This window comes from Hemibagrus wyckioides, linkage group LG15, assembly GCF_019097595.1.
Source record: "Hemibagrus wyckioides isolate EC202008001 linkage group LG15, SWU_Hwy_1.0, whole genome shotgun sequence".
Classification (NCBI taxonomy): Eukaryota; Metazoa; Chordata; class Actinopteri; order Siluriformes; family Bagridae; genus Hemibagrus; species Hemibagrus wyckioides.
In genome coordinates this window covers 2474510-2589656 of record NC_080724.1, presented here as the reverse complement: position 1 = coordinate 2589656, position 115147 = coordinate 2474510, and the positions used below count along the sequence as shown (strand labels likewise).

The 115147-nt window shown below is 40.2% G+C and overlaps 6 protein-coding genes across 10 annotated transcripts in view; 3 read left to right on the top strand and 3 right to left on the bottom strand.

Moving 5' to 3' along the window:
• Positions 1–1479: 1479 nt before the first annotated feature.
• On the top strand, positions 1480–7467 carry ube2t (ubiquitin-conjugating enzyme E2T (putative)). Of its 2 annotated transcripts, none has more exons than XM_058410364.1 (7): positions 1480–1640; positions 1904–2029; positions 3575–3644; positions 3741–3846; positions 6408–6506; positions 6599–6682; positions 7201–7467. In XM_058410364.1, exons 2-7 carry the CDS (start codon positions 1921–1923, stop codon positions 7315–7317), a joined length of 585 nt encoding a protein of 194 aa, XP_058266347.1. In that variant the 5' UTR covers positions 1480–1640; positions 1904–1920; the 3' UTR covers positions 7318–7467. The 2 variants fall into 2 exon arrangements, with proteins under 2 accessions (XP_058266347.1, XP_058266348.1); XM_058410365.1 differs by having other exon boundaries at positions 1488–1640; positions 1897–2029.
• A 320-nt stretch (positions 7468–7787) lies between these two features.
• cdc42l2 (cell division cycle 42 like 2) lies at positions 7788–15573 on the bottom strand. Its single transcript, XM_058410366.1, has 6 exons — positions 15420–15573; positions 11502–11622; positions 11277–11349; positions 10418–10527; positions 10109–10306; positions 7788–8627 (listed from the first exon to the last, which is right to left on the bottom strand). The coding sequence occupies exons 2-6, from the start codon at positions 11604–11606 to the stop codon at positions 8538–8540; spliced, it is 576 nt and encodes a 191-aa protein (XP_058266349.1). The 5' UTR covers positions 11607–11622; positions 15420–15573; the 3' UTR covers positions 7788–8537.
• An 865-nt stretch (positions 15574–16438) lies between these two features.
• On the bottom strand, positions 16439–30299 carry LOC131365613 (uncharacterized). The gene is made up of 24 exons (XM_058409305.1): positions 30185–30299; positions 29464–29609; positions 28003–28189; positions 26450–27909; positions 25771–25960; positions 25542–25631; positions 25376–25452; positions 25224–25280; positions 24948–25094; positions 24750–24857; positions 24149–24290; positions 23738–24058; positions 23600–23644; positions 23436–23515; positions 23165–23277; positions 21762–21945; positions 20936–21020; positions 20036–20181; positions 19752–19842; positions 19259–19407; positions 18804–18889; positions 18021–18090; positions 17626–17747; positions 16439–16961 (listed from the first exon to the last, which is right to left on the bottom strand). Exons 1-24 carry the CDS (start codon positions 30297–30299, stop codon positions 16805–16807), a joined length of 4368 nt encoding a protein of 1455 aa, XP_058265288.1. The 3' UTR covers positions 16439–16804.
• Positions 30300–35056: 4757 nt separating this feature from the next.
• dnmt3bb.1 (DNA (cytosine-5-)-methyltransferase 3 beta, duplicate b.1) lies at positions 35057–81332 on the bottom strand. 3 transcript variants are annotated; one of them, XM_058409578.1, is made up of 22 exons: positions 81103–81332; positions 76807–76903; positions 63692–63842; positions 63359–63444; positions 62738–62884; positions 60351–60470; positions 59253–59411; positions 59025–59132; positions 57168–57309; positions 56193–56321; positions 55113–55157; positions 54920–54999; positions 54154–54266; positions 53767–53950; positions 53169–53253; positions 45182–45327; positions 44016–44106; positions 43035–43183; positions 41768–41853; positions 38596–38665; positions 38287–38405; positions 35057–36754 (listed from the first exon to the last, which is right to left on the bottom strand). In XM_058409578.1, the coding sequence occupies exons 2-22, from the start codon at positions 76864–76866 to the stop codon at positions 36613–36615; spliced, it is 2412 nt and encodes an 803-aa protein (XP_058265561.1). In that variant the 5' UTR covers positions 76867–76903; positions 81103–81332; the 3' UTR covers positions 35057–36612. The 3 variants fall into 3 exon arrangements, with proteins under 3 accessions (XP_058265561.1, XP_058265560.1, XP_058265562.1); XM_058409577.1 differs by having other exon boundaries at positions 56193–56345; positions 81103–81329; XM_058409579.1 differs by lacking the exons at positions 38287–38405; positions 38596–38665 and having other exon boundaries at positions 56193–56345; positions 81103–81331.
• A 518-nt stretch (positions 81333–81850) lies between these two features.
• commd7 (COMM domain containing 7) lies at positions 81851–91079 on the top strand. The gene is made up of 9 exons (XM_058409580.1): positions 81851–82015; positions 83588–83641; positions 83726–83828; positions 87933–87989; positions 88857–88894; positions 89140–89230; positions 89362–89411; positions 89969–90017; positions 90797–91079. Exons 1-9 carry the CDS (start codon positions 81932–81934, stop codon positions 90871–90873), a joined length of 603 nt encoding a protein of 200 aa, XP_058265563.1. The 5' UTR covers positions 81851–81931; the 3' UTR covers positions 90874–91079.
• Positions 91080–107892: 16813 nt separating this feature from the next.
• Positions 107893–115147, top strand: part of nol4lb (nucleolar protein 4-like b) — an 88685-nt gene continuing 81430 nt past the window's right edge. For both annotated transcript variants that reach the window (XM_058409947.1, XM_058409946.1), the window contains exon 1: positions 107893–109028. In XM_058409947.1, coding sequence (XP_058265930.1) covers positions 108699–109028 — 330 coding nt within the window. In that variant the 5' untranslated portion in view covers positions 107893–108698. The remainder of the gene's footprint in view (positions 109029–115147) is intronic.

Below are 115147 nucleotides of genomic sequence, written 5' to 3'. Positions count from 1 at the left end.
GAGGATGATTATTATTATGATAGCGAGGATGATTATTATTATGATGATGATTATTATGATGATGTCGATGAGGATTATTATTAGTATGACGATGATGATGACGATGAGGATTATTATTATGATGATTATTATGATGATGGCGAGGATGATTATTATTATGATGATTATTATTATGATGATGGCGAGAATGATGATGATTATTATTATGATGATGATTATTATTATTATGATGATGTCGATGAGGATTATTATTAGTATGACGATGATGATGACGATGAGGATTATTATGGTGATTATTATTATGATGATGGCGAGGATGATGTTGATTATTATTATGATGATAGCGAGGATGATGATGATTATGATGATGATTATTATTATCATGATGATGTCGATGAGGATTATTATTAGTATGACGATGATGATGATGACGATGAGGATTATTATGGTGATTATTATTATGATGATGGCGAGGATGATGATTATTATGATGATGATTATTATTATGATGATGATGGCGAGGATGATGATTATTATTATGATGATGATTATTATGATGATGATGGCGAGGATGATGATTATTATTATGATGATGATTATTATTATGATGATAATGATGATTATTATGATGGTGATGATGAGTATTATTATGATGATGATGATTATTATTATTATGATGGTGGTGATGATTATTATGATGGTGATGAGTATTATTATGATGATGATGATTATTATTATTATTATTATGATGGTGGTGATGATTATTATGATGATGATGAGTATTCTTATTAGTATGACGATGATGATGATGATGACAATGAGGATTATTATGGTGATGATGATTATTATGATGGTGATGATGAGTATTATTATGATGATGATGATTATTATTATTATTATTATGATGGTGGTGATGATTATTATGATGATGATGATGAGTATTCTTATTAGTATGACGATGATGATGATGATGACAATGAGGATTATTATGGTGATGATGATTATTATTATTATAACCAAGTGTTGAGGATGCAGAAGATAGGGAATACTGGAAAGAGATGATTCACTGTGGCGACCCATGAAGGGAAAAGCCAAAAGAAGAAGAAGAAGAAGATGATTATTATTATTATTGTTATTATTATTATTATTATTATTATTATTATTATTATTATTATTATTATTGTCCTCCACCTTAATGTTTCTTACTTGAATTTGATCTACATTTAACCTCTTCGTTATGTCATTCAGCATAAAATATCATAAAATATCTTGTTACCTCTTAAAAATCGTTATGAAAGGCACTGCTTTTTATCACTTCTGTAATTTCAGATGGTCGCCATTCTGCAGCGCCCTGCCCTGGGTTCGTACCGGAAACATTTTTTTGTACTGCGCATGCGCGAAACACATTATATTGTTCGTAGTATTATACCCGAAACTAGAGAAGTGGAGGCATTTCCGCACATGCGCAGTAAAAATCGTGTTTCTGGTACGGATCGAGTAGTGACAGGACTCGTCCCTTCGTGATAATGTACTACAATACCCATAAGGCCTTGCGCTGGACGCGGGAACGTGCTTGCTCGTGACGTATTAAATTTCAGCCGGGAGAATCAAAGTACAACAAAACAGCGTGCAGAATTGTGGTAGGTTATCGTGGGTTTATTTGTGTTTTTGTGCCGTAACCGATTAACACAGCGTTTAATTTGTTCTCTAAACAAATTAGATATTTAGAAGAAAGAAATTGAACTAATTTGAGCTAGTTATTGTCAAGAATCTTATTAGTTTGGGAAGTTTAGTGACGGTTCCATGTTCTTTCGTGAACTAGCTAACTGTCGTGGTAACTTCCTGTTGTTAGATTAGAATGTATTATTGTTTTATTCTGATGTCATGTCTGTTGAGATTATAGACGTGGACGAAGACAACATGCAGAGAAACAGCCGTCTGAAGCGCGAGCTGCACATGCTCAGTACCGAGCCTCCGCCTGGAGTGTCCTGCTGGCAGCTGGACGAGAGAGTGGAGGAGCTGCAAGCCCGTCAGTACACAGTAAAGCATTCACCTCAAGAGTCTGTAGTCCATCTGTTGCTATACAGCCTGTCTGTAGTCCATCTGTTGCTATACAGCCTGTCTGTAGTCCATCTGTTGCTATACAGCCTGTTTGTCTGTAGTCCATCTGTTGCTATACAGCCTGTTTGTCTGTAGTCCATCTGTTGCTATGCAGCCTGTTTGTCTGTAGTCCATCTGTTGCTATGCAGCCTGTTTGTCTGTAGTCCATCTGTTGCTATGCAGCCTGTCTGTCTGTAGTCCATCTGTTGCTATGCAGCCTGTCTGTCTGTAGTCCATCTGTTGCTATGCAGCCTGTCTGTCTGTAGTCCATCTGTTGCTATGCAGCCTGTCTGTCTGTAGTCCATCTGTTGCTATGCAGCCTGTCTGTCTGTAGTCCATCTGTTGCTATGCAGCCTGTCTGTCTGTAGTCCATCTGTTGCTATGCAGCCTGTTTGTCTGTGGTCCATCTGTTTCTATACAGCCTGTCTGTAATCTATCTGTTATGCAGCCTGTCTGTAGTCCATCTGTTTCTATACACCTTGTCTGTAGTCCAATTGTTGCTATACAGCCTGTCTGTAATCTATCTGTTATGTAGCCTGTCTGTAGTTGCTATGCTGTTTGTCTGTAGTCCATCTGTTTCTATACAGCCTGTCTGTAGTCCATCTCTTTCTAGCCAAAACAAGACCACTACTGATCAGATATTATTTGGCCAGTATAAGAGACTCAGTATAATGTGTTGCACTGAGAAGAGTGTATCAGTCAGGCATAGCAACAGTTGTGAGGGATTTATACAGCGTTTAAATTACTGAAAGATCATTTGAAATGCCAGACTTCGTATCGCACACACACAAACATCATGCCCAGGTTTTTCAGGTCACACTTTATAAATACTGGTCACTTCATCAGTAGATACAACACGTAGTGCAGATAGTTATAGACTACGCTATTACACATACTGAAAGTGATGACTAAGAGCGCTCTTACTTGTTCTATCTCTGAGCTCATGGGTCTACAGCCCCACCTTGCCCTAATAATAACCTGGGTCTGGTTCTAGCTGTAAAGGAAGAGACTATAGATTATCTTCTTTGGTTAATTGCTCTAAGACTCTCTTTCTCAGTCTTGCAGAGAAAATGAGGTGCGAGTTGTTTAAATCTGACTAAAAATATTTAGGTCACAGCAGGTTTCTAGGACCTTACGTTCTCACACGTTTGTCCTCACGTCATAAACGAAAAGTAATACCATCTAACAGGCATAGAATTTTTTTCCATAGGTTTGTGCAGGGTTAATGGGTGTTAGAGGATAGCACACTGCATCTTCGATTGCTTCAGTGGTTCCTAGACCGTATGTGTGTAACGCTGTGAATATATAAAATGACTCACAATTATTTTTAGATTAGGTGCAGATCAACACGCTTCGAGAGCAGACGAATAGCACAAGCAGGACAGACGAAACACTGCAGACACACGATAAATCCAAGAAACCTTAGCAAAAAGATTGGTAACAATTGGACTGAACATTGATTTCTGTCGTGCAGAAATTGTCGGAGGTGCCAACACTCCTTACGATGGTGGATTGTTTACACTGGAAATAAAGATCCCCGATAGGTGAGGCCTTTTAAATAGACGTGATGACTAGTTTGTGGTCATAAAATGAAAGTTGTATCTCGCTGTACTGAATGCTGTTCACCGTATTGTTTTTAGGTATCCGTTTGAACCTCCCAAAATGCGTTTCCTGACACCTGTCTACCACCCCAATATTGATAACGCAGGCCGGATTTGTCTTGATGTGCTGAAATTGCCACCCAAGGTAATAAAATGAGCTGAAAATCTGAAAATTTAATCAGTCATGCTTTCCAGACAAGCTACATTTGATAATGCACTTTTTAAAAATATTTTACTGAGTCGATTGAAAGTGGTGTTGTGAAGAAGCGTTTGTCAGTTATAGGTTATGCAGTTTACTATCAAATGCATATGCAAAATAGTATTAGAAATACACTATATCGCCAAAGGTTTTGGGACACCCCTCCAAATCATTGAATTTAGGTGTTGTTTTCAGGGGTTGGGCCCCTTAGTTCCAGTGAAAGGAACTCTTCAGCTTCATACCAAGACATTTTGGACAATTTCGTGCTTTGTGGGAACAGTTTGGGGATGACCCCTTCCTGTTCCAACATGTGCACAAAGCAAGGTCCATAAAGACATGGATGAGTGAGTTTGGTGTGGAGGAACTTGACTGGACTGCACAGAGTCCTGACCTCAACCCCATAGAACACCTTTGGGATGAATTAGAGCAGAGACTGTGAGCCAGGCCTTCTCGTCCAACATCAGTGCCTGACCTCACCATTCTAGAGGAATGGTCAAAAATTCCCATAAACACACTCCTTATCCTTGCGGAAAGCCTTCCCAGAAGAGTTGAAGCTGTTATAGCTGCAAAGGGCGGGACAACTCCATATTACATTCATGTGCATGGAAAGGCAGACGTCCCAAAACTTATGGCAATATAGTGTACTTCAAATACTGACCATACTGCTGTATTCCATGTATTTAAGTGCAGACAGGGTGAATGGCTCAATGCAAGGCCTGCTGAATTCTTCACAAGACAAATGCAGGAAAGGGAGAAATAGGGTGGAACTCCTGTATTCGAATTTAATTCGTCCTTAAGGCGAAATTTGTATTGCGAAACAGAAAGTGTTGCCACCATGCTTGGGCTAAAAATAGAACTGACCACCCACACCATCAATCTGTCAACACAAAAAAAAAACGCTTGAAAAATCACCTAGCTATTAAACGCATGCCGAAGGCAACATTGGTATCGTGGGTTGACTCTTTCCAAACAGTAAGCGAAATAACAAAATAAAATTTGTAAAATTCATAAGGGAGTGCATTCATACAGTGAGGAAAAAAATGATTTGATCCCCTGCTGATTTTGTACGTTTGCCCACTGACAAAGAAATGATCAGTCTGTAATTTTAATGGTAGGTTTATCTGAACAGTGAGAGACAGAATAAGAACAAAAAAAATCCAGAAAAACACATTTCAAAAAAGTTCTACATTGATTTCATTTTATTGAGTGAAATAAGTATTTGACCTCTTTGCAAAACATGACTTAGTACTTGGGGGCAAACCCTTGTTGGCAATCACAGACGTCAGACATTTCTTGTAGTTGGCCACCAGGTTTGCACACATCTCAAGGAATTTCCATCCACGACCCATTTTCAATGCCCTGGCTGAGGGAAGGAGGTTCTCACTCAAGATTTAACGGTGCATGGCCCCGTCCATCGTCCCTTTGATGCGGTGCAGTTGTCCTGTCACCTGGGGATGGTGTACTTGGGGTCATAGGCAGCATTCCTCCTCCTCCAAACATGGCGAGTTGAGTTGATGCCAAAGAGCTGGATTTTGGTCTCATTTGACCACAACACTTTCACCCAGTTCTCCTCTGAATCATTCAGATGTTCACTGGCAAACTTCAGATGGTCCTGTACATGTGCTTTCTTTAGCAGGGGGACACTGCGGGCGCTACTGGATTTCAGTCTTTCACGGCGTAGTGTGTTACCAATTGTTTTCTTGGTGACTGTGGTCCCAGCAGCCTTGAGATCATTGACAAAATCCTCCAGTGTAATTCTGGGCTGATTCCTCGCCGTTCTCATGATCATTGGGACTCCATGAGGTGAGATCTTGCATGGAGCCCCAGACCGAGGAAGATTGACAGTCCTTTTGTGTTTCTTCCATTTGGGAATAATCGCACCAACTGTTGTCACCTTCTCAAGCTGCTTGGCGATGGTTTTGTAGCTCATTCCAGCCTTGTGTAGGTCTACAATCTTGTCCCAGACATCCATGGACAGCTCTTTGGTCTTGTCCATGATGGAGAGTTTGGAATCTGATGGATTGCTTCCTTCTGTGGACAGGTGTCTTTCATACAGTTAACGAGCTGAGATTAAGAGCGCTCCCCGAGAGTGCTCCTACTGTAATCTCAGCTCCTTACCTGTATAAAAGACACCTGGGAGCCAGAAATCTTTCTGATTGATAGGGGATCAAATACTTATTTCACTCATTAAAATGCAAATCAATGTAGAACTTTTCTGAAATGTGTTTTTCTGGATTTTTTTTGTTGTTATTCTGTCTCTCACTGTTCAAATAAACCTACCGTTAAAATTACAGACTGATCATTTCTTTGTCAGTGGGCAAACGTAAAAAATCAGCAGGGGATCAAATCATTTTTTCCGTCACCGTATGCCGAGGTTCCACCGTAATAGCAGTATATTACTTCTGTGGTACAGGAACTTACACAGAATAGCAAAAAAAATAAATACTGTAAATATGCATACTGAATCTGTGACCTGCAGCACAATGTAAACATTGTACTTTTCACAGGGTGCATGGAGACCTTCACTGAACATCTCCACAGTGCTGAGCTCAATACAGCTTCTCATGGCAGAACCGAACCCAGATGACCCATTAATGGCAGATATTGTGAGTTTTTTTTTTTCCCCTGACTTTCTGCTTCTAACCCACTGACCCACTGTTTTTATGTTCCTTTTTTCAAATGCATGCCTGTCCTTCAGTCCTCAGAATTTAAATACAACAAAGTGGCTTATTTGGAGAAGGCCAAAAGATGGACGGCGAAATACGCAACACAGAAGAACAAGGTTAGCGTTTATTGTTTTTATTGTTCTACACTTTTAGGTTTATATTAGGAGATCAGGATGGGCAATGAAAAATAAGATTGCAAAACAGATACACAAAATGGACTCCCGCTCCTGCGATGACTTGCGTCTGTTTATATCCTTCATTTTTTAACACAGTTATGCTGGAGTGTTTCCCTTTCCTATAGAGATTCATTGATCCGAACTAAATTTGGTTCATTTTCCTCTGTTCCTTTTTCTACGTTCATGTTTAAGGAGCCAGTGAGAGAAGTAATGGACAGTGTATACTGACCTTAAAAGGAATGGACAAACGTAGGTCAAATCCACCCGTCAGACTGAAACTACAGATGTTGAGACGTTTCCTTTTTTTGTGGGGGGGCTTTTTAAGCGTACAGAGCAGAAATAGACCTTTATCCCTTTTAAAAGCCGTCATCGTTCGCCCCTTGAAGTCCGTCTAACTCTAGATGATCTTAATCTAGTCTACTAGTAGTGAATAATTTACTCTCCTGTATGGTTTATAGGGTCATGTGGAAGCTGACCAGAAGATCCTTGAAGACAAAAGCACTAAAACGGCACCGAAGAGAGAAGCACTTTCAGCGCAAGAGAACGTGGAACCCCACAAGAGAGTGTGCATGTAGATGTCTTAGGATTAGTATTTGTCCTTATTCATGTACTCTGTCTTATGTGTGTAATGTTTATTAAAATCATATTATTAAATAGTATTTATGGCATTAATAGAAATATTAACACTGAGAATAAACCTGGTTCAAAAGGCACATGGACATGCATCATAGAAACATTTGTGTTAAACATCGGTAAATGTTTATTTTGAGGTAATATTCACATGATAATCTTCTGTAACGAAACATTCAATATAAAAATATAAAAATAAAAAAAAAACCAAAAAAACCTAGAACGTATCTGAATGGCAACAGACCAAAACTTCACAACTTTTTCTGATGGAAGAACACATTTGGTTATTTGGGATAATCACAGGTGCTTGTTATATCAGAGTGAATTTAGGACTGATTGAAATAAATATACAAGGTGAAAAGTACGATCAATTCAGCAATGGATCCGAGTATCATCTGCCACTCACGTAAATGTGTTGTTTTTGTTTTTTTTTCTTGGAATGAAAAAATTTTGAGTCGCATGTCATACAAGACTGTCCGGTTATTTTTGAACAAATTTCGACGAGACTGAAGGAAAGCGAACAAAACCGTATCGGTGGCTCGATTCATTAATTGATATCGAAAGTGAGTGCATTTTTAGAAACAGAATGAGCTTTGGTTCTCCAAGTTGCTTGCATTCGTAACTTTTTAGGATCAGGCGGTCCGAGAGCCGACGCTCCGAGAGATCAGTTCTGCCTCTAAAGGTCATTCTAAACGATAACACTGTTCTGGTTTTTTCTGACGATCTAAGAAAGCCTAAATAACTTGTTGATTTGTACAAAATAACACCATTTCAACAGCTGATTTCATTCGATTGTGTGTTTTTTCTATTTCACTGATACTGAAACAGTCGTCACAATATTGAACACGAATAAATAACTGAATTTAAAATGTCTTCTTTAGCCTTAAGGTCTTGTCTTGTTACTCCTATCTGAGAAGAATAAGCTAATGAAATATAATACAAATTAAGATAACCTTTGTGACCTTACGCTTATTCTATTCATTTTGCTTAATTCTGATGGCATAATGATTCAAGGCAAAATAAGGAAAGAAAAAAAAAAGAAAAGAAAAAAAAGCATAACAGTTGCTATAGTTAGTCCTTTCCTGAACTGGAACCAGAACTGATTCAAGTGTAGATGGAGAAGTCAGATGGTTTCTGCCTGAAAGGACTTATGGCAAGGTTGAACTCATAAAAGAACACATTTAGGCTTCTTCTTGGGCTCTGGGGGCTCCAGTGCAGCGAGTATGGCCTCGTCGAACACATTCTTTAGTCCTTTCTACAATGGAAGAAGAGGAAATGACTTGTGTTAAGTTTATTGTCTAATCAAGGGCTGAGAAAGATCTGAATGAAACTTGCATAAGGGCTTACTGCCTGACTGACTGGAAGTAGGTGATGCAATGTTACACATTCATACTTAATCTAACTGTTAAACTTTACAGAGATTTTTATTTGTCTGCTTTTTACAGTAATGCAACTTTATAGCACAGCAGCAGCAACTACAGTCAGGGACACTGATCAAGCATAACAATATGACCACTGAGAGGTGCCGTGAATATGACTGCAAGTCAAACATTTTGTCCTCAAAGTTGATGTTAGAAGCAGGAAAAATGGACAAGTGTAAGGATTTGAGATTTGAGTTTGATGAAGGGCCAAATTGTGATGGCTAGACCACTGGATCAGAGCATCTCCAAAACTGCAGCTCTTGTGGGGTGTTCCCGGTCTGCAGGGGTCAGTATCTATCACAAGTGGTCCGAGGAAGGAACAGTGGTGAACCAGCGACAGGGTCATCGGCGGCCAAGGCTCATTGATGCACGTGGGGAACGAAGGCTGGACCGTGTGATCCGATCCGACAGATGAGCTACTGTTGCTCAAATTGCTGAAGAAGTTAATGCTGGTTCTGATAGAAAGTGTATCACAGTTTGTTGTGTATGGGGCCGCATAACCACAGACCAGTCAGGGTGCCTGTGCTGACCCCTGTGCAACACAGAAAGCACCAACAATAGGCACATGAGCAGCAGAACTGGACCATGGAGCAATGGAAGAAGGTGGCCTGGTCTGATGAACCATGTTTTCTTTTACATCACGTGGATGGCCGGGTGCGTGTGCATCTCTTACCTGGGGAACACATGGCACCAGGATGCACTATGGGAAGAAGGCGAGCCGGCGGAGGCAGTGTCATGCTTTGGGCAATGTTCTGCTGGGAAACCTTGGGTCCTGCCATCCATGTGGATGTTACTTTGACACGTACCACCTACCTAAGCATTGTTACAGACCATGTACACCCTTTCATGGAAACGGTATTCCCTGATGGCTGTGGCCTCTTTCAGCAGGATAATGCGCCGTGCCACAAAGCAGAAATGGTTCAGGAATGGTTTGATGACCACAACAACCAGTTAGAGGTGTTGACTCGGCCTCCAAATTCCCCAGATCTCAATCCAATCCAGTGTCTGTGGGATGTGCTGGACAAACAAGTCTGATCCATAGAGGCCCAACCTTGCAACTTACAGGACTTAAATATCTTGGTGCCAGATCCCACAGAACACCTTCATAGATCTAGTGGAGTCCATGCCTCGATGGGTCAGGGCTGCTCTGGCAGCAGAAGAGGGACCAACTCAATATTAGGCAGGTGGTCATAATGTTATGCCTGATTAGGATATATACACCGTTATATATACCGCTCGTGTCCACTTCCTACACTGCATGTTTTACACCTTTTTAAAAATCAAGCTTATTGTCTGTGTTTTCAAGCGCACTCACTTGTGTTAAAGCTGAACATTCCACGTATTTCACTGCTTTTAAATCCTTAGCGAGTTTCTCGGCTGTCTCTGGAGTAATAGGCTTCTGCTTGTTCTTGGCAAGCTTCTCGATGGTTGAGGGATCGTCTCGTAAGTCAATCTGAGTCCCGACCAACAGGAACGGGGTCTTTGGACAGTGATGGGTAATCTCAGGCACCCACTGTATGCGAGAGGAGGGAGAGAAAGACTTATTAAAAAATGCCTACTTTATTAAACCAGGGTAATAAATGTAAAATAGATGATGTTTTGTTTTTGCTGGAAGGAAACATACTTTTTCCTTGACATTTTCAAAGGATGATGGTGAAACTACAGAGAAACAAACTAAGAAGACATCAGTTTGGGGATAGCTCAGGGGTCTCAACCGATCATAATCTTCCTGACCTGGAAAGAGAACACACTTCACTTTAGGGCTGCAAACTTTTACACTCACCATCTTTTTTTGCTTTGATGGAGTAGAACATCTGATTTCCCCTTAGTTCCAGTGAAAGGAACTCTTAATGCTTCAGCTTCATACCAAGACATTTTGGACAATTTCATGCTCCCAACTTTGTGGGAACAACCCTCAACCCCATAGAACACCTTTGGGATGAATTAGAGCGGAGACTGTGAGCCAGACCAAAACTGGGACGTCTGCCTTTACATGCACATGAATGTAATATGGAGTTGTCCCGCCCTTTGCAGCTAGAACAGCTTCATCTCTTCTGGGAAGGCTTTCCACAAGGATTAGGAGTGTGTTTATGGGAATTTTTGACCATTCCTCTAGAAGAGCATTTGTGAGGTCAGGCACTGATGTTGGACGAGAAGGTCTGGCTCACAGTCTCTGCTCTAATTCATCCCAAAGGTGTTCTATGGGGTTGAGGTCAGGACTCTGTGCAGGCCAGTCAAGTTCCTTCAAACCAAACTCGCTCATCCATGTCTTTATGGACCTTGCTTTGTGCACTGGTGTGCAGTCATGTTGGAACAGGAAGGGGTCGTTCCCACAAAGTTGGGAGCATGAAATCCAAGATGTCTTGGTTATTATCTATTATGCTCTCCCATACTGTTCTGTGCATTTAAATTGTGTATGGCATTTCGTAAAAATTAATATCAAGCCTAGCAGCCTACTGGGATACACAAAGACAACACCATACCTGCAGTGTCAAATAGTCCAAGAGTGTAAGGTTCACCACCGATCATTACAGTTACAGCATAGTTATCGAACACCTGAAAATGAAAGCAAAGACATTACATAGCGAACAGCTGATTTCTTATTTAGTTTAATATTGGTATCTTATGATTATTTAGCACCAGCATGAGTGCTTACAATACGTGTAGTACTATTCAGAGAGGAGGAAGAAAAAGGCTGATACACTTACTGTGGGTACATACTCTGAAGGGAACTTGTTTGTGGTGTATGAAATCAAGAGGCAGGTTTTACCCACTGCACCATCACCAACAACTACGCATTTAATTGTCTGCATTGTTGCACTCAGCTATCTATAAAAAAAAAGAAAGTGGGGAAAAAAACAAATGTTTATTCAGTATTAGGCATGAATAACAAACTCATTTATAATCACAGGCTACTTCAAATTAAGAAACATCAACATGGCATCCCATCTTCCCGATGTGGTATACTGAGGAGACAGAAAATTGAGGCAAAATGGTGCAGCTTTAGGAGCAGTGGTGGTTCAAGTGGTTAAGGCTCTGGGTTGTTGATCAGGGTTCAAGCCCCAGCATTTCCAAGCTCCACTGTTGGGCCACCCTTAACCCTCCCTGCTCCAGGGGTGCTGTATCATATGTGCCCTGTGCTCTGACCCCAACTTCCTCAGCTGGGATATGCGAATAACTGACCGGGCACAACATTATGACCACCTGCCCTGACCCGTCCTGCACTGTGTATTCTGACACCTTTCTATCAGAACCAGCATTAACTTCTTCAGCAATTTGAGCAACAGTAGCTCGTCTGTTGGATCGGATCACACGGGCCAGCCTTCGCTCCACACGTGCATCAATGAGCCTTGACCGCCGATGACCCTGTCTCTGGTTCATCACTGTTCCTTCCTTGGACCACTTTTGATAGATACTGACCACTGCAGACCGGGAACACCCCACAAGAGCTGCAGTTTTGGAGATGCTCTGATCCAGTGGTCTAGCCATCACAGTTTGTCCCTTCATCAAACTCAAAGCTCAAATCCTTACACTTGTCCATTTTTCCTGCTTCTAACATCAACTTTGAGGACAAAATGTTCACTTGCTGCCTAATATATCCCACCCACTAACAGGTGCCATGATGAGGAGATCATCAGTCTTATTCATGGCACCTCTCAGTGCTTATAATGTTATGCCTGATCGGTGTATGTGTAGTGATGATAAAGGCAGCTTCTTCAGTTTCCACCCACATGCGTGGTCTGGAAATTGCAACAGTCTCTGACCACAAGACCATTCAGTGAACTGAAGGAAAAAGAGATTATTGCGGCCTTTTCACCCAGCATCGTCGCCTTGTGTATACTAAACACTGCATAGGGGACAACCCCTGTCATGTGAGGCAGTTAAATTACTCAAGTGTTGCACCCTGATCCTGTAGAATCAACCACTTTAGTCCAATGTATACAAACTGTGCAGAGGAATTCACTATCCCTGGGCTGACCATGACTTGTTACCATAGCAACAAAAGGATGCATCAATACCATTATTTTCAGTCTTGCTTTTGATACGCGTCAATGCCAAAACACCATCCATAAAGACACGGTTTAAAAGCCATAATGATGCAGTAAGATGCTGAAGTTCTTCCTCCTGATATTTTCACAGAGCACAGTCAGATCGTAAGTACGGTACGGGACAGATAACCGAAATAATAGAAACACCAGGTCTTTACCCTACTTGTTATGGGGACATTTGTAATTTGCTTGTTATTAAAGATAAAATCCTATTTACAAAAGGTTTTGTCAGATCCTTGTTTTACAGCTGATCTGTTTCAGGTCTGAGAGCCTCTGCCTAATGACCTAGACAGGATTGTTCGATTAAAATTAACCACCGTGGAGCAATACTAAGACAGATGTCCAGTGGGGAAAATTAACTAGCTGAACATGACTTCACTGAATGACTCTAAAGCTCTAAATCACCACATTTAAGCTAGTTATCCATGGTAGTTCATGTGTGTTAGTGTTGAACAAAGAGTTTTTCAGTCGATATGGTAGATCGTGTCATGTGGTGGAAAAAAAAACAAAAAAAACAACTGGTTCCTCTTTCATAACCTCTCTAACGCAAACCCCCCGCTTTCACACATTCACTTTGTAGACATTTTAACAGGAAGCGATTACGTTTGCACAAATCGGGTTTGCAAATCTGCAACAGGCTCTGAGAATGAGGCGTCCACAGAAAGATGCGGATCGTAAACGAACTATACCGTTTTTGCTTTGCTGCAATTTAATGCTTTAATATTTGCAACAGTGCATTTTATTTCTATAGCAGTTATAATGTCATTCCCTCAATTCTCTCTCGCTCTTTCTCCTCCTAAATAAATAAGTCATGTTAGTAAGAAATGTGACATCCTCAAGACTTTCCTGTGGCATAAAACCATCACAAAGCAGCTTCTTCTTGAAAATGTTAATTAAAGTCTCCTTACGGAAAGTTTCACAATATTCAAGACTAATAAGTATCTTGAATTTTAATCATTATTGATCTCTCGTCCAAGTTCAGGAAGCCCCGCCCCCAACAACTACAGTGAGCCTTAAACTGTTATAAAATGCTTAAAAAACACACACATACAAGCAGGCTCTTTACTTGGAGAGGAAAGAGAAAACTTTCACAATATCCTCAACAAATTTTAATCATTATTGTCCTTGAAGCCACGCCCTCAACAACTACAATGAACTGTAAGCTGTTATAAAATGCTTGCACACACACACACAAACACACACACACATAAGCATTCTGTCAGTTTTCCAACGGGCTTTTTGCAGCCACTAAGCACATTTTACTTACTTTTTGTGGAAAAAGAGAACTTTCACAACATTCTAAACACATTTTAATCATTTCTGTTCAGGAAGCCCCGCCCCCAACAACTACAATGAGCTGTAGACTGTTATAAAATGCTTACAAACACACACATACAAGCACTCTGGACCGGAAGTCGGCTTTTCGCAGCTTCTAAGCACATTTTCTCTTACTTGGAGAGGAAAACGAGAGATATTTCACAACATTCAGGACGATATTTTAATCATTTTTGTCCATGTTCATAAAGCCCCGCCCTCAACATGAACAGGACGCGCACCCAAGACACAAACACAAGTGTTCTGGACCGGAAGTCAGTTTTCATACCGGCTTTTCTCAGCCACTAAGGACACGTTTTTCTTAAACCCTTACGTTCTTAATCAGTTTCCACAAAATCTTGCAGGTTGTTTGTAAAAGTAAGGAACATAAAAAGGAACTATTTCACCGTCCATGCCTCCACAAGGCTACTCTCTGACTCCCTGTGTGCCTCCCTCTGGGGCCTGTCAGGTTGTTCAAACCACTGTATGTTGTTTATATTAAAACTTGCAATGAAACTAGGAGCTATAGTTTATAATGGAGTCAGGAAACCACTCTAGTTTATCAGGAGAGGATTAGTAAATGAGATGACCAGCTGAGTGCAAAATGACGTACTAGTTCCTACGACGAGGAAGTCGTGCTAATCAGCACTGTACAGCATTTTTATTATTTTATTGTTTCTTTCTTTCATTTTTAAACCACGTGTCTCTGCATATGCACGGCTCACATTTCAGGTCAAATTCGTATATACATTTTCATATACTGTAAAGCAGGAAGCATTTTCCCCATTCATAATATGCCCCAAAATATATATAGCACATATTGTTATACTGGTAGAAAAGCGCACAATACGCTCCGCCATTTTATAACATCAGAGTAACAAAGTAGATGAAATAAAAAATAAAAGACAAAATAAAAGAATATCCTTTGATTATGGTATATAAATGCGCGCTACGCTACCGGAGGACATTTTTTTTTATCAGACAGGACGTAGGCCAAAAAACATGCGAATTGCGTTAAAAAAAAAAGGTTAGCTAAAATAGTGAATGAGCTACTAATTATATTTCACACTTACTTTACAAATATATTAGTAGTGATCATGTTAGAAACCGTGCTAGCAGTTAACAGGTACGTTCTAGCAGGAGCTAGGCTAGAGTCATTAGAAGGCTAGCTTGACGCCGGCATCCTGTTTAACACTAAACACTGACAAGTCTGACATTCTGTTTTAAAACATTTTAAGATGAATAATTGATTTGATTTCTTACCAAAGATGTTTAAACGCAACCGCAGCGGACTATAAACAGAGAGAAAAAGAGCAACTAACGTCCAGGATTTTTTTTTTTTTTTTTACGGTGACCGCCCAAACACCGCTTCCTTCTTTTACATAATAAAAGTCTCTTATACACCCTCCGAGAATGAGCAGGAAATCGTCACATATGGCGATTAAAATAAAAATTTAACATAAAAAAAAAAAAACATATTTACACGGAGTCTAGGGTCGTATTTACCACGTTTAGTGAATACAGAACATGTCCATTAAATTTTTTTATTTATTTATTTATTTTTTTAACATTTTTTGCTATGACACCATTGGTGCGTTTTAAGTCAAGATGTTGTTATAGTTAAGAGCCTGGGGCTATAACCGGCAACACTTCATGCAGGATAACCATGTAATTATTATAATACCACAGAATTATTCATAATAAATATATACTTTAATTACTAGAGTGGGACAGCAGGATAGATTTACACTATACACTGATCAGACATAACATTATGACCACTGAGAGGTGAAGTGAATAAGACTGATGATAATCTCATCATGGCACCTGTTAATGGGTGGGATATATTAGGCAGCAAGTCAACATTTTGTCCCCAAATTGTGATGACTAGACCACTGGATCAGAGCACACTATGGGAGGAAGGCGAGCCGGCGGAGGCAGTGTCATGCTTTAAACAATGTTCTGCTGGGAAACCTTGTGTCCTGCCGGGAAACCTTGTGTCCTGCCATCCATGTGGATGACGCATACCACCTACCTACCTAAGCATTATATTGAAATGGTATTCCCTGATGGCTGTGGCCTCTTTCAGCAGGATAATACGCCTTGCCACAAAGCAGAAATAGTTCAGGAATGGTTTGATGACCACAACAACCAGTTTGAGGTGTTGACTTGGCCTCCAAATTCCCCAGATCTCAATACAATCCAGTGCCTGTTGGATGTGCTGGACAAACAAGTCCCAAGTATAAAACTTGTAGTAATGAAATGTAGTAAATAAAACTCAAAATGACTTCAAAATATGTGTGTAATGAATATAGAAAAAAAAAATCTGGCATATGAATATAAAAAAGGTATTTTATTAAAAATGTCCTGAATATTTTAAAAAACAATTGTTCCAGCTGATAAATGTGAATTACTAATAGTAATGTTACCCTTAATTATTACCTGAAAACCTCATTGTTTGCATCACATTTCGATTACTTTGATCAATAATGCCTGCGATCCTCCTCCTGATTTAACCATACATTCAGTAAAAGGAATTTTTTAAAAAGAAAAGAATGAAAAAACAACTTTAAAAGAGCAAGCACAATTATTCGAAATATTCCTGAGAGTTTGTCACAGTTGAGGAGACAGAGGTCATTAAAAACTCCTCATTTTAGAGGCACTTCATCACAGGCAAAGTAATCCTTCAGTGGAGCAAAGAGATGCCGGATCACAGGGACACTCCAAGATTTACCCAACACCTTCTGCCTCTGTAGTCGACCCATGTTCTTCACATCCGTGTAATGCTTTGGAAATCCAAAGATCCTGACACGAGTGCAAGAAGAAGAAAAAAAAAAAGATGTGGTGAAATTGTGGGTTTAATATTAACATAATTTAATTCATATACACTATATTGCCAAAAGTTTTGGGACACCCCTCCAAATCATTGAATTCAGGTGCTGTTTTTCAGGGGTTGGACTTGGCCCCTTAGTTCCAGTGAAAGGAACTCTTACTGCTTCAGCTTCATACCAAGACACTTTGGACAATTTCATGCTCTTTGTGGGAACAGTTTGGGGATGACCCCTTCCTGTTCCAACATGACTGCACACCAGTGACCACAGCAAGGTCCATAAAGACATGGATGAGTGAGTTTGGTGTGGAGGAACTTGACTGGCCTGCACAGAGTCCTGACCTCAACCCCATAGAACACCTTTGTGATGAATTAGAGTAGAGACTGTGAGACAGACCTTCTCGTCCAACATCAGTGCCTGACCTCACAAATGTGCTTCTAATGGAATGGTCATAAATTTCCATAAACACACTCCTAAACCTTGTAGAAAGCCTTCCCAGAAGAGTTGAAGCTGTTATAGCTGCAAAGGGCGGGACAACTCCATATTACATTCATGTGCATGTAAAGGCAGACGTCCCAAAACCTTTGCCTATATAAGTGTAATTTAATTCATACATAGGTATATAAAAAGTGACCAACTTCTCCAGTTCAGTGATCCACAAATTGTCATCCTTTCCATTCATGGAGACGGGGAAATGCTGATCATTGTTTCCCTGCTTAAGGGAGTTTGGGCGTGTGGTGATGGTCCTCACTTTGACATACTAAAAACAAAGGCACACATGGGAAAGAGGTCAGTTAGCAAAATAAGTCAGTCCAGCTTTAGCAAATGAATGTGTAGCGGCATCGTTTCCATTATTCACCCATTTGCTCCATCAGCCGTACTAAACAGCCCCATAAATTGCTTATAGACTACAGATGAGTAGATTCACACTTTTATCCTTTTATTTAGCACTTGGCTTTGTGTTATATTCTCATACTGATTTTCAATGTCATGTACATGTGTTTAAGATAAATAAAAAAAAACTGTGGCAAACCTTAGCAGTGCGTCCAGCTTCGAGGCATTCCTGGAGGGTCAGTTTGTCATTTTGACAGGCAGTGATTGGTCTAGAGAAGAATAAAACAATAGTTTACTCATTTTGCAGAGTTTAAGGGGAATAAAAGTGTTTGACAATCTCTCTTACATTATGGTGCGGTGAGCGTCATTGCTGTTAACATTTATCTACACCTAAATAGACAGACTTCACTGATAATCACTCAGAATGAAACCTTTTACACTGACCAGGCATAACATTATGACCACCTACTTTTGTATTGGAATTTTGTATTGTATCTACTTTTGCTGTCTAAACAGCCCTGACCAGTCGAGGCATGAACTGTACTAGATCCCTTAAGGTGTGCTATGGTATCTGGCACCAAAACGTTAGCAGCAGATCCTCTATGGGGCCTCACCTCGCAACTTAAAGGATTTAAAGGATACTTTTGATAGATACTGACCACTGCAGACCGGGAACACCCCACAAAAGCTGCAGTTTTGGAGATGCTCTGATCCAGTGGTCTAGCCATCACAATTTGGCCCTTCGTCAAACTCAAAGCTCAAATCCTTACGCTTGTCCATTTTTCCTGCTTCTAACAACAACTTTGAGGACAAAATGTTGACTTGCTGCCTAATATATCCCACCCACTAACAGGTGCCATGATGTGCCATCAGTCTTATTCACTTCATCTGGTCATGTTATACCTGACCGGTGTATTTAGAACTCGACTGCAGTGTCCATAAGGGATGCAAAGAACTTTTCTAGTGGACATGAAATACCTACCTGTTCATGCCTGGCAGATTACCCCAGAAATACCGTGCTCTGTGGGCTGGGCTCACTTTAACTGCGTCAACAAGCACCGGGTTGCACTGTGAACAGAACACACACAAACATGAACACCACCGAATGTAAAATGGAAAGGAATAAGGTTCCTGGAAGACTTTAATGCAACAATCGACGAAGATTGTGTGGCGTGTAAAGCTAACCAGAGAAATCTTAGACGTAACAGCTGCAGCAGTGTTTAGCCACGCGACTGCTTAAATATGCACCATTATCCAAATATCTGTAAAGAGTAAGATGTTGTTTTTCTATAATTGCAATACGAAACTGTGTGCTACTATGTCAATCAAATGCTGTTAATAACTGCTCGTGATGCATTTAACCTTGACCCTCTTAAACAGAGATTCCTTCGTTAGCGTTCTACAGTAGGTTTGTGTGAATGTTTGTGAGAAGCTTACTTCCAGGAAACGGCAGATATCAACTTTGTCTCTGGTGTTCATGAACACGACGTTCTCAAAAAGCCAGAAGAAAGGCCGAGGGTCATCCTCCTTGGGCTTCATGATGTTCAGCAGCCGGTAGTACTCGAAGAAGAGCCGTCCTGTGCCCTCTGCAAGCAGGAGAGGTTGGTCGTTCCGTAGGGGTTTGTTATAACGTTGCACGGCATTTAAGAAATACCTACTGCATTGAGTAGTCCTGTCATTTTACCTTAGCTTAACTAATTTTTATGTTAATTAGGTTTACTGATAATGATAGTGATAACCGATAGGTTTAATGATGATGATAAGGTTTGGATGCAGAGGAAAACAACTGTATACTGTTCAAACTATTGAACAGTTGCAAACTATTACTAAAAGTGCTTGATGTGTTTGATTACCCTTACTTATTAACTATAAAAACCTCACTTTTATCACATCACATACAGATTGTTGAGTAACAGGTAGAACATCATACCAAACAAGCCTTTCCGTGCTGGATTTACTATGGACAAGTCGTTACATGGGCTGCCACCAATAAGAAGGTCAAATGGACCCCATTTCTCGATCTGAAAAACAGTGCAGGTTTCATTACAACAGACTTTCATTACTGATGTAGATTATTCATAATGTTTGATCAAAACCCCCAATCGAACTGAGAACAGCTTATTAATACTAAAGATCTATAGATTTTGGCTTATGAAAAGAAAAGGCCAAAGTGAAGACCACAGAGAAACAGATGTGTAAAACTCATATACATACGTGCTCCTTCGTAATTCCACGCACATCGTCCACATAAGTGATTTTTCCATTGTGGTTCACCATCGAGACGGTGGTGGACTCCTCGTCTACTTCCGATGCAACGTATAGTTCCACTTTAAAGCCCAGATCCTTCAGAACCAGGTATCCTAAAATTTACACACATACACTGATTAGGTATAACATTCTGAGCAGTGAGAGGTGAAGTGAATAAGACTGATGATCTCCTCATCATGGCACCTGTTAGTGGGTGGGATATATTAGGCAGCAAGTGAACATTTTGTCCTCAAAGTCGATGTGTTAGAAGCAGGAAAAATGGACAAGCGTAAGGATTTGAGGACAAATTGTGATGGCTAGCATCTCCAAAACTGCAGTTCTTGTGGGGTGTTCCCGGTCTGCACTGGTCAGTATCTATCAAAAGTACTGTAAGTTGCGAGGTAGGGCACATGGAAGATCTGCTGCTAACATTGTGGTGCCAGATACCACAGCACACCTTCAGGGATCTAGTGGAGTCCATGCCTCAACGGGTCAGGGTTGTTTTGGTAGCAAAAGGGGGACCAACACAATATTAGTCATAATGTTATGCCTGATCACCGTATACTATTGTACCATATCATAGACATGACCAGTGGAGAACAATAAAGCTCCATTGTATCCATGAGCTTCTGGTCCTACTGCACATGACATTTTCCAACATCTATCCAATGTTACAGGGAAATTTATATTAAAAAAAATATTTAAAATATTCTTTCAAAATAAGTAAGCAAGTGATCTGATGTTAACATGCATGGTTTTATCATCCCAGTGGAAATTCCCACGGTTATTGTACAACCACTGCTCCAATCACAGACAGTGCTCTATACTTTAGTGTGAACAGCTCCCTCTAGTGGAAAAACAACTCACCTGTACCTATACCGTCAAACAAGGAGAGGACCCTGAGTGGACGTCGCTGGTTGGCGGGGATTGATGGGTAAACCCGATGTAGTTCCTGAGATCAAGTACAAAAAGAGTTATTCTTTCAAATTTTAGTAGGTTCCAGAAACACTACATTTTGAACACTAGGGTAGAGTGGGGTCAAACCTAACATGGGGCAGACTTTATTTAGTGCTTTTCACATACACTGGTACAACAAAAATTTGTCTTCACTAGCTGCCATACAAACACTGTGTGTATATAAAAAAAAAAAAATCACTGCCAGAAAAACAAATCTAGGAAGTGAACTTGTCCTTTAAGTGTAGATCACTTTACTAAAGGGTAAGTTAAATTTCACACAGGCATTCTCAGCTCTGTGTTTAGTGTGAAAATTTTAATCTGTAATCTCTCGCTAACAATCCTACATTGAATCTGAATGCTTACAGAGCCCATAGAGTAGACTGTAGAGTACTCACTCTGTGTCCCACAATTAAAAGTAAATATTCAATGGAGTTAGACATGGAAATTCCCTGTTAGGATTTAATTTACTGCAGCATGAAAAACAGGCCATGAAAAAGTCGAGTACATCTAAAGTGAAGCCATGAATGTGTGAAAAAGTATGACATTGCTCCTTGTGTCTTTGTCTGTTTTTATATATACACAAGAATATATAGTGCAGCATTACTGTTGATATTCGCTATGATTGTGTCAGGATCGGGGTAGAGGCCAAGTTTTAAATGACTGAGTAAGATACAATGCCATTGCAATACAACACTCATAACCGTAAAGAACTGAGGAATGCTGAGAAAACACATACAAATTCCATGGCGCTGTTGTTGGCGAAGAATTCCTGGACACGGATACTCCAATCACGTCTGGGTCTCAGAGCGCCGGAGCTTTTCTCTGGTGCACACAGGTAACAGATCCATGGGTCCAAGTCTTTTAGTTGATTAAAGGTGCCTTTACCAATCAGGATATCCAAACAATCCACACAGTAGGAGCTAGACACAGGGGACAAAATTCAGGACAGTCACAGGACTGCACATCAAATCGGGACAGCGGAAAACAACAAGACAGTATTCCCCCCAATCTGGTCACCTGCCACTCCCCCACCCATCTGCCAGCTCTCTCCTATCATACAACTGTGTTTTCCTATAAGGAAACCACATCATATTGAAACTGCTGTTCATTCCGTGTCACAGGGCAGCATAACAAGCTTAGAAGAAAGCTGCATTTGCCCATGCACATGTCCTTGTTCATCAATCAGCCACAGCCATGACAGATGAGGTGAATAATATTGATTATCTTGTTAAAATGGCACGTGCCAAGGCTTGTTTCAAGAAGATAATGTGTCCTGCTTCTGTAAAAAATGTTCAGGAATACCCTCAGGAACATGACAGAGTTCGAGGTGTTGACGCCTCCTAATTCCCCAGATCTCAATCCCATCAAGCATCTGTGGAAAGTGCTGGAGTCCGATCCATGGAGGCACCATCTCCTAGTATCTTCTTAAAACAGATCAACTTAAATGACCTGCTGCCAGATACCACAGCATACCCTCAAAGGTCCCAGAGCTGTTTTAGCAGGACCTACTCATTATCAGGCAGGTGTGATTTACACAAATCAAGCATAACATTATGCCGAATACTGCGTCGGTCCCCCCACCGAGGTATGGACTCCACTAGATCCCTGAAGGTGTGCTGTGGTATCTGGCACCAAGATGTTTGCAGCAGATCCTGTAAGTTGCAAGGCGGGACCTCCATGGGTCCAACTTACAGGACTTAAAGAATACTTTTGATAGATACTGACCACTGCAGACCGGGAACAGCCCGCAAGAGCTGCAGTTTTGGAGATGCTCTGATCCAGTGGTCTAGCCATCACAATTTGGCCCTTCGTCAAACTCAAAGCTCAAATCCTTACACTTGTCCATTTTTCCTGCTTCTAACAACAAGCAGGTCTACAGTTCCTGTTTAAAGGCTACCTAGAGTGTGTTTTCTACTCGATCTAAAGGGCGCAACACGCTGACCTCACTAACGGAAATGAAGTTAAAACACCCAACATTGCGCATCAAGTACTGAGGAGCGGCTGGTATCCATTAATGCTGTACTTTCAAATTAAACTGGAATTCAGGTGTACCTTGATTATACAGTAGTACAAGCACAGGGAAGTTGTTGAATACACTCATGCATTTCAACACTGGTCATTCATTTCAAATTTACTTACCGGGAACAGCTTGTATGTCCACACAGAATGACCTCCAGTCCAGCACAGCATACAGTGCAATATGACTGATATCCATCTTCATCATACCGATATAATGTCTCTGTGAAATTATCCTACACACACACACACACACACACACACAGGTATGACTAGTCATCAGTATAACAGTACTAAGAGGATAAACAGGCACCAAAGTCATAAACAAATCATTATTTCCAGTTTAATCTCATTTCTGCACTGTAAATATCTATTAAAAGGTGTTCAATCGTACCTTACATTTCAAGCACAGACTCCCTTCAAACAGCGGATGGAAGATCTCCACATGTGCAGCTCCACACGACAAGCAGAAATCTTAACAAGTGGAAATAAGAAGGAAGTTAAATAAGAAAAATAAATCGGAGCTACATGGTGAAATCAACGACCAATTTTCCCCACCTTCGATATTCTTCCCTTTCACCAAAACCTCCTGTGCCATTTTATCTGGAAAGAAAAGGCAAGAAAATCAAATTTTACATTCTCAGACGACTAAACCACCTTGTGAAAGGTTATACATTATAGGAAAGACACACATACGCCTGTTGTAGTTTTGCTTCCCCTGAACACCAGAGCTTCTGTTTCGATCCTTGTCCTTAGAAACACTTTTAGGTTTCCTGGGAGTCGGGCGACTGGCACATTTCTTGTCATTTTGTAAGGAAGACTCTTTTGATTTTGGACATGGAAGTTTTTTATTCAGATTTTCATCCTGTAGGACTACCTGGCCATCCTGCAGGTCCAGAGACAGTCTGTTCAAGCACACAGACACTTCTTTTAAGTTGTATAGCTTTTCGAACTTGCGTTTAGTCTCGGTGACTTCATTCCATTGTTGGAAGCTCTGATGGAACATTTTAAGACATTCTGGAAAAAGACAACAGATCAGTTTATGTTTACAACATAAATACAACTTTGGGAAGTTGAAGAAAAAAAGATGAAAAAAAACTTGTATACCATCTTCTCTCGATCGTGGTTTGAGTCCATTTGGTCCAGACGGTTTAAAGCCTCCAAAGGCCCAGTCCAGCATTAGTCGAAGCAGGTCATCCTTAGAGTCCGAGTTGAGAGGGAAGACTTTTCCAGCACGCTCAGCAGCCACCTGCAACCACAAAGGAAGAGAGAACACACATTGTTTCTTCCAACATTTAGACATGCACCGATCAGCCATAACATTATGACCATCTGCCGAATATTGTGCTGGTCCCCCTTTTGCCGCCAAAACAGGCCTGACCCGTCGAGGCATGATGGACTCTACAAGATCCCTGAATGTTAGTGGCAGATTCTTTAAGTCCTGTAAGCTAGCTCTATGGGGGCCACCATGGGCCTCACCTCACAACTTACAGAACTTAAAGGATACTTTTGATAGAGCTGCAGTTTTGGAGATGCTCTGATCCAGTCGTCTAGCCATCACAATTTGACCCTTCGTCAAACTTTTTGGTTTCACAGACTGGTCTAGTCACTATCTACTATCTGTAGCTCCAGAGTGCTGCTATGCGCCCAATGCATCGAAAATGACCAATACATGGAGCGTAGCATATAGGTCAGTGCTGAATCTGACCTGCAAAGAATGAAAGATGGTGTCCTTGTATGTCATCACCGTGGCGAAGGAATTGGGGCAGAAGCACTGTGCGAATACAGAGTAAGGCTGTAGCTTATCTGGATGAACCTGCAAGCGTGGGAAAGGAAAGAACGTGTCAAATCTGAGCGCCTTGAAGAGTGCGTGTGGAACACTCTGACTAGTTGTTTGAACTCTTACCTTAGAGACCATCCCATCTCTGAACCACACCACCTTGCGAATGTTCTTAGGTGTCCCATCAGTCCATCTGTACACCAGGCCAGGAGCCAGAGGAAAGCCTTCCACCTGTCCCCACACCATCTCCCCTGCTGCAAAAGGCTTCCCATCCTAAAGGTGCAGATCAAGCCGAGGCAAAACACATAGCCTTCGGGATAAATAATATACCATACACCACTCTGATTTCTTGGGTTTGTTTGACAATGAACAATTTGATCTGATCCTGAGAGTAGCACTTACCTGGTAAGAATACTCTGCTTCTTTATTAGGCGTTAAGGAAACATTGTCTTTTTTTTTCTGAAGAAGAAATCGTGAAACAGCAACTTAACAAATAAGCACTTTTAGCACTGTGTATTTTGTAGCGAAAAATAAAAATAAAAAAAATAAAATACCCCTGAATATAAAGTATAAGTCCATATCACATCATCCGCGTCATCGTCATCATCTATAATTATCGATTCTGAAATGTCTTCCGTTGGGGACAAAAACACAAATACAAGTTTTTAAAAACTCTAATGCATGAGAGATATGATAGGGTAAAATATCCATTTTATTTACCTTGCTTTTCCCGTTTCATCTCTGGACCACAGGAGCTTTCGTTCGTCTCCATTAAAATATTATCCTCAACTTCAGTCAGATCAATAACCTCTGAGAATAACAACAGGTCTCATGTGAATTGATTTAGCATCAACATCAGCGTGTATACTGTTCATTCATCTTCAGCAAACCTCTTTATCCAGAGTCACACACTCATCCAGTTGTGAATACAAGGAAGTAATAACTCTACCTGATGCTGAACTCTCCTGGGTCTCAGAGCTGAGGGGGTGTGACGGGGCACTTTTGTAAGAGCTGGTGTCTGTGACCTCACCATCATCATCATCATCATCATAATCATCATCATCACGTCCTACGTATTTGTCGTCAGAGGGAAAAATGGAACGCTCCTTTTCGTTGCAGTGATCAACACTCTTAAACACCTGAGATCACACAGAAGCAGTTAACACCCCTTCTGCTAAATTAAATACTTATTAAACAGTTATTATAACTAAGAGAAAGGCAAATCATACAGAACCTGAATTAAAACTTTCAGTATTCACGTTCCTTAGTGGACAATGGACAAATTCTCACTCTCATGAGTACAAAATTCCTATTTTTTTTAATACTACTTCACTGTTGTTACTACATAATAAGAATTATAAACAGCTACAAAAAGTTTGAAATATATATATATATATATATATATATATATATATATATATATATATATATATATATATATATACACATACACACACACATACATATGGCTCTGGATTTGGTAAGCAACTCTGATAAACAAATGAAGTAAAAAGCATAGTACATTTCTATTTTTTCCTACAATATCATGACATACTTTAGCTTGCAGATCAACAGGATGAACTAAAATGTAGTCCATAAATACATAAAATCTTTCAACGCTCACTCACTTGCGCAAAAACCCTTTCCTTTCTGAGCGTCTTAGGCAAGACCAACAGGCTTAAGGTCAGCTTTCGAAAGTGAGACGACTTTGCCATCATCCTCAGCTCGGCCTTCCAGTACTGCTCCAGTGACTGTATAGCTGGACTGGTGAGTTCTTCCTGCTCGGCAAACTGATACTCAAGAAACTCATCGGTTAGCAAACTGACGTCTTCTCCGCAAGCACAAAGACCAAAGTGGACGCCTAAATCGCATACAGCCTTTGCGGTGACTTCCAGCTTGCCTTCTGGGCTAAAGAGGGCAGCCATGTTTCTCAGAGAAGCGTCAGGCATGGGTAAACTATTGAAGATACTGGAGCTGACTGCTGTGTAGAATGAAACGGCACTCTTGTAGAAGCCAGTTAGGTCCGCCTTATTTTGACGTAGGAATTTTTTCACCTCTTCGCCGACCTTCACCTTGTCTCTCGGTAGATGTTCCGTGACGTCCTTCGTTGGAGATCCCAAGTTGCCTCTCCTGAGGAAGCGTTCTATAGCTTTAGGAGCGAGAAAGCTGGATATATAAACATGAAGTAAACTACAAGCTTCTTGGAGCAATGTTATCACGTCTTTACCACCTTCCAAGCTCTCCTGAAATTGGCAGAGAGGTTGCAGGGCATGGCTCAGAAACAGGAAACTGAGCCTTAACTTCTGATCATTGAGGAGGCAACGAATACGCCCATCGAATTCACTGCTGCCGCTTTGGAAATTGAAGTATTGCACTAAGTCGGACCATGCTAGGGTCATTCTGTAAATTGTTGCTCTGAGGCCGAGACAATCCGATGTCAAAGAAGGGGTGAGATCGAACTCCATATTATTAAGCTGTTCCTTCAGAATGTCTGGTAGAGAAGGGTAGTGTTGATGGACTTTCTTAATCAGTTCCTGGATCTGTGCTGACAGCTCCATCGCTGTAACTCCTCCATGACATGCTTGTTCTACAACATCAGTAAGGCTGCAGAGAAAAACAGTGCCTGGATTCAATGCTTTCAAGCCTGAAAGCAACTCTGTAAGATTAGGTGCATTGGAATAAAATGCTGCAAGGTTAGCTAGACTGATGTCAAACTTTTTAAGAGTCTCCACAAGACAGGTCAATAAGGCAGCGTGTGTCTGCTCAATAACATCAAGCAGCCTCACTTTGGTCTCTCCGGCAGTCTGGTCGAAAAACCCAATCAAGACCACGTAAGATTTCTTCCCTTCGAGGTACATGTACAGACAGTAAGGGGCCTGGTGGCAAGAAGCCATGATGTCTTTTGGGTATTCTGGACCCAGCACTTGCTTGGCTTTGCTACATGTAATAGAGGAGTCTGTGCCAGCTAAGACAGAGGGACAGTATTTCCTGATGAAACACAACACAGCCGGGCTAAAGTGAAACGTCTCCGGAACTTTTCTCTCCACATTTGTGTCAGCATTTTCACTAATCATGTCTGGAACGGCTGCTGCAAAGAAATAAAATGCATGAGAAATGACCAGATGTTTTATGTAATCAGAGATTTTGTAGAATTCCAAAAAATATGGAAAGGAAGACTCACAAAAGTCCAGCTTCTCAAGAGCGCTTGCTTTCTTAGGGACGCAGGGTTCCAGAATTTGTCCACCTCGAGCCGCTACAGGATTGTAACTACGTCCTGCAAAATTGTGTTCAAAAAACACTTTGAACCACCTCAGGAGATTTAACACCTCTGTGGAATTGCCACTGACCAACTTTTCAGTCTCCAATATCTGCATGGGAAAAAAATACAAATAAATATAACTGTACAGAATGGAACAAATTAGAATAGTGGACAAAATATCCAAACACTCCCTTCTCTAGGAATGTATGAATGTACATTCATATATTAAACCCATAAACTGCCCATTCCTAGCTCATGTAATCATACTCTCTTGCTGGAGGAATTTGTGAAATCCCATTTCACACTGATTATTAAATCCACCATCAGGTGAAATGAATGATTCTTCACTGCGTCACAATGGAACCTGTCAAGGAGTGTGATATACTAAGCAGCAAGCAAGCAGTCAGGTCTCAAAGCTGAGCCAAAAAATGGGTAAGTGTAATGATCTGAGCAGCCAGAGTGTGATGGCTAGATGACTGGGTCAGAGCATCTTTAAAACAGCAGGTCTTATGGGATGTAGTGGTCAGTACCAAGCAAAAGTGACCCAAGGAAGGACATCCAATAAAGTGCCAACAATATCATGGGTGCCCAAGGCTTACTGATGTCTACCCCTTGGTTCTGTGACTGGGGCTCAACACGACAGTTCAAGGTGTTGACTTGGCCTCAAAATTCTTTTGATCTCAATCTGAGCGTCTGTGGGATGTGCTGGACAAGCAATATCCGATGAATGGACTTCCAAGGTCCCACCTTTCAATTTACAGGACTTATTGGATCTGCTGCCAAAGTCTTGGTGCCAGACACCTTCAGGGATCACCTTTAATTTCACCATAGTAACAACATACCATAATACATTTACATTTCTGGCATTTAGCAGATGCCCTTATCCAGAGCGACTTGCATTTCCATCTCATTAATCAAGGGTTGAGGGCCGTGCCCAGGGGCCCAGTATTGGCAGCTTGGTGGACCTGGGATTCAAAGGTCCAACCTTCCAATCAGTAGCCCAACACTTTAATCAATAAGCTACCACATCCCCCAAACATAACTATTATATCTCCACAATTAGAACTTGTGCCTCCATGGACAACAATCATTTTTGTTTATTTATATGCATTAAAGACCACAAAAAAAATGCATACTGTTGCTATGGTCTACTTTTTAGGTACCCTCTGTGAAAATGTGGATAAGTTAAGCTGCTGCTCTTTTGTAGACAAACTTACATATGATCTTCGTCAAGGACCTGACACTTTCTGACACACTTGATCCACTCTTTAGGACTTCTATGCTCTATTTAATTTTTTTTGTATTGTATTGTCATTTTTTCTGTATTTTCATGTGAGACGTGTTACACGGTGGGTTATACCATATCATGTTACCAAAACTTACTTTATTGATAGAATTCTTGATGAAGGCACCTTCAAGTAACTTGTAATTATTGAATATATCGGTTTCATCCTCTATTTTGAACTTTACTTTCCACAGGTCAATACAGCCAGGATAAAGCAGGTCCATTAACTGGCAGTAGGCAGCACCTGGAAAACAAACACACACAAACAAACACATCTGAAGTTATAGAGCACTGAAATCATGAAAAAAAAATTACCCTGTTACTGACAAGCTTACTACACTTCTAGCCAACAATAAGAGGATGATTATGAACAGCAAATCAGATCAAAATCTAAATCTAGAAAAAGTGGAGGATATAATAAAAGCACAGGGGAAATAAATCAGGCATGGGATGTATAGTACATATGGGCATGACTGTCAGGTATCCCAAAATGTTTGGCTATATAGTGTATTTTCAGCGACAGGGTCATGGGCGGCCAAGGCACACTGATGCACGTGAGGAGCAAAGGCTGGCCTGTGTGGTCAGATCCAACAGATGACTTAGTGTTGCTGAAGAAGTTAATGCTGGTTCTGATAGAAAGGTGTCAGAATACACAGTGCAAGGGCTGGTTTCGCAGCACCAACACAATATTAGGCATAATGTTATGCCTGACCGTTAAAAAAGTGTTTGCAATACCGTCCTTCACTCATCTGTATATAAGCAACGTGCAAGCATGTGATCGTGGCTGAATTAAATGTTTGCATGAAGCGTGAGAAATACCTGAGCATGTTTGCTCCACAGTGTTGAATCCAGACTGCAAAGTGTGATTAAGCCAGTCCAGCACCTCAGCATCACTATATTTGGCTCCTATTTGAAGGATCACTCTCCTCACCATCTTTCCATAACCTGAGGGACATTCCATACCATGTGCATGCAAATTAATATTGTAACCGACACAAAGCATTGAAGTGTTCACATGAATAGTGGAATTTAAAATTGAACGTTTGAAATTCATAAAAATAAGCAAAAAGTAAAAAGTGGACATTTTAATTGATTGTTTAATTTATGTATTTCAACAACTACTACTGGTTTACTTCAGACCCTCCAGGAATCAAAATTACTACAGATTTTCTGCAGATTTGAGACAAGAAGTGTTATGCAACACGATCACAATGTTCATTCAGCCATTCTATTCAAATGCATCAAGCATAAGTACAGCTATCACAGACAATAATTACATACTGGTAGAAGTTAAGTAGCAGAATCTTGTGCCTCAAAAAAATATCCCGGAGGTAACGCACCTCTAACCTGAAATGGTGCCAGTTTTCATTCTATGAACTGTGACTTATACAAAACAACTGTATTTACTTTAATAGGCACTGGATTTATTTTTGCAGACAGTAAAAGAAAGCATGTGTTCTCCCTGTGTTTGCATAGGTTTGCTCCAGGATCTCTGGTTTCCTCCTGCAACTCTAAACTTGTGAAGGAGTGTGTTAATTGTCAAAAGTTTTGGGACACCCCTCCAAATCATTGAATTCAGCTGTTGTTTTTCAGGGGATGGGCTCGGTCCCTTAGATCCAGTGAAAGGAACTCTTAATGCTTCAGCTTCATACCAAGACATTTTGCACAATTTCATGCTCCCAACTTTGTGGGAACAGTTTGGGGATGACCCCTTCCTGTTCCTACATGACTGCACACCAGTGACCAAAGCAAGGTCCATAAAGACATGGATGAGATTGAGGAGTTTGGTGTGGAGGAACTTGACTGAGTCCTGACCTCAACCCCACAGAACACCTTTGGGATGAATTAGAGTGGAGACTGCGAGCCAGACCTTCTCGTCCAACATCAGTGCCTGACCTCACAAATGCGACTCCAAGGGAATGGTCAAAAATTCCCATAAACACACTCCTAAACCTTGTGGAAAGCCTTCCCAGAAGAGTTGAAGCTGTTATAGCTGCAACGGGCGGGACAACTCCATATTACATTCATGTGTCTGTAAAGGCAGACGTCCCAAAACTTTTGGCAATATAGTGTACAAGTGTTTGTGTTTCGGTCACTTTGTTAAAATGCCTAAAATGTTGCGTTATATATTGTGCACCGTTTACTGCAGTCGTTAAAACCTGAAGGACTAGTGGTCTATTAACAGCTTGGATGGATGGATGGATAAATAAATAAATAAATAACTCCAGCCACTGAGAACCGACGATAGTAAGGCTAGATTAAGTTGTAAACAGTAACCAAGCAGCTAAATTGTAGGTAACTTTACAAGTTAGTCTAAACAACATTTTGGGTCGTAAAAGTTTATTTTAACTTAGTTTAAACGTCATGCTTTTGTTTAAGTTGCACAAACAAACGCAGGCAAAGAAAACTAAATGTAAACAATTGTAATTATTCAAGGTACAAATTGGAACTCATTAGAATTAAGTATTAAACACCGACGTGGACTGATATGTGGCTCTATTTATTTAAAAAAAAAAAAAAACATCATCATCGTATATTTTCTAAAATGTCCTCCCAGTTAAGCTACCCTAGCTACTAGTTAGTGAACTCTGTTCTACTAGCGTAACTGGACACACGTGTTTACGAAAAAAATATATATCTACACTATCCCGCAAAGTTATTTAGGCTGGTTGACCCTCTGTTTTTCTGACTGGAATTTTCCAAGAAATAATAATTAATTAATAAATAAATAAATAAATAAAATAGTTAAAGCGTCTTATTTCTTAACTTACCAGCTCGCGCACGCACCAGCGCCTAGTTAATTGTTGCGATTCAGCGTGGCTCCTCCCCCAATGCGCACGCGCTTTCATTGGTCAATATTTTACGGCGACCAGGAAAGGGCGATCAAGTAACGTCGAAATAAACAATAGCGAATCATGTGCCCCAAAACCGCTATAAGACAAATAATAAAACTTAACTTTTATATATTGACACAATCGTTGCATTATTATCTTCGCATGCATACGTCGTTTGTAAACATGTTGGTTAGCTCACGCGATGGCTGACCAAACTAGCGCGTGCTTTCTTCAGTTTCACTCTCAAACCGTTTGTTTTACATTTTAGTCTTTAAATGTTTACCTCCTATATATCTATTAAACCATTTAACCAGTGTAAAGAAACCAAAACCTACAGTATTTGTAAAAACACCCGGATTGGATTGGTTTGTCATCTAACCTCGAGTTTAACAAACCACCCCGTTTAACAATGTCCAATTAAATAAGCCAATGCTAACTTTAAAACGTTTTCTTTTCTTTGAGTTTGGGATCAAGTCTAAAATACAAATGTATATATCGTCCATTTAAACCCGTTAAGGTTGACGTTCATTGTGCCTAATTTGTTAGTTCTATATATTACATGCTAGCTCATGACTAGCCGTGCGCGTGGGCGGTGTTAAAAGTCCTTTTTTTACACACGTATATCTATCTCAATAAACAGATATACTTATGAAACAATCTTCTGTATGAAGTGCATACACACATTTAAAGCCCTTGACCATAAGTATTGTCTGAAACTCTTGTATGTCCACTAACTGTCCACTTTTTAAAGGAAACCTTTACATTCATGCAGTTATCTAATCAGTCAATCACGTGGGAGTAGCCCAGTGCATAAAATCATGCAGTTACAGGTCAAGAGCTTCAGTTGTTGTTCACATTTAAAATGTAATCTCTCAGTCACTGATATTGGCGTGGTTGATCGTAGCAGATGGGCTCCCAAGCATCGATTTTCAAGCACCACGATTTACACAGATGCACAATTAATTTGTTCATGAGAGAGATCAGAGGAGACTGGTTTGTGCTGAGAGGAAGACTATAGCAACTCATTCACTCTTAACAGCCATGGTAAACAGAAAAGCATCTCCGAACACACAAAATAGCAAACCATGAGATGGTTAGGCTTTAACAGATCACATCCATCTCCACTCATGTCAGCCAAGAACGAGAATTTGTGGCTATCATGTAAATAGACACACTCACTCAGACTGAACAGTTCAAGAGTGGAAAAAGACCAATTCAGTTTTGGTGAGTCTGTAGCCATGACAGACTCAAATTCTTGTTCTTGGCTGACATGAGTGGAGCCGGATGTGGTCTGTTAAAGCCTAACCAACTCATGGTTTGATATTTTGTGTGTTCGGAGATGCTCTTCTGTTTACCATGGCTGTTAAGAGTGATTATTTGAGTAATCACTCTTGAAAGACCAGCTGAAATCTTTAACTGTTCAATTTTGGTGAGTCTGCACCCATGATAGACTCAAATCCTTGTTCTTAGCTGATATGAGTGGTCTCCTGCTGTTGTACCCCATAGATGTTTTAGTGGTGCCAAAACCCAGGGAATCGACAGACCAGTAAAAGACCCAACAACTGGGACCGCGCGCCTACCGGGTTACAGAGGCCGGCCACAATTTAAAAAATGTAAGCAGAAGTAAAATGTTTATTCAAAGTGTTTTATAATTGTATCTGTGGCCTGGGGGTTTAGGAGCAGCCCCGGGGAGGGTGTGGGTAGCTGACTTTGAGTCATGAATCCAAAAGGGTGGTGAAGGGAAAGGAACTGGATAAGACCTGTAGTCTGGGGGAGCATGTGTGTGAGTGTGTAATTGTGTGAAAGGAAGTCTCATGGATACCGTTATTCATAGTGGTAAAGAGCATGAGCAGATGTGATGAGATGAATAGGTCTTTAAGGGCGAGTGTATTACCGAAAATTCCTGAGGATACCTTTGTTATATACAGCTATACAGTTTCTCCCAACAAATACTAGTCTACAGCAGAATCACATCAGGAGAACTTCAAAAACTATTATAAATACAGCACTTGTAACACTTGTAAATACAGCAAAGACTTGTCAAAAACCCTTACATTTAGGAAAACAAATTGCCAGTGTTCCCTATATTTACACAGAGTCACTCATCATGGGTCTACATTCCATCCAAATTACTATCCTCTGCCAAAGATCCGTGCCTAGTGACACATTCACCGCATGTTTCTAATCTGCAATTGATTTACGTTTCTAGATTATTTTGCTCTGCAGACCTCACAACCATGTTGTGTATGTCTATCGAAATCCATGTCCTATATGTAGACTATTTTTTATTGTACTTCCTGTATAGTTGTGTTACTCCATGTGTGTGGGAAAGCGTCGTCATCCCGTTCTTCTTACATTCCATTCGGATGAGTGGAAATGTAGCCCTTCCGCACTTGTATAATGTAGATTTATAGATGGGATTCAGCCAAGATCACCTTCGCCAAAAATAAACCGGTCATTGAAAACACTCCCATTTTTGTATAATACAGTAAAGGTCATAATCTTCTTTATTGGTGTCAATGCCACTAACAACGCTTTGTTACATATAGTTATGTATATTTATATATTTATATATAGAAAAAAGGTATACAAAAAGAGTACAAAAGTATAAAAATAAAGCCACGGAGTACTTGCTCCAAAATGGACTTTGTATAAAATGTACTGTTAATATGTAAGTTTTCAGTGCTAATGCATGCTAAAACCAAAAAGCCAAGCAGATGACATTTAACATGTAAGCATCATATGCAAAAGAACAACTATATAAAATGTTAGAACTTTAAAAAATTTAAAAAAAAATATTAAAACACTATAATATAAAGTCTACATAATGTAAAAAGGTAGGCAATACTTTGTTCTATTTTCTTTCTTTTTTTTTTTTTTTTTTTACCCAGACCTACATTATGGGCTATTAAATGTTTGTAATTCTCATTCTGTGATGCAAATTATAAGTGACAGAAAAACAGAAACTTCCATCTTACACGAGATAATAAAAACAAAGATATTTCAGCGTACTGTTTCCAAATGGTTGACATCATATTCAAGCTTTAGTTTTCTGAACAGTAGTCGTTCTGAAGCACATGTAGCCAGAGGTTAGGCATTACTTGTTTTTGTTGTAAAGCAATCGGAAAGGCTCAAGGCTTTACCGTACTTCCAAAGGCACCATAAAATTCAAAAATATTTTAACATGATACTAAAAAAAGAGTGTGTAAAGAAGGAGCACCAAAAAAACCCCAGAGAACCCTATTATATATATATATATATATAAAACCAGCAATAAAGAAACTCTGGTATATATTTATATATATTTTTTCTAGTTCAAAGTCAGTCCTCATCTTTTAGGAAGGTGCTTTCAAGGATATAGTTCCAGTGAAGGTCTATGTGAAGACCCTAAAAACCTTATTTAGGAATGTAAACATACAAAACAGTACCCTGTGTGTTATTTGGAATTATCATGTTTTGCCTTTTTCCTTTTTTTTTTTTTTTACAAAGCCTCTGGACGTGACATGATCTTTTTATACTCATGATATTACTTGAAAAACTAAAATAAAAAATATCAGATAAGCTACTTATATAAAAATTGTACATTTGGCTTTGTTTTACAACGCTTGATCTTTTAACGATTTTCTTTTTTATCCTCAAATGTACGGGAAGATCTTTGCAAATGTACTGTATATCACGTGGGCTCACAGCTTAGCTTTGCATTGATGCACACATTTCAAGTATTTCTTTGAGTAGAAAAAAGACCTATAGTACAAGGAATGCATTACAAATGCTTGCCCAAGGTCACACGATCCACAGTGACTACACAAACAGCGATAAAAAACAACAAAAAATTGTTATAAATTTTTTTTCCCCTTTTTGGGGAAAAGTCCAAACTGTAAGGATGTTGCGACTTGAAATTAAGACTCAAGGCTCTGTGTATTTGGATCTTTGGCATGAATAACTCGATTCTTTTTTTTTTTGCCTCTCATTGTTTAAAACAACTCGCTTGCTGAAAACAGCTGACATTTTGGAGAATAATCAGTGCCGCATAAACAACTTTTCTCCAGAATGTCAGCTTTGTCTGTCCAGATGAGAGCTTTTACCAGAACGTCTCTCCATCAAGGTCGAAAAGGCATCTTTAAGTGAAACAAGATCCCTGATAATCAAGTGTTATGAGTTTGAAAGTGTCTGGTCATCGGTTAGTAAAAACAGTCTCTTTTTCCTACATTAAGTAGGCTCATAAAAACCATACATGAGACTCGCTGGCTCAAAGCAACAGCATCACCAGCTGGACGAGGCTGGATCTCGTAACGAGACAAAAATAACTAAACTTCACAAGTTCCTCTGTGCCTTGTGAAGCCATTCGCGGCTCTGTCACTGTAGGTATGAAGCCAGTGTGTAGAGTTAGCAGATTTTTTTTTTTTAAGGCTGTTATTCACAAGCAAAGTAGTCCTTCAGAGGGGCAAAGAGATGTCGGATGACTGGCACGCTCCATGAGCGACCCAGCAGTTTCTGTCTGGCACCACGTCCCATGTTGGACACGTCCGTGTAGTGGACAGGGAACCCGAAAATCCTGAAAGTGAAGAAAAGATCATTTAACTAACAATGTACAATGGATATAAACAGTGTACACTGTTAAAATGGCATGTTTTTGTGATGTAAAAAAAATTGAACCAACGTTTTCCATTTCCAAAGTTTAATAAAAAGATAAAATAAAAAGATTATAATAAACACGGATGCATACAAGTGTGCACACGCTTTTAGAGCTGAGGACGTGGCTGTGTTCATCTCATGGTCAAAAGTAACAATCATACAGCTGTCTTCCGTAAAATAATTCTGATTAACACCAAATATTAAGGTTACATTTACGGCAGACATCCTTATCCAGGGTGACTTAAAATTTATCTCATTTTTTTATACAACTGAGCATTGCTCAAGGGTCCAGAAGTGGCAGACCTGGGATTCAAACTCACAGCCTTCTGCTCAGTAGTCCAACACCTTAACCACTATGTATGAAAGAATTTCCAACACTTTTATTTTTCCCATGGAACACTATAAAGGCCAACAGAGAAAATACACCACAGTGACATCACCAAGAACAAGAACAGGACATCCCTCGAAAATGTATAAAAGTACAAGACCGCCAAGAGAGCCATGACGACACTAAAGGAGCTGCATGAATATCTGACCAGTATTGATTACTGTATGTGACTACAATTCTTTCTTTCTCACAAAACAAACCATGTGGCCAAATCGAAGAGGAAGAAGCCTTTATTATCACCATACATACATTACAGCACAGTGGAATTCTTTTCTTCACATATCCCAGCTGAGGGTCAGAGCGCAGGGGCAGCTAGGATATAGCGTGGTGGTGCTGGGGAACCCTGCTGGGAAACCCTGATCAACAACCCAGAGCCTTGACCACTTGAACCACCACTGCCCCAAATAAGTTACGATCTGATGAGAACAATTCCATAATTCCATACCCACAGTGCAGCATGGTGGTGGTAGCATCATGCTTTAGCTGGCTGCTTTTCTTCAGCCAGAGCTGAGACTTTATCGAAGCAAAAGGAACCACGGATATCTACAAATACCGGTTGGTTTTAGTTCAGAAGTTTCAGGCGTCTACTAGTCAGATGAAGATGAAACAGAATGCCCCAAATCAAACATCCTGATCAACAAAGGAATGCCTTAACCAAAAGATTTAGTAGTTTTTCATAGTTTTTCAATGAACTAGCCAGAGCCTCAACCTGAGTCCAGCTAATAGCCTGTGGTGTGACCTGAAGCAGGCTGTGCATTTTGATGGATCTAGAATGTTTTGCAAGAAAGAGTGGGAAAACATGGTCAAGTCCTTCCCCAGATATTTTCCCAGAATTTTATTATATGTATATATACACAAAACGAGTCCATTTACATGTGCTTTAATAACTCTTATAGTGAATCTGTATCTCACATGTTTTTATAAGTCTTTTGGAGGGGCTAGATTGTACAGTTTTTTTTCCAAGCGACTGACCATTCAGTTTAGAAATATCTGTACAGTTTACCGTGACATGTCCTGCCTGGTTTATGTGATAGAAAGTTTCTTTGATCTAAAATGCTGCTCACCTCTCAAGCTCTGTGCACCACAGAATGTCCTCTTTGCCATTCATGATGACAGGGAAATGCTGGTCTTTACCCTGCTTGATGGAGTTGGAGCGGGTTGTGATGGTACGCACCTTTCCAAACTTGAGACACAAGGCGGTGAAGTGTTACTTCACAAATAGCGCTCAACAGGCTACACTTCAAGCTACTCATTACTGAACTGGTAAAATAATGCAGTAAGCAATCAGCAGTCTTTTTGTAGGTGCTGGCTTTTTTTTTGACCATATTATGTTCAGTATAACATTCGGAAACATGCTGAAAGGGCAAGGTTACCTTCGCAACGCGGCCATGCTCCAGACAGTCCTGTAGTTCTAGCTTATCCATGCCAGAGGCACAGAGAGGCCTACAACAGAGGAGTTTCTTACAGTAAACCATGTATATACTGGGGACAAAATGACTCAAGAGTTGAACCAGTAACAATGACCTGTCTTTGTAAAAAAAAACCCAAAAGATTATTTTAGTCCCTGTCTATTTTGTCCAAACACTTGTTCAGGATGCCCAGAAGTGTGAAAAGGCTTCTTTGCCTATTTCAATAAACATTGTTCTACTTCCTTTTGTTCCAGATTGCAGGGTTTTCCTTCTGTACTAGTGGAGTTTTTTCCGTATGCTCATTCCCTTGCTAGTTTTGGAGCAGAGTTCATGCAACTCATGACCACTACTCCATATGTGTAGACTTTAAAAGGTCACGACTACAGTAAACTCATCCCCTTTCCAGTCTGGTCTGCTCCAGTAGGGGAAATGGTTCCGAAGACACTGATTATAGTGAAATGTTGAGCATGACAACTGTCATAAATGCAGCATGATGCACAAAGCATACACCGATCAGGCATAACATTATGACCACCTGCCTAACATCGTGTTGGTCACCCATTTTTGCTGCCAAAACTGCCCTGACCCGTCGAGGCACGGACTCCACTAGATCCCTGAAGGTGTGCTGTCGTATCTGGCACCAAGATGTTAGCAGAAGATCCTTAAAGTCCTGTAAGTTACAGGTCTTAAAGGATACTTTTGATAGACACTGACCACTGCAGACCGGGAACACCCCACAAGAGCCGCAGTTTTGGAGATGCTCTGATCCAGTGGTCTAGCCATCACAATTTGGCCCTTCATCAAACTCCTTACGCTTGTCCATTTCTCCTGCTTCTAACACATCAACTTTGAGGACAAAATGTTGACTTGCTGCCTAATATATCAGGTGCCATGATGAGGAGATCATCAGTCTTATTCACGTCACCTTAGTGGTCATAATGTTATGCCTGATTGGTGTATCTCACACATGATGGTTTACTTTACTGGCATTGACAGTTCTTTGGGTTTCATATGCAAATGCCACAATTGAAAATCGACTCCAGACCTTCATCTGTTTATTTGGAAGTGAAATAAAGAGGAAATAACATACACTTTGCCATGGAACAGTTGAGCAGCCTGTAACTTTTTGGTCTGTGATTTAATTACAACTGAATATATTGTGATAGAAGGCTGAATAATTACAGCACTGACACAACCAGACAGCAGATCTGGCTTCTTAAAGGAAGTCTATACATGGGAACTGACAAAGCAAGGTGGAAGTGGATCTGTTTGCAAATAGACAGACAGTTTACTGCCCAACGTAGTTCATTGACAAGGCAAAGAGAGAGGCTTTGGGCCAGGATGCATTGGAATATAATTGGAAAAATCTAGGGTTGTATATTATCCTAAAACTGTCCCCATTATGAACAATATGCACCCTGGCTGAACACCACACCATGGGAACAACAGCAATTCAGCCACAAAGTGGTAGGCCATGTAAAATAGGCGCATCCTGAGTGCGCAGAATTCGCCAACTTTCTGCAGAATCTATAGATACAGACTTCCAGATTTCGTGTGGCCTTCAGATTAGCTCAAGAACAGTGCGTAGAGAGCTTCATGGAACAGGTTTTCATGGCTTAGCAGCTGCGTCCAAGCCTTACATCACCAAGTGCAATGCAAAGCATCAGATACAGTGGTGTAAAGCACACCGCTACTGGACTCTAGAGCAGTGGAGATGTGTTCTCTGGAACGACCAATCACACTTGAACCCGTTATAGCTGCAAAGGGCGGGCGAACTCCATATTACATTCATATGCATGTAAAGGCAGACGTCCCAAAACCTTTGGCAATATAGTATATGTTCAGGACGGTGTGAATCCATGGGATTAATCCACTAATCTCACACCATGAATGAGTTGTCTAGATGTCTGGGTCTACGTTAAAGTGTTTGTGGAGCAAAGGGGATAGACTCAATCAAGCAGGAGCCACACCTAATTCCACATGATTAATCAGTTGATCTTGGCTTTCAGTAGTACTCAGGTGTGGCTTCTGCTTGGTTGGAATAAAAACCTGCATCAACACCTGCGGAGATCTGATCTACAGTCTGGAGCTACAACTCGACAATGAAACTAGTGAAAGATGCAGATATAAAGTGTCTCTATGTTTAAGATCACTACAGCCAGACAAGCAAACAAACTGCACGTGTACTTGGTCAGCACTCGTTGTCTCAAATTTGGGGGTCGCAAACATGTCCCTCTGTGGGTAAACCTAGCATGCAAGATAGTGACTCTGCAAAATATCAATAAAGGATCTTGAATGTGAGAATGTGCTCAGACCAGCCCTGTTTCCAGCACATTGCCAGCTGGAAGCCTTGTGGAGAAGGATAAAGAAGCTCTTGTGCACTTAAGACAGGTTAGTCCATTCTGCTATGGTACGTCAAAGTTAGCATGTGTCACTTGCAGACATTTCTGAAGCGGCGGCATGGAGTTCAACCAGCATTAACTTCTTCAGCAATCTGAGCAACAGTAGCTCGTCTGTTGGATCGGATCACACGGTCCAGCCTTCTCTCCCCACGTGCATCAATGAGCCTCGGCCGTTCATGATCCTGTCTCCGGTTCACCACTGTTCCTTCCTTGGACCACTTTTGATAGATACTGACCACTGCAGACCGGGAACAATTTGTCCCATTTTGTTCAAACTCAGTCAAATCCTTACACTTGTCCATTTTTCCTGCTTCTAACATCAACTTTGAGGACAAAATGTTGACTTGCTGTCTAATATATCCCACCCACTAACAGGTGCCATGATGAGGAGATCATCAGTCTTATTCAGTGCTCAGAATGTTATGCCTGATGGGTGTACATCATCATAATCTGGAAATATGTTTAACGCACACATGCAGATGAATAAGGTGATGGTTGGACGCTGATTTAAGGATGAACTTCCCGAATCCATTTGATGAAAAGGTCTAGATAAATATTTTTTTTTTTTTTACCAAGGCATCCCTAATCTATCTAAAATGATGGAAATCAGAAAACAGTATCTTGTAGAAAGAACATCTACATCATAGGAAGCCTTTAGAAGCCATTGTAGTTTAACTACTTCATGAGAAATAAAAAGAAAACAAAGAGAAATAAAAAAAAGAAATGTATATTACCTATTCATTCCTGGCAGGTTGCCCCAGAAATATCGTGCCCTGTGAGCGGCTGATACTTCGATAGCATCGATCATCACTGGATTACACTGGATTACAAACATAGAAGCGAGCACAAACACAACGGGTTAAATATACGAAAGCATAGGTAAAAGCACAGCTCCTATATCTAAACATTATTATTCCCTTATGAAGGACAAGTTGTACTGAAATGAGACAAATTTCGGGGAAGTTTATTAAAAATGACCACAACAAAAAGAGAGAATAGAAATTTCTGCACTCCGGCATAAAGGAGAAGTTCACTTCCAAAACAAAAATCTAGAAATCATTTCCTCACCCCCTTGTCATCCATGATGTCTTTCTTTCTTCAGTCATAAAGAAATTATGTTTTTTGAGGAGAACATTTCAGGATGTTTCTCCATATACTGGACTTCAATGGTGGCCGTGAGTTTGACCTTCCACAATGCAGTTTAAATGCAGCTTCAGAGATCTCTAAACCCCGATCCCAGCCCAGGAAGAAGACTCTTATCTAACCAAACCATTGCTCATTTTCTTAGAAAAATAAAAAATTGTAGACTTTTTAACCACAAAAGCTCGTCTAGCACTAGCTCTGGGTTGCATGTCCGCGACGCTACGTACTACATGTCAGGGTGTGTTGATGTCCAGGTGCAGAGCAACCACAGCTTCAATCGCTCAGGATTTTTTGTGAGCAGTCATGGTATTTCCAAGCGGATATAATCTTTTAGGTTTAAAACGATTTCCACATCCAGCATACATACACACACACGCGAATGGACCATTTTAAACAAAAAACTGACACAAAGACATAGAACTTTGTGTCATTGCACACGCAACAACTTTTGAGCGCTCCTCCTTCTCCAAACTAGTAAACACCGGGTCTGTAGCTCCACCTATGCCACGCATGACCTTCCGATGCGATTACAAAGTACGTAGCATCCCAGAGCTAGTGCTAGATGAGCTTTTCTGGTTAAATAGTAGACAATTTTTTATTTTTCTAAGAAAATGAGCGATGGTGTGGCTAGATAAGAGTCTTCTTCCTGGGCTGGGATGGAGGTTTAGAGCTCTCTGAAGCTGCATTTAAACTGCATTGTGGAAGGTCAAACTCACGACCACCATTGAAGTCCAGTATATGGAGAAACATCCTGAAATGTTTTCCTTAAAAAACATCATTTCTTCACAACTGAAGAAAGAAAGACAGGAACATCTTGGATGACTAGGGTTAGGGTTAGGGTTTGGGAGGAACACAAACCTCGAGGAAGCGAGAAATGTCCCGTTTGTCATTGACGCCCATCGCAACCACGTTCTCAAACATCCAGAAGAAAGGCCGATCTTCTCCTTCTTTTGGCTTTGCTTCACTCAGCAGGCGATAGAACTCAAAGAACAGACGGCCAGTCCCTTCTGCAAACACCACACACACACACACACACACACACACACACACACACAGGGCTTTAGGTAAGTGATTTATTATAAAACAATAGAGTGAAACTTTTTGAAATGAAGTGTCAGGAACAGAAGGTTCTCTTGTTATATTGTATAATAAGTTATATTATATAACTTATGACACAGAAACAGGTTAGGAGCAGCCACCTGATTTTCACTGATTATATATTTGTATTTTTTTTATTATTATTTTTTATTGTTGTTGTTGTTGTCATCATCATTAATTAATTAACTACTAAAAAAATAAATACATGTTTGTTGCTGTTTTAGATTGCTGTGTTCAGCAGGTCTTTTTTAACTTTCACTACTAATTCTTTACTAGTGGATGGATGGATGGATGGATGGATAGATAGATAAAAAGTTAGATAGAAACATAGATAGATAGACAGACAGACAGACAGACAATAGATAGATAGACGGACAGACAAACATACAGACAGACAAGCAGACAGACGGATAGGAAGACCGACAGATAAGTAGAATGATGGACAGACAGACAGACAGAAAGATAGATAGACAGACAGACAGACAGACAGAAAGATACATAGATAGATAGAAAGACAGACAGATAGATAGATAAAAAGACAGACAAACAGACAGAGATAGATAGAGAGATAGATAGAGAGATAGATAGATAGATAGATAGATAGATAGATAGATAGATAGATAGATAGATAGATAGATAGATAGATAGATAGATAGATAGAAAGACAGATAGACAGACAGATAGACAGACAGATAGACAGACAGATAGACAGACAGATAGCTCATTCAATAGATGCCTTACCATAAAGGCCCTTCCTCGCTGGATTGACGATAGACAGATCATTACACGGGCTTCCACCAATCACCAAGTCGAACGGTCCCCACTCTGCAATCTGTTTAAGACAAAACAACACCACGGGGCATTAATTAGCATTAGCATTAGAATTAATTACCCCTCTCCCCTGCTCCACCTAGCGCTCAAATCCCCAACTCTCAGTTTCCTGCTAGTGTTTTTTTGCTGCAGTTCAACCACAAATGCCATTCAAACACTGATTGTGTAGTAAAATCTGTATCGTTCACAGGTCTTAGCATTTCAAACAGCGGGTCTTGCACCGGCAAGCAACACAAAGCCCGTGAGTAACAGGAAATCCCTTCTTGTCAGGGGGACACATGCACATAAATTTCACTCACACTTTGTGTGATTAGAGGTCACTGGGGCATGGAAGACACAGATAAATCTCGAGTGTGTGCACAAACATTGAGATTAGGAAACACACACACACACAGACAGACACAAACCACACTGTCTGCAAAACCTCTCTGATATCACAGGCACATCTGTGTGTTTGTGTGTGTGTGTGAGAGAGAGAAAAAGACTGTATGCAGCTGGATTCTATTCAGCCTCTTTTCATGCCTCCCCCCTCCAGCTCCAGGCTCCTGCCCTCCCCTTCTCTTTGCTGCCCTTTTCATTCCTCCCTTTTCGCCTCCCACCTCAATCCAGCCTCTGCAGAATGACAATGGGGTGAACTGGTGACTGAGCGAGCGGATCAATGAATGGATGAAAGGGTGGATGGTGGAGTAAATGAGTGAATGGGTAAAGGAGGGATTTGGGAATTCTTTGTGCTCCAGGGAGCAGCATGTGTGTGTGTGTGTGTGTGTGTGAGACAGTGGACAAGAGAAAGGGGGAGGATTTAAAGGGGAGGAGGAACTACAAAAGCCAGACTCCTCTCCGGTGGACTGATTGCTCTTATCAAGAGCTGTTGGGACATGCAACTCACAACAAAGCAAATAACAGGTTTAGACCAGGTGTGTGTGTGTGTGTGTGTGTGAGAGAGAGTGTGTGTGTGTGTGAATGATTTCAATTAACATTCTAAACTTGTGGGACACGGTTTCGAATGACAGAAAGACAGAGACAAAACTCAGCTGACTGAGGACATTGCCAAAAGGGATCTCGACTTCTCCACTTACGTTTTTCCGGGTGATATTCCGAACGTCGTTCACATATTGGATTTTTCCTTCATGTCGGACGACTCCCACGGATATGGAGTCCTCGCACACCTCTGAGGCAATGTAGGCATCAATCTTAAAACCCAAATCCTTTAGCACCAGATAACCTAGAAAGGCCAAGAAACAAATACTTCTTTAAGTAGAAGACTTCTTTAAATCATTTAACTGCAAACATTTTGAAAGGAAAACACCAGATTTTAGAACCAGACCATATTTACACGGAAAAAAAAACATGTATAATGGAAATCAAGGGGCGGTTATTAAAGCAACAACAGTTATATAACAACTGCTATATAACAGATATGTAAATACTGATATATAGCAGATATGTAACTACTGATATATAACAGATATGTAACTACTGATATATAGCAGATATGTAACTACTGATATATAACAGATACGTAACTACTGATATATAACATATGTAACTACTGATATATATAACAGATATGTAACTACTGATATATATAACAGATATGTAACTACTGATATATATAACATATGTAACACTTGATATATAGCAGATATGTAACTACTGATATATAACAGATATGTAACTACTGATATATAACATATGTAACTACTGATATATATAACAGATATGTAACTACTGATATATATAACAGATATGTAACTACTGATATATAGCAGATATGTAACTACTGATATATAACAGATATGTAACTACTGATATATAACATATGTAACTACTGATATATAACATATGTAACACTTGATATATAGCAGATATGTAACTACTGATATATAGCAGATATGTAACTACTGATATATAACATATGTAACTACTGATATATAACATATGTAACTACTGATATATATAACAGATATGTAACTACTGATATATATAACATATGTAACACTTGATATATAGCAGATATGTAACTACTGATATATAGCAGATATGTAACTACTGATATATATAACAGATATGTAACTACTGATATATATATAACAGATATGTAACTACTGATATATAGCAGATATGTAACTACTGATATATAACAGATATGTAACTACTGATATATAGCAGATATGTAACTACTGATATATAACAGATATGTAACTACTGATATATAACAGATATGTAACTACTGATATATAACATATGTAACTACTGATATATATAACAGATATGTAACTACTGATATATATAACATATGTAACACTTGATATATAGCAGATATGTAACTACTGATATATAGCAGATATGTAACTACTGATATATATAACAGATATGTAACTACTGATATATAGCAGATATGTAACACGATATATAACAGATATGTAACTACTGATATATAGCAGATATGTAACTACTGATATATAGCAGATATGTAACTACTGATATATAGCAGATATGTAACTACTGATATATAGCAGATATGTAACTACTGATATATAGCAGATATGTAACACTTGATATATAGCAGATATGTAACTACTGATATATAACATGTAACTACTGATATATAACAGATATGTAACTACTGATATATATAACAGATATGTAACTACTGATATATAACATATGTAACTACTGATATATAACAGATATGTAACTACTGATATATAGCAGATATGTAACTATTGATATATAACAGATATGTAACTACTGATATATAGCAGATATGTAACTACTGATATATATAACAGATATGTAACTACTGATATATATAACAGATATGTAACTACTGATATATAACATATGTAACACTTGATATATAGCAGATATGTAACTACTGATATATAGCAGATATGTAACTACTGATATATATAACAGATATGTAACTACTGATATATAGCAGATATGTAACTACTGATATATAGCAGATATGTAACTACTGATATATAACAGATATGTAACACTTGATATATAACATATGTAACTACTGATATATATAACAGATATGTAACTACTGATATATATAACATATGTAACACTTGATATATAGCAGATATGTAACTACTGATATATAGCAGATATGTAACTACTGATATATATAACAGATATATAACTACTGATATATAGCAGATATGTAACACGATATATAACAGATATGTAACTACTGATATATAGCAGATATGTAACTACTGATATATAGCAGATATGTAACACTTGATATATAGCAGATATGTAACTACTGATATATAGCAGATATGTAACTACTGATATATAACAGATATGTAACTACTGATATATATAACAGATATGTAACTACTGATATATATAACAGATATGTAACTACTGATATATAACATATGTAACTACTGATATATAACAGATATGTAACTACTGATATATAGCAGATATGTAACTACTGATATATAACAGATATGTAACTACTGATATATAGCAGATATGTAACTACTGATATATAGCAGATATGTAACTACTGATATATAACAGATATGTAACTACTGATATATAGCAGATATGTGACACTTGATATATAACAGATATGTAACACTTGATATATAGCAGATATGTAACTACTGATATATAGCAGATATGTAACTACTGATATATAGCAGATATGTAACTACTGATATATAGCAGATATGTAACTACTGATATATAACAGATATGTAACTACTGATATATAACAGATATGTAAGTACTGATATATAACAGATATGTAACACTTGATATATAACAGATATGTAACTACTGATATATAGCAGATATGTAACTACTGATATATAACAGATATGTAACTACTGATATATAGCAGATATGTAACTACTGATATATAACAGATATGTAACACTTGATATATAACAGATATGTAACACTTGATATATAGCAGATATGTAACTACTGATATATAGCAGATATGTAACACTTGATATATAGCAGATATGTAACTACTGATATATATAACAGATATGTAACTACTGATATATATAACAGATATGTAACTACTGATATATATAACAGATATGTAACTACTGATATATAGCAGATATGTAACACTTGATATATAACAGATATGTAACACTTGATATATAGCAGATATGTAACTACTGATATATAGCAGATATGTAACACTTGATATATAGCAGATATGTAACTACTGATATATATAACAGATATGTAACTACTGATATATATAACAGATATGTAACTACTGATATATATAACAGATATGTAACTACTGATATATATAACAGATATGTAACTACTGATATATAACAGATATCTAACTACTGATATATAGCAGATATGTAACTACTGATATATAACAGATATGTAACTACTGATATATAGCAGATATGTAACTACTGACATATAGCAGATATGTAACTACTGATATATAGCAGATATGTAACTACTGATATATAGCAGATATGTAACTACTGATATATAACAGATATGTAACTACTGATATATAGCAGATATGTAACACTTGATATATAACAGATATGTAACACTTGATATATAGCAGATATGTAACTACTGATATATAGCAGATATGTAACTACTGATATATAGCAGATATGTAACACTTGATATATAACAGATATGTAACACTTGATATATAGCAGATATGTAACTACTGATATATAGCAGATATGTAACTACTGATATATAGCAGATATGTAACACTTGATATATAGCAGATATGTAACTACTGATATATAACATGTAACTACTGATATATAACATATGTAACTACTGATATATATATAACAGATATGTAACTACTGATATATATAACAGATATGTAACTACTGATATATAACAGATATGTAACTACTGATATATATAACAGATATGTAACTACTGATATATAACAGATATGTAACTACTGATATATAGCAGATATGTAACTACTGATATATAACAGATATGTAACTACTGATATATAGCAGATATGTAACTACTGATATATAACAGATATGTAACTACTGATATATAGCAGATATGTAACACTTGATATATAACAGATATGTAACACTTGATATATAGCAGATATGTAACACTTGATATATAGCAGATATGTAACTACTGATATATAGCAGATATGTAACTACTGATATATATAACAGATATGTAACTACTGATATATAACATGTAACTACTGATATATAACAGATATGTAACTACTGATATATATAACATATGTAACACTTGATATATAGCAGATATGTAACTACTGATATATAGCAGATATGTAACTACTGATATATAGCAGATAGGTAACACCTGATATATAGCAGACATGTAACTACTGATATATAACAGATATGCAACACCTGATATACAGCACCCTCCACAATTATTGGCACCCCTGGTTAAGATGTGTTCTTAGGTTTCTAATAAATTCATTTTTTTTATTGCAGAAGCATAATCTCAGGGAAAATTGTAGAAAAATCCAACCTTTAACTCTAAATACAAAAAAAATCCATGACTAAATAATAATTGTTCACAATTATTGGCACCCCTAACAATTCCTATAAAATAAATGTAACTGAAGCATTTTTGTAATTTTTACTGTAGTTTTTAAAGTTGATCAGAGCATCCAGAAACTTTTAATTAATAATTCATGACTTTCTGTTTCCCAGAGGTATAAATATGACGTGACACAGAGGCCTATTTCTCTTATCCACTCTTCAACATGGGAGAGACAAGAGAACACCCCATTCAAGTAAGGCAGATGTGTCGACCTTCATAAGTCAGGCAATGGCTACAAGAAAATAGCCACTCGCCTCAACTTGCCCTTATCTACAGTCAGAGGAATCATTAAGAAGTTTAAAACAACTGGAACAGTGACAAACAAGGCTGGACGAGGACCCAAGTTCATCTTGCCACCACGCACAGTGAGGAGGATGGTAAGAGAAGTAAAAAAATCTCCAGAGCTCACTGTTAGTTAACTGCATCAAAGAGTGGCATCTTGGGGTCACAAAGTCTCCATAACAACCATCAGATGCTATCTACATGCCAACAAGCTGCTTGGGAGGCATGCAAGGAAAAAGCCTTTTCTCACCTACAGTCACAAACGTCTGGAGTTTGCTAAGCGGTACTGGGACTGTGTGCTTTGGTCAGATCTTTGGCAACAAACACTCTAAGCGGGTCTGGCGTAAAACAAAAGATGAGTATGCCCACTGTGAAGTATGGTGGAGGATCTGTGAATGCTATGGGCCTGTTTCTCTTCCAAAGGCCCTGGGAACCTTGTTAGAGGGCATGGCATCATGAACTCTTTGAAATACCAGGACATTTTAAATCAAAACCTCTGTCAGAAAGCTGAAGGTGGGTTGTCATTGGGTCTTTCAGCAGGATAATGACCCAAAACATTTGGCGAAATCTACACAAAAATGTTTCAGCAGACACAAAATCAAGCTCCTCCCATGGCCATCTCAGTCCCCAGACCTCAACCCAATTGAAAACCTGTGGGGTGAGCTGAAGAGGAGAGTGCATAAGAAAGGACCCAGGACTCTGGATGATCTAGAAAGATTGTGCAAAGACGAATGGTCAAAGATCCCTCTCTCTGTATAATCCAATCTTGTGAAATGTTATAGGAGGAGATTAAGTGCTGTCTTGTTGGCAAAAGGGGGTTGTACGAAGTATTAACATTAGGGGTGCCAATAATTGTGGAGTGCGCTGTATAACATATATATAACACCTGCTATATAACTGATATATAACACCTGCTATATAACTGATATATAACACCTGACATATATAACAAACAGTGTTGGGAAGTAACTAGTTACATGTAACGGCGTTATGTAACTTAATTACAAAATAAATGTAACTAACTCGTTACAGTTACTTAGAAAAATATGTAATTAAAATTACAGTTACTTATGAAAATGTTAAAGATTACAAACAGAGTTACATCTGAATATTTTCTTTAAAAAACTAGTATATGTTGAATAAATATTAATTTGTTGTTCGAGTTTGTTAAAGCAGTGCTATTCTGATGATTCTGATTGGTTCTCTGGTTTGAATTTGCGGCGCATCTGCCAATTACGTTAATCCACATTGCCTCAGAAAGCTTTAGGCTAATACACTGTCTGAGAGTTACTACCATGGCGAGTGATAAAAATGCATTTCAGTCCTGGAAATGTAAAAATAATTTCATCCTGAAATCCAATAAGGGGCAAATATAACAGTTCAGGGGGAAATTAGTTTCCCAGCTGTTAAAATGCTTTCAGCATCAAAGGCTTCAATGTTGAACCTGAGGAAGCATCATGTAACCTAGCCTTTCTTTATTTTATAATATATTTAAAATGTAAATTTTTTTGTCATTATTGTGAGTGTACAGAAATAAAAACAGACCCTTTAGTTTGGAATGATATATTACTCGTTTCTGTATAATAAAAAGTGAAGGAGTGGTCAGTTGATTTCTTGAAGCTGCTCTGTGGAAAAAAATCCACTAAAACGCGCCTGCACGTTCATCGAGCCCATAGAGTACTCAAGACCTGTATTCATAAAATTCACAACAAATTAGCTAGTCTGCTAGCCATGGGCGTCGCTAGGCCATTTTAAAGCAACCCTAAAATTCTGCGATTGTCCATAAACTGTACACGAATAAGTGACCTCCTCAGTCCCCTTTACATTTCATATGAAAACGGTGGCAGACTTTCGGCTCCTCCCCATCTTTCAGCACGTTCTTCAATCCGCAAACCGCGGCGTCACAGAGCGAGGATCAGAGGACAAGTGTGTGTGTGTGAGTGTGTGTGTGTGTGTGTGTGTGTGTGTGTGTGTGAGTGTGTGTGTGTGAGTGTGTGTGAGTGTGTGTGTGTGAGTGTGTGTGTGTGAGTGTGTGTGAGTGTGTGTGTGTGAGTGTGTGTGTGTGAGTGTGAGATCAGGAAGACTCGTATTTGGCTTGTTCAGTACTATGTTATACAAATCTATGCAATACAGTGGAATGCTGCATTAAGTTTACCATCCTACCCTGTTAGTCAAACCTTTATTTTATTTTATTTTATTTTATTTTATTTTATTTTATTTTATTTTATTTTATTTTATTTTATTTTATTTTATTTTTTATTTTTACTATTATACCCTCCTTGGGGGCTGAGCCCCCCTTAAATGAAAATCCTAAAATCGTCCCTGCTGCTAGCTGCCTTTACCAGGCACACTTCTATTTATGTCTATCTACTTCTATATTTAACCCTTTGACAGAAAATATATAGCTCACACTTTTCCTCCTTGTAAATGTGTTGGTGTCAGATCTAATATAACTTAGTTATTTTAGCTCTGTAGCGTACATTATGATGACTCTTTACAGATTATGTTTTTTTTTTCCAAGGCATTGTTACTTTCCAGTGTGTCCTGTCATAGCTATGCAAAGATTTGATTCCTAAAACAGTATTAAAGAGTTTTTGTTCTGAAGTCTGGTTTTGTGGCTGTGCTTAAAATTAAATTAATATAATCTTAATTCAAGTGATGAAAGATTTAAAATTCTAACAGTAAACAGAGTTGAGTTCTACTGTAAGGTTAACCCTGCCTGGGATAAATGTTGGAAATGATTTAGTTGAAAATATCCATTAGAAACTTAAAAGTAATCAAATGTAATCAATTACTTTACTTTTATAAAGTAATTGAAAAGTTACACTACTTATTACATTTTAAACAGAGGAACCTGTAATCTGGAACCTATTACATTTCCAAAGTAACCTACCCAACACTGGTAACAGATATGTAACTACTTCTACTATGTAGCTGAGAAAAGGAGTCTCAGCTATTGAAAGCATGAGTTGTTTTTAATTAAAGACATTTAGAGCTTTAATTAAAGCAAGATTTTTGCATTTTTGTCTCTAATATTAGTGAGTGGAATTCTGTCAGCACTCTCTAATCCCAGAATCCCCAATTAACTCAATAAAACTTGATTTATACAGTAGGTAGAGATCTAATTTAAAAGAAAAAAAAAAGTGATGCATGCATACAAACAGACACACATGCAGGTACGCGTACCTGTGGCGATGCCATCGAACAGTGACAGAACTCTAATGGGACGTCTCTGTTCTGCTGGGACTGCTGGGTAAATCTTCGGGCTTTCCTTAAGAGGGACAAAATGAGACACAACATTTAAAAGGTCCTCACAGGCCAAAACAAGCACAAGTCCACCTTTCAGTCCACCTTTTGCTGGCAAAACAGCCCTGACCTGTTGAGGCATGGACTCCACTAGATCGCTGAAGGTGTGCTGTGGTATCTGGTACCAAGATGTTAGCAGCAGGTTGATAAGACTTAAAGGATACTTCTGAAAGATAGTGACCACTGCAGACACCCCACAAGATCTGCAGTTTTGGAGATGCTCTGATCCAGTGGTCTAGCCATCATAATTTTGGCCCTTCGTCAAACTCACTCAAATCCTTACACTTGTCCATTTTTCCTGCTTCTAACACATCAACTTTGAGGATAAAATGTTGACTTGCTGCCTAATATATCCCACCATGATAAGGAGATCATCGGTCTTATTCACTTCACCTCTCACTGCTCATAATGTTATGGCTGATTGGTGTATTGTACATCTATTATTATTATCATTATTATGCGGTGACCCAGGACTCACAAACTCCTGTCCGTTGTCATTGACGAAGAACTCCTGCAGTTTAAGGCTCCAGTCATGACGTCTCTTCAGCACGCCGTACGGCTGCAACGGCTGACACATATAACACAGCCACGGGTCCAAATCGCGTGCGCTGTTCGCTGCTCCTGCACCCACCAGCAGGTCCAAACAGTCCACACAGAAACACCTGAGGACAGAGAAGAAGGGAGGGAAAGGAAAAGTGTGAATTAAAAGAATAATTTATGAACGTGGCGAGAAGGAGTCCAAAAATTCTCAGTAACACGTGTGAGTTATTATGTATAGTATATCGAGAAGTGTTCAAGGATGAAATGTATGAAATGCTGCTAAAATGTAGTGTGTGTGTGTGTGTGTGTGTGTGTGATGCTGAACCTGCAACAGTTGGCATTGCCACAGAGTAGCACTTCCCGGCCTCCACAGCACACCGTGCAGTACGACTGATAGCCGTCGTCATCATACATGTAGGAGATCTCTAAATATACATCCTAATACACACACACACACACACACACACAGTATAAGAGAGAGAGAGATACAGTGAGAAGAAGAGAGAGAGACACAGAGAGAGAGAGAGAGAGAGAGAGAGAGATGGTTAGAGAGACAGAGAGAGACGGACAGAGAGCGAGAGAGAGACGGAGAGAGAGAGAGAGAGACAGAAAGACAAAGAAAGACAGAGACAGACAGATGGTCAGAGAAACAGAGAAAGGGAGACAAAGAGGGATAGATAGACAAAGAAACACAAAGAGAGAGATAGAGACAGAGACAGACAGACAGACAGAGAAAGAGAGAGAGAGAGAGAGAGAGAGAGAGAGAGAGAGATAGAGAGAGAGAGTGAGACATAAAGAGAAAGAAAGAGAGAGCTAGACAGATAGACAAAGAAAGACAAAGAGCGAGAGAGCAAGGGTGAGTGAGAGAGAGAGAGAGATGACCCATAACAATGATAATCAGTAAATAAGATTTACAGAGGCTATTTGGAGTCTGATTTATTAACATACAATGACCTTAAATAGCCGTAGTATAACCTAATGACCCTTAATTAAACACAGTTGTGCAGATGTTGCTCAGAATAAGTAACAGTCGCTCGGGTTTGTGTGTGTCTGTACACAGAGGAAGTAAATCAACATGGAGGAGTCGTCACCTTGCATGCTTGACAAAGGCCTCCTTCAAACAGCGGGTGGAAGGTTGCTGCTCGTGTCTTGCCACAAGACAAGCAGAACTCTGGGGGTACATGAGAAAGACAGAAAGGATCAGACAGACAGAAATCAGATCCAAAATGAGGAGCACCGTGTGGTAAAGTGTGGAAGGAAATGTAGAACTTTGCACAAGCTTACCTTCTATACTTCTGTGATTCTTCAAGACTTCATGAACCATTTGTTCTACCATGGAGAAAAAAACACGAGATCAGATACTCTGGGGGAAAAAAGGGACTGAAGGAGGATGATGGTCAGAGAAACAGAGAGAGAGAGAGAGAGAGAGGGAGGGAGAGACAGACAAGGAAAGGCAGAGAAAGACAGAGAAAGACAGAGAGAGAGAGAGAGAGAGAGAGAGAGGGAGGGAGGGAGGGAGAGACAGACAAGGAAAGGCAGAGAAAGACAGAGAAAGACAGAGAGAGAGAGAGAGAGAGAGAGAGAGAGAGAGAGAGAGAGAGGGAGGGAGGGAGAGACAGACAAGGAAAGGCAGAGAAAGACAGAGAAAGACAGAGAGAGAGAGAGAGAGAGAGAGAGGGAGGGAGGGAGGGAGAGACAGACAAGGAAAGGCAGAGAAAGACAGAGAGAGAGAGAGAGAGAGAGAGAGAGAGAGAGAGAGAGAGGGAGGGAGGGAGAGACAGACAAGGAAAGGCAGAGAAAGACAGAGAAAGACAGAGAGAGAGAGAGAGAGAGAGAGAGAGAGGGAGGGAGGGAGAGACAGACAAGGAAAGGCAGAGAAAGACAGAGAGAGAGAGAGAGAGAGAGAGAGAGAGAGGGAGGGAGGGAGAGACAGACAAGGAAAGGCAGAGAAAGACAGAGAAAGACAGAGAGAGAGAGAGAGAGAGAGAGAGAGGGAGGGAGGGAGAGACAGACAAGGAAAGGCAGAGAAAGACAGAGAAAGACAGAGAGAGAGAGAGAGAGAGAGAGAGAGAGAGAGAGGGAGGGAGGGAGAGACAGACAAGGAAAGGCAGAGAAAGACAGAGAAAGACAGAGAGAGAGAGAGAGAGAGAGAGAGAGAGAGAGAGAGGGAGGGAGGGAGAGACACACAAGGAAAGGCAGAGAAAGACAGAGAAAGACAGAGAGAGAGAGAGAGAGAGAGAGAGAGAGAGAGAGGGAGGGAGGGAGAGACACACAAGGAAAGGCAGAGAAAGACAGAGAAACAGACAGAGAGAGAGAGAGAGAGAGAGAGAGAGAGAGAGAGACATCCTATGGATGACCTCTGACCTCTGCTGTAGATGTCCTCAGTGGCTGATTTGGCCTTGCACATGCTGAGTCTGGCTCTCTTGGCGGACGGTGCGAGCTCTGGTGGTGCAGACTCCAGGAGTTTAGCCTGCAGCGTCGTGCTCTCCGGAGCTGCTGGGAACAAACAGCACTCAGCTGTGAAAGACAAACCACCACGTGTTAACCAACACACACACACACACACACACACACACGTAAAATATTATTATTATTATTGTTGTTGTTTATTTATTTTTTGTTGTTTATTTATTTTTTGTTGTTTATTTATTTTTTGTTGTGTATTTATTTTTTTGTTATTATTATTTAGAACGTAAAATATTATTATTATTATTATTATTAATGTTATAAAATGTTTAAATATATAAGTATAAAATGTAAAAAATATTTTTATTTGACTTTTTTTTTTAAATATTTTTAAACTCTTCCATTAAAGCATATATTTACATAAATTTCTATCTCCACTAGAAACATTTCCCCTAATCAGAAAGTGAGCTTTGTCATGTAAGAGAACGTGTGAGGATTTCTCGACCCGTATTTAAGTGGACGTCTCGAGTTTCTGCCCTGGAATCGTGTGAGGTAAGTAATCTCGTGTACTAAACGAACACAAGAGCATGTAAGGTAAAGCGAGACTCTGGAGAGAGAGAAAGCCTGAAGTCTTCGAATGTTTCAGGAATCTCATATTTCAGCTATGAGTCATGTGTGTTAAGAGAACTAAATAAACACGTGATGCTGTTGTTTGAGTTTCCTTCTTCACACTAATCATGAACTACAAAGCTGCCTGAGCAAAAACTTCTGAACTTTATAACCTCCTAAGAAAGATCTACAGATTAGCCAGAGGACTTTACCAGCTCTATGTTGTTGATGTAGGGATTATATATAAGGAACTGTAGATGGATTGACAGCTTGTGAGTAGAAGTGGATGAGTAACAGTTGGTGTTTCTGGGTACTCATACTCACGGGAATTCTCTTTGGGTTTCAGGCCCTCCTTGCCCTTGGGCAGGAAGCCGCCATGAGCCCAGTCCAGCATGGGCTTCACCTGGTCCTCCGGATTATCCGATTCGCACAGAGGAAACGTCTTCTCGGCACGTATGCTAGCCATCTGCAAAAAAATCAATGGTATAAAAGAGAAATTCCCACGTAAGCTGCATTTCAGAATCTCTTCTTTTTGTGGCTTGTTGGCACTCATCACAGATATTGCCTGGAACACGCTAGCATGTTGTGTCTATGTGTGATGGTGGTGTCTAATACACTGGTTCAAATCTCACATGGGTTGTAATCTGGTGAATGTGAAGGCTGTGTATATTGGTACATATCCAACTATTCAGTGAACCCTCGAACCTTATATCACGATAAGATAATAGGAATAACATTCCTAGAAGTACTTTCCTCTGAAGGGATAACTAAAGCCGAAACCATGCAGACAAAATGGCCCTCGGAGCATACCATCCAGCTAGTTATTATGAATGTGAACACATATCATATACACCCATCAGGTATAACATTATGAGCAGTGAGAGATATAGTGAATAAGACTGATGATCTCCTCATCATGGCCCCTGTTAGTGGGTGGGATATATTAAGCAGCAAGTCAACATTTCATCCTCAAAGTTGATGTTAGAAGCAGGAAAAATGGACAAGCGTAAGGATTTGAGCTTTGAGTTTGACGAAGGGCCGAATTGTGATGGCTAGACCACTGGATCAGAGCATCTCCAAAACTGCAGCTCTTGTGGGGTGTTCCCGGTCTGCAGTGGTCAGTATCTTTCAAAAGTATCCTTTAAGTCTTGTAAGTATCCTTTAAAGATGGTCCAAGGAAACAAATAAGTCCGATTCATGAAGGCTCCACTTTGCAACTTACAGGACTTAAAGGATCTGCTGCTATCTTGGTGCCACCGCACACTTTCAGGGATCTAGTGGAGTCCATCATGCCTTGATAGGTCAGGGCTGTTTTGGCAGCAAAAGAGGGACCAACACAATATTAGGCAGGTGGTCATAATATTATGCCTGGTCGGTGTATTTTGGCAGAGGAATTTAAGGTGGACAGCCTACAGGACAAGGAAGAATCTTTAATTAACTTGACCGTGTATCTGTAAAATTGATAAAGCTGTGCCTGTAAGAACATAATTTTTGTTCTAAGAAAATGAGAAACAGTCTAATCTCCACCTGGGGATAGCTGATTTGACACTAGATGAAGGTTAAGCAATGTTTCTATTGATAAATTTCTTTTCTCAAGCACAGTGTACATTTACTAATTATCAGGATTAACATCGAAATATACTAAGCACTTAGATATTTTCTATTTAAGTGAAGGAAGTGGATAAACAGGGTCACTAAAGACGCTATAAGAAAGCACACAGGCTGGGATAAACTCTGATTAAAACACCTGAGCTTGTCTTGGAATATTGTAACATTAATCAAAGTTTATGGTCGACAAAATAGACACAAATTATCCCTAGTACATCCCAGGATAGGTGATAATCTGCAGAAAGAACAAGGCACGGAGTGCAGACATGCAGGGCTGTGGTTCTTAAACATGCCTGGACTTGCTGACCTTTGTGTTGTTTGGTAGAACATCTTACTCTCTAGAGGAAGGTAATTAGGGGAGCTGTTGGGGAATTCCGCAAAGCTTTCAGATAACTGTTTAACCCAGACTCTTATCTTTCAGCCTTTTAAATGTACACACACACACATATATATATACACTCAGCTGGACAAACAGAATGCAGATGTCATAGTTGTTGCCTTCCTTCCTGTCTTTCATTTTCTACTACAGAAACCTGTGTTCCTCTAAAAGATCAGTGATGAATTCCGTCTTACCTCAAGGGCCTGGAATATGGCTCTGCGGTAGGAAGCCAGCTTGGTGTAAGAGGACTGATTAAAGAATTTTGAGAAGGCTGTGATGGAATCCAGTTTGTCGGCAGACACCTACAAGCAAAACACACACACACACACCTCATAAACCTCTATAAATAAATCACTTGATAACCTTCATAGGTCAGTGGAGGTTCTTCTAACATCTCCATTATGTCATTAAGTCGGACTCACCTCAGAAAACTTGCCATCACCAAACCACTGGAGCCAGCGCATGCCATGCGAGGCCTGTCTCTTCCCTGTGGCTCGCCAGGTCACCACCATACCAGGCCACCAGGAGAAACCCTTAATTTTACCCCACACCAGCTCCCCGATTCCAAATCCCTTATTGTCCTACAAAGGATAGATGATTATGGACAAAAATGAACCTTAAGGTACTTTCACTTACATAAGACTCATTTAAACAAGTTTGCACACAATATTAGTGACTCTGACATGGTAGTGTGTGTGTGTGTGTGTGTGTGGTACTGCTATGAGTCTTTAAGATTGAGCAGTGTTATTCAAAGCATCATTGAGACAAGTGCAACAAGAAAACGGATCTAATAGCAGTTCTATGTTTCGAACCGGAGCACAGAAAGGACAATAATACAACATCTGCATGAATGAACATGACATCTCATCTCTAACCATACACATACGCCTATAAATGTAGACTGAAGTGTTGCGTACCTCTAGACACCTCTATCGGACGACATATTGTGTGCCGCTTCCCTAACGAACTAGCAATCCAATGGATGTATTCTACACAAGAACATAAACGCAACATTATTATAACATAAGCGTACGCTGTATAGAGAACAGTCAGCCCGGTTAGCATGACAGATATAACGACTGCATCGACAGGACATGTCCGAGCATGACTTATATGACCAATTTAGTTACTGTGCACTCTTATTTCTTGTTAGTGTCATAGTGCTTTTCTGCACACACACACACACACACACACTGTCAATAGAAACTCTAAACTGTTAAAATCTCTGCCTCACAATGGCATGATTCAGGAACTAACGGACCCTTTGAGTGTGATGTCAATAAGCTCTATAAAGATGTAGCTGATGGGTTTTGTAAAGTTGAACCCTCGGGCTAGACCGCGAGACAAAGATGACTGTCTGCGCTTTAAAAAAGGAAAGCTATTCTATAAGCGAGCCTCTTGTTACTTTTAAAGGGCAGGTGGACAAACATAACTTGTGTAAAAGAAGAAAGAGGGACAAGACAAGACAAGAGGACATGTGCATGGCTGCACCGTGTCGGCATGTGGGTGTGTGTGTGTACATTGTATTCAGGGTGGCTGGCTGTGTCCGTAGTGGAGGTGGATGTAGCGCTGCTTTGAGCTGAGTCTTTAGAGTCCTGCTCCATCAGCTCCAGCTGGGGGCCTTCAGGAAGACTAGGACCCTGCAGACACAAGAGGAGACGGGAGAGTTAGTTAGTTAAGGTGTTTCGCTAATGCTACAGTCACTACTAGCAATATACACAGATCAGGCATAACATTATGACCAGTGAGAGGTGACGTGAATAAGACTGATGATCTCCTCATCATGGCACCTGTTAGTGGGTGGGATATATTAGGCAGCAAGTGAACAAATTTTTCCTCAAAGTTGATGTGATAGAAGCAGGAAAAATGGACAAGCGTAAGGATTTGAGATTTTGATCACTGGATCAGAGCATCTCCAAAACTGCACCTTTTGGTTTAGTATCTATCAAGTCCGATCCATGGAGGCCCCACCTCACAACTTACAGGACTTAAAGGATCTGCTGCCAACATCTCGGTGCCAGATACTACAGCGCACCTTCAGGGATCTAGTGGAGTCCATGCCTTGACGAGTCAGGGCTGTTTTGGCAGCAAAAGGGGGACCAACAAAATATTAGTCAGGCGGTCATAATGTTATGCCTGCTCGGTGTATTTGTTATGGGCCATAGTAAATAATTTCAACACATCCCCTTTATCGGGACTATCCTGACTTATAAAGCACACTTGGGGTTGTCTTTGTATATTAATCTACTGTAAATTCTAATCTATTGTATACTATAATGCATTTGATTTAAAAAAAAAAAATTCTAATAAAATTCAACATCTGCTTTATAGACCCTCGAAGTTTCCGGTTTCAGATGCTTGGTTGTTTTTATTATGTTTGCTTTTCGTTTTTCGGTATAGTTCATTTTAGTCGTAATTTCTCTCCTGTGGAAATTCTACATCAAATATTAGGTAGGGATTAGGTTGACAAAGTGTTCCTTTAAGATATCCATCATCCTCATAGCAGATAAGGGTCAATGCTCACATGTCTGCAGCCGAAAGAAAAGGACCCCCATCCCCTATGTGGGCAAACGGACTCGGAGCAGGAAAAAACAAACATGAAATGGGATGGGCCATAGATAAAAGAAAAAATAGATGTGGGACTGAACTGGTAGAACGGAAATACAGATTAAAAATGGAGCAAAGAAAGAGAAAAGAAAAAAAGTCACTATGGGGATAGCCAGAGATGTGGAATATGACACCACTGGTTTTTATCTACAAACTGCTGGTTATAAATACAAACTGCTTTAAATCAGGGCACGTGTACTTTGCGTGATCGAATGTGATTCACAAAATAGCTCGTGCCTGGGTTACGGCATAAACAGCGCCACGAGCTGTACCACAAAGCCTCAGAGAAAGGGCTTTTGAAGAAGATGCCTATTCATTTTCCTTTCCGAAGAATTCGAGATGGCCGGGTGCTCTGTTGAGTGTGGTTTGTCATAATAGTGCCTCAGCCAGTGCCAGCTCGCATGGCTAGGGTAATATTTGCTTTTTAACTGCTATTGTTGCTGTGAGGAAACAGTTGTTTAAACATGAGGTAAATCTTGCTCACTGGTCTTCTAGAAAGAAACATGGAGACCGGCAGATTGTATGACAGCTAAGAGAGAACAGACGATGCAGTGACAGAAATCTTTCGGGAGATAGACTATGTTGGCAAAAGTTTTGGGACACCCCTCCAGATCATTGAATTCAGGTGTTGCTTTTCAGGGTTTGGGCTCGGCCCCTTAGTTCCAGTGAAAGGAACTCTTAATGCTTCAGCTTCATACCAAGACATTTTGGACAATTTCATGCTCCCAACTTTGTGGGAACAGTTTGGGGATGACCCCTTCCTGTTCCAACATGACTGCGCAAAACAAATCATGTCAGTGCTGTTTGTATTAATTACAAGAAATAAAATGTTCAGTTACTCTTGTAAATATAGGCTTTTTAGATATTTTAGATCCATTTTAATTAAAACCTGTTTGTATGACTCGATAAATGTCAAGCAAACAATTTTAACTTAAATACACTGATCAGGCATAACATTATGACCACCTGCCTAATATTCTGTCAGTCCCCCTCCTTTTGCTGCCAAAACAGCCCTGACCCGTCGAGGCCTGGACTCCACTAGATCCCTGAAGGTGTGCTGTGGTATCTGGCACCAAGATGTTAGCAGAAGATCCTTTAAGTCCTGTATGCTGTAAGGTGGAGCCTCCAGACTTAAAGGATACTTTTGACAGGTAGTGACCAATGCAGACCAGGAACACCCCACAAGAGCTGCAGTTTTGGAGATGCTCTGATCCAGTGGTCTCTAGCCATCACAATTTGGCCCTTCGTGAAACTTATTTGTGTGACAAATTTTTTGCATTTGTGTGTGCGCTCACATTACCAGACTGCTGGGCTCTGGCTTGCCCTGGCCCCTCTCTCTGTTACGGGGTTTCGTCTGAGCTGTAAGTCCAGCCTGGAAGATGGTCCTGGGACGAGGTTTCCGTTTGTGGATTGTCGAACCACAGTCTGAACCCAGGTCAGATTTTTCCTGGAATGACAACATTTATTTCTACTACACTTTTTTTTTTTACTAGAAAACTCACATGCACACACATGTAATTTCCCAGCGCTGACTTATCTGATTAACTGACTTCTTTTTTTTTAAGAGGAACAACTTCCTACCCATGACCGAATATCAGTGGGAACCTGTTAGGCTAGTCTACCTGTAGTGTCTAAAGTTCACACACACACACACACGGGGTGGTGGGGAAGCAACATAAAAATATACACTCCATTGTATAAGAGCTAGTTCCTCCTGCTATCGGGTTTCAGAACAATCTCTATTACAATCTCATGTTATATTTATTATAAACTCCCAGAACACACACCACAAGTATTTACACCATAAGTATGTTCCTGTAATTTGGATTCTAATGGGATGTGACTCCTGCTGAATGTATTAATGGAAAAATAGTGGATCTCCTTGGCTTGGAAATCTCCGAGCGGTGTGGTGAGAACAGACCTCACTGCATGAGTCCCAGACACTCTCGTAATCTGTTTCGGAAGGCTTCCGAGATCTCTTCCTTCTCAAGCTGTTCACACTCTCATCTTACACACAGAGAGAGAGAGAGACAGAGAGAGAGAGAGAGAGAGAGAGAGGGGAGAGAATGTCAGAAAGTCTTAAAAATGCAAAGGCATATTCTAACATGTTATATAGTTATAGTTGTTAAACTTCTCCCTCTTGGTGGGGTTTGGGAACAGACAGAAGAATACATGTCATCAGAGGTATGCGTGTGTGTATGTGTGCTATGCAATATGCATTTCTTTGTGCATACCTACAAAGGCACATATTTACCTGCAGGTGACGCTGCACCCCCATTCTGATTAGGGCTAAACGGCGAAGGCGGTTCCGCCCCGGTTAAGGGGCTGTTCTCGTTGGTCATCTCTAGTCCGCTGTCGTTCTCTGACAAACCCTCCACTGTGGACATGTCACCATTTACAGCAGCCTGATTAAAGAATTCAGAGAGAAAGATTAAAGTTAAAATGAATCAGGGGGTGGGGGGGTGGGGATGTGTATAAATTCTTGTAAACATTCTTATATTGCTAATAAGTGTGACAATACATTCTTAATCAATGGAAGAACTATTTATAATTATTGAACAAATAAATAAATAATAGAAGATGCTACGGTCTGCTATAGTATATTGCTGTCCTCTCCTCATTGCTAACAATTCAGAATGTTGTGTTAATGTTAGAAATATTCCTACAGCGTTGTCTTAAACATATACCAAGGACATTACAAAGCCAACCATTATTATATTCTAGGTTTTTGCATTATTTTAGGCTATGCATTAATTTTGCCTAACAGGAAAACCATCGGGTTTCTTCATTAGACAGTCGCCTTTAGATATAATGTCAAGATACTGTATAAAGCCCTGTGCATATTACCTGAAGTGTTGTAGTATGGGCTTCATGCAGTTATTTAATCACTTACTGCAAATGTTACTCAATTTCACTTTACCCTACGCCACCGGCATCGAAACCAAACATTCCAGTTCTGTCCACCAAGTTTGTCAAGTTCTTATTAGCTTTTATTTAGTAAGCAAAGGGTAAAACATTAGCTTTAAGACATATACACATCCTAAATGCTTTTACATGGAACATACAGAGTGAGACTATTTTAAAATGTCCAAGCTGACAAAATTGTGTGTCTTCAGTATTCCAGTACAAGACATACAGTGGCCTCTGAAAGTATTGGAACAGCAATGCTGTTTATTTATTTTATTTTTTTATATATATATATATATATATATATATATATATATATATATATATATATATATATATATATATATATATATATATATATATATATATAGCAGTAGACTGAAGACATTTGGGTTTAAGATCAAAAGATGAATAGAATTAGAGAGTTTAGAATTCTAGCTTTTATTTCCTGGTATTTATATGTTAATATGTTAAATGACATAGTAAATATCGCATTTTAGGTGAGTTCCAAAAGTATTGGAACATGCGATTGTGGGGGGTTTGTTTGTTTTTTTGTCACCCAGATGCGCCCTGTTGTTAGATCTGAACATCTACTCTTGGTTTTAGCCTTCACTTTCACCCGAGAAGACTATGTTAAAAAGGATGAACCAACATTAAGATCAGAGAGCTGTCTATTGGGAGAATAGCAAGCCATTTTACAGCTGGAAAAAAAACAGAGGAAAAAAATCACCCAAAGATAATGGATAAAAACTGGGAATAGCCAATTAATCTAGAATGTCCTGAAAAAGAAAGAAACCACCGGCCAAGAAAAACACCCAGCAGCTGGTGATCGAAACTAACAGTCGGTGACATCACCAACAACCTCCACGAGGCAGGGGTGAAGGTAGCACAACCCATCAGTCGAAGAGCATTAATATAGAGGCCATAATTAAATATGAAAACCACTTATTAGCACTATTATGGACAGAATTCACAAAGAAATACAGACTTGAGCCACAAGCGATCCGGAAAAACGATGAATCGATATCAAAGTCACAGAAAGTGACTTTGTGGAGAAAAGCAGGATTTCATGATCCAAAACATACAAGCTCATCAGTCAGGCATGGTGGAGGTAGTGTCGTGCCTTGGACTTGCATGGCTGCTTCTGGAACAGGTTCACTAATCTAATATTGATGATGAAACTCATGATGGTAGCATTCAGAAGTCTGTAAAAAACATGCCAAGTTTCAGAGAAATACATCCAAAATAATTGGGGGCCGACTTCATCATGCAGCGAGACAATGAACCAAAACTTCATCAGGACTTCAGTAGGAGGAAAAAGCGGAAGGTTTTAGACTGACCAAGCCAGACCCAACTGAGCAGTATTTCACCTTTTAAAGAGGAGACTGAAGGGAGAAATCTCCAAAAAACGAAAAACTTGAATCATTTTTCAAATTCTTTATCTCATTCCTAAATGTTTTTGGTGTATAATACAAACAAATGGATTGGCCTTGCTGTTCCAATAGTTTCGTAGTTGACTGTAATTGTCTACTCTCACATGTCTAAAGTAAACATATCATTTTTTAGCAACAGATTAATTGTGCATTAGCATTTTTTCAACTTCAAGAATAGCTTTATCCATCCAGGGTGAAGAGTCTACCTTGGGAACGCTGGGTGAGACTGGAGTACATCCTGGATGGGATGGCACCCCAGTAATAAATCACACGCATGGCCACACTGCATTTTCAAGACTACAACAGCCTCCTCTGGATGAAATGAAATAGACAGACCTGGCAACCAGGAAACCAGGTTCAACTAGCCTGCTGCAATGGAAGAATGGGGAGTAGGTATGCATGTACAAACATTGCAGTGACCTTCAGGAGTGCAGATGGTCAGAACATAAATTCAGAGTTTCATTTGCCAAGGGTAGAAGGAAATTCTCTTGGTGAAGATGTCAAATGTAACTGATAAAGTTTTCTTATTGATTTTTAAAAGCTGGCAATCAGAAAAATGTAAACTAGTTCCACACTTAAAGCACAGACTAGTCAACTAGTGTTTGTGCATTTGCATGAGTTATGCCGATGACACTCAGCTTATCTTCCCCTTCCCTCCCTCAGATACCACGGCTTCTGCTCGGATCTCGGCGTGTCTGGCGGCTCATCAGCTGAAACTCAATCCTGGCAAAACTGAACTGCTGGTCATCCCAGGTGATTCATCCCCACCCCAGGATCTCACGATATCTCTGAACAACTCCCTGATCTGTCCTTCGGCCACTGCTCGCAACCTTGCGGTATCCATGGACAATCGACTGTCCTTTTCTTCCCATGTTACTGATGTCACACGTTCACGTCGGTTTCTTCTGTACAACATCAGAAGTATTCAGACGTTTTTATCCAACAAGGGGCTGCTTGTTCAGTCTCTGGTCATTTCGAGACTAGACTACTGCGACTCTAAAAAGGCAGGTCTACCTCTGAATGCAATTCATCCTCTGCAAATGATCCAAAATGCAGCTGACTTGTTTTCAAATCAGATTCAAAACACTGATGCTGGCCTACAAAGCCAAGATTTATATATAATTATATTTATTACCTTTCTATTTGTCACTTAGACGTTAGCTCCTGTGGGGAAACAAAGCAGTATGCTCACATTCCATATACTGTATAGAAGAAGAAATAAAAAACCCCCAGAAAGTGTTTGTTTTTTCAGAAAGTGACAGTGTTTACTGAGCTATGTCTGTTTAAAAGAAACTGCTGCAGGATCCATTTACCAGACATACCAGACCCCACAAATGGTATACTTCCATCAACGCTGTCATGATCAATCTGGAAGTCTCACAGCCTTTTTGGCAACACTTCTCAGTTTGCAACTTCCCTGACCTGTTTATCACCAGCTCAAGCCACACTCAGAAGGTTTATCAGTGGATTTTAGATCTACACTTACACATAGGTGATTTCCCACACATAGGTGATACTCTGTATCTGGGGAATACTGACAAGTTGCAAAGTACACCGATCAGGCATAACACTATGAGCACTGAGAGGTGAAGTGAATAAGACTGATGATCTCCTCATCATGGCACCTGTTAGTGGGTGGGATATATTAGGCAGCAAGTCAACATTTTGTCCTCAAAGTTGATGTTAGAAGCAGGAAAAATGGACAAGCGTAAGGATTTGAGCTTTGAGTTTGACGAAGGGCCAAATTGTGATGGCTAGACCACTGGATCAGAGCATCTCCAAAACTGCAGCTCTTGTGGGGTGTTCCCGGTCTGCAGTGGTCAGTATCTACCATAAGTGGACTAAGGAAGGAACAGTGGTGACCCAGTGACAGGGTCATGGGCGGTCGAGGCTCATTGATGCACGTGGGAAGCGAAGGCTGGCCTGTGTGATCCGATCCAACAGACGAGCTACTGTTGCTCAAATTGCTGAAGTTAATGCTGGTTCTGATAGAAAGGTGTCAGAATAAACAGTGCATCAGTAGGTGCGTTTACATGGACACTTGTAATCCGATCGTAACAGGACTAGAAGCACAATCAGATTAAAAAAGTGTCATGTAAACACGTCAATCGTATGGAATTTGCCACATCCGATTAAAATTTCAATCAGATGGTAAGGGGTGGTTTAAACCATTTTTAGTCCGATCGAGAGGACGTGAAAACACTTAATCGGATGGGATATGTTCCTGGAAAGTTCTGCACATGTGCAATGACGCAAGAATGACGTATGACGTACGGATGTTGTTGTAGGTAAAATGGCGGGCGCTAAGCAAAACGGCGGGAATCCTGTTTTTCGTGGACTGTGCGCATGTCAAAAGATCTAATCCAATAATATGTCATGTAAACGCACATAACAATCTGATTACTTTATGCTGCGTTCATGTAAACGCTGCGATCGGATTCGTCAATCTGACTGAATTCAGTCCGATCTGATTAAAAAGTGTCCATGTAAACGCACCTATTGTGTTTTGACAGCAAAAGAGGAACCAACACAATATTAGGCAGGTGGTCATAATGTTATGCCTGCTCGGTGTACACTGTGTACCTTTTCCAAAAAAATGTATTTTTATTTATTTATTTATTTATTTATTTATTTAGAGGCAGAGAGAGAGAGAGAGAGAGAGAGAGGAAGGTGGCTAGAACAAGCTGGTAAAACATTCACCTTTCCCATTAATACTCAACGTTAATTACCTTATAAGCCGATAAGTTCTGGCTGTAAAGAAACTAATGACAGGTGCTGTATTCACCATCAGCTCATGCCAGCTAACGGTACGGTCTGTCTGTTATTGTGTGCACTGTCATTATACACAAAACTTCAAGAGGTGCATGCCTATGACCAATCATAGTCTATATCAGGGTTAGAAGGCTTACAGTTCTGTGGTCAGTGTGCTAGATAAAAAGCTAATTAAAACCGTGAGACAGACCTCTTGAGGAATTCTGGACTGGTCACATGTCCAGGAATTGTATGCATTTGGTCTGTTAGGTCTGTGCTTAAAGCATAATCATCTTAATGAATTAACGGTGTGTATGAGAAGCGTGGTTAACGGTTAAACTGACCACGGGTTTGTGGTAGCATGGGATAGGTGGGGTAGCATGACCCAGACTATAAATGGCACTGAAGCGTTTACGTACATAGTGACATTTATAACATTAATAATAACAATAATAATAGCTGGTGAAACAAAAAACCCACACATTTTCAATTTAAACTTTACGCCATGATTCATTTACTACAATGAGAAAGGAAACGTACGCAGTGCTCAGTGCTCACTGAACTGATTTTTCAAATAATGATAAAATATCATTTACACATTAACCTTTTTTAACTTTACGCCATGATTCATTTACTACAATGGGAAAGGAAACGTACGCAGTGCTCAGTGCTCACTGAACTGATTTTTCAAATAATGATAAAATATCATTTACACATTAACCTTTTTTAACTTTACGCCATGATTCATTTACTACGATGGGAAAGGAAACGTACGCAGTGCTCAGTGCTCACTGAACTGAAGTGCTCTCAGGCACAACAGCGTCTCTTCATGCTCGCTTCACTGCTCCATCCTTGCGGAGATCTTTGTGTTATCCGATTCCTGACACTGTGTACGTTCCTGTTCCTGACCACACTCACTGTTATACACATGGTTTCCACACACACACAGTTGTGAAATGTTGGCACAAATGTGTAGTTGTTTTTCATGTCTTCACCACTAGGTGGTGAATGCTTAGTATTTACTAGCTGTCTGTGTGTCCGACTGTCCACGTGTCCATCCGTTCCATTCTTGGCACAATATCTCAAGAACAATTGGCTGAATGGATTGAGATGGAATTGATCCAAGGAGGGTCACAGTCCCAGCAAAGTTAAATATCTGAAACAGTTTGTCAATACTAAACTACTTTAATAAAGGCCTTTAAAAGGCTTTCCACAAGGTTTAGGAGTGTGTTTATGGGAATGTTTGACCATTCCTCTAGAAGTGCCTTTGTGAGGTCAGACACTGATGTTGGACGAGAAGGTCTGGCTCACAGTCTCTGCTCTAATTCATCCCAAAGATGTTCTATGGGGTTGAGGTCAGGACTCTGTGGAGGCCAAAGGTGCTTAATAAGCTACTTAAAACATAGGATGCTTTCTGTATAGCTGAGGCAACAGGCACAGCTCATCAAATTTTCTATAACAGTCCCATCTATTGTTTTAGCTAGTTACAATAAATAGGTATTAATTCCTGTAGCATAGAACATTAACCAAAATATTAAAAAATTTTAAGAACACTACTATCTTGGTATGATTTTCATGAATAAATCAATTAAAAAAATATCATTAGTGGCTGTTACCACATACAAATCACTGAACAAAAGCTAAATAAAGGTCTTGATACAGAAATAAAAGTAAGTCTGAAGTAAATCTGAGAGATAGAGAGATACCTCATTACAGGAGCAGGTGAAAAAAAAAAGAGCATAAAGATCTACCTGGACCTGTTTTAGGCCTCCAACCTTGGTGGAAAGATGCTCAATGGGGCACTTTAAGGTAAGTGGAGCTGCCAACACTGGTTGTGTTGAGACTTGAAGAGACAGTAAGACTTTGACTGATCGTGGATCAGACTCTGTACTGCCCTCTGACACCTGGTTTCAGGATGTGTATTAGTGGCCTTGTGTGCACACATGCCTTAAGTGCATGCTCTTTCAACAGCTTTGAGAGGATGACCTTATGGGTCACTGAATGTGTCGATTCAGAAGTCCCTTCCGAAAATATTGAAATAGCGAGGCTAATTCTTTTTCTTTTCTTTTTTTTTTTTTTTGACGACAATTGGCTATGAAATCAAAAGATGAATATGAAACACCAGATCAGATTTTCAGCTTTCATTTCTGTTCGTTCCGTTACTTTTGGCAGGGGGTGTATTTATACCAATACATTATATTGGCAAAAGTTTTGGGACGTCTGCCTTTACATGCACATGAATGTAATATGGAGTTTACAGCAACTATTTGCAGCTATAACAGCTTCAACTCTTCTGGGAAGGCTTTCCACAAGGTTTAGGAGTGTGTTTATGGGAATTTTTGACTGTTCCTCTAGAGGCACATTTGTGAGGTCAGGCACTGATGTTGGACGAGAAGGTCTGGCTCACAGTCTCCGCTCTAATTCATCCCAAAGGTGTTCTATGGGGTTGAGTTCAGGACTCTGTGCAGGACAGTCAAGTTCCTCCACACCAAACTCACTCATCCATGTCTTTATGGACCTTGCTTTGGTCACTGGTGTGCAGTCATGCTGGAACAGGAAGGGGTCATCCCCAAACTGTTCCCACAAAGAGCATGAAATTGTCCAAAATGTCTTGGTATGAAGCTGAAGCATTAAGAGTTCCTTTCACTGGAACTAAGGGGCCGAGCCCAACCCCTGAAAAACGACTCCTGAACTCCTTTGGTAAAATATAGTGTACCACAATGGTTTATGGGATTGAGGTCTATTGAGGTCATTGTTTTGTTTCAGGGTTTGGTTTGTAGATTTTGAGTTAAAGGTGACCAAACGAGTACACACCAATCTTTCAGAGTGAAAGAGTTAAGTGATGTTTAACACAGAGAGTTGCAAACAGCTGCCACAGTGGATCTTTGGGTAGGTTCAGCGTGCGTGTGGATTATCGACGTGGTTCAGCTCATTTCGATATTCGCTACTCACAGAGCCATGAAGCAGATCGGCATGCAGATCGCTCACAAAGGAAGCCAAGCCATTAGGACCACAGTCTCAGTGAATAGAAAACAGCTAGTCCTAATAGGTTAAACTATAGCATGTGCTGTTTTGCGTAGAATTGGGGTGTCCCAAAACTTTAGGCAATATAGTGTATATTAATGAGTGTATAGGTATATGGGCTGTGTAGGTAAGAACGTTTCCTTTTGGGTGATCAATGACACCCTAGCATCGTATAAAACAAGTCATTAGAAGAGAAAAATTTAGGGCTGTTGCTCAAGTGTGTGTGTAAATTCCTGAATATCTGACAGTGTTGACCGTCTGGGGTCATTTGGCTGGTCTCCATACTGGATTTTTTTTTTTAAACAAAAAGGTCCTCAGCTGCTTTTGCATTTCAGTAATCCTCTACTGGAGTGACAGACATCGTTCACACCACACCTGAGCCGCATCACAGGTCCACACATCCTGCCAACCTCCATACACGTACACACACGCTCCGTTAGTGAGCATTTTCACTTTCAAGAAAGAAAGAAAGAAAGAAAGAAAGAATTATTTATTATTATTATTACTAATTGTGATGGAAATTGTAATGTTAGAGCATATAAGACATTCTATACAACATTCTTTCTTTCTTTTAGTTCCTTCCTTCCGTCTTTCTTTTCATTCCTTCCTTCTTTCTGTATTTCCTTTCTTCCTTCTTTTCCATCTTTCTTTCCTTCCTTCCTTCCTTCTTTCTCTATTTCCTTTCTTTCTTTCTCTATTTCCTTTCTTTCTTTCTCTATTTCCTTTCTTTCTTTCTCTATTTCCTTTCTTTCTTTCTTTCCTTCAGTTCCATCTTTCTTTCTTTCTTTCTTTCTTTCTTTCCTTCTTCACTTCCTTCCTTCCTGCTTCCCTTTCTTTCTTTCTTTCTTTCTTTCTTTCTTTCTTTCTTTCTTTCTTAAAAGACAGTGTAAAAGGTTACACCTGACCTCCTGCTCATCAAGAGCTGATATGGTGTAAAATTTACAGTTTAAAACAATGGCTTATATTCCACACCACACACACACACACACACACACACACCACACACACACCAGACAGAAAGGCAGACAAGGAGCAAGCACCAGATGGACAGGGAATGTGTTGGGATGTGTTAGTCAGACAGGAAGGCAGAGAGAGAGAGAGAGAGAGAGAGAGAGAGAGGGTACAGTTGGATATTTCCCATTAGAGCAATTAATGGAAAAAAGAGACTTAAAAAAGAAAAGCCCCTCCCGCTCTTACTCCCACTGCCCTCCCTTACGCTACATGAAAGGTCTGCTGTGTGGGTAAATGCCCCCTCTCTCCCCAGTATGCACCCGTTAACCCTGTAACCACACACACACACACACACACACAGCAACCAAGAACACTCCCTAAATCCACATGCCACTGGATCTAGTCTTCTGCACACACAGTTTGGTCAGAGGGATGACTCCGGGTGCCATGAGGGCAGACTGGGTTCCTAAAACTAGACCTCAAAGGGCAGCAATCCAGAGAGAACATTCAAAATACAATCAAACTAAAAACATTACAGAACATCCTTCTCATGCTGCAGAAACAGAGGAGACTTTGACTAAGAAATGATCAGAAAGATTTATTCATGTTCTTGTTTTATACAAAGTTGATTATAAAACTAAGACAAAGCAAAAGGACACGGTATTGTTGCTGTCCATCACGTTCACTTGACTGTGAAATCATATGATAAAGAGAAGCAATGTGTCAAGGCACAAGAGAAAAGCCTATACCCTACAGACCCCATGATGCCATCCCGTGTCTATGGTTACAGCCCCTGTGGTTGGGCAGTGCTCTCTGGGAGGGAGGGATGGCGAACACTCTCTCCACTTTCTGCAGTACTAGCCAGTGGCTGATGTCAGAGTGCTTAAGTATACAGGAGATACGGCAACTTTTCTCCAAGCGTGTTATGATATGTTTCATACATACATTGACTCGTAGCAGCATCAAAGCTTGAACATTCATTCAGCCGTTGGTGTAGGCGTTTCCGCCGAGTTTAACTTCAGAGTGACTACCAGTGGGAGTGAAGACACCTGAGTCGTAGCAAAGACCCAAATAAAACCCCTCATGCACACAGTGAGTAAAAGAGTTCAGATCTGAAAAGCAGCTGCACATGACGTCTGGAAGTGAATTAGTAGGTGACCAACAGGGAGTGACCAGCCCCTGAGCAGGTGTTACGGTTTCTTTCCAAATACTGGAACTGGAATGTTAGAGAAGGTGGGATGAATTTGAAGGTGGGGTTAACAAGCACACAGCCATTTAGTGGGTGGGATATATTAGGCAGCAAGTGAACATTTTGTCCTCAAAGTTGATGTGTTAGAAGCAGGAAAAATGGACAAGCAAAAGGAGACTGACCAAAGGCCAAATTGTGATGGCGAAGGCAACTGGATCAGAGCATCTCCAAAACTGCAGCTCTTGTGCGGTGTTCCCGGTCTACAGTGGTCACTATCTATCAAAAGTGGTCCAAGGAAGGAAAAGTGGTGATCCAGGGACAGGGTTATGGACGGATGACCACATACATGTACTCACAGGCATCTGTGACTGGCTAGTGTCAGTGTTATTGATAAAACTCTGCCATTTCTCCCACCCGTAGAGCATTCGGAGAGAATTCTGCTTGCTCGGCTCCGGGCTATCGCTATCGTCAGGATTCAAACTCTCCTAGCATTAAAGAGAATATTTTCTCTAGCCTTTTTCTAGTATTTTAAAAAATTGAAAACGTACTCGAAGATTTTTCGACCCAAGAATATTGTCGAATCAATCATTCATTCCAAGTGTGTCCGTTGCCCGTAGCTACACTCAAATGGGCATGCATGGCTGGACCACTCACTGACCTGAATGTAATGAGCATTCATTAATATTGCCGACACAGCACAAGGAGCCGAGCCTCCCTTCAATGCACAGAAGGAAGATGCAGGGGTCTACACTCCTTATAGTAAGAATAAACGAACAAACTTGAAGGCCACATAGATTGCGTTTGGAAAATCCCAAAATCCCCAAAACATCTCTTCTCTACAGTAATATGGTAAATTCATGCACATGTCTACTTGGGTTAATTCAATAGTCTGATTTCTACGGTGGCCAAGAAGTGCAGAACAAGATAACATATCCACAAACACACGGACGAACCAGACAGAGCGGAAAAGCTGGGTATAGTTTGCAAATGGAATTCTGCCCTCTGATTGGTCGAGACATCTGTCACTTAGGATCTACAGGAAAGTAGGAAATTGTGTATCTAACTTTATTTCACATACATGTGTGGAGTTCTGCCTTAAAAAAAACAAACATATATATTTATCTTTATAAGAAAATGGAGTTCATTCAGCGCTACTGTGATGAAGGACGTTCATATGGTGTGATGTTGGAGATACTGATAGCGTATCATGGAGTAAAGATTAGTCTGCGATCTCTAAAAACACACCAGGTATGTTTGGAAGAGCAAACTATTCCAGATTAAAGGATGTAAGGAGCGCTATAAGAGCAGAGCTGTGTTCATACACACACCAATCCACTTTCTACTGCTGCAGCTACTGCTGGACTTCCTGTGACAGATGTCTCGTCCTAAGACTATACCTACCTTTTCCGCTTTGTCTGAATCGCCTGATATAGGACACATTTGGCTTTCAGTGCGAGACATTTTACCTTAAACACAATTTTAGTGATTAAAAGGAACACCATCGAATTTTAGATGCTTATAGATAATCACTTGGGGACATCTCAGAGAGCAGAAATGGGTTTAATAATCAGCATTTACTTTAAAGATAGAATTATTTGTGTGGGGAGAAAAGTGGGGTTTTTTGAGTTTCCTAGAACTTTTCTATGAAGATTTTATCCCTAGTTATGCTAGGTAAAAAGAGAAAAATATAGAAATTCCTAAAGCACTGAGTGTCTACTTTCATTTTTTAGCCATTAACCACTACTGTGGAGTGAAAATGAAATTCAGTGCTGAACATGGGCACTGCAAAAAACAGCTGCCAAATCTTGCCTTCTGGTAAAAGAGTTAAAGACAACGATGAGCAGCAAAGACTGTTTCAAAGCACACTTCATTGAACTGTATGTAAAATATCTAGCTTTTTACGCTACGCTGTTTAAAGAGAAAATACAGTACACCTGTACACACCTCCTGAGATCTGATGCATGAAGGGTGAATTGTGTACAATGGCATCTAGGAGGTTTTTCCACCTTGTTCAACTCCTCCTTCAACTTCAGCTTCTTAGAGCTAGCATGCGCCGCCGCATGACGCTAAACTAGATGAGTGGGATTAGATAGCGTCGCATGTGGCCTGGAATGCAATCTTTAACACTGGGCGAGTTACAATATACCAGAATTTCCATTATTTAGATTTAAAAAACAACAAATATAAATGCTTTAGGAATTCTTTCATCGTGTGCACACCTCTCTATCTCACACATGGCAATATTGAAGTGTTTCATTAAAGCAAAAGAAAACATTCGACTACTCAACGACCGGTCATCATCCTCGTACACACAATGCCCAATGATCGGACAATAAGCGACAATAACCAAAGAACACTATGCCAGCTGTGAAGCATGAAACCATGTTGTTGCCACTGTCATGGGGCTACTTTTGGATTCCTGTTCATTACTGAAAAGTGTACATAAACTTTTGAGCTGCTGAACATAGTGAATAAAAGCTGGAATATATTTCTTAGCTATTGTTTTACTCTCAAAGAAATACAGTAGACAGCCTACTTAACCATACTTAGGAATGTATGTTAGCATGAACTTGTGAACATTTTACTTTAAATATCTTTAGTCTAAGCCTCGGTCTAATTTTTTGGCCTCGACTGTATTATTTGACCAACTTGTATGACCCCTAATCTTTATAAATGTACTCCTAGTTTGGCCGAGCGCATCATGACTAGTGCTCGTCCCTCATGTTTGCTTTGGCTCACTCTGGTATTTGTACACAATTCTTACAGGTCAGTTCGTGGAAACTAGCAGCACTGGTGGCACTTAGATGAACTCTCAATCCCGACAAATATCAGCGTGAAAAATTTTGGTTTTGACACATGTGACTAAGATAAATAGAAGCAAATAGTGCAAGACCCACACCCACACACACACAAGGATGGTGGAGGACGTCAGAAATTAGGAGTGTGTATGATCGAGTGTTGTTAAACACCAAATACCTAAAGGGGAACCCCTTGCAGGTTTATAACTCTACCTCACACTGTCAATGCTGCACAGACATGCAACTGCAAGCGGAATCCACCGTACAGTGTGTGTATGTGTCTGAGATATCGTTTCTATTACACACAAACTCTTACCGTGGCTGTCATCTTGTCGCTTTCTGCCATGATAGCGGAGGAATACTTATTGGATGGCATCACTGCTTGGGTCGTATCTCCTTCTGCGTCTGCTAAGCTGTAACAAAAAAACAAGTACATATAAATAACCTGATAATAACAACTTTACTATGAACCATCATTTAACTAGTTGAGGAAAGCACAGCGTGTACAGTTTTCTCCAAACAAGGATAACATTCAGCAAGGTCTCGATGCTGAATTTTGCCTTAAACGCACAAGCAGAAAGCGAAATCAATTGAAATAAAAACCCCGAAAAAATGTACTGCTGCATGTTTTTTAAAAAATAAAAAGGACTAATGAGAGATAAGCACCTAAACCACGAGTGAGTGGATTTTCTCCAGGTATGTAGAGGTCACTCAGCCGATTGACCTTGATGATGCAGGTCCCCTCTAGGAATGTTTATGGTAATGATTGGCCTAGGTGAGGCTATCCTCTGTCTTCTTTGAATAAACGCTACTTTCTTCAAACCAACATTATTCATGGGTGCATGACCGCTCCGCCAACCGACGACATGAATAACAATTGACCACGAAAACCGTTGTTTACACAAGTCTCTCGAACGAGTCTCGGTGGCGAATAACAATCATGCTGCCTTGTAAATATAACAAAGCTTACAAGTCTTTCTAAACAAAAGGACCGACAGCCCCACCAGACAGGTATGGTATGTGATGGAACTGCATGAGTGGCTTGTGGTTGAAAATGTCAAGAAGATATTCGGACAGCAGAAGTGTTGAAAAATATGACCTGCAACGGGAAAGATGATGAAAAGCTGCTAGGGTTAGTGACTGTGCGAAACTTTCCGTAAACTCTCTCCTTTCTCCTCCGTCTATCACACGCTGACTTTTCCTTTCGACCAGGAGCAAAGCTGTTCAAACACGGCTATGCTAGCTCGCATTCCTCGTTCTCGCCAAGACTACGTCCTTGTCTCAGCGACCTGCAGTTACTAAATGATCGAGAATGGTGTTTAAAAGGTGAACAAACCCCTATACACATTTAAGACAGGCAACACAAGGCATCCAGGTGCATCCTGTGAATACAGGCAATGTACACTGAGAAACTAATCATTTGTATTCACTTCAACACACACACACACACACACATACACACAGCTTGAGCAGATGTACCTCATTACATCTCTCTGTATCCTGAGTTATGATGCTTAAGAGTTCTTTATGTGGTTCCATAAACACACATATGTGCTACAGGGCACACACACACACACACACACACACACACACTGCAGGCCACACAGAGGGAGTGTCTGTGAAGGTGAATAAGTGAATGAATGAGTCTGAATGTGAGAATACAAAGAAAGGCTACATCAAAGGTGAACGCCTGAGCAAGGAGATTAGGGACTAAACCTAACGGGAGGGGGCTTTCTGTATCTGCAGTGTGTGTGGGTGTGGGTGAGAGGGGGAGAGAGAGAGAGAGAGAGAGAGAGAGAGAGAGAGAGAGAAAGAGAGCGAGAGAGAAGAAGATGGAGTAAGAAAAAGTGAGAGAAATATATGAGAGAGCTTCTGGACATCTCCAAAATACATCTCTGTAGACCAAGATATAAGTAACCTACTGAAGCCAAAGTTTAACACCTCATTAGATGCGATTGTCAACCTTTGAAAAACTGGAAGATACCAAAAAAAAAAGTACATTCCATAATTTCTTCTCCATTACATGATACCTAATCCAGTCCCTACCTGCCCAAAAAAAACTGCAAAAATCCATCTCTGTGGGCATTGTGAGTGTTCTCAGGACATACTGTGTCCTACCTCAGTTCATATCCATTCATTGGGTTTCTTTAAATCACTAGAAAATTGCTAGGAACCTCAGAAGGGACGGTTCCTTGATGAGTGACATCACACTCTGGTCAAGACGAGGCTATAGCACTTCTAGTACTTGAGCACGATATATTTAACTTCTCGTGGCTCTATTTATTGTGTTACAATACGAAATCTTTGCAGTTCATGTGGCTTTCCAGAATCTTCTTCACTGGCCTGAGTGCTTCTACTAAACCAGGTCCTCTCATTTGTCAAAAGCATACCAGCAGGCCAATTGGCTTCTCTTAATAATTCCTTTAAGCATGAATGATTGTGTGAATGTGTGTTTGTGTGTGTGTGTGTGTGTGTGTGTGTGCTCTATAATGGACACTGATCACATCCAGGGTGTATTTCTACCTCGTGCCGACCTCCACTGTGACCCTGTTCACTTACTGAATGAATGAATGAATGAATGAATGAATGAATGAATGAATGAATGAATGAATGAATGAATGGTGAAGTTTATATAGAGACATCTAACAACCCATGATGGTCAAGCTTTTGAAAGGCCACAAATGAATCAAAGTGTCTCTCTAATTCAGTGTCTGGCCAAGAGGATTTGTCTAGGTATGACCATTTGGATTTGTCTCTAGGCATAATACTATGTCAACATAAAAATGTTAGCCTTCACAGAAGAATTAAAAAAAATATATTGAACTTGTAATTGTTTGCCATATTGTATAGACCCCTTTAGCAACTTTATTTATTAAAAAAGAGCCTATCAACAAGTCCAGCGACAAATCCCAATGACTAATTACTGCCCACTGTCGTTTCCCAATGACCAATCACTGATGACTATTACTCCAAACGACCAATCACTAATCACTATTTCACCCAATGATCAATCACCGATCATTATTTCTCCCTATGACCAATCACTATTTCTCCCAATGACCAATCACTAATCACTATTTCTCCCAATGAACAAACACTGGCCACTATTGCTTCCCAATGACCAAACTCTGATCACTATTTCTCCATATGACCAATCACTGCTCACTATTGTCTCCCAATGACCAAACACTAATCACTATTTCTTCCAACAACCAATCACTGATCACTATTGTCTCCCACTGATCATTATTTCTGCCTATAACCAATCCCTATTTCTCCATATGACCAATCACTGGCCACTATTGTTTCCCAATGACCAAATATTGCGTACTTACTATTCCCTACATACTCACTTATTAAATAATTTCATAAACACATAAACAGTTAATATGTTGTGCCATTAGTAACCTTCTACTTTCTATAAGTGAGAATGTGTTCATTTCTAATATTCACTGATAAACATATATAATGTACTAAAAGATTCTCGCGCACGTTTTGATATGCAAATGAGCACAATAATTCAATGAATATGCAAATCGGCTCATGGCGTCCTTCTCGTGCCTTCCAGCGTCTTTTTGAGCATGCATTAGCTCTCTCCTCCAAAAAGTGTCCGGCACTAATCAAAACGGCACGTGCGCATGTCTAAACGAGCCCACCGCCTTGACAAGAACAGATAACAACACGGCTTAAAGTGTTACAATAAACTAAAAAAAATTCGGAACAAACGCTAATTATCGATTTATTACTCGCGACTCGTCATAAACCAGCAACAATATATCGTCATTCGATGCACGAGGGCCTGGAGAGTTTCGCGCGCGCCGCCGCCGAACACGCCAATTAGCGCGAGACAAACTCCGCAGAGCAGAAGTGCACGTTCTCCTCACACATTTCACGCACTTTTCCCTAAACTCCTTTGTGTTGGTTTATTCCTATTCAGAGGCAGGTGCCTTCCTGGCACACTGTAATTGTTTCTGAACGAATCTGAACCATAAGCATGTCATTTCCTACTAGGCGTGAATAAACCTGAATAAATCTTGATCCGGATTGCAACAGAAACGATTATATCTGCAAAACTCTACAGCACGCGCTTCCTGTGTGCTCTGGAAAAAGGGGAAGAGAATGGTTGTAAATAGCTCGTTTTCTTTCTGCACTATCCGACAAACAGCAATCATGATTAATCTATGACGTAAGCAATATCGCGCATAAAATGTGATAATTATATATCGCAAAATGTTTGAGATTGAGCATGCAAACGGTGTAACTTGGCGAAAGAAACACCTCTAGAAATGAACATGAGAATGAGAAAGTTTGCTGTATCATCGAAATAAAATGTTTATAAAAAAAAAAAAAAAAAAAAAAAAAAAAGCCTTTGCATGGAAGTAGAAGAAGGGAAAAAAATGTCTTCACTAATTCACGTGCAGGGCTCTTCCTTACATAATCGTTCTTTAGAAACTCCTTAGGGTATGATTCATACACCAGACATTTTCCTTTGCATCACTGAATAAAAAGCAAAAAAAGTGTAGGTAAGCTGTACCTTGACAGAACGGGAGCAGAACTCTTACCGAGCGCGCGCGCTCCATGCAGCTCCATACAGAAGAGGAGTGAAACTTACCTGTTGCAGGAATGCTGGTGTTCAACAAGGCGCGAGCGCGAGACAACACGACACTGGCCAATGCTTTTTCGGTACTCCTGAGGTTACCAAAGCCGTCGCGGTGAGACACACTTCACCTCGAGCTCACCCACGCATTTAAACCCTTTGGGGTGAATATGTAAATCTGGCCTCGTTCTTGCTCTGTGGGCTGCCGCAGGGATCAGGCGTGACTTATTTCCCGGGTCTCGAATCACATGACGGCAAAATGGAAGAGTATATTTACTTGATCAACCCTTTTCAAGCTACCTTTTTTCCCCTTGTAAGACGCACCTGTCATGTCCAGGGACACTTTTTATTTACTTTTATCAACTTCTGAGATAGATCTCATTTCCTAAGAATCATATCTATGCTTCATGCCAGACTCGTGACCGTTTATTATATATTAATACACATTTTCCCCTCATTCTGCTTATTTAGATAAGCTTCTTTCTTATTTAAGCTCTCTCTCTCTCTCTCTCTCTCTCTCTCTCTCTCTCTCCTCTCATGCAGATGACATTGTTCAGACTTTCTTTATCCCTTTCTAAACTGTATAATGTTAGAAACCTAACATTCTATAAACGGCGACATATCATAGCCTCTCTATTATTTTTTTTTCTTGCGTTGCTTTGAACGCATTAAAATTTCCATCCTAACGCATGATCATCTGCTTGGAATAAACTTTCGAATAAAGAGCACGTTGTGCGACAATGTCGAAAGTGCTGAGCTGAATACACGAGCTTCTCATTCCGGGCGGAAACGCTGAGGCAGATGTGAAGGCTCCTGGATCAGGAAACTCCTGGCGAGATAAACAATGCTGCAGTTGCATTTTACTAAAGAAACACTGGCCGACAATGTCAGCAGTGATTTTCAAACCTTGAATAAATTCAGTGAGCAGGTAAGGATTAAGAGTAATACGAACGAAAGGGAAGGTTTGCTCAGATATGTGTGCGTGTGTGTAGCTATAGGCTAAGCCGCTAGCATCTGGGCTGTGTTTGTGGTTGAAAATGTGTATTATCTTCCTAATAATAGATTCAATTAAATTAGATCAACATAACATGACGACTTAGATAGCTGAACTGAAGCGTTTAAGAGTCAAACGCACATAAAACACACGTACACTATATTGCCAAAAGTTTTGGGACATTGAGTTCAAGGGGTTGGGCTCGGCCCCTTAGTTTCAGTGAGAGGAACTCTTAATGCTTCAGCTTCATACCAAGACATTTTTGGACAATGTCATGCTCCCAAACTTTCAGCAGTCTCCCCTTCCAACATGACTGCACACCAGTGTACAAAGCAAGGTCCATAAAGACATGGATGAGTGAGTTTGGTGTGGAGGAACTTGACTGTCCTGCACAGAGTCCTGACCTCAACCCCATAGAACACCTTTGGGATGAATTAGAGTGGAGACTGTGAGCCAGACCTTCTCGTCCAACATCAGTGCCTGACCTCACAAATGCACTTCTAGAGGACTGGTCAAAAATTCCCATAAACACACTCCTAAACCTTGTGGAAAGCCTTCCCAGAAGAGTTGAAGCTGTTATAGCTGCAAAGGGCGGGACAACTCCATATTACATTCATGTGTATGTAAAGGCAGATGTCCCAAAACTTTTGGCAATATAGTGTATATGATGTCATGTCCTTTTTCTGTTACGAAGAGTTAGGGTTAGAAACCTTTCCATTAATGTTAATTGCAAGTCTTTTAAAAAATATAAAAAAGTCCCTGTGAACAAGCTGTTGCTATAGAAACAGTATCACATTAGTATGATGACCCAAGCTGCTGTTATAGGAAATTTATCAGTAAGCAACAGCAGAATGAGTAGATATGATTTAGATTCGTTATTATTATTCAAATTAGAGATTTGGGGTTATAATTATCCTGATGAGTTGTCAGAATCTCATATGTTTCATCTTAAAACTCTTCTCATCTCATCATCTCCCACTTATCTGGAGCCATGCCCAGGGAGGGGGGGGGGGGTCGGGGGTTGCTGGGGAGCAGTCTAAGCAGGGGTGCCCAGACTTCCCTCTCCCTAGACACCTCTTCCAGCTCTTCCGGGGGGATTCCGAGGCGTCCCTAGTCCCTAGTCCCACATAGTCCCTCCAGCGTGTCCCTGGGGTCTCTTCTCGGTGGGGCATGCCCAGAACACCTCCCCACTGTCCCAGTCTAAAGTTCAGCAGAAAAAGAAAGAACTAGAGCGCAGTACCGCTTTTCCTCATGTTGCACACTTTGACAAGCTGAAAAAGTGAATTAGAGAATGTACTATTTATAAAATAATAATAAAACTACTAAGAATACTAATAATAATCTGTTTGGGTGGTTATTTAATCATTTATTTAAGTGTTAGCAATATAGTCAGTTGTTAAGTCTTCATTAGTTGAAGATACCATCTATAGTGTGTGTGTGTTTGTGTGTCAGTCAGTGGCTAATCATTGTGTTATGATTAACGACCTTACGTTCTGCCCTTTACAGCAATATCAGAGCTTGACTGATTTATTGTACCAGTTTCTGTTGGAGCCTAAAGAGGTGAGTAAGCCCTTCCTGTAGAGAATAGAGTTCGGTTTGTTTACGTTCCTGCATTGCGTGAGATTAAACGTTGTGTTTGTGTAGTCGGAGCGCTTTCTCGCCCAGCTGAGCGAATTTGCCGGAGAGAATGGCATGGGCGCAGGTCCACTTCGCAGCCTAATGAAGAGCATTCTGCTGCTTCCGCATGGTAATCCCACCCAAAACACATTCTAATTTTGTTCACTGACCTGCAGCTACTGGGTTAGACTGGTTTGTACAGCCACTGGAGAGAAGGTCTGTATTATTTATTTGCCAGTCGGAGCTATAACGAGGCGCTGGTTCACCACCGCTCCTTCCTTGGACCACTTTTGATAGATACAGACCAGAAAACACCCCACAAGAGCTGCAGTTTTGGAGATGCTCTGATCCAGTGGTCTAGCCATCACAATTTGGCCCTTCGTCAAACTCAAAGCTCAAATCCTTACGCTTGTCCATTTTTCCTGCTTCTAACATCAACTTTGAGGACAAAATGTTCACTTGCTGTGTAATATATCCCACCCACTAACAGGTGCCATGATGAGGAGATACTCAGTGTTATTCACTTCATCTGTTTTCTTTGATTGTATCAGTGGTGACACATTTATAATAATATAGTTATTCATTACTGATACTTTACACTACAAGGACATGATATCTTGTTACCCATGGTCTATAATTTCACTACACCCCTACAGAGCACTATATTATAAACAGCTGTTCACCTAATTACACTAAGTTTCCAAAAGTTTTGGGACGTCTCGCCTTTACATGCACATGAATGTAATATGGAGTTGTATTGCTCTTTGCAGCTATAACAGCTTCAACTCTTCTGGGAAGGCTTTCCACAAGGTTTAGGAGTGTGTTTATGGGAATTTTTGACCATTCCTCTAGAAGCACATTTGTGAGGTCAGGCACTGATGTTGGACGAGAAGGTCTGGCTCTCAGTCTCCGCTCTAATTCATCACAAAGGTGTTCTATGGGGTTGAGTTCAGGACTCTGTGCAGGACAGTCAAGTTCCTCCACACCAAACTCACTCATCCATGTCTTTATGGACCTTGCTTTGGTCACTGGTGTGCAGTCATGTTGGAAAAGGAAGGGGTCATCCCCAAACTGTTCCCACAAAGAGCATGAAATTGTCCAAAATGTCTTGGTATGAAGCTGAAGCATTAAGAGTTCCTTTCACTGGAACTAAGGGGCCGAGACCAACCCCTGAATTCAATGATTTGGAGGGGTGTTCCAAAACTTTTGGCAATAAAGTGTATTCATGCAAATACAGGCCATTTACCTCAGGTAATGTTCAAATCAAATATCGGAATTTGGGAGAGAAAAAGAGATCTCAGTGACCTGATGCTAAGATAAAAATAATTCCCTGGTGTTTTCATCTGTCTGGTTCTGGTCAGCTTGTACTCAGTATAGCTTCAGATTCCTGTCTAATGCTGACTCAATGGATCCCCAATGCAACTGTAAGCTGTTGTAGCTCATCCAGCACAAGGTTTGATATTTTGAAATGCTTTTCAGCTCACCACAGTTGTATAGAGTGGTTATTTGAGTTACTTTATCCTTCATGACTTGAACCAAACTGACCATTTTCCTCTGACCTCTCTCATCAACAAGGGGTTTCCATCAACTCAGCTGTGACTCACTTTCTTGTTTTTTTGTTTTTTTGCACCATTCTGTGTAAACTATAGAAACGGTTATGTGTGAAATTCCCAGGAGATCAACAGTTTCTGAATTACTCGAACATGCCTGTCTGGTGTCAAAAAGCAGAGTAACTGAAATCACTTTATTTCTCTCTTCTAATGTATGATGAACTTTAACTGAAGTCTGTTTCTGCATGATTGTACACACTGTGCTGCTGTCTTTCAGTTAGCTGATTAGATAACTGTATATAAATTGGTAGTTGTATAGAAAGAGTTCAAGTGCTCAGCGAGTATGAATTAACTTTTTATTGTACTACACTCCACCTACCTTATATTACTACCTGTAAATATAGGCATGTGGCTAGAAACTTGACCTGACCATCATACCTGTAGGTGGAGCTTCCCCAAAATGTTGCCACAGAGATAGGATGCCTTTGTATGCAAAATACCCCAACAGGATTCCAAAATCTGGTGGAAAGCCTTCTCAGAAGAGTGAAGGCAGTTATAGCAACAAAGGGATGACCAACTCCCTGTTAATTGCCATAGTTTTAGAATCTGATGTCCACAAGAAGGGTGGGTGGGATATATTAGGCAGCAAGGGAGATGTTGATGTGTTAGAAGCAGGAAAAATGGACAAGCCTAAGAATTTGAGTTTGATGAAGGGCCAAATTGTGATGCCTAGATGACTGGATCAGAGCATCTCCAAAACTGCAGCTCTTGTGGGATGTTCCTGGTCTGCAGTGGTCAGTATCTATCAAAAGTGGTCCAAGGAAGGAATAGTGGTGAACCGGCGACAGGATCATGGGCGGCCAAGGCTCATTGATGCACGTGGGGAGCCAAGGCTGGCCCGTGTGATCCGATCCAACAGGCGAGCTCAAATTGCTGAAGAAGTTAATGCTGGTTCTGATAGAAAGGGGTCAGAATACACAGTGCAGGACGGGTCAGGGCTGTTTTGGCAGCAAAACAAGGGGGGCTAAAACAATATTAATCAGGTGGTCATAATGTTATGCCTGGTCAGAGTACAGTAATATTATACTTGAAATGAAATGTTTTACTGAAACATAGTTCTGATTTCCGTGTGCCGGTTTCAGGAAAAGAAAAATTAACCTACAGAAAACTGAAAGTGAAAAAAACATAAAAAACCCCAAATGAAAATAGCCTTAATGAGTGTGGAAATCACAACCGTATGTGCTGAGGCTTCACAAGACGTCATTACAAGAAAGACGTATTAAGACAAATAAATCACTGTCACCTTTGTAGATTTTTACTGCGGTAGGAACCAGATTAAAAAAATTAAGCTGTTTTCTCTGTTTTTTTGGGGGGGTTTTTCCACACCAAACTTCTTACCACTCCTCTGTGCTCCTCTGTGAATATAACATGGACTCGATGTCATAACCAGGAAGCAGACAGTAGAGCTTTTCACACTGAGATTAACCCTGAGATATGATCATCTAAGCTGCGCTTTTGACCACAGGTAGCGGAAGGTTTCACATTTGCAATTCATAAGCGCGGTTTTAAGGAACTGTCCAAAAACAAACACCTGGTCAAGCGTGACAAACTTAAAATGGTCAAACAAAAGATTATAAACTGTGAAAGATAACAATGGCAGCTCAGGCACAGAACAGCAGCTTCTTTTAATTGTAGACCCAGATTCTTAGATTGGTCAAGTGTCAAGCCTGTATTTTTTTTAACTGGTGTGAAAGCACAAGGCCGGTCATGTGCTGTTTTTATTCAATCATGGTGGTTGATACTAAATCTTCAGGGTTTAGGAAGATACAGTGTGAAACATTAATATCATGAATATTTCAGATTGTTAACCCCAGGTAAAGTATGAGCAGTGTGAAATACACAGGTCATGCATAACATTATGACCAACTGATTAATATTGTGTTGGTGCTGCCATAACAGCCCTGACCCGTCCTGCACTGTGTATTTTGACACCTTTCTATCAGAACCAGCATTAACTTCTTCAGCAGTTTGAGCAACAGTAGCTCGTCTGTTGGATCGGATCACACGGGCCAGCCTTCGCTCCCCACGTGCATCAATGAGCCTTGACCGCCCATGACCCTGTCACTGGGTCACCACTATTCCTTCCTTGGACCTCTTTTGATAGAAAGTGATCACTGCAGACCGGGAACACCCCACAAGATCTGCAGTTTTGGAGATGCTCTGATCCAGTGGTCTAGCCATCACTCTTTGGCCCTTCGTCAAACTCAAAGCTCAAATCCTTACGCTTGTCCATTTTTCCGGCTTCTAACATCAAACTGTTCACTTGCTGCCTAATATATCCCACCCACTAACAGGTGCCATTTTGAGGAGATCATCAGTCTTATTCACGGCACCTCTCAGTGGTCATAATGTTATGGCTGATCAAAACCAGGATTCTGTTTTCACAGGGTGGTAACTTATTCTGCTCAGATTACATGAACGTACGGAAAGAGCCTTTACACTGACTATAATGGAACTGTAGGTATTTTTCATTATGACATACAGTACAGCACCCAAATGTCTGGAATAATATTTGTCTACGTAAGACCTTAGAGGAGAGGAGACCTGTGAGGAGCGGGGTTAGCAGCCTTTGGTTAAGGAGATTTCTGTTATAGGACAAGGAAATGATGATCTCTGTGTTTCAGGTGCAATGAAGAAGAACCTGACAGCTGAGCAGGTGAAAGAAGACCTTCTCTCACTAGGTATGACTTTTTCCACTGTTCTTACAGCGGTGTGTACATTAATGGGTGGTTTTAAATAAAGTTTGCATGAGAATTCACTCCCCTTGAACATTTCACACATTCTGTAGTATTACAACCTGAACTGAAATGGACACTTAACTGGGATTGCATGCCATGGATCTGTTCAAACCGTCCCACAGTATTGAAGTGGAGTGGAAAAGCAATATAGGTTACAAATATAAAATCTATGCCCTCATTGTGAAACTGCTAAAAAAAAAAAAATTTTTGGTGCAACCAGTCGGCATCAGAGGTCACATAGTTACTTATTCAATTAAACAGTGAGGGAGTCACAACACAGAGCAGGCATAACATTATGACCACCTCGCTAATATTGTGTTGGCCCTCCTTTTGCTGCCAAAACAGCCCCAATCACATGGGCCAGCCTTCGCTCCCCACGTGCATCAATGACCCTGTCGCCGGTTCACCACTGTTCCTTTCTTGGACAACTTTTCAAAGATTCTGACCACTGCAGACCGGGAACACCCCACAAGAGCTGCGGTTTTGGAGATGTTCTGATCCAGTGGTCTAGCCATCACAATTTGGCCCTTCGTCAAACTCAAAGCTCGAATCCTTACACTTGTCCATTTTTCCTGCTTCTAACATCAACTTTGAGGACAAAATGTTGACTTGCTGCCTAATATATCCCACCCACTAACAGATGCCATGATGAGGAGATACTCAGTCATAAATGGTCGTAATGTTATGCCTGATCAGTGTATAGCATCTTCAAATGTTAAACTGAATGACAAAAATCAGAAAGGAGGATAAATGCTTATGCAGTCACTGAATACTAAATAATGCTAATCTTTGAATCATGTCACTGTGTAGGTTTGACCGAAGACAAGGCCAGTCACTTCTCTGATCAGGTAAATCATTTACAAAGAAACACTGCGTCACATTCATTATACATGCCAACACTAATATACACTGTATTGCCAAAGGTTTTGGGACGTCTGCCTTTACATGCACATGAACGTAATATGGAGTTGGCCCGTCCCAAAACTTTTGGCAATGTAGTGTATAACTGTTTCATGCATCATGGGATGCATTTACACAATTCACCGCCAAAGATAATGTGTGATTTGGGTTGTATGCATGTTTCCTGTCCTAGTGGAGGATTCACTACCCAGTGTTGTCCAGACTGGCAGTTGCACAGACACTGATGGTCAACCAGCTGGTGGATATGGAATGGAAATTTGGTGGTAATTAATAATACATTCTTGTACGGAATGTAACATGCTGTTCTTTCGTGTGTGTTACGTTGTGCATGCACACAGAAAAATTGTCGTTGTTTACGAATGCTACTTCTAAAACCTTTGCCTATCTTTTGTAGTTACTGTAGGAACGAGTGAACTACAGAAGGCTGGAAACATCTTCCTGCAGGTAATCAATCACACCAAAGCCCAGCGCACACTGTAATTAACCCTCTGTTGACCAGCTGAATAAAGAGTCATTCATAAAAGTTAAAAGCAGCACTCGTGCTGTGTGAAGTTAAGAAGAAGAAAAGGTATGCATCGTGCAAAGGACAAAGAGAAGCACTAGCTCTTATTGCTGACTCTGTTAGAATGGCCTTCTGTCTCTCCCAGCCCTGAAGACACACATATTTACAAAATGTTTTTTATGTGATTGATCACAGCACAGGACGCTTTGTTGTCGTTCCTCCTCACCGTTGTCATTTCTCAGAACAGTTTTTCACCTGCAAGTCACTCTTCAGCCTGCCCAAATAAATATCCTTCCACCTCCACAAACACAAAGCTGACACGCACATGAATGATGGCCCTAAGGGCTTGCCTTTTAACACTGTCTATTATTGCCATAAAGCCTGAGCCCAATAAGCATAAAGTCAACCTGTTTACAGATTTAGCTGTCAGTGTATTCACTCACTAACAAACCTGTTTCCTGTCTAACTTTTTATTTTTTATTATTGTCATTCTTTACAGCTTAAGCTGGTGCTCAGGAAGGGCAACACAACAGAAAATGTGTATATGGGTAAGACTTTTTAAAAATTTCTAATTCATTTTAAATGCGCAAGCTTTGTTTACTGGGGTTCAGCCTGCTGCTGTGTTTTATATCCTACTTACACCGATCAGGCATAACATTATGACCAATATTGTGCTAGTCCCACATTTGCTGCCAAAACAGCCCTGACCCGTCCTGCACTGTGTATTCTGACACCTTTCTATCAGAACCAGCATTAACTTCTTCAGCAATTTGAGCAACAGTAGCTCGTCTGTTAGATCGGATCACACGGGTCAGCCTTCTCTCCCCACGTGCATCAATGAGCCTCGACCGCCCATAACCCTGTCACCGGTTCACCACTGTTCCTTTCTTGGACCACTTTAGATAGATACTGACCACTGCAGACTGGGAACACCCCACGAGAGCTGCAGTTTTGGAGATGCTCTGATCCAGTGGTCTAGCCATCACAATTTGGCCCTTCATCAAACTCAAAGCTCAAATCCTTACACTTTTTTTTGCATCCATTTTTCCTGCTTCTAACATCAACTTTGAGGACAAAATGTTGACTTGTTGCCTAATATATCCCACCCACTAACAGGTGCCATGATGAGGAGATACTCAGTCTTATTCACTTCACCTGGCAATGGTCATAATGTTATGCCTGATCGGTGTATTTTATAATGTTTCATTTCATGAGTTTCTAAACATAATTTTTTAAACTTTAATATTTATGCTCATAATTAATTTTCAGTTCTTTATTATCAGTATACATAGATCTAGATCTTTTTCTTTTCTTTGTGCTCTTTCAGAACTGACTCTACCCCAGTTCTATAACTTTCTTCATGAGATGGAAAGAGCCAAAGCCAATATGGACTGCTTCAGCTGAGGACCAGATGTTTCTCCTCTCTTGACCAATACAGTGTTGGTGAATCACAGAAGCTACTGAATGTGTGTATGAGCATGAATGAATGTGTGTTAAATGTATGACTCTAATGTATCCTGGTGCACTTTGATCTGTTTGATTCACTAGTTTGTTTGTCTTTTATATCATGAAATCTGCTTACTTATAATAATAAAACAAGTTGTTCAGTATATGACTTCATTTTTGCCAGTACATGACCAAAGTTTAAAAATATACACTGATCAGGCATCATTGTGATGGCTAGACCACTGGATCAGAGCATCTCCAAAACCGCAGCTCTTGTGGGGTGTTCCCGGTCTGCAGTGGTCAGTATCGATCAAAAGTGGTCCAAGAAAGGAACAGTGGTGAACCGGTGGCAGGGTCATGGGCGGTCGAGGCTCATTGATGAACGTGGGGAGAGCAGGCTGGCCCGTGTGATCCGATCCAACAGACAAGCTACTGTTGCTCAAATTGCTGAAGAAGTTAATGCTGATAGAAAGGTTTCAGAATACATAGTGCATGAAGAGTCAGGGATGTTTTGGCAGCAAAAGTGGGACTAACACAATATTAGGCTGGTGGTTATAATGTTATGCCTGATCAGTGTATATTAATGCACTCTCTCTCTCTCTCTCTCTCTCACACACACACTCTCTCTCTCAACAAATTAGAGTTTCACACGTGAGTGATCAGGACCCAGCGTCAGTAAGAAAGCAAACCACTGTGCCCTTGTTTCTTTCGTCATGTGTTTCATTACCCCACCCTTTTCTCCAGCAGGACTCCATGATTTGTGCAGTGTTTCTTGAGGACTTTGATTGGTTGAAGGTTTTGGATAAGTTTTCTTATTTACCTGAACACAGTTAACTGGTCAGACCAGATAATAAGCTCATAGTGTAGTATCTGAGCATTCATGATTGCCTGCATGTGAGAAGGAAATAGAGAAAACAAAGAGAAACTTACCGTTACGCTAGAGCGCAAAAAGGGGAAGTCTCATTTCCACGGGATAAGTAGAGCGCATACGTACAACAATTACTGAGAATTCTGTCACATGCACCTGGGGAGTTTCGTGATGAGCGAATAAAATCACAACTGTATGCCTAGACTGCGGTCATGCAGATCTATTGCAGTCATCTCTAATTTTTTTTTATTAAAAAATTATACTATTATTATTATTTGATGTATTTTATTATTTATTTATTTTATTTATTTTTATTTTGTTTTATTATTTATTCATTTTAATTTAATTTTTTTATTTATTTATTTTATTTTTTAAATATAAGTTTACTCCAAAACACAAATATAGAAATTATTTCCATCCATTTGTTTAATATTTGATCGAGCTGCCCGGATAGAATAGTGTGCATTTTTTAAGATAATAATAATGATAATAATAATAATAATAACAATAATAATAATAAAGTAAATTATTTTAAACATTTCTCTTGTGATTTGAATGCATGCTGAAGATCATTATGCTCATGGATTTGCAGATTATTTTATTATTATTATTATTATTATTATTATTATTATTATTATTATTATTATTATTATTAAATGGCTAATTGTCATTTTAACTGATTGTGTATGTTATATCCAGAATCTGATATCTGTTGTGTTGTGTTTGTTTTCTGCTGGGTTCTTTGCTAATGTTTATAATTGACCAAGGGATTTTACAGTTTCTAGATACGAAGGTCAATATAGTGAAGATTTTTTTCCCTTATGGATGACCAATTGTATTCATTTATTCTTTAATTAATTCTTCAACGCTGTCAATAATGGGTTTTTTAATGGGGAGCATGGTGACTTAGCAGTTAGTATGTTTGCCTTGTGCCTCTGGGGTTGGAGGATTCGATACCCACCTCCGCTCTGTGTTTGGAGTATTAACATGTTCTTCACATGCTTTGGGGGTTTCCTCCCCCACACCAAAGACATGTGTTATAGACATTTCATAACTGTCTGTAGTGTGGGTGTGCCATGTAATAGGTTGGAACCCTGTCCTGGGTGTCCCCTACCTTGTGCCCCGAGTCCCCTGGGATAGATTACATGCTCCCCACAACACATTGTAGGATGCATAAAATGTAGGAAGGTTTATTTTTTGGTTAGAGGAAGAGAAAGTAGTTTTTTGAAAGATCTGAAGTTGATTTTGTAAGTAGTCCTCCACTTTCTCATGCAAATGAAGGTTGTCTCTCTTCAGATACATGCATGTACACCGATCAGGCATAGCATTGTGAGGTGAAGTGTACGACTGATGTGATCTCCTCATCATGGCACCTGTTAGTGGGTGGGATATATTAGGCAGCAAGTGAACATTTTGTCCTCAAAGTTGATGTGTTAGAAGCAGGAAAAATGGACAAGCGTAAGGATGGGCCAAATTGTGATGTCTAGACCACTGCAGGACGGGTCAGGGCTGCTTTGGCAGCAACACAATATTAGGCAGGTGGTCATAATGTTATGCATGATCAGTGTACACAACATAGTGCACACTGCCAGACCCCAGCATGACATTTTGTAACATTAGTCAGATATTCTTAACCCTTACATGTTTTTTTTTTAATATGTAAAACATTTTAAAAAATACTTAGTGGATTTAGCCACTATTTAGGAACTAACTATTTAATTAATTAATTAATAATTAAATTCATTAATTAATTTAAAAGGCTCAGGTTGATTCATATGCGTGTGCAATGGACGGAGCGCTTCTTTGTGTGTGTTGTGATATGTAAAGGAGGACAGTTGCCTATTGTTTTGGCTCTAGGTTGTGACTCGGCTTTAAAAAAGCGGGTTCAGGCCTGCAGTTTGTCAAGTTAAGGCATCGAGAAGTCTTCAATCAGACCCAAACTCCTCTGTCTACTCACCTCTCACTAACTGACGGCAGACGGATGAGGTGTGAGGCGCCTCCTTAAATCCCCTCACCCTAGAGGTAGTTTTCCTCATTTAAGTCTAATCATTTACCAGGCAGAAACATCAGTAGATTAATCACAGATAGTCAGTAAAGCCAATGATTCCTTTGACATTTCAGTTCTCTCTCTCTGCTCTAACATGCCTGGGTCAGATCAGGAAGGGTTGGTAGTTGTATCATCTGAGCAAGAGCAGGAAAATGCGTGATCGCAAGTTGAAACTCAACTAAAGAAGCACTGATTTTAGTCTTTACTGATGGATAAAACCTTGTCAACTCATCTTTAAGCGATTTTGGCAAGTTTGATTCAGTTTACCAAGTCCTTCTGAACTTTCTTGGTATGAACTGAATGTCTGATTTCATCGGCAAAGTGCTTTAAATTCTTTAGCAATAAATACAACAGCTGATTTGAGTAAGTCAGAGTCAGCTATAACCTGCACTTTAAAAGTGCACTAATGCTGTAAAAGCATGCTCGTATAGTCGTATACTGTACAGTCTGTATTATACTGGATTATACGGGAATGAATTCATGAATATGAAGCTGTGATATGCTTTTCTTCACCAGGAAATGAATTGTTCTGTCATCTGCTATGTTTTCCGTGGTCACACCTGACTACGGGACAGCTGAGCAGCCAATTATCTACTTTCGGTCTACTTTAGGAGAAGTGGGAGTCCTATACTATTCATTTGATTTGAATAGAAATATCCTTAAATTAAAGCTGATGCTAAAACTCTGTTTTCTCTGTGTGTATGTGTGTCCTACTGTAATTGGATTTTGACAAACTGTTACACCCAAATGTTCAGACTTAGTTAGGAAGCTGTATTTGTCCCATTAGCTTATTAACTATTAATTATTATATTGCCAAAAGTTTTGGAACACCCCTCCAAATCATTGAATTCAGGTGTTGTTTTTCAGGGTTTGGGCTCGGCCCCTTAGTTCCAGTGAAAGGAACTCTTAATGCTTCAGCTTCATACCAAGACATTTGCTTTGTGGGATGACCCCTTCCTGTTCCAACATGACTGTACACCAGTGCACAAAGCAAGGTCCATAAAGACATGGAGGAGCAAGTTTGGTGTGGAGGAACTTGACTGTCCTGCACAGAGTCCTGACCTCAACCCCATAGAACACCTTTGGGATGAATTAGAGAGGAGACTGTGAGCCATATGAATGTAATATGGAGTTGTCCCGCCCTTTGCAGCTGTAACAGCTTCAACTCTTCTGGGAAGGCTTTCCACAAGGTTTAGGAGTGTGTTTATCGAAATTTTGGACCATTCCTCTAGATTTGTGAGGTCAGGCACTGATGTTGGACGAAAAGGTCTGGCTCACAGTCTCCGCTCTAATTCATATGCAGTCATGTTGGAACAGGAAGGGGTCATCCTCAAACTGTTCCCACAAAGCATGAAATTGTCCAAAATGTCTTGGTATGAAGCTGAAGCATTAAGAGTTCCTTCACTGGAACTAAGGGGCCGAGACCAACCCCTGAAAAACGACACCTGAACTGAATGATTTGGAGGGGTGTCCCAAAACTTTTGGCAATATAGTGTATCACAATGGTTTATGGGATTGAGGTCTATTGAGGTCATTGTTTTTTTTTCAGGGTTTGGTTTGTAGATTTTGAGTTAAAGGTGACCAAACGAGTACACACCAATCTTTCAGAGTGAAAGAGTTAAGTGATGTTTAACACAGAGAGTTGCAAACAGCTGCCACAGTGGATCTTTGGGTAGGTTCAGCGTGCGTGTGGATTATCGACGTGGTTCAGCTCATTTCGATATTCGCTACTCACGCCTCAGTGCACAGAGCCACGAAGCAGATCGGCATGCAGATCGCTCACAAAGGAAGCCAAGCCAATAAGACCACAGTCTCAGTGAATAGAAAACAGCTAGTCCTAATAGGTTAAACTGTAGCATGTGCTGTTTTGCATAGAATTGAGATATTGAGAATTCTGAAACAAGAACCCACTGTGCACGTATTCAGACAGACTGACTGGATAGCAGAGTAATATCTATACAGCAAATCATAAATTACGGGAACTAATAGGATACCTTTGGATTGTCTTCCCCAAGGCTACAGGGAATAGGTAATACTTGTGCACTCATCCTTCTTTTAAAACAGTGCATTAGTTAAGCTAATACTGAGTGATACCATTTTGCACAATGTAAGAGGGATTATCTTGAAGATTTATGACACTGTATTAGAGACACACCTCAAGCTCTCTGGCTAACCTTTGCGTATTCATATATTTTAACTCAGGCACGGGGTAAAACCGGGACATGCATAGAATGGCATTACAACCATTAAAAAAGAGATAAATGAGATGAATTCTATCTAATGAGCTTATAATATCTTTTATGTGAACCTATACGTTGACAGCAGCCAGCTGGTGCTATCCGTGTTAGGGACCAAGGGTTTGAGAACGAACTCTAAATCACCTTTAAGAAAAAAGTAATAGACTACTCAACATCCATTGTCCATACTCACTTTATTCCTAATTAGGGTCACGGGGATCTGCTGGAGCCTATCCCAGCACACATTGGGCAAAAGGCAAAGACCCTGGACAGGTCACCAGTCCATCACAGAGCCACAACCACACACTCCTATGAGCAATTTAGAATTACCAATCAACCTAATGTACATGTTTTTGGACTGTGGGAGGGTACCTGGAGTATACCCATGCATGCATCAAACCTGGGATTCAAACCCAGAACCTTCTTGCTGTGAAGCAACAGTGCTAACCACTAAGTATTACTGTGCTGCAGACTACACAACAGTGGTGAAGTATAATCATCTAGGCATTATGTTATCATCACTTCTGCAATTACTTTTTCATTGGGTAATGACTGACGGAGTCTTGTACTCGAGCTCTGCAGAGGCAGATCATGATAAAGACACTGGAGTGTACAACAGTCCATGCTGTCGATAAGCAATAGGGCCATATTTGCATTAAATAATTACAACAATAATAATTTTGGCTCAGGACCCTGCTATGGTGTGACAAGGAAGTAAACGCTTCTACACAGTTCATCGGGTTCTCCTGACCAAAGGGGCCCCTGCTTGTACAAATGTTCCCCCCTCTAACACACGTACATCATTAACTTTCGTCCCATGTCTCAAGTGTGCAGTTTCAAACAGGAAACTGGACCAGCGTAAGCTCCATTACATGTGCGTATAGCTCTGTGCTGCTCGTTTACTTCAACTTCATCTCTCTTGACTACATCTCTATCTGTTTTTGTTTTTTTTCTTCTTCCACTCTCACTTCTCTCCTATATTTCTTAACCTGAAGGTGTGTACCTTGTCCATCAACTACTCAATTTTCTAATCCCAAATACATACGAAGCCAATCATCTCATTCACCGAGGGATAATTGATGGGTTCTTGCTTGTTGTTCCCTCCAGTGCCAGACCACAGTCATGACGTTGGAAGTGGATAAAGCCACTTCCTGCTGTATTTCACTTCAGTCAGATCTGCCCTAATCTTTACAGCACAGACACGGCGAGTGAGGTCTTTCTGGAGGAAAAGAGGGCCCCCTTTTACAGTACTGACACAAGAAGGGTATGTGAGGTTTCCACCACAATGAGAAAAGAGGCACTTGAGTGCCGTAATGGTGTATTGTAAATGTGTAGGTATGTAACTGACGTTAGATGGGAGAAAAACACACACAGTGCAGTTAGTCTCTGACTTGCTATTTAATTAGAGATAGAAATTCACTCTAGATTTTTTTTTTTTTTTTTTCCAGCTACTACACTATATTGCCAAACGTTTTGGGACACCCCTCCAGATCACTGAATTGTTGTGTTTCAGGAGTTGGACTCGGTCCCTTAGTTCCAGTGAAAGGAACTCTTAATGCTTCAGCTTCATACCAAGACACTTTGGACAATTTCATGCTTTGTGGGAACAGTTTGGGGATGACCCCTTCCTGTTCCAACATGACTGCACACCAGTGACCAAAGCAAGGTCCATAAAGACATGGATGAGTGAGTTTGATGTGGAGGAACTTGACTGGACTGTGCAGAGTCCTGACCTCAACCCCATAGAACACCTTAGGGATGAATTAGAGTGGAGACTGCGAGCCAGACCTTCTCATCCAACATCACAAATGCGCTTCTAGAGGAATGGTCAGAAACACACTCCTAAACCTTGCGGAAAGCCTTCCCAGAAGCGTTGAAGCTGCAAAGTGCAGGACAACTCCATATTACATTCATTTGTATGTAATGGCAGACGTCCCAAAACTTTTGGCAATATAGTGTATATAATATAGGCGAGACTCTTCCCCCCCTTAGTAATGATTAACTTGATGATATTTAGAAAATTACATTTCAGTCAATTAATTCTTGGTGGTTACTAAGAGCTTGTCTAATAAAACAGTCAGCCTCATCCACTGAAATTCGACTTACAGTCTCCTCCGAAAGTATTGGAACAACGTGTCCAGTTCTAATGGTTTGTTTTATACGGAGAACATTTGTGTTTGAGATCTGAAGATGAATCAGAAAAATTCTGAATCCCAATTTTAACCTTTAATTTTGTAAAATGTACATCTGTGTTAAACAACTTAGAACCTGGCACCTTCTATTTGAACCCAGCCATTTTAAAGTGATCAAAAATATCAGAACATGTGACTGCCATTTGTTTCTTGCTGAAATGGTGTGCCCTGTTAGACTGATTGTTAAACAGTTAATATCTAAGTTAAGTTGTCTTTATTTGTCACATATACATTACTGCACTGTGAAATTCTGTCTTTACGCATCCCATCTTTGGGGGTTTGGGGTCAGAGCAAATGGTCAGCCATGATGCAAGGGCCCAACGGTGGCAGCTTGGCAGTGCTGGGACTTGAACCTCAATCTTCCATTCAATGACCCAAAGCCTTAACCACTTGAGCTACCACCACCCTGAATGTTATATTTGAGCCCTTGGTTTTAAATGTAAAGACATTTAAAGCATTTGTGGTTAAAATGGATAAATCACCATAAAGACAAGAGAGCTGTCTATGGGAGAAAAGCAAACCATTGTATAGCTGAGAAAAGAGCCAATTGTTGGACATAGCGGATACACAAATTTAGAACTGTCTTGAAAAAGAAAGAAATCACCGGTGTACTAACAACCAGACACCCACCAGGCCAGCCAAGAAAAACAAGAACAGTTGATGACAACATTGTGACACTGAAGGAAGAATCTCCCCCAAAATAAACAACAACTGAACGAAGAAGCACAAAATAAACAGATCGACCATAACATTATGACCGCCTGCCTAATATTGTGTTGGTCCTGATATTTGGTCCTGACCCGTCAAGGCATGGACTCCACTAGATCCCTGAAGGTGTGCTGTGGTCTCTGGCAGCAAGATGTTAGCAGCAGATCCTTTAAGTCCTGTAAGTTGCGAAGTGGGGCCTCCATGGGTACTTACAGGACTTAAAGGATACTTTTAATAGATACTGACCACTGCAGACCGGGAACACCTCACAAGAGCTGCAGTTTTGGAAATGCTCTGATCCAGTGGTCTATCCATCACAATGTGTTTAAGAATTTGTACGTTTGTTTCTTTACCTCATAATATGCTTCTGGTATGTGGGTACCACAATAAGCCTCATCTGTTGTTTGTTTCTGTTACTTAGTTACCACTTACTCAAGCAGCTCCAGCCTCTTATGTTGCCCTGGCAACCGTGTCTGTCCCACTGGTTCTCCTGGGCTGGTGGTGTAGTTCTTCCCCTGCTCTTACGTACTATTTTCTCTCTTTTCCTGTCATTCACCCATCCATCCGTCTCTTGAGGGTTGTCCTAGTTGAGGGTTATCCAATTGTTTTGGATTTCATTCCAATCAAGCACCTGATTCCATATGTTTAATCAGTTGATCTTGACTTTCAGAAGACTCAGCTGTGGCTTCTGATGCCTGGAATGAAATCCAAGACCAGTGGTGTCCAGTCCTGTCCGGAAAGGGTCAGTGTGTGTGACCAGACTTTCACCAGACTTCCAGCAGAGGTTTCTCAACAGCTGTAATGGAGCATTGTGGTCACTAGGGGGCAGCAATGACCATCTTTCATTTCCAGTACTTCAATAACACTTCTAGAACCAACAAGCCTGTACATGTAAAAACTGCATTATGGGTTTTCTTCATCTTCATCTCTTAGGCTACTTGGTTTCACCACATTTTCCTAGTGCACTGAGATATATGCTAAATATGTTGGGTTTCGGTTCTGATCCCCCTGAGGGACTAAGTCGGGAATGAGTTAGTTGAGGCAGGTGTGTTCAGAGGGATAAGGATAATGAGGAATAATCCATCAGGAGCATAAGAGTGATGTAGGAACCTAAAGAAAAGTGAAAGCAGGACTGATAAAATAAATACATAGTCATGTGGAGACTGTAAAGGATTGTGAAAGTGGAAGAGGTCCAGTGAACCGATCGGGCAGAGCCAGAGAGAAAGACATTTTATTCCAATGTTGATGACCTTCAATAACCCTCAGGATGAAAGTAAATGGAGAAGATTTGAGTGATACTGGTTTGTCACTCAGATGGGAAACAGCTGAAATGGGCTACTAATGGTCCAGTGCTCTCTAATTCTATTTATTTTCTGAGCATTCTGCAAAAAATGTACACTAGAGTATTTAATACATATCAAATTTGAAAATATGTTTACGACTGGATGATTTCAGCAAATCTGACCTGAAATTCTTCTTCTTCTTGACGCATTAAGAGTACCTTTCACTGGAACTAAGGGGCCGAGCCCAACCCCTGAAAAACAACACCTGAATTCAATGATCTGGAGGGGTGTCCCAAAACTTTTTGGCAATATAGTGTATCTCAGCTGGAAATGCAAGATTTGGAGCAGAGACAAAGAAATAATAACGTGCAAAAGAACTGATAGCTGAAGCCTTGACCAATACATTTAATGGAGATATACATCAAGTGATGTTAGGGAGGAAGGAACACCAGCTTATGTGACTCAGAGTTGCACAGACTTCTGTAGATTTTGGGTTACTGCAGACTTATTTATATAAACAATATTTACATACTTATTTATACATTAATACAATAATCGACTTATTTGTCACTATCGCCTTGACTGCAGTTTTTTATTTTATTTTATTATTTCATTTGTTCATTTCAGAGGTATAGTTTGCACCACGTCGTATGTGAATTGCTCTGTAAGGACTGCTCTACTCTGTATAGATACAATAAAAGAATCTTGAATATGAAAGTGTGAGCCGTTCATCTTGTAGTTTTCAATTATTCCTTTTTTTTTTACCTAGCCTACTAGGGGCAATACAATGATCAGGCATAACATTATGACCACCTGACTAATATTGTCGGTCCCCATTTTGCTACCAAAACAGCCCTGACCCGTCGAGGCATGGACTCCACTAAAGGTGTGCTGTGGTATCTGGCACCACGATGTTAGCAATAGATTTAAAGGATACTTTCTATAGTTACTGACCATTGCAGACCACCCCACAAGAGCTGCAGTTTTGGAGATGCTCTGATCCAGTGGTCTAGCCATCACAATTTGGTCCTTCGTCAAACTCAAAGCTCAAATCCTTACGCTTGTCCATTTTTCCTGCTTCTACCAGCAACTTTGAGGACAAAATGTTCCCTTGCTGCCTAATATATCCCACCCACTAACAGGTGCCATGATGAGGAGATCTTCAGTCTTATTCACCTCTCAGTGGTCATAATGTTCTGGCCGATTGGTGTACTTTAGTACACACATATACACACACTAAATGCAAATGTCCCAGGTGTGCTTTGTGATTCATGTATGATCAGGTACTCTGTGTGCATGTGTGTGTGGTGTGTGTGTGTGTATGTGTGTGTGTCACACACATGCAGAGGAGCTGACATGAGTTAGAAGCTCCTCCTTACTCTCTCAGTCCTGGAGGCATTATCCAGCCTTTAGAAGAGCCCATTGTTTGGGGTGTGTGAGATCCAGGAAAACAAATGAATGTTCCTTATTCATCCCGATACTTTTGGACGGAGCTATATGTTCAGGTTCTTACTGCTGGTAGAGGTTTAACACCTTACCATGTCTGTCGTGTTGTTCTCCTGCTTACTTTGTTATCTGTGTTCCTGGAAAATGTTCAAGACCAGGAGGTTGATGTGTTTACAGAGGTTGTGTGGGTTTGGGGCTGTGTGCTAGATGGACAGTGATGATGTCAATGATGATCGACAGGTCCAGCAGGCAGGAGAACTTTGATATCCACTATATGGCCAAAGGTTTGTGGACAAAGTCTTTTCACTAGATTACTAGCTATGTGTGTTGGATGTTGGATTATAATAAAACTTTGAGAAGAAGTAAGAATGGTAGAGAATTTTGTTGCTGGTTTTTTGCAACTACACTGCAAGAGCTTACTAAGCTCACAAAAAGCTACCATAACCATCACTCTCTTCTTCTGTAGTTTTCCAGCATATGAGTACACAAAAGCAGCCATAAATATCAAATGCATTCTAGGTCCTTGGTGGCTCTGGGCGCCATCTTGATTATAGAAGATGGATTGAAGATCATTAAATAGCTATTATAGCAGCGTGGAGTCTTAGGACAGAACAATAATGAGGTGCAATGTTAGGGATCGATGGGTGTTTGGCTGCTTGTTGTTTGAAGAGGCTGCGGCTGCCCTAGTTTTGCACTTCAATATTATGCAACAATATGCATTGCTAATGCTTTATCTATATTACAGTGTCATGAACTAAAACACTGGAAGTGTGACAAACCCATTATTCTTTAACTTTTCCTGAAAAATATATGTACACCGATCAGGTATAACATTCTAAACACTGACCAGTGAAGTGAATAAGACTGGTGATGTCCTCATCATGGCACCTGTTAGTGGGTGGGATATATTAGGCAGCAAGTCAACATTTTGTCCTCAAAGTTGATGTTAGAAGCAGGAAAAATGGACAAGTGTAAGGATTTGTGCTTCGAGTTTGACGAAGGACCAAATTGTGATGGCTAGACCACTGGATCAGAGCATCTCCAAAACTGCAGCTCTTGTGGGGTGTTCCCGGTCTGCAGTGGTCAGTATCTATCAAAAGTGGTCCAAGGAAGGAACAGTGGTGAACCGGTGACAGGGTCATGTTTGGCGAAAGCTCACTGATGCACGTGGGGAGTGAAGGCTGACCCGTGTGAACCGATCCAACAGACAACTACTGTTGCTCAGATTGCTGAAGAAGTTAATGCTGGTTCTGATAGAAAGGTGTCAGAATACACAGTGCAGGACGGGTCAGGGCTGTTTTGGCAGCACCAACACAATATTAGGCAGGTGGTCATAATGTTATGCCTGGTTGGTGTATATCTGATCTAAACTGTTTCATCACATCTTGTCTCAGCAACGACTCCAGACTAATAGTTTGTGTAAACAAAAATGAATTAAGGGTCAAATCTAATTTTATCGTTACAGCCTGATAGACAGAAACTTTACCATGCATTGAGGCTGTGTATAGTGATTTGTTCTTGTGGCATTAGCTGGATGTTGGACTTTTCTAATGCTGACATCTTGTTGCTGTGTGTTACTAAGTCTACATGCTGGGTGACTCATGCAAATAGTCAACAGCCACTTGTTTGCTGACCATGCTAAACTGTCTGTGCAGTTGGACCCTGATTTGTAATTGGAGAAGACAGGCACAGAGTACCTACGCGCACACACACACACACACACACACACACACAGCACCCTGTACCTACCACCCCCACACAAGCTCTCATAAACAGTACCATCATGGCTATCAACAGATCAACAGATAGACACAACTACACGTAGTCACAAACACGGCACATTTTTTCAAAAATAAATAAAAACACAATTATTAATTCTGTTAATGCCGATTCTGTTTGTTCCTTTTTACTGGTTTCATTGCTGGTAGTCAGGTCGCAGAGCTGAATTTTTATATATCCTGGATTGATTTCCAAACCTTTTTATTTGAAAGAATGGCTAAAAAAAATAGCTTAAAATAAATAATTAAATTAAATTAAATTAAATTAAATTAAATTAAATTAAATTAAATTAAATTAAATTAAATTAAATTAATAAATATTAAAAAATAAACAAATGAATAAATATTAAAGAATACCTATTTAAAAAAATTAAAACTAAAATAAATATTTAAAATTAAAAAATAAACAAATGAATAAATATTAAAGAATAACTATTTAAAAAATTTAAAACTAAAATAAATATTTAAAATTAAAAAATAAATAAATACATATTAAAAAATAAATATTAAACATAAATAAATATTAAAAAATAAATATAATAAATAAATAAATAAATAAATAAATAAATAAATAAATAAATAAATAAATAAAACACTGTGAAAGTGAAAAAAACTTTATGTTCACTTACGTTCACTTTATGTTCACTTAATTGAACATATTAAATTATTATTTAAAAATATACCTTCAAATTACCTTTAAATGTAAAATGAATCTTGTTTAAAAAATATTTGTGCACACATTAGGATTAATTTGGAATCAAATCCACAATTAAAGTAAGAAACAAACAAGACGTTTTCAGCTGTGAAAAAACTCCCAAAACCTGCGGAACGGGTGCAAGCCAGCCGAGCAGTTGTGATTTCAACAGACAGTGTGACAAACATGTTAGAGAACAAGGATAAATGGGTTAACCGCAGATGACTGACCGCTTGTCTATTGGGCCAGCAGAGCAAAAAGGGGAAAAAGAGGCAGGGAGAGAAACAGGAGAGTTTTGAAACCCACTTTCACTTCCTGAAGTGAGAGGCTATTTTGATACAGCCCTGCTGTCAGGCGGTTTTGCCGAAAGCGGACCAGACATTCTGCTGAAGAAAAGAAAACACACATACACATGCACACACACAGAAAAAGATGAAGCAATGGTTTATTACAACTGTCCCAAAGGGGAAAATCATAGTGCTGTTTTAAATTCATCTGAAGAGGGAAATTCTTCCTCCTGGGAGCTGAATCTGAAGTCACCAGACTTTATTTTAAAACAAAGGTTTATTTCATCCACTAGAACAGCCCTTGTACAGGAAAAACAGCCAAAAATCTTTAGAGACCCTGACCATCACACAAGAAGTGTGACCAGAAAGTAGCACAAATGTGTATAGGATGATCTTATATGCTTTAGGATTTTAATTATCCTTTCCACTGAAACTAAGGGACCTAGTTGAACAACCATGCTACAAAGTCTAGTGAAAAGTCTTCCTAGAGGAGTGGAGGTTGTTATCACGGCTGTAATAGGATGCTCTAAAAGCCCATGTGGGTGTGTAGTCATGTGTGCACAAACTTTTCACTGTGTACACTGATCAGCCTCCCTGATATTGTGTCAGTCTCCCTTTTGCTGCCAAAACAGCCCTGACCCATCAAGGCATGGACTCCACTAGATCCCTGAAGGTGTGCTGTGGGACCTGGCACCAAGATTTTAGCAGCAGATCCTGTACATTGGAGCACTTTTGATAGATACTGACCACTACAGACCAGAGACACCCCACAAGAGCTGCAGTTTTGGAGATCCAGTGGTCTAGCCATCACAATCTGGCCCTTCGTGAAAATCCCCAGATTTCTTTGCTTGATCATTTACAGCTTATTGTGATTGTGACACACATACTAAATAAATTCTAATTTTATTCACAATATTATAGTTCATTTCTTAAGGTTTCTCTTTATTTCAACATCTTTTACAACATTATGTTTCATTTTGTAAGACTGCCGTCCTGCAGAAATTCTGTTTCCTTTTTTTTGACTACGTGTGTGAAATTCTGAGAAAAGGGAAGAAAAACATTTTTTGGGGAAAAAAAAGTGCCCAAGAGTTTTATTGCAGCATTATTCTTTCTTGATAATTTCAACTAAAATTTGAAGCAAATGCTTCCCTTACCAGTCTGCTGTTGATGAAAGGGTTTGGTTTGCCTTGAACAGAACAGTGTGTTCTTGTCCTGATAAAAAAACACACAGGGCTCATTTCAAATTTTTTACTCGACTTAAATAAACACAAAAGGTCACTGTTTTTAACAGCTTTGTGCAAAACCTGTCTGTCTGTCTGTCCAGTCTGTCCGTCTGTCCATCTATCTATCTATCTATCTATCTATCTATCTATCTATCTATCTATCTATCTATCTATCTATCTATCTATCTATCTATCTATCTATCTATCTATCCATCCATTCATCCATTCATCCATTCATCCATCCATCTACCTACCTACCATCTATCTATCTACGAAATAAGTGATGTGACAAGAAAATGGTCTGACCTGACAACGGACAGAAAGAATGACCTATGTAGTAACCAGTGAACCAGTCACTCATTAATTCCTGTCTATTTCAGCTACTCCATGTTGTCATACCTACTACAATTTATTACTCACCTATGTCCAATGACCAACATCCATTATTGTTTTAAGCACTGTGGGGAGCACTGGAAACTGTCAAACAAATACCTTAGCATACTTTACCAATAAAATTGATTCTGATTCTGATAAACACGACCCTAATCTTCCATCAGCTGAGGCATTGATTTATGGCTTATGGCTATGAGCAGAAAGACCAGGCTGTCCTCCATTTACACAACTGCCACTTCTTTTATTATAACTGAGAATGACTAGTTTTATTTGTCTTCATTTATTTCTTAAGATTTCTTCATTTTTCATATGCTTTAACAAATGCCAAATATTGGCATTGATTGGAACTGATTGAAATGATTGGATTTCAAAGTTGATGTATTAGAAGCAGGAGACAGGGCCAGACCACTGGATCAGAGCATCTCCAAAACTGCAGCTCTTGTGGGGTGTTCCCGGTCTGCTGTGGTCACTATCTATCAAACGTATCCTTTAAGTCCTGTAAGTTGCAAGATGGGCCCTCAACGGGTCCATGCCTCGCACCTTACATGACTTGAAGGATACAATGCTAAAATCTTGGCGCCAGATACTACAGCGCACCTTCAGGGATCTAGTGGAGTCTGTTAAATGGGGGCCCAACACAATATTAGGTAGGTGGTCATAATGTTATGCCTGATCTGTGTATACTATGAAGTTGATTAAGCGAAGTTTAATGATGTTAGCTATGACTTTTAATTGCAGCTTGTTAAATGGTCCTACACCAGTTTAGTCATTGGGCCTAATTCTGCCACTCCACTGTAGAATATCTGGCATCTGTTCTCAATGTTTTTAACTGAAAACTCTTTAGCTCCAGGCCTCTCTGTAGGGCCGTGTACAGAGTACATAACACCTATGATGTTCTATAAAGTGGCCTGTAAAACAATGTGCTTTAGTTGTCATATTTTATGTTTTCCTTTGTTAAAATACACGCCTAAGACTTGTGCATCAAATCTAAGCTCTTAGTTCAGATTCACACCAGGACCTAATATCCTTCATCCCAACGATCACTATCTTCCAGAAGTTCATTTCTGGGGCAGCATGGCAGCTTAGTGGTTAGCACTGTTGCCTCACAGCAAGAAGGTACTGGGTTTGAATCCCTGAGTTTGCATGTTCTCCCCATGCCTGTGTGGGTTTACTCCTGTTTTCTCCCACAGTCCAAAAACATGTACATTGGTTTGATTTGTAATTCTAAATTGTAGAGAGTGTGTGTGGTTGTTTGTCTATATGTGTTGCCCTGTGATGGACTGGTGACCTGTCCAGTATGTACCCCTGGACATTTCACCCAATGTGTGCTGGGATAGGCTCCAGGAGATCCCTGTAACCCTAATTAGGAATAAAGCGGGTATAGACGATGGATGGATGGAGTTCTTTTTTGCACTTTCATGTGGTTGTGACCTGGTGTGCAGGATTTAGTTCTTTAACAGACAAGATTTTTGGGGATCTTCCCTGTTTTCACATACAAGAGCAGGTGAGACTGAATTAGTGCCTACTGAAAAATGGTGGGCTGCGTGCTGACCCACGACCAGCTTGACCATCACCACGGACCTGAGCCTGAAAATGAATTTGTGTTTTAAAAAAATCACTTCGTTCTTATGAGATTTGTGTGTGTGTGTGTGTGTGTGTGTGGCGGGAGGGGGGGGGGTGTAGGGGGTATTTCAAGTAAGAAGTGAAAAGCGATAGGGTGATTTTTCTTTCTTTTTTTGTCCATGGAGGGAGGGTGCAAGCTGCTTTGTGTGGGTTTGGGGTGTCTTGAGCACTTCCTGGATTTTCAGAGTCGCCTACGCGCGCGCGCCCAGTCCCGTCACTGCCCAGTCGCTCTCCGGGACCTTTCCTCTGCCACGCGCCGTTCGTTTCAGCGAATTATCACGGAAACGCGTTGTGTCTGAATGCGAGGCGCGTGCTTGCGATCTCGTTGTCCGTTCCGCGCTCGGGTCTGTTTGGGACGCCGGCTCATTCTAACAGGTGGTAAGCGATTTCAGGTGGAGCTCAGCTCAGGAGGAGGAGGAGGAGGGGGGTGTACTCGCTTTATTTCACCGACGAACGGTTTTGCCGAACGGAGCTCAAACAAAAGACTTTGACAGCTATCGTCTTATCTGGCTTTTATATTCGGGAATTGTCTCGTGCCATCAGCAGATATTGGTAATTAGCTTGAGAATCTGGGCTGCAGAATACAGGTGAAGGAGGAGAGTGAGACATCTTAGCCTGTGCGTTTTTTTTGGGGTTGGACTCGTAGGAAAGCAGCCCCCTCCCCTCTGTTTCTTAGAGAGAAACCAGCTCCGATATTTGTTCCGTTTTTCCCCTCTGGGACGAGAGGAGAAACGGCTCAGCAAACAGGTGCGAGGACGGACGGACGCACGCGCGCGCGCGCACACACACACGCACTCTCGCGGCTCATTGTTTAAACGGGATCTGGTGAAGCTAAATGTCCGAGTGCACCAGCTCGATATTTCTCACTCACAAGGGGAGAAACTAGGGAGCGTGACGTATTGAGAAAAAAAATAGCTCGTTTTCAGAGTCCCACTCTTACGAGAGGAGGGTTTAGGACAGAGAGATAGAGATAGGGAGAGAAAGACACACACACAGAAAAGGAGATGTCAGGTAGGAAGCACAACGCGGATTCCTCGAAACGGAGCCCGGTACCACCCGAAACGGAAATGTTCGGCGAATTTCAGGACTGGTGTCTCCGCACTTACGGAGACTCGGCCAAGACAAAGACCGTGACCCGGCGCAAATACGACAAAATCCTTCAAGCGCTGTCTCTGGGCGAGGACTCGGACGCCTACACGGATGGCAGCCACATCAACGCCAAATTTAAGTTCTGGGTTAAATCCAAAGGCTTCCAAGTGCGAAACGGCGACAACCAGAGAGACAGGAATGGGAAATCCGACAGACCTGTGCTTTACGTCCCCATAAAGGCAACGGTGAGTAGGCTACGAGTGTCCCTTTACACCCCCTCCTCCTCCTCTCTCCTCCCTCTTATCTTGCCTTATGGCTGTGTGCGTAATAGCCTGGCGCATTTGCCTATGCAAATATATGTCGTAGCCGGTCGTGCGCAGGCACGCTTGATTGGCACACGCGCACCTTTGGACAGTAAAGCATCATTTCATCAAAACCAGACCACCTGCACACTTTGGTGATAACTCTGACACACTTGGCTCAGGAGATGAACCTGCTTAAAATCAGGTGCAGTCCTGAACGGTGTGCATGGCACCGGCGGCATACAACCATAACTAAATAGCTTATCCAAAGCAGTACTCTTTATAGAACTATTTGTTAGAATTATTTGACGCTGTTTTTTTGGATTTGAGGTTCTTGTCCTGAAGTACCCCCTGTTCCGGCACATTTTAGGGTTTCCCTGCTAAGAGCACACACACACACACACACACTTCCACCAAGGAAGCGCTGATAATTAGCTGACTTCATTGGTTCAGGCGTCTTAAAGCAGGCTAAAATATAATTAATTCCAGACTGCAAAAGTTGCGCCTTAGTTTGCTGATAATATAAATAATTCGCATTCCATGCCTAAGGGGGTAGCGCGCGCTATTTCGCACACGTTATCCAAAACACCTATGAACACACCATTAAATACTCTCCAATGTATTTAGATCACCGTTATTTATTTATCAAGCTGTTTCAAACATTACCATTCTCCAGTAATCAGTGTTGACACACTCCTGATTAATAAAATAGGCTGAAGATTAGTGTTGTCCCGCCGCGGGATCGCGCAACGAGTGCGCGAGTCCGTGTGTGTATTTGCGCGCGAGCGAGCGAGCGCATTTTTTAAATTTTTTTAGCTTTTGTAAGACTAACTCTGTTGAAATTGTCCTGCAGTTTTATGCCCAGAATCCATACAACTACTTACACTCCCCGAAAAACAAAACGCAACACATTCTTGCAGAGTTTAGGAGCCACCGTAGTTTCCTCCACCTGCTCCTAATCAGTGTGTCTTCACGAGACCTTGCTCTGCTGCATCAGGTGAATGGCATGGGGGGGATGGGACCAAACTCTGCAGGTAAGAATTGGCCACAAAACGTATCCCGATACATTTGTGTAATCATATTCAAAGTGATTTGGCACTTTATTCAAACCCAAGCAACTCAACCCAAACACACCTGCTGGAGAGATTCGCCTTTCTCCAAAACATGGAGGTGTGTGTGTGGATGCAGAGGCAGGAGGGTCAGACCAGTGCAAGAGAGAAACTATAGACAGTTCAAACTAAGATTCATCTCTGTAACTTCACTCCAGAATATGGATCTCTCTCTCTCGCTCTCCCTCTCCCCCTGATGATGAAGAAGCTGCCCCAGATTCACCCAGCGTATTCAAAAACCATTATCTCTCTTCTCTCCTGCTCCTGCTCCTTCTGTTCCCTTTCATCCCCCTTTTCTTCACTCTCCAATTGACTTCAATTAGGCCCCTTGGAGAGAACTGAAAGGTTTGATTTTTGGCTGATGGTAGGGCTGATGAATGGGAGATTCTACCACACAAAGGGACAGGCTTGTCACTGCTTGTTACTGCTGTTGCACACATGCAGCAGGCAAACCTCTCGCTGCCTGATTGACAGTTCAGGGTCATTTTGGATTGTGCAGTGCTGTATGTAGTGAGGATATTATGCTTTTTATTGATCTAAACACCCTCACCTACATGGCCATTCAAGTGACCTTAGCAGAAGAGCTGCCCTGTTGTCCAAATTGAAAAAGAAAATGACTATTGTCCAGTGTTAGGGGTTGGCTGTATGACAAATATGTAGTTTTCTGTGTGTGCTAACGAGCCGGTAAAACGCTAGAACCGCAGCTAGCTATATTCTGAAACTACACACTGTGCTGTATTTGCACTAGCATCTTTCGCTAAATGGAAATTAGTAGACAATTACCTGCTACAGAAACAACAGCTGATTTTAAAATCCTTGGTCTTTCCATAACATTTCTATTATGCTCAGGCCTGGACTTTGAATGGCCATGCCAAAATATTACATTTTGTCTGTTTTAACCATATCTTCATTGATGGTCTTGTGTGTTAAGGGTCATTGTCTTGCTGTGTGACCCAAATACGGTTAAGTTTCAGGTCACAGATGCACCCTGACATCCTCTTGTAGAATTTGTACGAATCCAAAATTCGTAGGTCCATCAATAACTCCAAGCCATGCTGGACCGTGATAGTCCCACCCCCATGTTTCATGCTGCTTCCATTTGTTTATCACCTGTATTGTAACTCCAATAAGCACACACAATCATAAGCCTGTTTGGTGAAGATGGTGTCCCAAGCTTATGCCTGGCATGCCCTTGATTCATGAACCTCATAGTGCTTCATGAACTTTTTTCCAAAAAGGACATTTAATGTTGTGTGATTTTGCTCAGTGAGTAAATGTAAGAACGATCATTTTGGGTTCTTTTTATCTAGTTTTAGGATCATTTGGTCCGCATGTTTCGATTTGGTACAGGTTTTACTCCGGACGCTCTTCCTGATGCAAGACTCAAGTTTAATCCAGGCTTGGGAACTGCACTGAGAGTTAACTCTTCAGTGGCCAGGTTAGCTCCCTGCCTGGGACTCGATCAACGAGAGCATGAGATCCTGCCACTGGACTTGGGCGATAATCACAATTTAAGGTCAGATTTAGGCAGCAATACAGAAACCTTTGACTTGGTGAAATCCCTTGGGTATTAGGAACCACAATGCGGTGCAACACAAAGTGCTTGGGTTTAATTACCTGGGGGACCCTGAAGGGAGGCTTTTGTTTAGAACCCTACAACAGAGTTGTTCTGTCAGATAAGTAGAACCTCTTTAGAAACTGTAGTTAAGTATTAAAGCAGGAAAAACACACTAACTCTTTGGGTTGCTGGGAGTTTTAAGTTAAAAAAAAAAAAAAAAAAAAACTGCTTAGGGTTGACAGACTGCCATTTTCCTTTTGCATTAAGAGTGTGTGTGAGTGTGAGAGAAAGCGAGATGGATGGGTGTGAGTGCACACTGATGATGACTACAGTAATGAGATAATGATCGGTCTCGGAGTACTGACTGTGTCATTATGGCTTACAAGTCCAGAGCTGTTTCTCAGCTTTGTGACACTGAAGCTGAGCAGATGCTCAGTGTTTTTCGTCTCCTTTATTTTTCCTACAGCTCCATATTTTGCATATGATGCCTTACGGGACGGATAATCAATCTCTTTGGGGGTTAAATAGACGATTGATTTAAAAAAAAATCCTGACGAGTTGATGTGAACACGGAGTCGGTAGCGTGTATGAAATATGAGCCACGCACACAGGTGGGTCTAAGGGACCTTGTGTGTGCTGTCCTTTAGTGACCTTTATCACTAGACCACAATATAGAGATGTTGACTGCTCTTTGTGTGTGTTTGTGACATACCATGGACGTAATAGGGGATATGTCTGAATGTTTGACTGCAGCTTTTTAGTGATGTCGGTTTTTTTTTTTTTTGAAGGGGTGGAGACTGAGTGAGAAGGCACTGACTAAAGCCAAAATGGGGGCAAAGAAAGTGTAACAGATTTGGTAAGCTAGAGAGGCCCAGCTCAGGCAGGAAACTGTCACAAAGCCATCACATGAAGTTGACACCCGTGACTGTGTGGATGCTAATAATAGCCGCACAACGTATCTCGGTTTCTTCTGCCCCTGTCTCTCTCTTCCTTCTCTTTCTCTCTCTTTGTGTGTTCTAGTGAAATTGATCTTAATATTGTGTGCTGATATATAAAAGGGCAGATGAAAGAAAGATGCATTAGAGGCTTTAGAGCAGAGAGGAGACGACAACACGACAGCAAATTAAGCCTCGTGATAAGATTTTACAAGTAACATCTTATATGCTTATAAGTCTGCACGCTGGACAGAGATGCTTGGGTCATCAGCCGGTTCTGTCCAGTCCGAATGCAGACCTTACAAGGTTTCAGCGGACTGAACCGAGTAAAATTAAAGTATAAAAGCATTGTATTAGAGCAGATAAGCATGCGAAAACATAAACTGGATGTTGTTCAGGATCTATAAAGTGTTCCAGATCAGTTCTGTTTTATCCCACCATATGTATTTATGTAAATTATTTAGCTGAAGGCAGCTCATAAGACCAGAGACTAGCTAAAGGGCTATGTCACTAGGTCAGAAATGGAACTTTTTTTTTTAACCCCATGTGGTCTGATGAGCAAAAAGTCTGCAGCAGAAACATAAAGATTAACGACAATTGGACAGTGACGTATGTGCTTTTTCTTCTCGTCTCTGGTCAATGGTGCTGGTCAAAAGTGGTAATGGGAAGAGCCATGACAGAAACAGCATTCACTTTTCATTAAACTCTTCATTCTGTGGTCAAGCATTAAACCGTCACTCGTGTCACCATTTGGTCATGTTAACTAGTTAGCCAGACCTTTGTAAATAAATGAGGCATCTTGTATAACTGGACACGGTTTAGTCGAATACCCCAGCTTTATAGAGTGTATTTGGTACTCGCTTCATCAGTTAATGTACCTCAGTGACCATTCTCACACAACATAAACACCACAAATTGGTTCAATTGTTTTAACGATACAGTGATATGCTTTAGTGAGAGTGTCAGGTGATGTGTGTGTGTGTGTGTGTGTGTGTGTGTGAGTGAGAGAGGGGGGAGAGAGAGACAGGGAGAGAAAGTGGAAAAGAGAGAGGGTGAAAGAGGGTAAGAGATAAAGGAGGAAGAGAAAGAGGGTGAGAGAGTAAGGGAAGAGTGGGTAAGAGATAAAGGAGGGTGAGAGAGAGAGAGGGTGGAGAGAGGGTAGGAGAGAAAGGGGGAGAGAAAAGGGGGGGGAGGGTAAGAGAAAAAAGGGGAAGAGAGTGGGTGAAAGGGAAGGGGGACTGAGAGAGGGTGATCGAGAAAGGGGTGAGAGAGAGGAAGAGAGAGGGTTAGAGAAAGGGGGAAGAGAGAGAGGGAGAGAGGTTAAATCTTTATCACCTGTGTTTAACAGTCTCTGTGTCTGTTGTTGGTGGATATTTGTTCCTGTATATTTGGCCTGTATTTGTTCCAGTATTTGGCAGAAATTCAGAGAGATTCTTTAAAGTCTTTTTCTCTTTTCCCTTTTACACAAATGTTAAATGAAATACCTGTTTACCTGCATATACCCACAACCCCCCCACCCCTCCCCCTGAAGCCTTTTTTCCTAAGCTGGTACATGGGCTCGAATATCACACACTCACACACACACACACATACACACACACACACACTCACTCACACACACACACACACACAGTCTAAGGGCAGCTGTTTGGGAAGAAAATGTGTATAGGATAAATAGATTTTTATGCAAAGATTGAATCAATTCTTGAGTCAATGTAATTTTCATAACTGAAGCTGCAAATCAATGTCAGTGCAACTCCGAGTTCATCACTGACCTTAGACTTCTATTTTAAGCGAGTTTGAGTAAACAAATAATAACTATTATTATTAGACAAAATGTAAAAAAAGTGAAACCAATTAAAGTGAGAATATAATTCAATATAGCACAGAATTTATTTTAGAGTTAATAGACACAGGATAGCAAACAGAAAATCTGTAAACACGGACAGGACATGACAAAATCAAATTACTTATCATGGAGTAAAGAAGAGCTTGAATAATAAAACTAGAATATAAAAATATAAGAAATAATTGAAATAAAAATGTAAAGCTAGAATATAAGTAAAAAATGTAAATAAAAATGTAAAACTAGAATAAAAAATATAATAAATAAATAATTTAAATAAAAAGGTAAAACTATAATATATAAGAAATATCATTTAAATAAAAATTAAAAACTAGAATATAAAAATATAAAAAACAATTTAAATAAAAATATAAAACTAGAATATTAGAAATAATTTAAATAAAATGTAAAGCTAGAATATAAAAAATAATAATTTAAATAGAAATGTAAACTATAATGTATAAGAAATATAGTTTAAATAAAATTAATAAATAGAATATAAAATATAAAAAAAATGTAAAACTAGAATATAAGAAAACATTAAATAAAATTTAAAAAAAAAGAATATATAAACATAAGAATACAATTTAAATCAAAAGGTAAAGCTAGAATAT

Excerpts from the sequence above, each read along its gene's own strand:
- ube2t (XM_058410364.1), top strand. The coding sequence starts at position 1,921 with ATGCAGAGAAACAGCCGTCTGAAGCGCGAGCTGCACATGCTCAGTACC. Across the intron at positions 3,645-3,740 it reads GAAATAAAGATCCCCGATAG|GTATCCGTTTGAACCTCCCA; the intron begins GTGAGGCCTTTT and ends TATTGTTTTTAG. Across the intron at positions 6,683-7,200 it reads ACGCAACACAGAAGAACAAG|GGTCATGTGGAAGCTGACCA; the intron begins GTTAGCGTTTAT and ends TATGGTTTATAG.
- cdc42l2 (XM_058410366.1), bottom strand. The coding sequence starts at position 11,606 with ATGCAGACAATTAAATGCGTAGTTGTTGGTGATGGTGCAGTGGGTAAA. Across the intron at positions 11,350-11,501 it reads CTTCAGAGTATGTACCCACA|GTGTTCGATAACTATGCTGT; the intron begins GTAAGTGTATCA and ends TTTCATTTTCAG. Across the intron at positions 8,628-10,108 it reads AATGTTCAGCTTTAACACAA|AAAGGACTAAAGAATGTGTT; the intron begins GTGAGTGCGCTT and ends CTTCCATTGTAG.
- LOC131365613 (XM_058409305.1), bottom strand. The coding sequence starts at position 30,299 with ATGGTGAGGAGAGTGATCCTTCAAATAGGAGCCAAATATAGTGATGCT. Across the intron at positions 25,095-25,223 it reads AAGCAGAGTATTCTTACCAG|GATGGGAAGCCTTTTGCAGC; the intron begins GTAAGTGCTACT and ends CTGCACCTTTAG. Across the intron at positions 23,278-23,435 it reads GTCTGTGCTTGAAATGTAAG|GATAATTTCACAGAGACATT; the intron begins GTACGATTGAAC and ends GTGTGTGTGTAG.
- dnmt3bb.1 (XM_058409577.1), bottom strand. The coding sequence starts at position 76,866 with ATGCCATCCAATAAGTATTCCTCCGCTATCATGGCAGAAAGCGACAAG. Across the intron at positions 62,885-63,358 it reads TCTGGGACTCATGCAGTGAG|GAAAAATCTGACCTGGGTTC; the intron begins GTCTGTTCTCAC and ends TTGTCATTCCAG. Across the intron at positions 55,000-55,112 it reads GAATCACAGAAGTATAGAAG|AGTTCTGCTTGTCTTGTGGC; the intron begins GTAAGCTTGTGC and ends ATGTACCCCCAG.
- commd7 (XM_058409580.1), top strand. The coding sequence starts at position 81,932 with ATGCTGCAGTTGCATTTTACTAAAGAAACACTGGCCGACAATGTCAGC. Across the intron at positions 83,829-87,932 it reads CATTCTGCTGCTTCCGCATG|GTGCAATGAAGAAGAACCTG; the intron begins GTAATCCCACCC and ends TCTGTGTTTCAG. Across the intron at positions 89,231-89,361 it reads TATGGAATGGAAATTTGGTG|TTACTGTAGGAACGAGTGAA; the intron begins GTAATTAATAAT and ends TATCTTTTGTAG.